Source organism: Mytilus trossulus, chromosome 1 (genome assembly GCF_036588685.1).
Source record: "Mytilus trossulus isolate FHL-02 chromosome 1, PNRI_Mtr1.1.1.hap1, whole genome shotgun sequence".
In the NCBI taxonomy this organism is placed as follows: domain Eukaryota; kingdom Metazoa; phylum Mollusca; class Bivalvia; order Mytilida; family Mytilidae; genus Mytilus; species Mytilus trossulus.
In genome coordinates this window covers 102078170-102222348 of record NC_086373.1, presented here as the reverse complement: position 1 = coordinate 102222348, position 144179 = coordinate 102078170, and the positions used below count along the sequence as shown (strand labels likewise).

The 144179-nt window shown below is 32.3% G+C and overlaps 3 protein-coding genes across 11 annotated transcripts; all 3 read left to right on the top strand.

Annotated features, from left to right (window-relative positions):
* The first annotated feature begins 17093 nt into the window (after positions 1 to 17093).
* LOC134711471 (lachesin-like) lies at positions 17094 to 29494 on the top strand. Its single transcript, XM_063572077.1, has 7 exons — positions 17094 to 17209; positions 19395 to 19459; positions 22724 to 22836; positions 24965 to 25223; positions 26825 to 27669; positions 28749 to 29005; positions 29249 to 29494. The coding sequence occupies exons 2-5, from the start codon at positions 19402 to 19404 to the stop codon at positions 26998 to 27000; spliced, it is 606 nt and encodes a 201-aa protein (XP_063428147.1). The 5' UTR covers positions 17094 to 17209; positions 19395 to 19401; the 3' UTR covers positions 27001 to 27669; positions 28749 to 29005; positions 29249 to 29494.
* A 24388-nt stretch (positions 29495 to 53882) lies between these two features.
* Positions 53883 to 114198, top strand: LOC134694181 (uncharacterized). Of its 2 annotated transcripts, XM_063555181.1 has the most exons (5): positions 53883 to 53991; positions 55177 to 55415; positions 57260 to 57401; positions 58830 to 58958; positions 59841 to 60380. In XM_063555181.1, exons 1-5 carry the CDS (start codon positions 53931 to 53933, stop codon positions 59867 to 59869), a joined length of 600 nt encoding a protein of 199 aa, XP_063411251.1. In that variant the 5' UTR covers positions 53883 to 53930; the 3' UTR covers positions 59870 to 60380. The 2 variants fall into 2 exon arrangements, with proteins under 2 accessions (XP_063411251.1, XP_063411259.1); XM_063555189.1 differs by lacking the exons at positions 58830 to 58958; positions 59841 to 60380 and adding an exon at positions 114027 to 114198.
* On the top strand, positions 67730 to 135602 carry LOC134694127 (uncharacterized). Of its 8 annotated transcripts, none has more exons than XM_063555152.1 (6): positions 67730 to 67805; positions 72439 to 72519; positions 72855 to 73093; positions 76086 to 76227; positions 79139 to 79276; positions 134401 to 135602. In XM_063555152.1, the coding sequence occupies exons 2-6, from the start codon at positions 72447 to 72449 to the stop codon at positions 134640 to 134642; spliced, it is 834 nt and encodes a 277-aa protein (XP_063411222.1). In that variant the 5' UTR covers positions 67730 to 67805; positions 72439 to 72446; the 3' UTR covers positions 134643 to 135602. The 8 variants fall into 8 exon arrangements, with proteins under 8 accessions (XP_063411222.1, XP_063411216.1, XP_063411242.1 ...); XM_063555146.1 differs by lacking the exon at positions 134401 to 135602 and adding an exon at positions 80306 to 81468; XM_063555125.1 differs by lacking the exons at positions 67730 to 67805; positions 72439 to 72519; positions 72855 to 73093; positions 76086 to 76227; positions 79139 to 79276 and adding exons at positions 122911 to 122980; positions 127452 to 127535; positions 127869 to 128119; positions 130468 to 130612; positions 133114 to 133251 and having other exon boundaries at positions 134401 to 135596.
* Positions 135603 to 144179: the final 8577 nt, after the last annotated feature.

The window sequence follows — 144179 nt, the reverse complement described above, 5'->3', positions numbered from 1 at the left end:
GGTTTTGATTATTGATTTTATATCATTATATAAGTTAACTATAATACACAAGCTTTTCATGCTTTTAGCATGCATGTATAATAATAAAAAGAGGCTCTGAATAGTTAAACAACAGATTTCAGTTAATAAACATTCAGTTGTTTATTAATGTGCAAAATGCACATCTTGGAAGCAAACCAATTAGGAAAATAAAAACACATGTTTTATAGTTGGTAAATTCTGTCATTACTAAATGTCCACTAACATGACATATAAAGCTTAAGGTTAACATAAAAAAACAATATTCATTTTCATATCCTTTCCCTATAACATGTATAAAGTACTAGTTTATACTATATCTAATGTTTTTCTTTAAAAAGAAAATGAAAATTGCAGTTTCTTATACAGATAGAACAAGTTCACACTATACTTATATATAACAATCAATATATCAAACACAATTAATAATATTGCCGATCGCCCACAAGACTAGAAGGACACCGGATTTTATGCAAATAATATCTATATACATATATATAAACAATGCTTTCAATACGAAATGAAAACATTGTCTCCGTCATAAACGAACCCGCCGGCCAGGAAAAACCAACAACCAAGTTACCTTAGTCGATATGGAAACCTGTGTCCAAACCCTAATGCTCGGAAGATCGTCTCGAGAGTTGTACTTGGACAATACTGAAAGTTAGCTTAAGTTTACATAAACAAAATACCATCAAAATTTGTAATAACAAACAAAAATACCAATAATATATAGTACAAAAAACAAGAAAAAATCAAACATTAATGAACCAACATTAAATCTGAACTTGACCAGTTCGAAGTTGGCGAAAGAATGGTCTGATAGGGAAATAAACCCGCCAAAATGACCATTCACGTGATACCACAATTAATATCACGTATCCATACATATATTGAAAGAACCGTTAGTACAATAATTTTCCTCTATACTTCGAAACGCGGAAAATTATAAGTACACACTACACTTATATATAACAATAAATATATCAAACACAATTTATAATTGCCGATCGCCCACAAGACTAGAGAACTCAAAGAAAGGGCTGAAACGGATAGAAAAATATAATCTATAAACCTAAATTCTTAGAAACTGAAATTCTATTATCAAACGAATCTGCAATGTACCCGTCTTTACTTAAATCAGATTTCCAACGTTCATGCCTCTTAATACATCTCTCATTAACATCTGACTTGGCTGCTGCCGTAGCGCCACCTGAACGTTATGAGTGTAAACCTAAGTTAAGTTGAGGAGCAACCATCTTCAACCTTTTAACAATATTTTGCCTTGCTGCTGTATAACTAAGTTTCTTATTTTTATAAATTAACTTAGCTGTACCACCCGATCTAAATATGGGCCTGAAAACAAAATGATCAGAATCAACGTCCAACTAGATAAACCCAAATAACGCTTATACATCAAAAGGGGACATGCTTGAGAACTCCCTTTGGAAATCAAAATTTCGTTGCCCTGTCTATATTGATCAGTTTTGATATGCATCAAAAAGATAGACATGCAGTCCTCACATATCTTGATATCCCTACAAGTTAATGAACTTAATTCATCAAAACGTAAAAAAACCTGCATAAGCTATAAGTATCATAGTTAAATCCCTAATCACTAATGAATCACTAGAATCCTGATATATAGAACATAGTTCTCTAAGCATAATGTTATCAACTGGGTCTTTTTTCACGACTGGTTTACCGTTCCGCCTTTTGCAAGATTCTAATAGAAATGTTATGAATGAATTACTTGTAGGGTCTATGTAACCGTTCAATTCGTGAGCCCATTTTATAGAATAGACCGCGGACTGCAATACACTTGGTGAAGAATGTTTGTCAATAAGAAATGTTAAGTATAACGCTACATGTACTGGTTCGGCTGGTAAATCAGAAAAACCATGTTCATTAATGAATGACTTCCAACGATTAAAACCGGCGAAGTACTTCTTTGATGTATTTTCGCTTTTCGAGTCCACTATGTACAAAGCCATCTTTCCTGCCAAAGATCTCAACACATTGTTTTCTCCTACACCACTGCTCTCAACGACATTCTCAACGTTCTGTCTCAGTTTTAAACCTTAAAAACGCAAAAATTCTCATTAAAATCTGACAAATAAAGCAATCATACTAAATCTTAGAGGATTTTCACCAAAAATCCCGTTTGTACCGGTACCCTTTACTATAAGGTTGTATCTAGGCAAATAAATAACCTCCTTTATAAAATCTCTAAATCCGCCGTCTTTATATAAAAGTGGCCAATAAGGAGCAGATTTCCATTCAGGAATAACCAACATGCATTTAGCCTTGTCCTTAATTATCTTGTTTATAGTCATGGCAACTAAAGATGGAGGTGGCACTAACCAATTAGTATCACCTCCCCAGAACTGACCAAATGCGTTTATTGCCTCAGTACCTGGGCACCAAATTCTCGAATTAAAACGAGAGCTCTGTGCGTTGTAATGAGTAGTCTGTCAACAGTAAAAGGACCAAATGTACAACTCAGATCATTGAAAACGTTCTTTTCGATGCTCCAATCATCAGGATCCGTATGTCTACTTAAAAAATCAGTATGTTTATTCTCAGTTCTCGGTACCCAATTTGTTTGTAAACCTTTATTCTTCTTTGAGCAATAATTGAGAATATCTGTTACAACCTTCTGTAATTTGTATTTTTTGCTACCAACATTCAATATATGTGTCACATTCTTATTATCAGAATTTACTTTAACTGTCTTATTTTCAAGAAATAAATCATATGAGTTCAAAATTCTCCTAACCGTCTCTAATTCTCGCCAGGTAGAACTTTCAAATTGTTCACCCGCGAACCAATTTCCATAAATCTCATGATTTTCACTCTGAAAATCCAAAACTGTTGAAAAATATCCACCAAAGCCTACATCTGAGGCATCACAAAATAACTCAATATCATACATGTCAGTTAAATTAACTGAACAAATATCAACACCTACAAGATTAAGTGTTTTACAAGAGTTTTTCCAAAAACCAAGCTCATCAATAGCTTCTACTGTTATTCTAACAGGTGCGTTCCAACTAGCACGCGCTTGAACACAATCATATAAAAATCTTGTGTTCCGTCTAACGATATCACCCAAAACGATTTGCATAGAAATCAGCTGACCGATAATACTAGCCAAGGTTCGAGCACTGAACAAAAGTACTCCTTTTCCAATCTCGCTTAAAATACGACTCGCAGCTTTTTCTGCTTTGTCAATTCTCTCATCACTAACACAAATTTTTCCTATTTTTGTGTCCCAAATATAACCTAACCATTTCACGTACTGTGAAGGAAACCAACTACATTTTTCATGTGCAATCAAAAATCCAAGAACTTCCAATTTTTGTTTTACCTCTTGACTGTTTTTAAGACACGAGCTCAAATCTCGATCACCACCTAAACCATCATCTAGAAACATGATGATTCTTTTGCCTTCAGATCTCAAATGTTTGACTAATTCTCGTAGTACTTTTGAAAAAAATGTACCCAGCAGTAGCTAACCAAATGGCAGTACATTAAAAACAAAGTATCTAACTTTGCCTTCAAAATCCCATGAAAATCCTAAAAAAAACTTCTATGTAATTGACATATCTCAATATCGGGATAAGCCGATTTAAGATCAAAGGAAAACAGAAAATCATCCTTCTGAAACATATCTCGGACTACTTTTGTATCTTCATACTTAAATCTGAATTTGAACAAATGTATGTTTATGTGTCTTCCATCTAGTACAAGTCTGGGTTTGCTCGATTTGTTGTATGCAACCGTTAAAGGATTAACTACCTGCGGAACATTTTGTACCTCAGAAATACATTTTTTCTGTAAAAGATTGGTGATCTCATCTTGAACAAATTTCTTATTGTTTAATGACGATCTTTTGTTTTTAATTACAGCGTGTTGAGGCTCAGTTTTGAATGGTATTTTATAACCGTTTTCAATAACGTCAATAATGTGTTTGTTTTCTGTAATCAATTTCCATTGACCTAAATTGACCTTGAGTCTACCAACTGGCGAGACGCATTCATGCTGAACGGTAGTATACGTATCAATACACATCACCGTGTGAGTATTTTTAACAGTATTTGCTTTTGTAGTTACAGACTTATTGCTTGAATCACTGACTAAAGGCGCAAAGCGGCCTTGTATTACATTAATATTATCAAAAACTAAAATTTGTGAATAAGAATTACTTATCTTATTTTTCATGTATGGAACTTCGTCTACCCAATGACCCGTATTTCCACACTTGAAACATCTTCTAGGCTTAACAGATTTGGTTTCTTTCTCTGAATTCCTGCTATAAGGTGTTGGTCTTGGTTTTCCTTTCTTAACTTTTTCCGCCTTACTCTTTCTATCTGCTCTAGATTGAGCCCTCATCATTTTCTTTTCGTCTTCTGAGTCATCAGCGATGGGATTAGCTACGTACTCGCTGACGACTTTCCATCCAAGCTGGGAAGAGTCGGCAAGTTTAATAAGTTTTTGCCTTTCACGCACTTAGTCAATACCTTCAACAATCTTCATCTTCGCTGTCTGCACTGACTCAATTCCTAACTCTGGAGCTTCCAGGCTGGCTTTAGCTTCTTTCAGATTGGTTAGCACTTTCACTTCATGACGATACTGGTTTTCATTTCCTTTACGCTGGAAACTATAATTGTCAGTCATGGTTTCTTCAAGCTTGGCTATCTAAGTTTGGGAAATCTCCTGCTGTGAATGTTGCAGATTTGATTGGAAAGATGAAAGCCTACTATCCATCACTGTAGTTATGCTGTTTAGAAGATCTTGCTGTGAAGAAGAAACTGCATTTTTCACCTCGCGTAGAATAACTGCCTTAATTGAATCGTCTAAATCGGTGTCCATCTTGACCAGTTCGAAGTTGGTGAGAGAATGGTCTGATAGGGAAATAAACCCACCAAAATGACCATTCACGTGATACCACAATTAATATCACGTGTCCATACATATATTGAAAGAACCGTTAGTACAATAATTTTCCTCTATACTTCGAAACGCGGAAAATTATAATTATTACAATCACATGACATGAAATCTAAGTTTAGTTGATGGTCAGTAAAGGTCATCTTAATATTTATATATGCAAAGTCACATGGTAAAAATAAACAAACATTAAAAGCACATGTATGTTGTTATTGTTTTGATAGAAGGCCGTTACACTACTTATACTTACTCCATCAGGTAATCAACACACCAAAAAATAAAATTAACATAGAGACCCAATAGGAAACTTTTTAAAAGATTGACCCAAAATTATGAAATTAATAGTCAGAGTTCGTATATACCATATATTACATCAAGGAAAAAATTATTACTTCATAAAAGTGAATTTTTAAGAATTTTTTTCTGCAAATATATAGAAGTCAAATGGATAATATAACGTATACGAATGTTGGTCGTGGATCATACCTATATCACGTGGACAAAAATGCATAGTCACATGCCTGAACTTAGAAAAGATCAAAGAAAAGAAATGTTATATGCCTTTCTGGTTCTACAAAACACTGTCAGTGGAAGAAACTTACCGTTACGGAGCACTTACTATCACCCGGTATTTGGTTGGTTACGTGTTGCTCAGTCTTTAGGTTTTTTATGTTGTGTTGTTTGTTCTATAATAAACTTGTTTGGCTGGTTGAATTTTTTTTTTTTTTTATTATATTTGATGTGTTCCCTCAGTTTTAGTTTGTGATCCGGATTTGTTATTTCCTGAATCGATTTATGAATTTTGAACAGCGGTATACTACTGTTGCCTTTTTTGTAGCCATGACGTTGTCAGTTTATTTTTGAATTATGAGTTTTAATGTTGCTCTGGTACCTTTCGCCTTTCTTTTATTAATTACGGATGATGTACACATATTGTATTTAGAACGCAATTAATGTGATACTCATTGAGGGAACATTACTACTAGTTCGCTTTTATTTACAGCTATGTTCATAATGCTAGCAAGAAAAAAGTTTGGTTGACTTGCTTGCTTTTTTTGTATCAATGTTTGCTCAAGCATTGTAATTAAGAGTGACATATGAAAATAATATACAAAGGTGGATTTTTAACATTATATTTCAATTTTATTGGACATTGTCAATAATCAAATTTAGGCTAAAAACAGGCGTAACTCCGGTTACCTATATTGTTTGCAGATTCAATCTGAATTAAAATGCTTGAGCCAACATCTAACAGATCTAAGAGTACTTGCAGTTACTGACAGCGAGTTCAAATTCACTAACAACTAAAAACAATCATTTTGCTAATATAGTTAATATTGATACAGAAATTCCTGATAATAATGAGCCTCCTCCATGTCATTTAAATAAATTTGTCGTCACTGAGAAAGAAATTTTAGATCAGTTAAAAATCTTGAATGTTAACAAACCTGCTGTACCTGACGGTATAAGTCCTAGAATTTTAAAAGAGGTTGCTAACTTTATTTCTAAACCATTAACTAAGTTATTTAATATGTCTCTATCAGTTAAACAGGTTCCACTGTTATGGAAAATTGCACATGTTAATCCTATTTTTAAAGTAAAAGGTAGTCCACATTCAGCTCTAAACTATCGTCCAATATCTGTTACTAGTATTGTTTGTAAGATTATGGAAAAAGTTCTATTTAAACATTTGTATAATTATATGAGAAGTAATAACCTTTTGTCAAAGTTTCAATCTGGGGCCTGGTTTTCGAAAGTATCTTACGACTAAGACATGTCTTATGATGGTCTTAGGACATGTCATAGTCGTAAGATATGTTTTCGAAAGTGTCCCATGTTACGATTTGTCATAACTTTTGTCGTAAACTTAAGATCCATCGCGACATGACTTATGATGGTCTTATGATTGTGAACTAAAAGTTTAATTTTTTTTTCAAGTATTATTTCATGTTAATTGCAATAAAAATATTTGATGTGTTTCTCAGTTAGCATTTAGTAAAGATTTTATTTTTCTCAACTACGTGAATTAAAATTTGAATCTCCTGGGACATACGTTTTGGAATTTTTTTCTAACTCATGGTTTTGTATAAGAAATATACATATTATTTCGTTCCCAGTATATTTAATAGTACTATATTAACGTATGTGCACGGGTATTTCGTTAAGCGGGTACTCGATGTACCGAATCTGAAAAGTATTCACAGTTAAATAACAATGCATGTATGATAATACACGAAAGCGAAGTTCAAGATTTATTGTTCAAGATTTATTATATATTATATACTAAATTTAAACAAAATTATTAACTCATATTTCAATTCCTTTTTGTAAAAAATTTCATGTTCATTATAATGAAAAAAATAAAATATTCGTAAATACTAAGAATGATTATAATTAATGTGTTCATACTTTTCATTTTCATTTTTATATTTATCACTTTTTAATCATTATTTAAAATAAATAAATGTTCACATATGACAGACATAAGAGCATCATAGCAATGACTCTCTTAAGACAGCTTTGATTTACATCCTATGACATATCATATGATAGTCATAAGATGATCATAAACTATGTCCTAAGATATATCTTATGACATATCTTATGATACTTTCGAAAACCAGCCAGGTGACTCAACTGTTAATCAGTTAATTGAAATATATCATAAAATAATTAGTAATATGGATAGTGGGAGGGATGTAAGGTTTGTATTTTGTGATGTATCTAGAGCTTTCGATAAAGTTTGGCATAAAGGACTTTTATTTAAACTTAAACAATCTGGCATAAATGATCAGCTCTTATCTTGGATAGAAAGTTATCTTTCAGATCGTCAACAAAAGGTCGTTTCAGAAGGGTTTTCGTCAACTCTAAGAAGTATACATGCAGGTGTCCCCCAGGGATCAGTTTTAGTGCCCTTTCTGTTTCTTATTTATATAAATGATATAGTTAATGACATTTCTAATGATATTAGACTTTTTGCAGATGACACCTCCTTATATAGATGATGATCCTGCTGTAGCAGCTGCTTCTTTGACTGATGACTTGGGTGTTATCTCAAATTGGGCAAAATCATGGGCTGTTCAATTTAACTCTAAGAAAAATGGGGAAGAGGTTGAGAAAATAAATATTCACTGTCATCTTGGGATAACATTTCAGTCATCACTTCATGGAACGCACATATTGATATTATTTATAAAAAAGCATGCTCTCGTCTATCTGTGCTTCGTCAAGTCAAACATTTATTAGATAGGAGTTCACTTATACGTATTTATTATGCTTTTATTAGACCTATATTAGAGTATGGTGATGTTGTATAGGGCAATTGCTCCCAGCACGAGTCTGAGCTTCTTGAAAGTATTCAGATAGAAGCCGCTAGAATTATTACAGGCTTACCACGTAATTCCTCCAGACAAAAACGTTATATTGAATTAGGTTTAGAAACTCTGGAGAATAGACGTAATAAACATAAGCTTATACTATTCTATAAAATATCAAATGGGATGACACCTGCATACTTATATGAGTTAGTCCAGCCATATCTTCCTAGACAAACCCTTTATACTTTGAGGAATGAAAATAACACTTTTCATCCGCCTCTTGCTAGAACTAGCTCTTATTTTAATAGTTTCATTCCTTCCACTATAAGACTTTGGAATAGTTTTCCTTTGAGTTAACAAAAATCCCCATGTTTGGGTATATTTAGAAGTGGACTGGATAAGTTTTATAAGACTGATGATATCTTTAAACCTTTTAACTATGGAATAAGGAAACTTAATATAAGTTATTGTCAACTCAGAAATAATGCTAGCAACCTAAAATCTCATCTGTTGAATCAGTTCTTATCAGAGAACACTGTTTGTGTAAACTGTAATCACCCTGTTGAGGATAACAAACATTTCTTTTTCAATTACCCTAAGTACAATAATGTAAGACAGATCCTTCTTGATTCCAATAACTCCATTGCTGATAATGTTGATATAAATATTGAATTATTACTTTTTGGAAACAGATTATTTTCATATGATATGAATATTGCTATTTTTAAATCTGTTCATAAATATATCAGTGACACTCATCGTTTTGTTTAAAACTTACTTTAGTTTTATTTTTTATTTTTCTTCTTCTCCACTTAAACATTAATTCATTTTATCCACTAAGCAAGCTTAGTGTCTCTTTCAAGCCATATATATATATATTTCTAATGACTTATAAAGGATATTTGCATGTTTCAAGGTTCTTTAATACATGATGAGTAATTGCCTATATATACTTAAATATACTTTGCATTTAGTAAGTAACACTGTAAATATTTTTTTTCTCGCGTGTGCTCATAAGTAGCATGCATGTTCCACTATATTGCATTATTTTAAATATAGTTGTTATAATTGAGTTATACCTTGAACATGTAATATGGAGAGAGCTTTTATAGGCTGTGCCTGTTGCTCAATCCTTTTCATATTTTAATGAATGAAATATGTTTAAAATCAAAATAAAAAAATAACAACTAAAAACAAATCATGCCTCTATGACTAAATTATCATTCTCACAGGACATTGCAAACAGAAAGATTTTTTGTCAATTCGTCCTGCTGAAATAGTCGCATTTATATAAAAGAAAGGTTTTTTTCGTCGATAAGTTCGTGTATTTTCTGGTTTGAGCGAAGTTTATTTGTGTGTCATCTTAAAATGTGATTGTTTGATTGATCACACAAGTTCGTAGGTCTTTCCTTTGTTGTTTTACATTGAATTCATAATTACAATACGTATCAAAAGGGAGTATGTGTTTTATTAAACAAGTTTTCAGGTCTCGTTATTGTGTAATTGTCAATGTTTGTTGTAGTTAATATATCAATTTTTATATGACCTTATCCGTCAGTTACATGCAAAATAAATTACAAACTACAACTATTACTATAATGTACTCAAACACAAACAATTGACAGATTTCACCTTAAACAATATTAACCTACTGACCGAAATATATAAAAAACCAAAAACAGTTATATATTGTCAATAAAGTTCAAAGGTTAATAAACTTTGCATCATTTTGATTAAAAGATATGAAGGCAACCACCAATGACTTTTTAGACATTTAAATAAACTTTTAAACTTGTTCACTTCAGTGTTTCTGTTGTTTACCTCGGTTTTAGTTTATAAACCGGATTTGTTTTTATCTCAATCGATTTATGACTTTCGAACAGCGGTATACTTCATTATCACTGAAGTAGTATATATATTTGTTTAGGGGCAAGCTGATTTACGCCTCCGGGTGCGGAAATTTCTCTCTACATTGAAGACCTGTTGGTGACCTTCTGCTGTTGTTTTTTTCTATGGTCGGGTTGTTGTCTCTTTGACGCATTCCCTATTTCCATTCTCCATTTTAATGTTGCCTTTATTTAAGCCAAATAGTCACCTCTTCTGTGTTGACATCAATTATCATTGCTATGTTCATTTACTCTTGATTTACTGTTATTTTTTTTGAATCCGAAACACTACTGCTCTTTTTTCCCAGATAAAGATTCAATAAGCAATATTTAGACTCAGAGATAAATTCATGGGGCTTATGATTGGCTACGCCAGACGATTAAGTTTTCTTAATAAGACTATCCAGTGGGACGCGAATCATTATCATTGGCTGTCCGGTCAAAAACGAAATTGAAAGGCATTGGAAACCTAAAATTTTTTAGAGATAAGACCAAGACTTTATATGCCTGACCGTACAAAAAAATAAAAGCCTCGGATATTTTTGACAGTGTATTAACTGTAAAGGAAATGAACATACTAATTGTTATTGTGGTATTTCCTGTCGACAGAAAAGAAAATGCTGACTACCAGGCCGATTATACCATTGTGATCGACATTCAAGATTGTTTAAAAGACAACTGGGCTGAGATTGGAATAGACGAGTTCAGACGACTGGACTGATTAAACCACCGCGATCATTTCGATTTATAAGCCAGGATTACGATAAATATAAGGAAAAAAGTAAAATCACAAAAAAAACTGAACTTAGTGTAAACAATATTTTATTATGATAAATACAAGTATAAATTATAAACACATTCACAATAAGGATCCAGAAACAAGCAACAATTGCTTATATTAATCTGTCTCCTTGGTAAATTAAATACATTATACACAAATAAATCAAAACTACATGCTCTGTTACATAATAAAAATATTGATATTGTCAGTGAGTTACATAATGAACTGAAAAGTAAAGAAAAATGCAACTGATAAGACGAAATGCTTACAGGTTAATTGTGTGAGTCATTAGTTTGTAAACCTTTTAGTTTTGTTAATGAACCTTTGTACCATGAGAAATAAACTAATGTTTTCTTCATTCGAAATTGTATCTGATCCATTTAATAGAAGTTCGGTGTCCATAAGTGCCGTCAATTTTCGGCTTCCAAATGACATTATCAGTTCTTGTCTTATGTCCGAGTATAGTGGGGAAAATAATAAAAAATGTGAGCTAGTTTCTAAGTCACCACAGTGGGAAGAAACTAAGTTTCTTGGAAACAAGTGACAATTTAAAGAACTACTATTCATTCTATGTCGCGCGTGAAGAATTTGGCCTTTTCTACATCCAGCATAAAAGTATAAAGGGACGCGATCGTTCTGATTACAAATTTGTTTCTTAAATAGAGAGATAGATTCACAATTTCTAACACTTAACGGTAAATGATTCCATAATTTGATGGATGACGGAAGATAATAATCAGAATAAAGTTTTGTACGTGATTTAACATGTAAAAGATTATTACTTTGTCTTGTACTGTGGTCGTGTCGACCACAGACATAGCCAAGCAATAGCTCTTGCAAATAACTGAACTTAGAGGAAAATCAATTCGGAAAGTCCATAATCACATGGCAAAATCAAAAAACAAAACGTATCAAAAACAAATGGACAAGAACTGTCATATTCCTGACTTGGTACAGACATTTTCAAATGTAGAAAATGGTGGATTAAACCTGGTTCTATAGCGCTAACCCTCTCACACCAATGACTGTCTCATCAAATTCCGTTATATTTACATTGATGCGTTAAATAAACAGACACAATAAATAAAATAGTCAAAATATGGGTACATCAGTCATCATCGTATAACAGTTTTAAAAGGATCAATTTAACAGAACACAAAAACATCTTCCATCTACGAACACATTCATTGATTTGAGTGTCTGACGTCAGAAAATTTTATACGTCACATAAATTTGTCGTTCAATGTTCATACAAACAATTTGGAATTTACATAGGCAATGTAAGCATGCAGGGTTAAAAAATCAAAAGTATGTAAGAATAAATTTCAGAAATATACCGAGATTTAAACTAGTCCAAAATTTATATTTATGATTTTTAGAAATCCACAAATAGTTAATTCCACTTCGCGATTGAATGATTTTGACGTTTGTGGTTCAACGTATATTGTAATTCATAGTATAAATATATCATAATGATATATAATAGAACAATATCACACTGACGGGATCTTTTAAAGTACAGAGTCACGTTATGAGAAAAAAAGAAATACAAAAAGACGCATATACAAAACAAACCACCAAAAAAATGAAAGCCAATACAAACACATAGAAGAGATGTATAAGTACCGAGCCACATCAAACGGATATCACATAAAACCATTCAACAGTAAAAGTAATATTGATTATAGAACAAAGACAAATGAAAGAACTATAACACACGTTGTTAAGATGATAAACAACATCAGCACGCAGAATCTGTACTCCAAGACCATCGTTTATTATTTGAGAAGTTGATACGGACTATTTATCAACAAGGTCTTGGTACCTCCCGATGTACTTTTTTAGAAAAAAGGACGAGACGTTCTTTGACATACCCCTGGTTGATCAACTGTCTACTCAGACACTGATGACGTTTTACAAAGTATGAGTAGGAGCTGCAAGCTCTTGAATATCGAATAAGTTGGGAAATATATATCCCATATGCAGGTGAAGTTGGTATATTGCTACTAAGGTGGGGGGAATTCATAATTTCAAAATCAAAATCGTCTCGTTTGTCATAGATTCTGGTACTGAGATGACTGTAAGTCAAATTCGAGATATAAGTCTAAAAATGAGGCAGAGGAAGCCGTGTCTGTTGTTTCTTTAATCTGTAGTTCTGGGGGATATATTAATGGAACCCAATCAGAAAAATGCGGATTGTTTATGGAAAGGACATCATCAGTATATCTGAAAGTGAAATTAAATAATCTAGTTTCTTTGATCCTCTTGTCTTTGACAAATGTCTGGAAGCACTCCGATTCATATGAAAATAAGAAGAGGTCGGCAAGAAGAGGCGCACAGTTTGTTCCCATAGAAATACCGACAATTTGTTGGAAAAGTCTACCTTCAAGCTCAACAAATATGTTGTCGATATGAAACTCCAGCATATTGACCTCTTGTTCTTCTGTGTAGCATATTTTACCTTTTTGTTTGTCACTATTAACGAAATATGCCTTATGAAATCCCAAAATAATAAATTTATAGCGTATGCTATCATTTTTATGTTGAAAGGCATTGTGGATTATTTCTTTTAGGCGATTTTTCAATTTTACATGGGGAATGGTGGTATACAGGGTCGAAAAATCAAAAGTTTTGATGGACTAATTCCAGAAAAAGACCGAGATTTAAAATTGTCTAGAAGTTCTTTAGAATTTTTAAGAATTCACATATGGTTAATACCACTACGCGAGTAAATAGTTTCACAGTATTTCTGAAGACCCTCTTTCAATGCGGACAGAATTTTTTGTCAATCTGATGAACAATTCTTTAGTGGAGCATGAAGATGAGCCAGAAATATACCATTGTTTGTACGGAATTTTAATGAAGCTTTGGTATCTAATAAAAACAAGGTAAGTCCTTCGATTTGGTGTTCAATGTAAAATTTATTGAAGCCAGGAAGAACTTATGATTTACTAAAATCTCATCCTTGTCAAATGATATGTCTTTGTATGTGGGATTACCTGAGTGCTCCTTTATACCCAATTCTTTTACAAGACATTCGTAGTAATACGATTTACATACAAAGACAATATTATTTGAAGCTTTGTCCGCAGGAACAACAACATACTTATCATGAAGAGTTGATAGACATTTGATGGCCTCTTTGTCTCTGAAAACGGACTTTGGTCGATCGTTCACACAGTTTTTCAACTTGTGAATGCGAATGATAATTGTAAGAAGATAAATGTAAACCTCAATAATCTTAGAGTGGATTCAAAGTGTGTTAAGGGATTAGTTTACTAGCTTCAACATTCTAGAGTTTATCAATTTAGAAAAACAAGCAATTTTACAATTCAACATAAGAACAGTATAATATATTAATAGTATCAGTTAAAGATGGACGAGCACAAACATGTGTGACATTTAACCAACCATATTTAATATCATTGTTAATTGTTTTTGTTTATTTTTTACTTTAGTCCATGTCATTTCAGTCCAGATTTATTTAATTCTGACCAGGTGAAACTATAACCTATAACTTTCTCATGGAACGTTCTGCCCAGTAAAATCTTCAACCGAAAAAAAATTAATACTTGTGATAAAATTAATGTTGGAGCATTGTTTTATAATTTAAAAAAAATTATATGATTGAGGGAAAAACTTAATTGAAGTCAAGTTTAAAGAATAAATGAAAAGACAAACAAAATTTGAGTTCTTTGAACTTTTAGCAACTCCTAGTAAAAGATGGGTTTTTCAACATGACAAATCTTGTTTAAGACTTAATTTATCTTTTGTTCTTTTATTTGTCGTTTTCGAATACAGGATGTATGAAACATCAATTTAATAAAAGCACGTTAAATCCACACATCTTTAATGTAGCATGTAATTGAATTTTACAATTTTCACTAAATAGGATGAACTATTATTTCACAATAACGCTGGAACCCGGATGTACTTTAAGCCAGTTTAAATGATTAATACTTGTACTCAAATATGGGTTTTCTATCTATACGCTTTAATAAGCAGATTCGAAATTTTAGAACGTAGATCTTCGTTTTTTAATGATGTCAGCGTAAATGGTTATGTTCGTAATATTGGTCTTATACAATTGTCATGTCTGGTGAAGGTACAATAATAGGATATTTATAAAAATATTCTCTGAGTATCTTCAAGTATGAGTCTCAGTATTTAATGATTCAGCGATGTTCTTAATTGTTAGGCACCTACACAGATACTTCTTCTTTAAAAAAAAAAGAAGATTTCGAAATCGCAATATGTGTTTGTAGTATTTCACCTTACACTTGCATTTTATTAGCAAAGTAACAACACAAAAACTAAATGGTCATATTCAATTCTGTTATTGCGTTCCGTTTTACAACTGTTATTGTTTGAAAATTTGAGCTTGATCCAAAACATTTAACTAAACAAAATTAAGCTATTTGAAATTCAAAACTGTTTTTTTCATTACATAAATTTCTTTTTGGCAATTTTGATACAACCGAAAAATAAACACATTTGGTATACAATAAAAGTCAAATCAACACTTTTTAATTTAATGCGTCCGTATGACTTTCCTGAATTGACTTTCACGTGGAATGCCCAAAGCCGAATATTTGAAAACCAAAGATTTATAAGAATCGCTGTTATGTAATTACTTTCATCAGAAACTCCAAAAGTCGAATTTATTAGCATCAAATACTTGTCAACGATACATTAAAGCAACAACCTTCTAGTGTTGTTATTTGATCTTGTCAATTACTTGAAAAGTTTATGTTCAGAGAAAAGAAGATGTGGTATGAATTACATTGAGAAAATTTTATATCTAGCAAATATGTGTTTACCAAATTCTATATTCAACTGTGAAGCGAAAATGTAATGTCTATGTGTTGCTTATCCTAGAGTGTCTATTTCACGGAGTAATCAAACATGTCATACTACGGCCATATTTTATCCATCATTTTCGTCGGAAAATGCATGCATCAAGTGAGAAATATGACAGTTGATTTCCAATTCAAAGGTCAGAATATAGGGCTTTGCGGTAAATTTTCAACATGTATATGGCCCAAACTTTTAAGACTTAAAACGTATACTAAATTTGTGTACTACCCCATCCTTCTCTTGGCGTCTCCCTCATAATTCAAGGCGTCTGCTAATTATGTTTACTTATACTAGCAACATTCCCAAGTTATGTCTCTATGAGAAGACTCATAACGATCATATCTAGGACCATGTACCAAACTAACTATCTATCAATATTATATATCTCCCCAAAAGAGGCGTATTTTGTGAAACCTCTAATGAACGGAAAACAACTGGGATATTCCTGACAAGGTGCAGACATTTTCTTGTGTAGAAAATGGTGGACTCAACCTGGTTGTATAGCTAGGTTAACATCTTACTCGTATGACATTTGCATAAAATTCCATTATATTGATATCGAAGTGTGAACAAAACAAAAATACATAATTGTTAATGACACAACACGCACATGTAATCATCTATCTTCTCAATATTATGATTTCAAGTTTTTAATTGTCAATTGTATTTCAGTCGAAAATTTTGAACATGTGAAACCCAAACTCTTTTGTATTTTAGTTATCGAAAGTAGTTTCAATGTTTTGCTCAATAAAAGTTTCTAACGAAAATCACATGTCTACAAACAGAATGTATAGTGAACAAAAATATTATATTGTTAAGAAACATACTATTTCTGAGAGCACAAAAAATAGTTGAAAAGGTGATGATTTATTATGTCAGTGCTTTTAGTGGACATGCAAACAAACTTCGAGTTCATTTATCTTTCTCACATCCCGACAAGAAGCGTTAGTCAGCAAGAAGGACCTAGTTTCTGGACTTGATTCTTCTTTTTACATTTAATGTGCGTGTTCACATACACAAGGTGTAGGAAAATCAGTGACAGCACATCACGGTTCTGAAAAATTGTATGTACCGGTACATGACAAAAATTGGATTTCAAACAACTTTAATTAAGTAAGAAAAAAACCCAATTGCACAATAATCCAGAAATCCGGTTGTACTTCTAACTATTTTTTTCCGTTTTAAATGATTCATGATACATTGTACCTGTGATTAAACATGTGTTTTCCAACTATTAATTGCAGCACGTGTCAAGACTTCATACGTATATATATATATATGGTTGAATTATGCCAGTGTTAACTGTGCTCGTGTCATTGAAATATTAAAATTGTTCTATCTTGTAAAGGTTGATACGTAAAAGGATATTCCAAGACATAATCGCAGAATAACTTAAGGTATGGAAATTTCTTGATATGGTATGGTGTTTCGTCCAATGGACTTTATTACATCACGCGTCCGTTGGGAAGCGAAAAGTTCAAATACCCTTTACATTCATTGTTTTTTATTATATATTATGACCAAAATAAGTGTTACAACAAGCACATTTGAAGTCCAACAAAAAACTGACCCTTTCAGTGGTCTCTTTTACTAAGAAGATTTTGAATATTTAGCATGTAGGCAGTATGACCCCACTCTCTTGTATTTTATTAGCAAAACTAAGAACACCATTAGTAAATGGTTAGAAGTGAGTGAAATTATATATAAATATTTCATTAGGGATCAGTGTTACAACAGGTTCTTGCCTAAATGTGACAAAATCAGTTCAATAAAAGAAATCGATCTACTTGAAATATTAATATTTACTTTTTTACTATGACGACGAATTAGTTAATTGCAAATTTCAATACTTTAGCAAAATAGATAATGGTTGGGGATAACATACTTCTTTATGATACACCAAGGGAACAACTACTATAATGCTGTAGCACATTCTTTTCAATGTTTTCACTAAAATACTTCATATGTTGATGTCGTATCAAGGACTAAGACGAAATGACTACATGTATATTGCTTTCAATGCTAACAATTATCATTGCCATTTTGTGATATTGATTTAGCAACACAACATTACAACAAACTGTCAAAATCATTTTCAGCAGGCTTGCCGCATCAGGTCTGTATCATAATCATTTGAAGTCCCGCCAAAAACGAAATTGAAAAGCATGGAAACCCTTAAACTCCAAACTCTGTCAAATACGACTTTGACTAGTTTTGCCTAGGGCTAGAGCAAGCACTGGTTCCTTGGATAGTTGTGTGCAATGTATATACAGTAAATATACATATGATGATCATAATGTTTAGTGTTCACGAATAGACGATGCATTTCAACACTGTAATTAAAAAAACTAGAATTACTTGTCAGCATTGATATTTCTTTTAAAATTTTTTTTTATAATACTTGCCGAAAAAAGTTAATAAACAAAAATACTAATCTCCAGGGAAAATTTAAACGAAATTCCCTATTCAAATGACAAAATTAAACGATAAAATACATCAAACGAATGGACAACAACAAAGTTATTGACATGTCAATTTTAATGAAATTATTCTACTCTTAGTTTTGTAAAAAAGAAAAACAGTTATAACAAAAAGATTACATATTAAAATGCCAATATAGTAGATTTTGTCATTCGCACAAACAGAAGAGACTTGCGGCAAATTTTATCTGAGATCGATTTGGCTATTAGTTATATGAATGTTCTTCTGGGTTATATAGCACCTCCCCTGTTTCGATGCTCCTTCATTCGTGGCTTTGAATTATTCGGCGTTATGCGTTCCTAATTAAGGTTTACCCAGAAATGCGCTGTGGACATAATGTTATCTAGTTCCCGATGTTAAAAATTCAGAAGAACTTTATCGAACATAAATATAAGCAGATGCTGTATAAATGTCTATGGGATAACTATCCATCAGAAACCGTACTAGGCGATACAACCGACGAAGTTACACAAAGAAGCATTCAATTATTAAATAAACAAAACAACATAAGAAGACTCGTTACATCCAAAATTATGAGATCTACAAAAATATTGAAACATCTTATCAAAAAGTCAACATTAAACATATGTCTGACAATATTAAAATATTTATTCAAATAAAATAAAGAGCATATCTAACACAAAAGATGTCTAACCAAATAATAAACATAAAACACACGTAACACAATATTTAGATATCTAACCGAATAATTATCATAAATTACATTACACAATATTGCTATTATAATTATATTATATTATAAAGTATTTGACATTTAACATGTGTCAGACAATATGCAGATATTTATTCAAATAAATAGCATAAAACATATGAAACACTACATTTATATATTGTATTTAATAATTAACATAATACATATGTATCGCAATAGTAAGATATTTCCATAGATTGTATCAAATAGACAACATGATTCCTGGTGCTAGGATTAAATTTCTCAAGTGAAGATAATCGCTCGATGAAGAGAAAGAATCCTCATTTTTCATCAAAATGAGTTCAAGGGAACAGAAAAAACATAGATACCCTTGCAATATGAGGGATTTTAGTAATACTTTTTTCAACAGTCAACTTTCTATGTTACAGGCTGACAATGGTCGAGTTATTGGCAGGCTTTCTGTGTATGCTCAGCATCATATTCATAACATCAGGTAATTTTGAATTATTCAGGAAAATAAAACAATGATATAAACGGACAAAACGAACAAACCGAGGCTACATGAGGGTTATTGAAATATTAACATAATGATATATCAAGAACGAATTGATCAAACAGTAATACCGTAGGGCCCTTTATAGCTTGTTGTTCAGTGTGAGCCAAGGCTCCGTGTTGAAGGCCGTACTTTAACCTATAATAGTTTAATTTTTAAATTGTTATTTGGATGGAGAGTTGTCTCAATGGCACTCACACCACATCTTCCTATATCTATTGTCTATCCCTAATTCATGTATTTGGTTTTGATGTTATATTTGTTATTCTCGTGGTATTTTGTCTGATGCTTGGTCCGTTTCTGAGTGTGTTGCGTTTCGGTGTTGTGTCGTTGTTCTCCTCTTATATTTAATTGGTTTCCCTCAGTTTTAGTTTGTTACTCCGATTTCGTTTTTTGTCCATGGATTTATGAGTTTTGAACAGCGGTATATACTGTTGCCTTTATTTAGTGGATTATGTTCGCGTTAGGTTTGATTGTATGACAATAACAATATTCTCTTGCAATTTGATTATCTAAATTATGTTTGGAGAAAATTCTTATCAAATTTTAAATGCTCTTATTGCGACCTATCATTCTGGTTGTTCGTGTGCAGGCTTCGATTTGCTCTTTGTATAACTTGTTTGTCATTTTATTGGTATCTATGATGATTTGTTTTACCCTCTACATTGCTGAATACATACACGAACGCCGAAAAACTGAATATGACAAATGAACCTAAAATTATTGTTATTTATAAGTCCTAGTAAAATAATTGGCTTTTTAACTATTTTGATATGAGCGTCACTGATGAGTCTTATGTAGACGAAACGCGCGTCTGGCGTATAAAATTGTAATCCTGGTACTTTTGATAACTATTTACACCACTGGGTCGATGCCACTGCTGGTGGACGTTTCGTCCCCGAGGGTATCACCAGCCCAGTAGTCAGCACTTCGGTGTTGGCATGAATATCAATTCTATGGTCGATTTTATAAATTTTCTGTTTACAAAACTTAGAATTTTTCGAAAAACTAAGGATTTTCTTACCCCAGGAGTAGATTACCTTAGCCGTATTTGGCACAACTTTTTGGAATTTTGGGTCCTCAATGCTCTTCAACTTTGTATTTATTTGGCTTTTTAACTATTTTGATATGAGCGTCACTGATGAGTCTTATGTAGACGAAACGCGCGTCTGGCGTATAAAATTGTAATCCTGGTACTTTTGATAACTATTTACACCACTGGGTCGATGCCACTGCTGGTGGACGTTTCGTCCCCCAGGATATCACCAGCCCAGTAGTCAGCACTTCGGTGTTGGCATGAATATCAATTATATGGTCATTTTTATAAATTTTCTGTTTACAAAACTTAGAATTTTTCGAAAAACTAAGGATTTTCTTACCCCAGGAGTAGATTACCTTAGCCGTATTTGGCACAACTTTTTGGAATTTTGGGTCCTCAATGCTCTTCAACTTTGTATTTATTTGGCTTTTTAACTATTTTGATATGAGCGTCACTGATGAGTCTTATGTAGACGAAACGCGCGTCTGGCGTATAAAATTGTAATCCTGGTACTTTTGATAACTATTTACACCACTGGGTCGATGCCACTGCTGGTGGACGTTTCGTCCCCCAGGATATCACCAGCCCAGTAGTCAGCACTTCGGTGTTGGCATGAATATCAATTATATGGTCATTTTTATAAATTTTCTGTTTACAAAACTTAGAATTTTTCGAAAAACTAAGGATTTTCTTACCCCAGGAGTAGATTACCTTAGCCGTATTAAGCACAACTTTTTGGAATTTTGGGTCCTCAATGCTCTTCAACTTTGTATTTATTTGGCTTTTTAACTATTTTGATATGAGCGTCACTGATGAGTCTTATGTAGACGAAACGCGCGTCTGGCGTATAAAATTGTAATCCTGGTACTTTTGATAACTATTAGTAGTATTCAATATTAACGTCACATGTTAGATTTTGAATATGTTAAAGTATTATACACTAGTAACATGACATGTTAAATTTTGGAAAAGTAAATTTAGTATTCAATAGTAACGTCACATGTTAGATAAAAGATTTTTGTAAATATTGTGGCCTCGACTATGATTAAAAAACATTTATTTCGATTTGCACCTCTGGTGCAATACTGTTAGTAAGTGTTGAATGTTATATTTGCACGTTAATAACTATATTGATATTGGAAAATTGAATCAGTGCTACCTATGACTGTTTTGTTCTGTAAAAGTCTTCCGCTATCTGCGAGTTCGCATACGTACACATCTCGGTTTTTTAAGTCGTTATCAAATTGCAAGCTGATCAGATCCATCTGATCATCGTGCTACACTGAATTCAAATCATTGGCTCGTATTATATAAATTTTGTTCAGATTAGGTATTGGAAGTAAATAAAGGAAACAGTAGTAAATCGATGTTCGAAATTCATAAATCGATTGAGATAAAAACAAATCCGAGTTACAAACTAAAACTGTGGGTAACACATCAAACATGAGAGTAGAACAACAGACACACAACACTTAAAAGTGCTACACACAGACACAAACTGTAATATAACAATTGCCAATTTCCTGACTTAATACAGGATGTTTTAAGACAAAAAAAGGTGGGTTGAACCTGGTTTTATTGCTAGCCAAACCTCCCGCTTTTATGGCAAGGTTAAATATAATTAAAATGACATGCAATGAAATGATTTCATGACGGGACTACACTAATAATAAATGGGAGAACATATACGACATAGAAACACACAAACAATTATAGTTATCAAAAGGTACCAGGTTAATAATTTAATACGCCAGACGCGTAATCCTTTACCCAACACTAGTCAGTGACGCTCGGATAAAAAAATATTTAAAGCCAAAATAAGTTCAATGTTGAAGAGCATTGATGCCAACAATTCCAAAAAAATCCGTATACGGCTGAGGTTATCTGCCTTGGATCAGAACATCATTAGTATTAAGAATAACTCATACTTTTTCAAACAGTAAATTTATATAAATGACTATATAATAGATACACATGATAACACCGAAGTGGTGATTTAAAACTATAGTTTAAAAACGTATACATAAAACAATCTAAACCAGAGCATAAAAATGCACAGCCGAGTTAGCCTAAATATTCAGTTTTGAAAAAGAAAAATACTTCAACAATGTTTTAAAGGCGAAGAATGTTTTCCCTGTTGAATACTTCTCTTTCCATTATTTCAGCCAATGTTGTCGAACGACCAACAATAGTAGCTGATAATTCACCAGTAGTGCGAAGACAAGGCCAGACAGCGTATCTGAGTTGTGCTGTCATAAATGTTAGGTTACCACAACAGGTATATCACATGAACAATTCATTACATATAATCCTTTATGAAAAGTTTGTTGATACCTTACCATAAGGTTGAAGCTACCGGTAACTTGCAATAGTCATTTTTGTTCGCCAAAATAGCTGAAAATTGTTCACCAGTGTTTTGTGACAAAAAAAAATATGCCGAAAGCTCGTTCTAAATTATATCAATAGTAAAAAACAAATGCAAGGGCTATGGACTTGAAAGAACAGTATAGTCAGGCTGAACAGCAGGCCCAAATTTTGTTGAAACTTCATTGAAAACTTTATAGCATGCCATTACTATTATATGTAGCTTATTCCCAATACTTAGCATACTTCATCCACTAAAACAGACTTCCTACTTCTTTTCATTTTAAATAGGTGGTGATTTATAATGTTGGTTTCTTATGTAAAAAGTAAATTGATGTTATTTATTATAAATGTCTGAGCTATATATGATGCAATAAGCTTCTAGAACAAGCCATACATGTGCATTGATCATCTCTCTGGTAGTCATTTAAGACATATTTTTGCATGCAAATTTATTTCGAAATGTGAATTGGTTAGCTACTAATAAATTATTTTTACAAAATTTATTCGAAAAAAATCCGCCATTATTGAAAATACCAATTGTGTTACTCCCGTTCTGGTCTTAGGTTTAGCTAGCTATAAAATCTTTTTACACAATAATGTTATGCATGAATTGTCTTCTTATCTGCAATTTTATATATGCAAAAAAGGACCATATGTTTACAAAAATAGTATTCTTTACATTGGATTAATATTTTAAATAATGTTATGCTTAACTCGTATAAAAAATGAAACTGTTGTCATGCCCTAATCCCAGTTCCTTTATAATTCACCATTAAATAAACTTTTTTTCTCTTCTTGACTTTTTGTCATTTGAATCTGTTTAGAAATTCATCAGTTAATTCGGAATTCTACATCGAGTTTATTAATAGATATACATAAATTTATATTAAGTTTTTTCGTTTTGTTTATTGGTCAAAGTTTATACTTCTCTCTTTTGCATTCATTTTCTGCAAATTGTTTTATTTATAACAAGAAATCATATTTATCAAACAATGGTTCCTTTCAACAGATATAACTTTTGTAAAATTTAGAAGCAAACTTTAAGCAATTGAGTAATTTTTTTAAATAAGAAAACCTATACAAGTGTTATTTCATAGTCATTAATGTAATACGGTGTATATCACTTTTAAATCCTATTCAATCCATTCCATTCCTGTTTTTTTTCCGTTAGTTTTAATTTGTTTGCGATATGAAACCTTTTTACCTGCATTGCGAAATTTAACGGAAGTGACGTGTGAATCATCTAGTATTAACGATAACAGATCGGATATGAAAGATTAGCTCTCAATAATATATGTACACAGCCAAGAAACCCTTAAACAATCATGCATTTATACTAGTTCTTAGCTGCAAACCTTGGAAATAAACGTTTATAAATGCATTTGTTCCTGCTAAGAATAGATAATGATAGACATGCAATCTCCTTTTTTGGAAACAATACGATGACACAGATATGTTAAGCATACATCAATTAAACAACTAAACAACACAGCACATTGCGTTCATAAGAGTTAATAATGCATGTTCAATTTGTTCTAAGATGTATGCAAATGGTGGCCACTCGACGATTTTAAAAACATTGAATATGTTTAGCATGACTAGGCGATAATGTTCATTTTAATTTCATGATTAGCAAAATGGGAAAAATGACAGTTTCTAATTGTATAGTGTCATTCTTTTTAAAAATATTATAAAATCACACTCTTCTTATATTGTAAAAAAAATAGCACAATGTTGACTGCTGTATTATTGACCTTCGTACCTGTTATGTTTGTTTGTTTTGTTCACGCATCGTTATCAATATGATGGAATTTGATGTAACTGTCATACAAGTAGGAGATTCCGCTGATTATAACAACAGATTCAATCCACCATTTTCTACATAAGAAAATGTCTGTATCGAGTCAGAAATATGACAGTTGTTATTCCTTCATTAGATGTGTTTGAGCTTTCGATTTTGCCATTTGATTAAGGACTTTCCGTTGTTAATTTTCCTCAGATTTTACTTTTTTTCGTTAACAATACATCTAATCTTAAAGGTACAATGGATTAAACGGACCACACCAACTGGGGACCCTTTGCATATTTCTTCGAACGAAAAAATTCGAGTAGGTTCTGTAGTCGGAGGTAGCAGAAAATATGAAGTGATGAAATACAAATACGACAACCGTGAAATATATCAACTGATCATACAGTCAGTTACAGAGACAGACGCAGGAAATTATACATGTCAAATGTATTTGCCTGATCAAAATTATAAGGAATGGCCCCAAAAGAACGTCGATTTAATTGTGTTTGGTAAGTTTATTTCTATAGCTCGAACCATGTTCAAAGCACATCTGTTTATACAAAAACGGGACTAATGTTTAGCATGAAGGTAGCTTTTTTCAAACGCACAATAACCAGCGCTGTTTAGAAATATAAAAAGAAATGTCTAAATAAATGTCCAATACCGTATGATATTCAATGAAACTATAGATAGGCGTACGGGGTTCACCAATGAGTTAAATCAATACAAAATAGTATCGACAAGATAAAATTATTAAACAATTTAAACAAAAAAACCAACGGTCGTTTTTTTTTATTTGCTTCTTCAAATAAAAAAAAACTAAAACCGTTTTGATAAAAGACGTGTCCACTACTTAATCAAGGCAAATTTTACACATAATTCGATGAAGCGTTTAATTTTGTTAATTAAATGTCATAGATATTAAATACTTTTATTCTATGTTGCTGTAATATTCTTGCTGATTTCCTTTAAATTTATTTCAAGCTGAGGATCTAATAAAAATGAAAACAAAACTTTTAAAATTTAAAAAAGCGCTTTTCTGATTTTCCTTTATCATGAAAGTCAAAGCCAAATACTTGAAAGCATAGAGCTAAAAAGAACTATACGACAAAAAGCAGGAATTGGTAAAAATAGCTGAATCTATCTAAGGTCAACCTCGAATGAGGCAGTTGAAGCCTTGATTTCTTTATAATTTAAAAGCATTATCAACGAACAATTTTGTAAAGGTTTGCTATAAATAATGGAGGAACCGAAGTAATCAGGTCGGATTTTCGAACGAGACCGTTCATCCCTGTTAGGTGCTGTAGCCATGAAATTTTGTTAGAGCGAGTGTAACTTATTAAGAGAAGTAATTAAACAACATACGTATTTTTACTTGGGACAGGAATATGCTAAATGCTGCAAGGTTAAGCAGGTTAAATTAATTTGGATAAAACTTTACCTTTAATGTAGAATTAGTCCTTTAAGGATTTCAAATAAAGTTTAAAAATGGTATATCCAAATTGACGAAATTGTAATCAATCGATTAGGTATTTTGTTCCCAGTACTAGCTATTCTGTATGAGTCAGTTAACCTTTATAAATTATATGATCTATATTATTAACTTATGGAAACGAAAAGCGACATACCAACCACGTTCCATTTTTGTAATAGATCAAATGAATCATAGCAGCCTAGTAACTTAATCATATAACCAAACAAAGTAAAAAGTATGAAATTCATCGTCCATGTTGGTTCCTTTTGATAGTTAAATAACTGTGTTCCTGGAATAATTGTTGTGTTGCTATTTAAGTGAACTATCCATGTCAACACATTGTAAAGAGAGAAAAAGACACAGGCATGTATACAGCTCACAAAACAATTCTCAAACATACATGTATGTCCGTCGCAGGTGGAGTTTTTATTTTACAGAAACAAACAATGAAAGCACAGAATTTGAAATCTTTTGTTTTAATAATAGATTTTTGTGCGTGGCGTTGTGTACTGTTAGGATTGCGCTGTTTGGCCAAACACAACCGTCTTCATCACTTTTGGATTGAATAAATAACAAATAACAAATTGAATTGGAAAATTGTTGAATTCATTCTTAATTTAAAACTTTGTTTTTCAGCTCCTCCTACTTTCAAACCTGATAATCCCACCGAAATACAAGCCCAGTCGGGGGACAATATCACACTGGTGTGTGATGCTAATGGTTATCCTCTACCAAATATTACTTGGAAAAGAAACGACGGTGGACCACTGCCTAATGGTGAATTCCAGGAAAGGTTAAGTATAAGGATTTGATTTAACATCAACACACTAACGCCACGCCTTATATGAACTGATCATATATCGTAAAAGCATATACTTGACAGAATAAATAGCAAGTTGAGAATGGTACCGCTTGTAATACAACAGGAGCGCATTTTTCGACACTTAAAGAGAGGAAAAGATATCAAAAAGAAGGGCTAAAGACACAATGGACAATCAAACTTATAAGTCGAAAATTAACTGGCAATGCCATGGCAAAATTAATATAAAAGACAAAAAATAGTATACAAAACACAGCAAAGAAAACATGGGACTGGACAACATGATCCCCCTACGAAAAGATTTTGCTCTCAGGTGGTCAAGACAGATAAATATAGCATGCTCCACATGTGTCACTCGGTATGTGACTCATTTAAGTACAATCTAGTTTGGTCAATAAAGACTTGATCTAAAAAGAAATTATTCGCGTGAACATCTTTGATAAATACACTTTGTTGTAGGGTAGTATATACACAATTAGCGGAATAAGTGTTACCATTAGTGGGATGTTCATTTGCACTGCTGATAACGAGGTTAAGCCTTCAGCATCCTTCACAGTACAGCTTGATGTCACATTTGTTCCTGTCTGTACCGCTGTACAGGATGTAGTCGGTCAGGGACAAAACCAAAAATTTAATGCGAAATTAGAGTGCTTAGTTGCTGGTAAGATAACAATTTGAAATCAGGCACATTATGTTTCGTTTTCTCTTCTGAAATTTCCGTTTTTACATTTTGTTCTAATAAAAATGCATTACAATTAACCAAAAACAAGAGCCTTCTAGGATAAACATTGATGAAAAATAACATTTAGATGAATTCTCAGAATAACTTAGTAGTAATGTATATTGGAAATATTGCACCTGCATAATAATGTTCAGTGGAGAAATTTTAATTACATCTTTTAAGTTTTCTCTTGATTTTTTGTTCTGATAATATAGTAAAAGAGATAAATATAGGTGGGTTTTTTTTCGGAAATAAGAATCTTAGAACACTATTCCATTAATTTTTGTGTTATTTTTTTTTTAACTTTTAACATTTCCTGACCGGTGTGAGAAACAATTTCTCCTCACTAATCTGTTCTCATTAAATGATTTGTCGAACTTTGATTATGACGTCAAAATGTTTTGTTTTCTTCTCAATTTTCCTATTGTGACGTCATGAAAAAAGGTGACCTTGTCTGATGACGTCGCATATAAAGAGCAAAATTTGCAGCAAATCTTTGAAAAAGAACGATAAAAAGCATTAGAGAAACATATTCCGACACTATAACTCGTGTATTACGATATTTCTCCTCTCTCGACAGTTAAATCTTATTATCTAAAGGGCTCGGCAAGCCTCGCGCTTTAAATAATAAAATTTAACTGTCTCGAGTGGAGAAATATCGTAATACACTTGTTGCAATGTAAACATCTATATGTATCCACCTTAAAGGTTTAAAAACATGTATATTTAATCATTATAAAAAGCTGCCAAAAGAGCTAACTTATATTGTTTTTTTTAATGAATACGAAGGTTTATCTCGGAAACCGTTCCAATACTTGACAATCGTCAGTTGTAAGTGCTGGTTTATGTGATATATTGTTATCGCTCTATGAACTTTTTTATATTGTGTTATTTGTCTTTTGTTATTTAAGATATATGATTGCTATCTATAAACTTACTAGTTTGTTTTATTTTTGTATAAAACGTTGCCTATTAATTATTAATAATCAAAAAATTTAAATATTTGTTTTCATATTAAGCTAATCCTAGAGCAGAGGTTTCATGGTTCAAGGAAAATAGAGCAACAAAGGAAAGGGAAGAGATTCATGACGGTGAAAAATACAACCTTGATGAACAGTATTCAAACTATTCAAAACCGTTTGAGAGATGGTACACTCTGGCAATAAAAACTGTACAACGAAATGATTATGGAGATTATTATTGTACAGCGAGGAATGAATACGGAGAAAGTCAAGCAAAAGTTACACTGTTTAGTAGTTTTGGTTGACATATAATTGTGAGTTGTCAAATTTCAATTTTTGTCGTGTTTATGACCTGATGTTACTCAGAAAACAAACGTTAATTGTATTCTTATTGCTTACACATGTGTGGAAATTAAAGTAAGAAACTATCAGCATCAATAATATTTCGTGTCAGCAAAACAACAATGTTGATATTCTTCAAATATTTGTTTTTTGTCAATGTTAGATATATTTCGTTAGCTATACCATGTCTAAATTCTACGTCTTTTTTATTTCAGAAACCATGAATTGCCAATGGCCGAACGTACCATCACCTCGAGCCTCAGAAATCCTCGTCATTAGCCTTTTCTTCCTAAATTACTTTCCAAATGTTCAACCTCTGCATAATGTATAAAGACTGACAGCCGTGTAGCTTTATTGTTAATCACACTAGTAACAAGTGCCTCTCTTTTTCTGTGTCATGAAATAAATAGCTTTAATTTAAATTGTATTTAGTTTTATAGTTACATCTTGGCCGTGATACATGGTTGGATCGTACTCCTGTCTTCTGTGAAATTAATGACAATCTTGTGTAAATGTTTAAATTATTTGCGATTGGAACAGTTTGACTACATTTTGTATTTAAAATCAAGTTGTATTGTATTAAAAAAAAGGCAACGTAAGATTGTGATGTTTTGTGAAGATAACATATCTATTTCATTGATGATGTTTTCATGAATCAATGCTTCATGTTGAAGATCGTACTTTGAACTATTATGGTTTACTTTTACAAATTATTATTTGGATGGAGAGTTGTCTTATTGGCACTCATACCACATCTTCGTATATTTATTGACTACGCATTTAGTATACTACTTTTAGCCCAATAGTCACCTCTTCTGTGTTGACATGAATTATCATTGACATGTTCATTTTTCTCTTGATTTAATGGTTTTATTTTTGTTAATCCGAAACAGTACTGCTCATCTCTCCTAAATTAAGATTCCGTAAGTCATATATAGAATCAGAGATACCAAGTTCACGAGGGTTATAATTTGTAACGCACACGACCAAATACGAAGTTGAAAAGCATTGGAAAAAGGTAAAAATCACAGAAATACTGAACTCCGAGGAAAATTCAATCGAAAAACTCATTATCACAGGGCAAAATCAAATGACAAAACATATCAAACGAATGGACCTGAACTGTCATATTCCTGACTTGGTACAAGCATTTTTAAATGTAGAAAATGGTGGATTGAATCTGGTTTCATAGCGTTAAATTCTCACTTTCAGTCTCATCAAATTCCGATATATTTACAACGACGTGTAAACAAATCAGACATAATATTTTGAAAGTGTATTAACTAAAAAGAAAATGAAAAATATCAATGGTATTTTTTGTCGACACAAAATAGCTGATAACTAGAATGAGTATACAATCGAGATCGCCATTGCCGTTTTTTAATAGACTACTGGGCTGAGATCGTCATAAACGAGGCCAGACTACTCGGCTGATTAAACCACCTAGATAGTCTAAGACGAATTCAGACAATTGGACTGATTAACTCATCTGGATCGGCTAAGACAAATTCAGACGACCGGATTGATTAACCCACCTAGATCGGCTAAGACGAATTCAGACGACTGGAGTGATTATACCACAGAGATCTTTTCGAATTTATAAGCCAGGATCATGATAGATATAAGGAAACAACGTTGTAAGAAGATAAATGTTAACCCCAATAACCTTGAATTGGGTTCAAAGTGTGTAAAGGGGTTAATGTACTAGCTTGTAAATTCACGAAAATGAAATGAATGAGATTGCGAGAGTGAATTAGAAGTCATATTCGTTTTAGCAATTTAATTATTCAACATGAGCGCAGTAAAGTATGTAGAGAGTGGAATAATGAAAATAAAAGCTTTCTGTCGAGAGAAAAAATTAAGGTACATAACAGAATATAAAGAAGATATGATGGAGCACTAGTATAAGATTATAATACTTGTATCAGTTAAATATGGACGATCATAAACATGTGTGACATTTAATATCATTGGTTACTTTGGTTATTGTTTTCGTTACTAGTCTATTCAATTTCAGTCCAGATTTATTTACACCTTAAATGAAGCATGTAATAAAATTTTACAATTTTCACCTGATATAGTAAAATACTATTTAAAAATAATGCTTGATTCCAGATGTCCTTTTAGTCGGTTTAAATGATTCGTTTAAATTATTAATACTTGTAATCAAATGTGGGTTATTTATCTATAAGATTAAATAAGCGAGTTGAAAATTTTAGAACGTAGATCTTCGTTTTTGAATGATATCAGCGTAAAAGTTAATGCTTGTCATATTGGTATACAATTATCCCATCTGGTAAAGGTTAATGATGATAGGCTATTTTCAGATATAATTTCTAAATAGCTAAAAGTATGTTAATGCTTTTAATATTGGTATAAACTGTCCTATCTGGTAAAGGTTAATGATGATAGGATATTAATAATCTTTAAATAGCTAAAAGTATTACCATTTCATGATTCACCAATGTTCTTTATACATATTTATTGAACTTACTTAGTTAATACTCTGTTAAAACATGCACCCACACAGACACTTTGTCTCTTTAAAAAAGATGCTTTTGAAATCGTAGCATGTACAAGGTAGTATTTCACCACGCAACTGCATTTCATTAGAAAAATTACAATACAAAAGGTAAATGGTCATAATAAATTCTGTAATTGCGTTCAATATTTTTGGTGTGGATCGTGTTGCTCAGTCTTTAGTTTTCTATAATGTCATGTGTACTATTATTTGTCTGTTTGTCATTTTTAGCCATGGCGTTGTCAGTTTAATTTCGATCTTTGAGTTTGACTGTCCCTCTGGTATTGTTCGCCCCTCTTTTAATCAATAATCATTTTCACAACTATAATTCAAAGAAAATTTAAAAAAGTCAGTTTGATCCAAGACATTGAACTAAACTAAAGCTATTGAAATTCAAAACTGTTATTCAATTATTACAGAAGGATTTATTTTTTGCAATTTCGAAAAACCGAAAAATATACACATGTATTTGGTATATACAATAAAAAGATTCTCCTTGGACTGCAGATATTTTTGTTAACTTTTTTGATTTGATAGTCTTAAATTGCTTACAAAGCGAGTTAAAAAATAAAATATTGACGCCTGAGTTCTTGCTTGAAATGTTTTTTTTAGAAAACATATATTGAAATGTCAAATGACCTACATTGGACGCAAATTGAAATCTGGTAACTGCGTTTAGATCCAATTGTCTTTGCTATTTGTTGTCAATAACATGATGTCAACGTGATAAATAATGCTGCATGCGACATTTTCATTTTGATAAAATTGATGGAAATGTGTAATGTGTAAAAGGTTTTACTAGTTAAATATTTGAATGAATAGATACCAAACCCGCGATTCCCCTGTGATCAGGAAGAGTGTTCAATCTTTTATTTGATTAATTCAAAGGCATATGTAATATAGCAACTACTTATAATGTCCTTCCGTCCTAATACTTTTAAAAATATCTCCAAAAATGAGGCTTGGTTTGTGAAATGCTGTATTTTCAAAGCGCAACTTTAAATGATTGGATAACAACTGTAATATTCCTGACTGGGTACAAAACTTATGTAAAAAATGGTTGGTTAAACCTGATTGTATAACTAGATAAACCTCTCACTTGTATGGCAGTCACATAACATTCCATTATATTGACACCGATAGTTGAACATAACAAACGAACATAATAGGTTAAGGTTGCACTTTGTAAATACAGCTGTTTCTTAAAACCCGCCTCTTTTGGGGAGAAATTGAATATTCATAGAAAATTAATTTTGTTTACATACTTGTTCCCAGTTATGCTCTCTGTGTTCCATATCGCAGAGACAAAACTTGGGAATGTTACCAGTAAATAAACACGTGCATATTGTTTACATTGGAATCTGTGGTAACCTTTCATTCGAGGTAGGGGTAGTTAAGAAAATTAGTGTTAGTTTAAACTCTGAGAAGTTCAGGGCATATAAACGTTGAAAATATACCGCACAGCCCTATATTTTGACCTTTGAAAAAAATTGTGGTGCAAATAAACTTTCAATTCTAGGATAAGATTTTTTTCAAATCTTCATAGTACAAGTGGTACAGTTTTAGCCGTAACAGAAGTTCTTATGGGAAATTGCATTGTCAATACATTGTATTTACAGAAATGCAACCTATATAGGGTGAAAAAGGGGAACATTCAGAATTTAACCAAATTTGCTTTATTTCACAGATTTTAAAGAAATTAACTCAAATATGAAGTTTTATAAATATTTAATGAAGATTGATAGAATCCTGGGCCTTAGCTATGATGACTCGGCATATATTCACAGTTTACAGTATGCATAGTTTACTTAAAGTTCTGGATACAAAATTAATTCATAATATTTACATCTTTGTAAGTTAAATTGTTAAGAAGTGCTTATATTTACTCTTCGCAGTCATTGAAACTCATAGAAATTGCATTGTCAATATTAACAGAAATGCAACCTTAACGACACAACATGCACAAAAATGAATTACATGTTATAACCAACTATAATATTTTATTTATTGATAGCTTCACAGTTAACTTGTTAATTGCATTTCAGTCGAAAATTCTGAATAGGTAAAACACTAACTCATGTGCATTTTCGTTCTGGAAAGTAGTTTCAAAGTTTTGCTTAGAGAAAATAACACGACTATTAACAAAATTTAAAGTGAATAATAATGTTTCATTGTTAAGAAACACAATATTTCTAAGAGCACAAAAAAAATAATTGAAAACGTAATGGATCATTATGTATAGGTCAGTGCTTTCACTGGACATGCAAACAAACTTTGAGTTCATTTATCTTTTTTAAAATCACGACGATGATATGCTTCTGTAAAATTGTATGTACCGCTGCATGATCAAAATTGGGTCTGAAAAACTTTAATCAAATATAAAAAACACCAGTTGCACAATAATGCAGAAACACAGATGTACTTCTAACTAGATTTTTCCGTTTTAAATATGATTCATGATACTTGGGATTAAAAATGTGTTTTCCAACTATTCATTGCAGCACGTGTCAAGTCTTCGTACGTACATATATATATATATATTTAGTTGAATTATGCCAGTGTTAACTTGTATAATTGGCATTACAAAATTGTTCTTTACTGTAAAAGTTTGTACTTCAGAGGACATTCGCAGAAATAATCGCAGATTAACTAAAGGTATGGAAATTTCTTGATATGGTATGATGTTACGTTCAATGGACTATATTACACCACGCGTCCGTTAGGCGGCAAAAAGTTCAAATATCCTCTTACTAACAATGTTCTTTATTATAATTTACTAAACTGACCAAACTGAGTTACAACAAGCACACACACTTACCCTTTCAGTGATTTCTTTTACTTAGAAGATTTTGAATTTTCAGCATGCATGTAGTAGGACCCCACACTCTTGTATTTTATAAGCAAAACTAGGAACACGATTAGTAAATGGTTAGAAATGAGTGAAATTATATATAAATATTTCATTAGGAATCAGTGTCACAACGTGTTCATGCCTAAACGTGACAAGATCAGTTCAATAAAAGAAATCGATCTACTTGAAATTTTATTATACACTTTTTACTATGACGACGAATTAGTTAATTGCAAATTTCAATACATAAGCAAAATAGATACTCGTTGGGCATTAAATATTTGTTTGCGATACACCAAGGAACAACTATTATAATGCTGTGCCTTATTCTCTTCAGTGTTTTCATTAAAATGAACTTCATATGGTGATGTCGTATAAAGGACAAGGACGAAATGACTACATGTACGTTGCTTTCATTACTAACAATTATCATTGCCATTTTGGGATATTGATTTAGCAACACAACAGTAAAACAAACTGTCAAAATCATTTGCATCAGGCTTGCCGCATCAGATCTGTATTATAATCAGTTGAAGTCCCACCAAAAACCAAAATTGAAAAGCATTGAAACCCTAAAACTCCGAACTCTGCCAAATACGACTTTGCTTTTTTTGTCTAGGGATAGAGCAAACACTGGTTCTTTGGATAAATAAAGGCAACAGTAGTATACCGCTGTTCAAAAGTCATAAATCCATGGACAAAAAACAAAATCGGGGTAACAAACTAAAACCGAGGGAAACGCATTAAATATAAAAGGAGAACAACGACACAACACCGAAACGCAACACACACAGAAATGGACCAAGCAACAGACAAAACACCACGAGAATAACAAATATAACATCAAAACCAAATACATGAATTTGGGATAGACAAGTACCGTGCTACGTCTTATCTCAATATCTCAAAAATAAGAGAAAACACAAACGACTCAACGTTAAAATGCAACACACACAGAAACGAACAATATTATAACAATGGCCATCTTCCTGACTTGGTACAGGAAACTTTTAAAGTGGAATAAAAGTGGTGGGTTGAAACTGGTTTTGTGGGATGCCAAACCTCGCACTTTAATGGCAAAGTTAAATATAACATTGACATGACAACATAATATTACAGGACTACAATACAAATAAAAAGGAGATCATATTAGACAAAGAAAAGCATGATTAATAGATAACAAAAAGCATCAGGTTTAAAATTCAATACGCCAAAAACGCGTCTTGTCCACACAAGACTCATCAGTGACGCCCAGATATAAAAGATCGAAAGTGAAAAAAGTACAAAGTTGTACAGCACTGAAGATCAAAAGTTGAAAAGGTTTTGCCAAATACGGCATTGTTTGTATGCCCGGGATAAGAACATTCTTATTATATAGAACAATTCATGCTATTGCAAACAGTAGATAATTGTGTGCAATGTACATACAGATAGTATACATGTAATGATCATGATGTTTAGTATTTACGAATAGACTATGCATTTTAACACTGTAATTCAAACTAGAATTACTTGTCAGCATTGATATTTCTTTAAAAAAAATAATTTTATAATCCTTGGCTAAAAAAGTTAATTAACAAAAGAACTAAACTCGAGGGAAAATTCAAAACGAAATTCTCTAATCAAATGGCAAAATTAAACGATAAAATACATCAAACGAATGGACAACAACAAAGTTCATGACATTTGTCAATTTTACCCGATGACGGCTGACAAATTGGACCTCGTTATTTAAGTATTATAGATATTAAATAGACAACATAATTCCTGGGGATTAAATTTATCAAGTGAAAACAATCGCTTGATGAAGAGAAATTAATTTCTAGAGAACAGAAAAATCCATAGATATCCTTGCGATAGGAAGGATATTAGCAATATTTTTTTCAACCGTCAACTTTCTATGTTACAGGCTGAAAATGGTCGAATTATTGACAGGCTTCTTGTGTATGCTCGGCATTATATTCATAACATCAGGTAATTTAAATTATTCAGGAAAATAAAACAATGATACAAACGAACAAAACGAACAAATCGTAGCTACACGAGGGTTATTGGAAATATTAACATATCAATATATCAAGAACGAATTGATCAAGCAGTAATACCGTATTTTAGTGGATTATTCACCAGTCGGGTTCGGTTGTATGACAATAACGATATTTTCTCGCAATTTGATTATCTCTTACATAATTTTAAATGCTCTTATTGCAACCTATCATTCTGGTTGTTCGTGTTCAGGCTACAATTTGGTCTTTGGATAACTTGTTTGTCATTTTGTTGGTATCTATGATGAATTTATTTACGCTGAAAAACTGAATATGCCAAATGAACCTAAAATTGTTGTTATTTATAAGTCTAATAGTATTCAATATTAACGTCACATGTTAGATTTCGATTAGTCAATGTATTATACACTAGTCACATGACATGTTAAATTTTGGATATGTCAATCTAGTGTGCGATAGCTATGACATTTGTTAGTTATATGATTTTTGAAATATTTTGGCCTCGACTATGATTAAAAACATTTATTTTCGATTTGAACCTCCGATGCAATACTGCTAGTTAGTGTTGAATGTAATATTTGCACGTTAGTATTTATGCTGATGTTGGAAAAGTGTATCAGTGCTACCTATGCATGTTTTTTCTATAATAGTCCTTCGTTATCTGCGCGCTAGAATGTACATACGTTTCGTTTTTTTTTAAGTCGTTACCAAATTTCAAGCTGATCAGATCCATCTGATCATCGTGCTACATTGAATTCAAAGTCACTGGCTCGTATTCTATAAAATATTTTCAGATTAGGTATTGGCAGTAAATAAAGGCAAGAATAGTATACCGATGTTCCAAATTCATAAATCGATTGAAATAAACTCAAATCCGGGTTATGAACTAAAACTGAGGGAAACACATCAAATGTAAGAGGAAAACTACGACACAACAGAAACACAACACTAAAAAGTTACACACACAGAAACAAATAATATAACAATGGCAATTTCCTGACTTGGTACAGGACATTTTAAGAAAATAGAAAGGTGGATTGAACCTGGTAATGTGGCACGCCAAACCAACCGCTTTTATGGCAACGTTGAATATAATTAAAATGATTAGATTTCATGACAGGACTACAATAATCATAAATGGCAGAACATATAGGACAGAGAAACATACAAACAATAACTATCAAAAGGTACCAGGTTTATAAGTTAATACGCCAAACGCATATCGATCTACACCGGACTAATTAGTGACGCTCGGATCAAAAATATTTAAAGCCAAAACAAGTTCAAAGTTGAAGAGATATGAGGCCAAAGGTTTCAAAAAGGTGTGCCTAATACGGTAAGGTTATATGCCTGGGATCAGAACATCCTTAGTATTTAGAATAATTCTTACTTTTTGCAAACAGTAAATTTATAAATATGACTATATAATAGATATACATGATAACATCGAAGTGGTGACTATCTACAGAATAAAAATGTATACATAAAACAATCTACACCAGCACATAAAAAAATCACAGCCGAGTTAGCCTAAATATGCAGTTTTGAAACAGAAAAAAGAAAAGTATTTTCACATTTTTTTCCCCTGTTGAATACTTCTGTTTCGAATTTTTCAGCGAATGATGTCGGACGACCAGCAATAGTAGCTGATAATTTACCAGTAGTGCAAAGACAAGGTCAGACAGCGTATCTGAATTGTGCTGTCATAAATGTTAGGTCCCCAGCAAAGGAATATCGAATGCAAAATATATTACATATAATCCCTTATGAAAAGAAGAAGACGTGGCACGGTACTTGTCTATCCCAAATTCATGTATTTGGTTTTCATGTTATATTTGTTATTCTCGTGGTGTTTTGTCTTATGCTTGGTCCGTTTCTGTGTGTGTTGCGTTTCGGTGTTGTGTCGTTGTTCTCTTATATTTAATGCGTTTCGCTCGGTTTTGGTTTGTTACCCCGATTTTGTTTTTTGTCCATGGATTTATGAGTTTTGAACAGCGCTATACTACTGTTGCCTTTATTAATGACACCTTACCATAAGGTGGAAGCTACCGGTAAATTAAAGTAGTATTTTTTAGTAGGCAAAATACCTAAAAAAATTTCACCAGTGTTTCTTCGCTTGCAGCGACCTCGCGACAAAAAAAGCTCTTACATCAATTATATCAATAACCATATGGTAAAAAAACAAATGATTAAATGCCCAAAAAAGTACTCAATCCAGGGACAATCTTGCAAAGGCTACAGCCAGTCAAGGTCGTTAAAACTCCCATTTGTTGTTGCTTGCCGAAAGTTCGATCTCCCAGCTTTCCTAAAATTGAAAGAACTGTAAAATCAGGCTGAACAGCAGGCCCAAAGTTTGTTGAAACTTCACTGCAAACGTTATAGCATGCCTTTACTATTATATGTAGCTTATTTTCAATACTAAGCATGCTCCATCCACTAAAACAGACTTCCTGCTTCTTTGAATTTGAAATAGTAAGTTATAATGTTGGGTCTTTGTATGTAAAAAGTAAATGGATGTTATTTATAATAAATGTCTGAGCTATGTATGAATTAATTAGCTTCTAGAGCAGGCCATACAATTTTCATTGATCATCTCTCTGTTAGTCAATTGAGACATATTTTTGCATGCAAATTTATTTAGAAATATGAATTGATTAGCTACGAATATATTATTTTTACAAAAGTTGTGTGAAAAAACCGCCAATATACTGTGTCACTCCCGTACTGGTCTAAGGTTTAGCTAGGTATAAAACCTTTGGAAATAATGATGTTTTGCAGGAATTGTCTGCTAATCTGCAATTTTATATAGGCAAAAAAGGACCATATGTTTAAAAATTGTTATTCTATACATTGGATTAATATTTTAAATAATGTTATGCTTAATTTGTATAAAAAGTGAAACTGTTGTCATGCCATAATCCCAGTTTCTTTACAATTCACCATTATTTAAAAAAATTTCTTCTTTATTTTTTATTCATATATGAATCTGTTTAGATATTAATCAGCTAAGTCAGAATTCTACATCGAGTTAATTAATAGATATACATAAATTTATATTTAGTTTTTTCGTTTTGCTTGTTGGTCACAATTTATACTTCTCTTTTTCGCATTTTTTTTTTTAGCAAATTGTTTTGTGTATAACAAGAAATCATATTTATCAAACAATGTTTCCTTTGAACAGATATAACTTTTGTAAAATTTAGAAGCAAACTTTAAACTATTGAGTATTTCTTTTAAATAAGAAAACCTTTACAAATGTAAGTTCATAGTCATTAATGTAATACGGTATATATCACTTTTAGATCCTTTGTAATCTATCTCATTCCTGTTTTTTTTAATTAGTTTTAATTTGATTGCGATATACTCTTTTTACCTGCATTGCAAAATTCAACAGAAATAACGTTTGAATCTAATATTTCCAGTGCAAACAGATCGGATATGAAGGATAAGCTCTCAATATAATATATTCACAGCCAATAAAACCCTTTAAAAATCATGCATTTACAGTAGTCCTTAGCTACAAACCTTAAAAAATAACGTTTATAAATGCATATGTTCCTCCAAAGAATGGATAATGAAAGACATGCAAGTTCCTTTTTTGGAAACAATACGATGACACAGATATGTTAAGCATACATATCAATGAAACAATGGTGGTCACTCGACGATTTAAAAAAAAACATTGAATGCTATTTTTAGCATGATTAGGCGATAATATTTATTTTCATTTCAATCAATAGCAAAATAAGAAATATGATAGTTTCTATTCGGAAGTATCAAATAGTTTTACTCTTTAAATATTATAAAATCACACTCTTCCTGTATTGTAAATTAATAGCACAATGGTGGCTGCTGTATTATTGACATTTGTTCCTATTATGTTTGTTTGTTTTGTTCACGCATCGTTGTCAATATGATGGAATGTGATGCAACTGTCATACAAGTAGGAGGTTAAGCTGGCTATAACATCAGGTTTAATCCACCATTTTCTACATAAGAAAATTCCCGTATCAAGTCAGGAATATGACAGATGTTATTCCTTCATTAGATGTGTTTGAGCTTTCGATTTTGCCATTTTATTAGGGACTTTCCGTTGTTAATTTTCCGCAGATTTTACATTTTTTTTCTTTAACAATACATTTAATTTTAAAGGTAAATTGGATTAAATGGACCACACCGACTGGGGACCCTTTGCATATTTCTTCGGACGAAACAATTCGAGCTGGTTCTGTTGTCGGAGGTAGCAGAAAATATGAAGTGAGGAAATACAAATACGACAACCGTGAAATATATCAACTGATCGTACAGTCAGTTACAGAGACAGACGCAGGAAATTATAGATGTCAAATTTATTTGCCTTATCAAAATGATAAGGAATGGCCAAAACAAACAGTTGATTTAATTGTGTTTGGTAAGTGATTTCTATAGCTCAAACCATGTTCAAAGCACATCTGTTTATACAAAAAAGAGGACTAAAGTTAAGCATGAAAGTAGCTTTTTCCAAACGCACAATTACCAGCACTATTTAGAAATATAAAAATGTCTAAATAAATGTCCGATACACAAACACATCACCATCACCAAAGCACAATTTTGTCATGAATCCATCTGTTCCCTTAAATTGTCTAATATTCAAATAGACCAAGGTGAGCAACGCAGGTTCTTTAGAACCTCTAGTTTACATAAGTAAGGCCGTTAGTTTTCTTGTTTGAATTGTTTGACATTGTCTTATCGGGGCATTATATAGCTTACTATGCGGTATGGGCTTTGTTTATTGTTGAAGGCCGTACGGTGACCTATAGTTGTTAAAATTTGTGTCTTTTTGGTCTTTTGTGGATAGTTGTCTCATTGGCAATCATACCTTCTTTTTAAAACAGCTCCTTTTGCTATTTGTTCTATTAATAAACTTTATCCTACACAGCTACTTTTGAATAGGTACCATTTCTGTACTAAAAATATGTTGTAATGGAAATTTACTTTAAATATAAAAAAAGTGAATTACAGAAATCGCTTATTAGTCTAGTTTAAGTACAGTACATTTGAAAAATAATGAAAAATATAGGTCACCGATTGCGATGGCTTATTAAAGTTATTTATTTAAATTTTTATGCCCAAAAATGGCATTTTTTTCACCACAGGGAGATAATTTTGAGCTTTTTTAATGATACAAATGTATATAAACATTTCAAACGTCATCTGGGCCAAATCAAATTGATTTTTAATTGATTTTTGTACCATATCATAGAGTATAGTATATACTATATAGAACTATAGTAGTGCAATAAATACAATTTGTACTTAAAAAACAAATGTTTTAATTTTTAATGATTGTGTTTGTACTCATCAACAATTTGTAATCATAAATGTCAAGAAGATCTTGAAGTAGGAAATACATAAATGATTTAAAAACATTTGAGGTGATATATCACCGATTTATCAGGATAGTTGACAAAATTCAAATATATATCTGTTTTAAGGGTATTTAAGAATTGTATAAAAGCTTCTTGTAATATAATAAGAGTATGAGAATGTTTAAATGAATGCCTAGAATTTGATTGAGAATGTCAAATTTTTAAAGAAATTAGAGACAATGATTAAGAATTTAATAGTTTCAAGTGTTAGAAGTAATTTCAGGATAAACAAAAGATAGGTACATTGTGGAAAATTTTAAAATATATTTATTTTTACTCGCCACGAAACAGGAGAAAAGCTTGTCTTGTTCTAAAGCTTATACACATGAATTTTATATTTTCTGGCAACACACATATATTGTATATGGATACATTAATAATTAAGGAGATAACCTTATTGTATTCTAAACTTGACCTTCTTGAAATGTAGATATTACTGTTGTGTAGCGGAGCTCGGTTAAATAGATATTTGCGACAGTAAAAATCTAGTTTTACATTGTCTTTATGATCTAAATAATGTGACTTTATATGTATAATTATGATGAATAACATAAACATGAGACATATGTATACCATTCATACATTTCAGAATTATTTTCAGGTTGACAAAAAGATGTTTTTGAGCAAAATAATATTTTTATGTTTATTTTGTAAAAATTACATTAAAAGAAACAACAATTTTTTTAAATGGTATAGTTGGAAGGTTGAGATCTCACAAACATGTTTAACCCCGTCGCATTTTTGCGCCTGTCCCAAGTCAGGAGTCTCTAGCCTTTGTTAGTCTTGTATTATTTTAATTTTAGTTTCTTCTATACAATTTGGAAATTAGTATGGCGTTCATTATCACTGAACTATTATATATTTGTTTAGGGGCCAGCTGAAGGATGCCTCCGGGTGCGGGAGTTTCTCGCTACATTGAAGACCTGTAGGTGACCTTCTGCTGTTGTTTTTTTATTTGATCGGGTTGTTGTCTCTTTGACACATTCCCCTTTTCAATTCTCAATTTTATTTCTTAGTTAGAATATAGAAATTTACCCCTTAAAAATATGTCACAATACTCAATGAAAATTATCATTACAAACCAATTGCATTGGTGATTTAGTGATGTATATACAGTTGACAGAAAATTTAAAATGTTTATAGTGGTGACCTTCGGCAGTGTTCTACTGTATGACCAGATTGTTGTCGCTTATTTGACACATGTCTTTTTTCAAATGATATCCGAGACATATTTGAAAAGAGTAATTGAAGAAAAAGAAATCGTTAAGCTATTGATAAGCATAAAAAGTAATGCATTATTTGTTTTGTTTATTTTTTTCAGACAAAGAAACATAAACAAAAGAACGAGACTAAAATTACATAGACTAAAGAACTAAAGAACAATACAGGGTTTGACAATGACTATTTACATATATGTATAGCTTAAATAAATTGATAGCATTTAAAACAATTGCTTCATTTATACTTGTTCACATCAAATATTTTAACCAAACTAATAATATGTGGCTATGATGAAATCTCCTGTTTGTATGTCCATTTGTACAACAAGTATTCTTTCCAGATTTTCATCAAACCACTAAATCTGTTAACCATATATACACTATAGGCCTGGCATTATTTGTTCACAGATTTTTTTTGGTTCAAATGAGTAAGATTTTATAGATATATTTGTATACAAGGATATATGGTGGCTGCCTTCTCCAAGAGAGGCACAAAAAGAGGGGGAGCTCTTTATTATAAATGGTATCATAAAATCGTAAAACCGATTTGCTTTTCGAATAAAAGAAAAACACAAGTTAATCCAATTAAAATAGACAAACTGCCATTGTTGGTCTGTAATTTTATTCTGAAATTGCCTGTCAAATGGAGAATTGTGGTCAACATCACTTTGTAAAGAGATTTGGTATGATTGCCAAATAGACTTGAATTCAACAGATTCCAAAAGAAGCACACCTCAGCAATTATATGTCACTTCACATCCTTCATGTATAGAACCTTTTCTGTTTGTATGGAATATAGGAGAATGAACTAACTAACTAAAAAAAAAATATGATTGATTGGAAACAAACTTTTCATTAGTTTGAAATATGTATAATACACATGTTTTCTACAACATATGCGTTTTACATCACATATATTTTGCATGTGTAAAACGCACGAATAACGCATGTTTTAAACATGTGTTTTACATAACATGTATTTTTCATGCGTAAAACGCATGAATAACGCACGTTTAAAACATGCGTTTTACATGCGTGGTGGGAAAAAGACGTTTACCATGCGTTACCAAACACACGTTTTACATACGTAAAACATGCTTGGCACTTTTCCCTGTGTACCGAGGAGTTTAATCGATACAAAATAGTAAGCTATAAATGAGATCGACAAGATAAAATTATTAAACAATTTAAACAAAGAAACAAACGGTCGGTTTTTTATTTGCTTCATCAAATAAACAAAAACAAAACTAAAACTGTTTTGATAAAAGACGTGTCCCCTACTTGTACACATAATTCGATCAAGCGTTTTATTTTGTTAATTAAATGTCAAAGATATCAAATACTGTTTTCTATTTTGCTGTAATAATTTTGGAGGCCGTTCATCCCTGTTAGGTGCTGTAGCCATGTAATTTTGTTTAAGCGAGTGTAACTTATTTCAAAAGAGGAGTAATTAAACAATATACGTATTCTAACTTGGGACAGGAATCGGCTAAATGCTGCAAGGTTAAGCAGGTTTAATTAATTTGGATAAAAAACTTTACCTTTAATATAGAATTTGTTCTTTAAACATCTCAAATAAAGCATAAAAATGGTATATCCAAATTGACGAAATTGTAATCAATTAATTACCGTATAGCGGGTTATTTTCGCGGGTTCAAATTTTCGCTTATTTTCGCGGACAAAACTAAATCGCCAAAATAAATTCCGCCAAATTAAAGGTGTACATACAAAGGTATTAATAAAAAAATTTAATTCACCAAAATAATAACTGCCAAAATATTTAGTATACGTTGTTCAATGAAAATCGCGAAATTTTACACCCGCGAAAATAACCCGCTATACGGTATGTGTTTTGTTTCCAGGACATACTAGCAAATTAAACAACCATGGAAGCTATTCTGTATGAGTCATTTTTTTTATAAATTATAGGATCTATATTATTAACTTATGGAAACGAAAAGCGACATTCATTTTTTGTAAAAGATCAAATGAATAATAGCAGCCTAGTAACTTTATCATGTAACCAAACAAAGTAAATAGTATGAAATTCATCTTCCATGTTGGTTCTTCTAATTTGGATAGTTAAATAACAGTGTTCCCGGAATAACTTTTGTGTTACTATTTTTAAGTACTTGTCCATCTAAGAATCATGCAGAGCGCTGTGTAATAGTGATTTATCAAAATAATTGTTTTTTGCTTAAACTTCAGTGATTAAATCATCATGTAAGCATGGAACCTTGTGCAATTTTTTTTTAGTTATATCCATGGTTTCCCCCTTAAAACTAAAGAATTCAATTCCCCCTCTGAGACTGATTCCTCTATCATTGTATTAAAATAAGTGACCCATTTTATAAACAAAATATCCCTGAGCAATTTTTATACACAATGATGTCAAATGGAAGATTGCATATTATTGTTTAAAACTTCTCAATTTCACCAGATGCACATATGTCCTATTTAAAAATAAACTGGTCAAATGTTGTTATGAATTCAAAATTGGACTAAGGGAGCTAATTCCAATTTATCCAAACAAACACAGTTATTTCAAGGTTGAGGTTATTTAAATATTTAATTTAAGGTAAAATTAACTTCAATTTAAATAACAATTTTTTTTAGAGTAAGAGTAAAAATATATGATTACACATTAAATTCCTATAATTTATTAATTTTTATGAAAGTTTGTTTATTTTCTACGGGACTACCCTACTTTCACTTTTGCCTTGAAAATGGCAGACGACACACTCAGGTGTGGAATTTCAGCCTTTCGAACTGATGAGTGTGGATGTTATCATGTATGCTATCAAAATTAAGTGTTGTGTTAAGGACGTGACTAGTCACCTAAAGAGTGTCGTGGTTGCAACAGGAGGCTCTTACCGGCATTTTAGTTTGGGTGAATCTATGACAGAAGGTCAACTTATTTTGTGTAGAAGATGGACGAAAGATACCAAAGTGACAGTCAAACTCGTAAATCTAAAACAAACTGACAACGCCATGGCTAAAAATGAAAAAGACAAACAGAAAAACAATAGCACACATGACACAACATAGAAAACTAAAGAATAAACAACACGAACCCCACCAAAAACTAGGGTTGATCTCAGGTGCTCCGGAAGGGTAAGCATATAGAGTCGGCCTATATGATAATCGTTTGTACAGGGATGTTACAGTGTGTCCACATCATCGTTACAAACTGGGAATATACTTTAAACCAAAACAAAACATGCAGCCACCCATCTCATTCTGGGAATGGCAAAGCATACAGAGGAATAACAGTTCAAGTAAGTCGCGATGTTTTGCAATCTTTTGGTGTCCTTCTTCCAGTAGGTACAGGTAAGTAAACAAAGATTTTAGATGTATTTAGTGTATTGCATTTCCCTTCTAACCTAGTAAAGAATAGTATATTGTTTAAAGATGGTACTTCCTTAAAATTCAATTTTCAGAGATAATAACTTAATATGGATATGCATATTAATATTCAGTGTAGAAATTTAATTACAAGTTTTCTCTTGATTTGTTTTCTTATAATAGAGTAAAAGAGATACATATAGTTTTGTTTTATCCCGGAAATAAGAATCTAAGAACACTATGTATCCACATTAAAGGGTTAAAAATATGAATATTTAATCATTATAAAAAGCTGCCAAAAGAGCTAACTTATATTGTTTTTTTATGAATACGATGATTTATCTCGGAAACCGTTCCAATACTTAACAATCGTCAGTTTTCAGTGCAGGTTTCTGTGGTATATTGTTATCACTCTATGTACGTTTTCATATGGTGTTATTTGCCTTTTTTTATTTAAGATATATGATTGCTACCTATAAACGTACTAGTTTGTTTTATTTTTGTATAAAACGTTGCCTATTCGATCAATTTTTTAACGAATTAATAATTATTTTTTTTGTTTTCATATTAAGCTAATCCTAGAGCAGAGGTTTCATGGTACAAGGAAAATAGAGCAACAAAGAAAAGGGAACAAAAACAGGACGGTGACAAATACAACCTTAATGAACAGTATTCAAACTTTTCAAAACCGTTTGAGAGATGGTACACGCTAACAATAAAAACTGTACAACGAAAAGATAATGGAGATTATTATTGTACAGCGAAGAATAATTACGGAAAAAGTCAAGCAAAAGTTACACTATTTAGTAGTTTTGGTTGACATATAAGTGTGAGTGGTCAAGTTTCAATTTTTGTAATGTTTATGACCTGCTTTACTCAGAAAATAAGCGGTCTAATTTGCTTACACATGTTGTGTAAATTAAAGTCATAAGAAATGAGTGACCGGTGAAAAATAATGTTCTTCCAATTCTTGAACCAACGCATACAAACATCATAAACTTAGTCTTCTGTACTCGAATTTATCATTTTTTTCGATTAAATTTCGTATAATCGTCAATTTTTTTCAATCGGTCAGTGTTGTTGTGAAAATATGGCAGGTAATTAAAGTTCGTGTTTTGAAGCCGAAGTTTAACGATTGTCACCTGTTTGTCAACAATTGACGAAAAATAAACAAAAAAGCATGGAAATTGAGCACGTATTTAACATGTAAATACAGATAATAGTTTATTTTAAGGACATCCATGCGTATTGTGGTCACCGGATTTTTACGAGATGGGTCACACTGAAGTCACCTTGCATACGGAAAATATGTCGGGGGAATTGCTTGCTGGAAGGAAGCAATTCAAATAAAGTAAACTTCTTCTAAATATGAATAAATTAAAGAATTTTCTTCAGAAAAAAAGTATATGTTCATAAATTTTATAATGAAAACTATCCATTGAGTTATAAAAAACCTATGCATTATTTATTTTTTTACTTGAGGTTTCTTATGACTTTAAAGCAAGAAACTATTAGCATCAAAAAATTTTCGTGTCAGAAAAAAAAAACATTGTTGATATTCTTCAAATGTTTTTTTTTTTTTGGTCAATGTTAAATATATTTGTCTAGCTACCATGTCTAAATTCTACATCGTTTTTATTTTAGAAACCATGAATTGCCAATGGCCGAGCTGACCATCTCCTTGAGCTTTAAAAAACCTCATCATCTATTTGTAGTGTTCATGTTAACATTTGAATTTTGCTCGTCATTAGCCTTTTCTTCCTAAATTACTTTCCAAATTGTCAACCTCTGCTTAATGTATAAAGACTGACAGCCGTGTAGCTCTATTGTTGATCATACTAGTAACAAGTGCCTCTCGTTTTCTGTGTCATGAAATAAATAGCTTTAATTTGAATTGTATCTAGTTTTATTGTTACATCTTGGCCGTGATACATGGTTGGATCGTATTTCTGTCTGGTTTGAAATTTATTACAATCTTGTGTAAATGTTTAAATAATTTTCGATTGGAACAGTTTGACTTAATTTTGTATTTAAAATCAAGCTGTATTGTATTAAAAAAAGGCAACATAAGATTGTGATGTATTGTGAAGTAAACATCCCTATTTCATTGATGATGTTTTCATGAACCAATGATTCATGTTGGTACGACGGTTCTTTCAACTATAATGGTTTACTTTTACAAGTTGTGATTTGGGTGGAGAGTTGTCTTATTGACACTCATACAACATCTTCGTAAATCTATTGACTTCGCATTTAAGCTTTCAGTAACCTGATGCAATTGAACATTTCTGAATTACCTTTGAATTGTTTTTGCCTTTTATTTGTTATTTATTTGCAAACGTTATAAAACAAATAAATTAGCCATTTGTAACCGAAGTTACAAAAGAAACAACCATATAGAGTCAGCGACAAATGTGTTTGTTGGAAATCCAAAGCAGCGTTTGTTAATAAAAGAAACAGTACAGTAAATTCAATCAAAACACTAATTTTAATTTAAACCCTGTTACCTTAACAAATAAATATAAACCACTATTTCGTAGCTCGTTGCTTTATACGTTAAATTCTGCAATTTTTAGCATTACTGTTGTTTTGTATTCAATTCAAATAAATTGGGAGTTATACCTCATCGTGACTTGTTCTGAAATTTTCAAGACATTTAATTGCATATTAGAGCGTATTGGTTCATAGCAGTTTTATATTGAAAAAAAAAGGTACTTCTGGTCTTAACAACAGGGCAAATGTGCCCTCCAATTAGAATGTTATATACTGCTTTATTATTCAAAAGAAACTTTTAACAAGGGTTGATCCCAAGTCCACAAGCTTTCACTTGATACAAAACTACCCAAATAGTTCAGCTATTGACTAAGATACAGCTTTACGTAGAAACTATTTTGTTAAAAATATATACTGCTTTTTGTATGTTCTTTCCTACCGTGCCTGAATTGTGTGGTTCAATACATGGAGGTCTAAGAAAAAATAGATACAGAGGCAGTTGTTATGTGTTTGTGATTTATGTTTGAAAAAAATGTTGATAATCTCAACAGTCATACTTAAAATTGGGCTACTGCTAAATATAGTATAAGCCGTTCTTACTTCAAATCAAGGAACAGTTCGGTTTCTCATCGGGCATTCTATATATGTTTAGAATTGATAACATTAAATAATGCATAGCCAAGATCTTCTTAAATTTGTACAAATGCACGTGTATTTTAAGGAAAAAATAAATAAAAAAAATTGCAGAATACTATGAAATTCTAATTCAAATAGTTTGCCCCACAATTTTCTAAGTTAATGGTAGATTTGAATGACAATAGTTGTACTTGAAAAAAACACTTTAGAGATACAACAAACGAAGACAAATCCTTAAAAATTATTCAGGTTAACAAACAGTCTTATATAAAGTATACCGCAGTGCAATAGTCATGAATCGATTTAACTGAAACAAAATCGGGTCATCAACCAAAACCGGGGGAAACACATCAACTGTATGAGGGAGAAACATACAAGTGAGAGGTTTAGCTAGCTACAAATCCAACATTTTCTACAAAAAGAAATAAATGTACCAATTCTAAATTTGAAAATGTTTGTACCAAGTCAGGATTATGACAGTTCTTGTCCATTCGTTTTTGATGCGCTTAGTTATTTGATTTTGCCATGTGATTATGGACTTTCCTAATTGATTTTCCTGTAAGTTCAGTATTTTTGTGATTTTACTTTTTTCTAGGAATATGACAGTTGTTTATCATTCCTAAATTTGATGTGTTTTAGATTTTGATTTTGCCATTTGATATGGGACTGACCGATTTGAATTTTCCTTGGAGTTCGGCATTTTTTATTTTACTTTTCATTGTAAAAATGCAAATATAAATTATTCTTACAAACATTCGTAAGGGTTCCGCGGAACCCAGTGTCTCGCCTACTTTTGCTGTAACTCCCAGGCTCAACAAAAAAGAGGAAAATAATCACTAATAATCTTTTGATTGTAAGAAGCTTCTGTCCAAGCTTGGTAAACATTTCAGGATAGTTTATGAATCGAATAAATTTTTCAAAAACTTTAACTGCAGACTGTATGTAATGTTAACTTGAAGAAAAACTAAGTCCATTTATAAATAAAGTACAGATACACAGATACCAAATATTAACAAAATTTCCTTTCTAGATACTAGCTTTTGATCATAAACAAGCTTCTGTCCAAGTTTGGTATAAATTTAAAATTGTATAAGAAAGTCATTATTTTTTTAAAAAATTAAACCACAGAGTGAATGTGTTGTTTCCTGGCAGAAAACCTAAGTCCATTTAAAAGTATAATACGGAAAAATTGAATTTATTTTTTAACAAAATTTACTTCTGGATACTATCTTATGATCATAAACAAGCTTCTGTCCAAGTTTGGTACAAACCCAGGATAGTTAAAGAAAGTTATTAAAATTTTAAAAACTTTAACCACAGTGTGAATGTAATGTTTCCCTGCAGAAAAACTAAGTCCATTTATAAATAAAATACAGAAAAAATGGATTTTATTTTTACAAATTTTATTTTTACAAAATTTACTTCTGGATGTCTGGATACTATCTTATAATCATAAACACGCTTCTGTCCAAGTTTGGTAGGAATCAAGTATAGTTTAAGAAAGATATTCAAATTTTAAAAACTTTAACCACAGAGTGAATGTAATGTTTCCCCGCAGAAAAAAACTAAGTCCATTTATAAATGAAATACATAAAAAATGGAATTTTATTTCTACAAAATTAACTTCTGGATACTATCTTATGATCATACACAAGCTTCTGTCCAAGTTTGGTAGAAATCCAGTATAGTTTAAGAAAGTTATTAAATGTTCAAAAACTTTAACCACAGAGTGAATATTTCGTCGACGTCGGAATGTAGGATCGCTTAGTCTCGCTTTTTCGACTAAAGTCGAAGGCTCGACAATAAAGAATATACTATTTGTCAAGACAATCCCCTGGTTTTACTATTAACACACACCGGTAAACCAATATATAATAGCTGTTATATATAGGGATGTTGTTAACAACTAGATACTAGTAAAATAAAACATTTGTTCATGTTAAAAAAAATTGCAAATATGATAATACCATCACTGCTAGTTGACCAATCAAGTGTTCACCTTTTTTTCTGACTTACAAGCCTAAGAAACAATGCAACCTCTAGTTTCTAAAATATCTTATATAAACACCAACCTAAATGAGAGTTGTACATGAGTGCACCTAATGCAAAGGCACCAGGTGTCACTTGATACTTGTTTATCAGTGTTAGCTGTTGGGTATAATTAAAGGTTGATATTGGTATCATAGAGATTACGTTTATGATTGAACCTGTTTAATTAAATATACCACAAACTGGTTTTTTTCCATAAGGTGCTTCATCTAAAAAATGTTCAGACAAAACAATCAAGGCGAAAAAAGCGACAGCACTATACTGCTGTTCAATAGTCCTTATTCGATTAAGCAAAAACAAATACGGGTAACAAGCTAATACCGAAGGAAACACATAAATTATAAGAGCAATACAACGAAACAACAGAATACTCAAACGGACAAAAAAAAACACACAACAACAAACATAGAAACGGCCTTTCTGATAATAACTGCCATATTCCTGACTTGGGACATATAACATTTTATAACAAAAGGGCAGGTAGTGCGGCTAGTCGAACCACCATCTAATATGGGAATGTTAAAAATGCCACTAAAGGGCAGGTAGTGCGGCTAGTCGAACCACCATCTAATATGGGAATGTTAAAAATGCCACTAAAGGGCAGGTAGTGCGGCTAGTCGAACCACCATCTAATATGGGAATGTTAAAAATGCCACAAAAGGGGCAGGTAGTGCGGCTAGTCGAACCAACATCTAATATGGCAATGTTAAAAATGCCACAAAAGGGGCAGGTAGTGCGGCTAGTCGAACCACCATCTAATATGGCAATGTTAAAAATGCCACAAAAGGGGCAGGTAGTGCGGCTAGTCGAACATCCATCTAATATAGCAATGTTAAAAATGCCACTAAAGGGCAGGTAGTGCGGCTAGTCGAACCTCCATCTAATATGGGAATGTTAAAAATGCCACTAAATTGTCGCCGTTAAGTGTTTTACTTGTTCCGTCGATTGATAGCGTTTGATTTTGTCAGTTTTTATGGATTTCAACTTTTTGAATTTGCTTTGGAGCTCGTTATTTTTTGTTGTACTAGTTATATTTTGTTCCGTTAGTCGATAAAATTGTTGATTGGAAATGCTTTATGCAGGATCAGTGTAAATATTAAAGCTGCATTAAGGACTCGCCGTTAGTTGAGCAAGTCTAATGTTGATTCATCCTTAAAAAGTTCGGTATTTTTGTTCATTTATTTTTAATATAATTTAAATCTCCGCCTTCCCCCTCCAAAAAAAACAACAACACAAAAACCCAAAAATCTTGGCAATAATATTGAAGGTATTTTCTAATCTACCTTGCGTTAAGAATGACTTTATATAAATGTCTAAAAAGTTTAAACGAAAGTCCTTTTCTTTCGCATTTAAAAAGAAGTTAAATTTAAAAAGTCATTGTCCCGGGAAAAGCAGGAAAAAAATTCATCGTTATAATTACTTTTTAAAGTACAAATGTGCACAAATTTCGCATCAACTCATTGTTTTTAATATTTTGTGTGTTGTTGTTTCGCCAAATAAATAGAAACCATAAACAGTTTGTTCTAACTCGAACATCTATGTGTCATCTTTTTTCCAATAAAATTATATCAAATTTAAAGAGGGACGAACGATACCAAAGGGATAGTCAAACTCATAAATCTAAAACAAACTGACAACGCCATGGCTAAAAATGAAAAAGACAAACAGAAAAACAACAGTACACATGACACAACATAGAAAACTAAAAAATATCAAACTGTCAGGTATATGATTAAGTTGTGCACACCTATTTTTTCAAAGCATCCGGTTAAATCACTAAAACTAAATCGTCACTAACTGTCTTCCATATAATTTAGAGGAAGCTAACTGTAAATATGATCAGGTTTGTACCGTTTATAATAAATAAGTCAGAAGTTTATACCAATTTTAAGATATAAAACTCATGATATTAGTATTTACGTATGTGTATTATGAAATCCTCAGAAATAAAGTCGTAAGATTTGTTTAAAATTAGGTAAATAGAACATTAGCCTACATATGGAACAATAACAATTACACTATGGACAGTCAGTGGAGTTTTCTGTCAAGATCTACATCTATTTATATCAATACTCACCTACATATACATATAATTCACATTTTGTTGTTATTTTATATATAACCCTATCGTTTAGCAGGCGGAAATGTATTACTGAAATATATCGTCTGTGTACAATTATGAATAAGGTTTCTTTTTCTTGTGCTATTACTGCTTTTGAATCGGGATATATATGGTTAAATACCCTTTATCCTTGGTTTGAATCCCCTTTTAAAATGGCTGGATCGTTGTATAGCTATTAATTGCAATTTTCTCCTCCAGAATCTTACAGAAGAGGCAGAATGACGTAATTGGGCATATACAGATATGATTTATACCATCCTAGTCTTACTTCTTTCAATTATATGTTGTTGTCAAGCAACTACTTGTAAGTCACATAATTAATACATTACTCACATTATATTACACTAGTTCTTTTTATATTAAATAACTAGCATGAATAGTGAATAATACAGAATAATTACATGATCAACAATTATACTAGTATATGCGTACGCTAAAACTTTCAAATCATAAAGTTCTGTCACTTATTAAGGTGATCGTTATACAGATCAAAAAATTGAAAACAATACTTAGTATGTCATGCGTCTTGGGTACTTTTCTGAATTTACCTTCATCAGAATTACTCAAAGCTGAATATTTGAAAGCTAATGATGGTAGAACAATCGAAACAGTTGAAGACATGACCAAAAAAAACCTGAGAAAGACTAAATAAATGTAATTTGTTGACGTGTTATAGAATACTCGATTACACTTTTAATAGTCCTTGTACTTGACTTTTTTTATATATTATATGTATCTTGTATCGATCCTCAAATCATGGCATAATCTTTAAATTCTTGAAACTGTTCCTATATAGTAGATGTAGAAGTAGAAGTAATTATTATATAAAAGGAACACTAATTGCCAAATTCATATTAACCGATTTGACTCAAATTTTCAAAATTTATTTATAACAAATGAATGTTAAACATTTTTCAAAACTATCAAAAGTATAAAATAAACTATTTACAGGACATGGTCTCAATAAGATGTAGCTACGTTTCGTATGAATTTTAGCCAAGACGCCATATAATTTACTACCGAGTTGACCTTCTGGAATACTGCTTTCTCAACAAATGCTAAGACAGGGCTATGAATCAATCAAATTAAGGTCATCCCTCAAGAAATTTTACGGTCGCCATCATGAGGTGATTGGCCATTATGACAAAAGTGTGTCAGAAATCATATCTGATATTCTTCCTCAGTCACATTAACCTTCCATCATTACCGGAATAAACAAAGAAATAACACGACAGGTGCCATATACGGTGCCGGAAATGCTTACCCTTCCGGAGCAGCTGGTTTCACTCCCAGTTTTTAGTGGAGTTTGTGTTGTTTCTTAATTATTGATGTAAATGTCCTTTGGTTTTGTGAGTCTTTGTTTACTCCTTGGTTTTGATTGTTATTGTTTTCTATGACCATATAAGCGATGTAAACATACATATAAATAGATTAAGCAATTCGTGCAATTGGAATTTTATAGTTTTATAGTTTTGTGTGCATTTTACAGATACATTCGGTAAGAACTGCTCAGTTATTCTTGAACGCATACATGACCACGCAGATATATTTGTTAAGTATGATGGCGAACAACTTCATGAGACCTGTAATGACATGTCGTTTTCTGGTTTTGACGAAGATAGCCCTGGTGATGAATACAGAGTATGTGTGACTCCCGAATATTATGAAGATCCGGATTGTGCAGTTACATTGACATATCGTAAATCCTATAGAGGATCTCCGCTTAAGGTATACATAAAAAACGGATCATATTAACCAGGTTGAACAAGCTTACAGAACATGTACGTAGCCATTTTTTTGGATTAATTATCTGGATGTCAATAAGCCTAAATTTGCAATGGTGTAAGGCTGGCGTTAGCATATAGCAACTACATAAAAAAGAAGATGTGGTATAATTGCCAATAAGACAACTCTCGACAAGAGACCAATTGAGAGAGAAATTAACAACTATAGGTCAGTGTAGTGAGTGTACGGCCTTCAACAATGAGCAAAGCTCACACCGCATAGTCAGCTTTAAAATGCACCGAATTGACAAATGTAAAACAATTCAAACGACAAAAATAACGGCCTAGTTTATGTACAAAAAATGAACGAAAAACAAATATGTTACACATAACAAACGACAATCACTGAATTACAGACTCCTAATTTAGAACAGGCACATACAAACAGAATGTGGCGGTGTTAAACGTGTTAGCGGGATTCCAATCCTCCCCTAAACTAGGACAGTGATGTAACAGTACAACATAAGAACAAACTAAAATTCAGTTGAAAAAGGCTTAACTCATCAGATGGTTACAAATACAAATATTACACAGAGTGGACGTGGCAGGGTACTTGTTTATCCCAACAACAAAAAGAGTACTCGTAATTACGGAGAGCAAGTTGCAAGCCACTTACATCTAATAAAAAATAATCGTGTATTTAAGACTTAATTATCAATCAGTACACCTCCAACATCTAATTGAATTAGCGTAAAAACGTCATAAACAGTCCGAGAAAAACATGATCTTGTGGAATGCCAAGATACAGGTATCGACAGATTGTAGATCCATGAATGTGTTTATGTAAATAACAATGCTATTTAGTTTGCTTTTAATTTACTAATAACAAAATCAATATTAATACTAATCAAAACAATATTCAATGATATAATTAATGGGTTGAGTTGGTAACCTTTCAGAATAAGTTTATTTAAAGGATGTTTATCTAAAATTAGAAGAAAATTAAAAGATGTGGTGTGATTTCCAATGAGACAACTCTCCACTATATACCATGATATGTCATACTAAGAAGCTAACAACTGCAGATCTTTTATATAAGTGGGAGTCATTACCTGTTTGAAAACACATCCCAAACACGTGAGCCATACAAGTCGTCTTCAATTATTTTTTTATTTTTTTTAGCTCACCTAGCCCAGAGGGCAAACTGAGTTTTTCTCATCATTTGGCATCCGTCGTCATCCACTGAAACTACTGACCAACTAAAAACAATCTTGGCCTAAATCATCCTTAGTGTATCTAAATGTGTCCGATGACCCCGGCCATCGACCAAGATGGTTGCCATGGCTAAAAGTAAATCATGGGGGTAAAATGCAGTTTTTGGTTATATATCTAAAACTAGAACATTTACAGCAAATCTGACATCAGGCTAAAAGGTTTATTAGGTTAAGATCTATCTGCCCTGGAATTTGCAGACGCATCAGATAATCCGTTGTTGGGTTCCCTTTAATGGTAATTCTAATAATATTTTGCAGTTTTTGGTTTTTATCTTAAATAATTATTATAAAAGATAGAAATAAAAAGTAAACAGCAATAATGTTAAGCAAAGAAAGATCCACAAATAGGTCAACAAGACCAAAATAGTAATTTTACTCCTTAAGGGGTAATTGCCCTTTATAGTCATTTTAAACAATCTGTTATTATTTCTTGTTATCCTCTGCTATGCTTTTGAAAGCTAATTTTACTAAGACAAGCTTGGTCCGTTATTCTTTTTAATAAAGAAATACGTATGCTATTTGAGTCAGAAATAATGTATTAAGTATGTATGATATGTGTCTTATACATTTTTAGACTTATAAATGCGACAGTAAACCAGATTCTAGGTATTGTGGCAAAGGGAAAGATGCTTTATTCATCGACGTTAAACTGCTGGCGGTCATGACAAGAGATGTGAGATTTAAACTACAGGTGGAGGCTGAACTGACTTTTAACTGTAAGCAATTTAAATGAAAACAAAATAGAATATTTAGCCTTGAAACTATAGTCCCTATATCTGTAAACGTAATTAAAAAAACACAGTGTATATATGTCTAACTATGACAGGGTGATATCACTTAGACCGAGGTCACAACAAATGTCGTTCTCCAGTTTTGAAATTCACAATCTAATCGTTCGTGACGATCCAAATAAACTGGTTCAAAAGGGAGAAATCGTGACGACAAATAAAGACATAAGAATGCCAAAAAAAATAATTACGTTTTGCTATAATTCAAATACAATGATTGTCATGTGACAATTTTATCAATTTTAACTAAAAATTCACGATGAACATTGACATGATGCCTTTGTGGAGTAGAGCGACATGCGCATGTCAAGAAATTGCCTCCTTTGAAATTCTGTAAACACCCCAAAGAGCAAATTACATGGATGATTAATATTGACCATTTGGTATATGGCCGTGTTATAAGCGACACGTACATGAAGGTTATAAATTAATTTCTTGAATGAAATCAAATCTTTAGCTACTAAAGACTGCGGTAGGGGGTCGACCGGAATTTTTAGAGAGGATTTCTTGGCATGTAACAGATAGAAAACTCAGGGTTAAAAATCATAGAACAGAAAAGGGGCAGTGGCAAATATTTCATGTATTTTCTTAACACCGAGAGAATAGACAACTTTCGAGTTCGATGCATTTCCGTCAAAAACTTTGGTTTTAGTGAACTTCAGTCGCCCGATTAGGAACGTCATCACTCCCGTTCCGATGTTGTACCAATGTCGAGCGAGTGGTTGGAAAACTATTAAGTTATATTGCACGAATTATGCAGCAAATTAAATTCTCATAATTGACATTCAGCAGCGCTGTTATTGGGATATTGTGATTAAGTACCTACTGAACAAACTTTATTTATAGTTTATCCTGTACAATGACGACCACTAAGACGTTTGATGAACCTTTAATAATGCAGGGATACAGGCGATCCCCTCTATCTGGTAAAAGACGTTACAAAGGCGCTCATAATTGACGATTTTTTTTCCGGTGACGGATGAACGCGAAAGTGGTCTATTACCCCGGCACCCTTCTTATTTGTGACTTCGGACTTTATGATTTAAATTGTAGTTTCACTTTCCATATTCGGTATTTATTCAAATGTAAGCTCCACGTGGCAGGATTATAGTATCTTGTAGGACAGTGGTATTGACTGCGACAGCGATAATGACCTCGCCTACGGCTCAGTCATTATCGCTACTAGTATCTTAGTCAATACCACTGTCCCGTGAGCAGTCCATATATCACGATAATGACCAGTCTTTCAAGAACTATTATATAAATCTTACTTTGTTTAAGAAAATATGCTTTTTACCATGGTTGTGTATTCAAAGGGTTTAAAGAACATCGTATTAGAATTATTAACTTTTCCAGATAATTCCTTTGTTGCGGCGGTTCTTGGTGGAGTAATTGGTGGATTTGTAATTATATGTATCGTTACGGGAGTCATTATATTTAAGACCTGTAAAAGGAAAAGATCACAAGGACAAGTGTTAAATCCAGGTTAATACAATAATGGAGATGTTAATTTCACAGCAATACGAGACAAATGTTATATACTTTTAAAGGAATACATTGGTTGATATCTTATAAGGTGGTTGATGTCTTATAAGGTGTTTGATACTTAAAAAAAATTATCATATACAACTTATCATAATCATGTACCGACAATAATCGTTTACTCTTGTGACGTGACGTTTACTCTTGTGACGTGACGTTATATAGCTTATAGGTTTGATATACTGCAGGTACCAAAATCAGTTTAAAAACCGTTGATACTGTGTTTCTTAAACCAATGAGCTCTAAACATTTAGAAACATTTGAGGTAAAAAAAATCTATGTAATCATTGTATAAAATTATAAGGGTCTATAATTGGATTAATAAAGAATTTCAATTTCTATAATGGGAGAAAAATCTATCAGGAAAAAAACCTAACATAGTAGAAGTAGCAAGACTATACTAGTTTAGAATAGCATATAATAAAAAAATATTTATGACAAGTACCAAAACAAAATTGTGAGTGAACACAAATGTTTTCTGGTAAAATACATGTATTGTCAATTCATGTTAATGGTTTAAAATTTCGTACCAGCCCGATATGGAAAATGCTTTGTATAATGACCGCAACCACCTCCCCCTTTTGTACGGCGTATCAGCCAATTAGTGCTCTTCCGTCTGTACTAGTCAGCATGGCTAAACACGAGAAAATCTATAATAATCTTAAATCAGATAGCTATAGAGAGCGCAAACGATAGAGATTTTTTTAAAGTTATTATCTGGTATACTATGGTTTAAATAATAAATGTTCCAGTAATAAAATATGCATATTGGTACGAACATGAGTTTTGATAAATGCATTATGTTTATAATTGCTTTTATTTCAGTGAACCGAACTGAGCGCGAGGTTTTGTGATGACAGAAAGTTGACTTATTATCGACTGAAGGGTCGCTTCCAATTATACAGACAACAACAACATATTTAATTGATGATATTTTTTTTATGTAAAACTAGGTGCATTATAATTTAGATTGATACTTGTAAATTATAGTTGAGATGATCAATGAATTTTTGATAATCTGTTAATCGCTATTTAACCTAGGACGATGTTGTCAATTTCGTTAGCTTTGCCTCGCGCCTGCTTAGTTACTAGCGATAAGTTTCGATCTCAAGCGAGTAGCATGATATAAAAATTATCACACAAAAAAAAGATCAAAGGAAAAATGCACAAAATAGCGATAAACAAGAATGTGTCTCAAGTACACGGATGCCCCACTCGCACCATCATTTTCTAGGTTCAATGGACCGTGAATTTGGCATTAAGATTAGAAAGATCATATCGTCTCTCGTACATCTGTACAGATTGGCTTATGTTTACAAAATGTACCTTTTATAAATGTATTGTGTAATTTTATACATAAGGTGAGACGTAAATAAAAAAAATATTGAATTGAATTGAATTATCATAAGGATCATGTGTAGTGAGTTTTAAGTTGATTGGACTTCAACTTTACAAAAAATACTTATAATCTGAAGTGGGACGAACGAACAGACGGACGAACGGACCCACAAACCAGAAAACATAATGCCCCTCTACTACCGTAGGTGGGGCATAAAAATATGTATAAGAAGCATCAACAAAGGTAAACAGATATGATGTGATTGAACTTTTATTGTTTACTGAAAAGGGCTCTTACTAAGATAACTACTTTACACCAAAGACTTTTCCTGAATCATTCTGTTTTTATTTAAAAAAATTTCAGCAGTATTAAACTTCGCTAAAATATTCTTTTGCAATATGTGTGATGCCATGTCCGTAGTCTATGTTACGTTTAGGAGCATTATTGCATAGTGTCTTTATAAAAGAAGGTTATAAGATACCAAGTAGACATTCAATCGCATAAGTCGTAAATAAACTGACAATGCCATGGCAAAAAGGACCAACAGACAAACAACAGTACACAAAACACAATATAGAAAACTAAAGACTAAGAAAAGTGAACCTCATCAATAACGGGTGCTGATTTCAGGTGTCCAGGAAGGGAAGGCAGATCCTGCTTCACATGTGACTTCCGTCGTACTGGTCATGTAGTCAAACCCGAAAACATTTTAATTCGATTGGTCACAATAGGATTAAGGGGACAGGGCTCTAGTTACGACATATATATATCATAGTCATAAAACTCTGGAATGACAAATCAGAAAATCTGACGGTCTTCACCCTATAACTTCGGAATGACAGATCAGAAAATCGGACGGTTATCTTCCTGTTCATAACTATAAAATGACAAATCAGAAAATCAGACGGTTATCTTCTGAATCATATATCGCTGGAATGACAGATCAGAAAATCGGACGATTATCTTTTTATAACTCTGGAAGGACAGATCAGAAAATCAGATGGTTATCTTTTTATAACTCTGAAAAGACAGATCAGAAAATCAGACGGTTATCTTTTTATAACTCTGAAATGACAGATCAGAAAATCAGACGGTTATCTTTTTTTAACTCTGAAATGGCAGATCAGAAAATCAGACGGTTACCTTTTTATAGCTCTGGAATGGCAGATCAGAAAATCAGACGGTTATCTTCATATAACTCTGGAAAGACAGATCAGAAAATCAGACGGTTATCTTTTTATAACTCTGGAATGGCAGATCAGAAAATCAGACGGTTATCTTCATATAACTCTGGAAAGACAGATCAGAACATCGGACGGTTATCTTTTTATAACTCTGGAAAGACAGATCAGAAAATCAGACGGTTATCTTTTTATAACTCTGAAAAGACAGATCAGAAAATCAGACGGTTATCTTCATATGACTCTGGAAAGATAGATCAGAAAAACAGATGGTTATCTTCATATAACTCTGGAATAACAGATCAGAAAAACTTAATACATATAAAGATCCCGTTTGTGTATATGATAAAAGTGTGGTGTTAAAAGCTCGTCTTAGACGGGACGTAACATAGTATTGTAACCTATCAGTTCGGGTGTCCATTACTTTTTCGTCCAAAATTTTAAATTTGCTCTTACCAATGACAATAAAATTCTTTTGCAACATTTGGATGGATATAAAGAATCCTTTTTAGATATTTGAATACTTTTGAGTGTCATACCTGAGCCATGGGATCTTTACCGTCAGATTTAAGAAATTTGTTCACACTTCCGCCAAACTGCTTGGGTTGATTTCCATAAAACTTAACGCTTCTCATTCTGTTTTAGGGGGTGATAGATTGAAGCCTCATTTCGATTTTGATAAATTCTTGGTTGACCTTGCACAGTTGCGAGACTTCAACACTCAGATTTAATTAATATAATTATTGCATGTATTGTACCATAAGTTGAGTATGCTTGAAACTGTTCTACAGTTGCTGAAATAAGAGAAGGAAGCACATCGATCTATTTAGAATTTTCAGATCTGTCATTTCAGAGCTATAAGGATTCGCGTAAATTTAATGTTATTATCATGCTGTAAACAATATTAGTTATTTACTGCACCACATCAATTGATATTTATTTCATAACCTAAGCTAAAAGTAAAAAAAAAAATGTTATACATAAACGCACTCGCAAATTACAACGTCGCCATCGAAATACAAAAAAGATCCAAAACACAGTTATTTCAAAGAATCTGTAGAAATACTCTTACAGTGTGTATTCTGTTAGAATATACTTGATAAATATACAAACGAACATGTTAGATAATGTTATCCAATAAGCCTAGCAGGAAATCTCCTGGCTACTAGGCTATAATGAAATTCATGCGCTTAAACAGATAAAATGTGTTTATGCATCTAGACAAGTTACGCCTTTTTCGACTGATTTTTATAGTTCGTTATGTTGTACTGTTATACCACCGTCCAATGTGAGGGGGGGGTGGTTCCACTAACATGTTTAACCCCGCCACATTATTAATGTATGTGCCTGTCCCAAGTCAGGAGCCTGTAATTCAGTGGTTGTCGTTTGTTTATGGTTACATATATGATTTTCGTTCATTTTTTTATATATAAATAAAGCCGTTATTTTTCTCGTTTGAATTGTTTTACATTCAATTTGTCATTTCGGGGCCTTTTAAAGCTGACTATGCGTCATGGGCTTTGTTCATTGTTGAAGGCTGTATGGTGACCTATAGTTGTGAATTTCCGTGTCATTTTGGTCTCTTGTGGACGGTTGTCTCATTGGCAATCATACCACATCTTCTTTTTTTATATTATAATATACTAAAACGTACATGTATATCCAAATTAAAATAAAGTCTGAAAATGAAAAAAAAAAATGCATATGCCATCTTATTATCACCAACGAAGATTGAGGACTGTTATATAACCCGATACAAACATAAACCTATTATAAACAAATAGATAGCTTATTCGGGCAATTGAATTTTCGCACTGACAATGACACGAATTGTTCAATACAAGACAAGAAAAAAAAACATCATGAAGAAAGGGAATATCATTCACTCACATTACATGTTCGAAGAAAACAAATAATATAGCCATCTTTGGTGTTCCCTTCTTTATCGTATAAGGTTTCACTGGCACTTTTTCTAGCTGAACACACCTAGTTCAATTGTTCTCATCACATTAACGAATTATTGACCCTAAATAAATAGATAAAAGGCAAACAAAGTTAGACGAAATCAAAGGAATAAGAGATAACATTGTGTATCGTTGATGCGTGTCAAAAACTTACGCATCCTTAAATTACTGTGCTTTTTAACATATAAAGTATATTTAGTTTGTGGGCGATATCCTCATGTAAATCAACATTCTTGCGTGATATTTCGAAATAAGCAATAAATGTTATGGAGGGCCAAGTTTTCATTTAATTTAGGACAAAAATTGATATAGTATAAAAAAGTGTTCGTGTGTGCTTCCGTGAGTGAATGAGTGAGAGCTACACAACATTATTGTTTTATGTTAAGTGCCATGTTTGTATGAATTTCGAACGACTTGATATCTTTCAATAATTAGTTTTCCTGTAAAAACTCTTGCATGTTCACTCATAACATTATATAGTCAAATTCAAACTAGTTATACATATATAAGTTTGGAAATTCATAGGTTTTCAGCTCAGCCAATCATAACTTTAAGCTACCTTGTACGTTCGTCCACATATACGTTTTAAAAAAATGTATATAATTGAATGTGAATCATGTTTACCTTCTTGGTAAATGATTATCTTATTGACGGTAAGGCACCATGAATGTTATTATGAGAACAATTGAACTAGGCTGGTGCAGCTGATATAATTGAAAGTTAAACAAGAGTAAACCACTTGAGTGTCTGATTCGATACACAATTATTTGGTTATTATACAAGTAAAACGATTATTGAAGTATTGTTTTAATCCTCAATAAAATCAAACAGAAATTGAAAAATTTAATTACACGAATTAGCTATCCTTTTGTATATAGGTTATGTTTATGTTGATATTGGGTTATATAACCGTCGTCGATCTTCGGAAGGTCACCTCGATGGTTGTCATATAGACTAAAATACTTACACGAAATGCTAATACATATTCGAGTTAAGCATTTTTGCAGACTTTTCTTATTTGGATATACGTTTTAGTATAGGTTATAAGTCAAATCTGAGAATTTGAGTCAAATCAGTTTGACAGATAGTGCCCATTTAACATGACTTTTGAAAGTTTATAAACGGCATTTTATTTGAACATTTAGTTTAAGATATTTTCTTTACACAATGAAGAAGATAGACTTGCTATAATGTCCCTTCCTAATCATTTTGTTTACAATAATTTTGCCCCTTTAATAATTTTAAAATACCATTATACTGACATTCGCAGGAACAAACTCAAGCTAGCAGTCACTCGCTTTTACGGATTTTTTATATATAGGTAAAAATCCTTGCCCACCATACTTTGTGCACAAAAAATAAACCTTTCGTCCAATCAAAAGTAAGCGACATACATTTGTTTAGTTATAGAATGTTTTGTAAAATAGATTTGTTTGATTTAAAAATATTATATTAGGCCACACCAATTTGATTCCTTGTTCGACAGACCCGCCCGCACCTATTTTTTTCAAAACAGATTTTTTTTATTTTTATTATATTCCCGCTTCCCGCATCCGGAAATGAAATCATGTCCATTTCCCGCACCGTTTTTTTGTAAATATTACAATAGACAATAGACAATATTTTATTCGCACAAACACATTTACATTAAATGGTTATGGCATACAAAATTAAGACAATAAACTTACAATAGTTAAATTGATTACAATTATATTAGAGTGACAGTGGTATTCACAGCAAAGAAGAAAAAGGCTATAAATATCAACAGTTAACACATTATTAATGTTCATGAACAATTGAAAAAAGAACACAAACAAAAAATAGGTTGGCATTGCATATTAAAAGAAATACAAGTTATACAGATGTTCTTAATAAAAGACAATCATTAATATACTTTATGGTGATTTTTATAATGACTGGTAGACTGCTATTTAAAAGTACAGTCAAATGCTTAAGTGTTATAGTGGACTGCAATTTAATAAAATTGAAATTAAGATTTTTATTAATATTTTGTATATAGGTATCCCTTAATGATGTATAGCATGGACAGATTGAGAAGAAATGGTATTCATCCTCAATTTCTTGTCTGTTACAGGATAAGCAAATGCGTTTACTTCTTTCAATGTTGGTATAACGCCCTCTTTCAATTGCTAGGGAATGTGCACTTAGTTTAAATTTACTGAAAACTGATCGGTCAGTTTTGAATTTACATATATCAATATATGGGGCCTTTTTCTAATTCTTTTAGTATGACAAAAGAAATTTAATTTTTCACATTTATTGATAGAACAATTTATAATTTGATAAGCCTGGTCATAGATTCTTTGTTGGATACTATTTATGTGAAGATAAAGATCTCAACATTTGTTTTTTAAAATCACAGTCTAGCCTTTATATAACGATGTTAAACCTATCAGCACCCCACAACACTGTAAATATCTGCGAGAATATTTGTTTCAGCATGAAACCAATTTATTTCAAGCGGTAGTGCTCCGATGTAAATAGAAATACCAGTACAGAACAAAACGTTGGTTTCTTTCCCCCTAACTTATAGTCCCTATAAAAAAATGTTCGTTGTTAAAATAAAGTACAAAGAACTTCTGAAGGATTTGCCTTTAACTGCAATTATAATGTATGGTGACGGTCATATCCGCTGCAGGTTTGTGCACCTGTCCTGGTTGACTTAGAGACCTATCGTTCAGCAGTTATCGTTTGTTGATGTGGTTCATGTTCGAATTGTGTACAATACTAAGTTATGGTCCCTTATAGCTTGCTGGTTGGTCTTGATCAAAGCACTGTGTAAAAGGCCGTACTTTGACCTATGTTTGTTATTATCAGGTTGGGACCAACCCTTCCTCAGACAAGGGCCTTGAAGGGGTCATTTTACCATGTTTACTGTTCAGTCTGTTGTAGAAAAGAAAAAAAATACTAAGGATTTTGTAAAGTGCTACTGTAAAAAACCTTTGACAACTTATAATTTTTTACTCAAAAAGAGGAGAAATACATTATATTTTAAACAACTATTCTGAAAGAGGGATTGGTCCACTAATATTAAACTGTTAAAGTAAATGTGTTAACATGGTTAAAGTCCAGGAATATTACAAAATTCTTGTACATGTTTTGACCATTTAATACCAAATATTATAGTTCTTTAGGAAAATATAAGCCCTTTTGTACTTAGTGTTTTTACAAAAAAATATATTATAACTACCCCTCATAAAAGGGATATTTATAACATTAAGGGGTTGTTCTGAACCTGATTATGACTTGGATGGAGAATTGTCTCATTGTCAGTCACCCATACATCGACCAGATTTAATTATTCAATTATTTCTTGTTGAACAGGGAAAAAATACTTCATAAATTAAAGAAATGTCAAGGTACAAGTGATAAATCAAGTTTTAATATAGTCGAAACCTACTACTTTATGTTTACAAAAAAAAATTATAATCGCTCGCCTTTACTCTTTAAGCTTCGCCTCAAAAATTTGCAAATTAAATATTTTTTTATTAAAATTTTCAAATCGCTCGCTCGCCCCAATTTTTGGAGTCCAAAAATCCGTAGAACAAAAAATTAAATTGGTGAGGCCTAAGAAATAAATAAAAGATAGGGAGTTGTAGCAAGTCTATAAAGAAGAGTGTGAGTAGCTGGACTACAATATTTGCTGAGAAATGCAGTTAAGATGTAACTGAATTTTTTACTTTATTGATTCGAACTGTAAATTAACAAAAAGGTTATTCATGTATAAATTACCGCATGATTTATATTCATATTCACAATTACAAAACTTATACAATATCTACCATTTCATCGTCATATTGTGTCATCTAATTAGGGGGGATATAACCTTTGTTTTGGACTCCGGGATCGGGTGCTTTTTCCGAATTTCGGGTTGTGTTTCTTTTAATTCGGGACCTCGGGATTTCGTATTTTTGAGCCCAGAATTTCGTGATCACGACCCCTCCAACCCTCCGTCTCTAATGTCTATAACACAATTTAATTATTATTATTTCAAAAAATATATAGAAAAAAATCGTTGTACCACTAGATCGAATCAATAAATGAAATGGTTGAAAAGAAAGTCATGCATTAATTATGTTTTTATTAATCTCGCACTGACAATGACATGAATTCTTGAATACAAGACAAGACAAGACAATGAATCATCAAGAAATAGACGTCTTATTACATGATTACGTAGAAGTCAAATAAAATAGCCACCCTTGGTGTTCCATACTTTAATCAGTTGTGTGTGTATTGATCATTTACCTGAGTGTTTACTAGTTTATCATTGATTCTGTAACGGGTATGTACAAGTGAAGTATATAGTATATTAGTTAAAACAATGTAGTTCATCAGCACAACAACATCACATTTTGTATTTATTTTCCAGTGATACATAATGATCATGATTCTACAATGAAAATCAACGCAACTTTAAAGAATACATGATTGGTCATAAAGAAGCCAAATTCATGATTCAAACTTTGAATCATAATATATATATATGATTTGGTCATAAAGAAGCCATATTCATGATTCAAACTTTGATTCAAACTTTGAATCTGGAATTTGGCTTCTTTATAACCAAATCATATATATCTTTCAAGTTGATGAAACTTTCAAATTTGATTCATAAAAATTATTAACACTTCAAATATCACACAGGAAACAATGTATTTTACGTGAAATATGAGATTTGGGATCAGTGTTATCTGATTATAACCATGACATGACCTTTACGGATTGATGATTGGCTAGTGATTGAGGGCTAAATATACATGTAGACAAAAATAGACAGGTAATATAATTAGCACGTGTTATATTGTTATGAACCAGTTATTTTAAAATAAATCTTTAGAATTTCATGGATTTATGATTTCATTTGCTTGAAAATTCATTCAAGCATAATTATATACAAATAAAATGTATGGTTTCAAAAAAACGAAGATGTGTGCATGCTTTATGTAAATTTATAGAAAACCTTTTAAATCTGTGTTTAAAAGCCAACACAAACTCCTTTGTACGAATCATTAAACCTATCAAGTGGAAAGAAGAAGAAAAAAATGAACATAAATTAATGCTCCTCACTTCCACGGTTTTGTGACGAACGTTGTACTTTGACCTGTAATTGTTTCCTTTTTACACATTCTCAGTCAAGATCCTATACTTCGTCAAAATTATCTCCCCCATTACGCAAGTTCATTTTCACAATCGTAGAAATGGAAGCCATTGTAGGGATGAAGCGCTACCAATTTTGCTGTTGGAAACTGATAAATTTATCCACATTACACCAGTACGATCCTTATATGTCAGTTGCATTTTAAAAAAATGCACTCGATTTTCTCTTTTCGATACTATTTTAACCCTTTTTTTTGGATTTGTTTTTGAGTCACAGAAGAGCAGACACGAAAATTACTGAACTAATAGATTGATATGTTTTACGTCCGTGGTAATTTTTTAAAAGAAATTGGAGGATATGCATTTTCTAGATCCAACTTGAAAGATATAACTATGTCGTCGACTTGATATCCAATTGTTCTGCTTAACTATACTAGATAAATTGAAAACCTATGCAAATTTTTAAAAATTGTAATTTTGTTTGTTTCTATTAACTTTTATTTTTTTTGTCACTAAAGTAAACATTACAGTACACATTTATCACCTTCTCTAACAAAGAGCTTCGGTTCTTTTGTTCTATTTCAACCGAGTTTCCGACTGTTCTGACATGGGAAATTTTGACGGGACGTATAATGGTATACAAATGTACGGTTTTCGTCCGTCTGTCCGGTGTAAACATGTCGCACCGTAACTTGAGAACAACTTATCCAAATTTCATGAATTTTAAAATAGTTGTTTCTTATGATGGTCAAATGATCTGTATACTTTTTTGTGAAAATAAGATTAACACTTTTTGAGTTACAGCACTTTGTAACTAAAACAGGGGTGTGTTTTTTTCACATGTCGCACCGTTACCTCAAAAACGATTCTTGATTATGGCTTAAAACTTTAAACTCTTCTTAGTTATATTAATCTTAAGATCTGTATACTTTTTGGTGATGATTCAAAATTTTATTTTTTGAGTTATTGAGTATTTTGTAAAAAGGGGGGGGGGTTACATGTCGCACCATATCTCAAAAACGATTTATGATTATTGCTTAAAACTTTACACATGTCTTCGTTATATTAATCTAAAGATCTGTATACTTTTTGGTGATGATTCAAAATTTCATTTTTGAGTTATTGATTATTTTGTAAAAAAAGGGGGAGGTTTTTTTTACAGGTTGTGCCGTATCTCAAAAACAATTTATGATTATTGCTTAAAACTTTACACACTTCTTTGTCATATTAATCTAAAGATCTGTATACTGTTTGGTTTTGATTCAAAATTTTATTTTAGTGATATTTAGTTTTTTGTAAAAAAAAAAAACAGGGTTGGGGGTTTCACATGTCCCGCCGTGTCTCAAAAACAATATATGGTTATTGCTTAAAACTTTCTCAGAAACTATTTATGATTATTGCATAAAACTTCCACACAAGACGTCGGGCGTATCATGCGCTCATGGCGCAGCTGTTTATTACTCATGCCACATCTTCTTATTTATATTAAGACCATTTTACTATATCATATGTGTTGTTACGTATAGTACAATGAAATGTATTCTTTATTGATTTGTTATAGCTGAGTTACTGTTCAATTATATTTTACCTCGTTTAGCTCCCCTGGCCCAAAGGGCTACTGAGTGAGCGTTTCTCAACACTTGACATCCGTCGTCCGTAGTCCGTCGTCTGTCGTCCTTAAACTTTTACAAAAATGAAACTACTTGGCCAAATCAAACCAAACTTGGCCGCAATCACCATTTGGGTGTCTAGTTGTAAAAATGTGTTCGATGACCCAGCCAACCAACTAATATGGCCGCCATAGCTAATTATAGAACATAGGGTCAAACTGTTGAGTTTGACTTATATCTCTGAAACCAAAGCTTTTATAACAAATCTGACAGGGGTGAAATTGTTTATCAGGTCAAGATCTATCTGCTTTTCATTTTCATATGACTCGGACAAACTATTGGTGGGTTGCTGCCCCTGAATTGATAATTTTAAGGAAATTTGCAGTTTGGTTATTGTCTTAAATATTATTAAAGATAGAGATAAACTGTAGACAGTAATAATGTTCAGCAAAGTAATATCTGAAAATAAGTGTACGTGACCAACATGGTCAGTTGACCCCGTAAGGAGTTATCACCCTTTATAGTTAATTATTAACAATTTTTCGTAAATTTTTAACAATTTTTCGTAAATTTTTGTGATACTTTACAGAAGTCTTTTTGGCTGAAACTACTAGAACAAATTTAACCATAGTTGTCTATAATCATCATTACGGTATCTTGTTTAAAAATGTGTCTGATGACCATGATCGTGAACCAATATGGCTGACATAGCTAAAAATAGTACATACGGTAAAACGCAGTTTTTGGCTCATATCCCTGGCACCACAGTATGTTGAGCAAATAGCACTGTTCATAGGTCAAGCTCTATCTGCCCCGAAATTTTCAAACCAATCAGACAATTGTTATTGGGTTTCTTGCTGCCCCTGAATTGGTAATTTTAGAAAATTTTGCAGCTTTTGATTATTATCTTGAATATTATTGTAGATAGAGATAAACTGTAAACAGCAATATTATACCGCAAAGTAAGACCTACAAATAAGTCAACATGATCAAAATGGTCAATTGACCCCTTAAGGAGTTATTGCCCTTTATTATAATCATTTTTTTTATAATTTTCATAAATTTTGTAAATTACTATTGGACAACGTTCATTATAGATAGCGACAATTGTAAGCAGCAAGAATATTCAGTAAAGTAAGATTTACAAACACATCAACATCATCAAAACACAATTTTGTCATGAATTAATCTATCTGTGTCCTTTGTTTAAGACCCTGTTCACACTAGCAATCTAATTTGAATCGAGCTCAATAAAACCAGTTAGCTTTCACATTATCTTCAATAATAACGATCGCTATCGTTCTAATCCGAACCACTGCGTTCACACTACAATTAAAAACGCAATCGATCTAACTTTATTTACCAATAAAACTGTAAACATTGTGTTAAAATAGAACTGATTTATCAAATTTATGTGTTGATACACTGATACATGTACACACACTTGACAAACTAATTGGATTAAGTTATTGTTTCTCTTAAATCACAAGTTAAAATTTTGATACTGGTGTGACTGCAGTTTTCTTTAATTTTGAAAAAAATATCTGGAGCAACGAAGATGCAACACGACACCGGAACTACTGCGGTTCCAGCAAAGAAAATAAATCAAAATAAGAAAAGAAAACACAGATTTAGGAAATCTATGCTACGGCGAAGACAACATATTTTTAGTTTGTTTTAAAGGTCTTTTTACAGAGAAATATAGCTTAAACAACAAACCTCTAAGATAGTTTTGCCGATATACATGCGCATACATTATTTTCGATTTACTTTAGATCGATTCAAACTAAACTACCTCTTCTGGTGTTTTAGTTTAGACCGATTAAAGATCGGTTCAAAGCGTTAACATCTAGCCATGAAACCTAAATTGAACCGGTCTAGTTTAAATCGATAAAAATGTCCTAGTATTAACGGGGTCTTATATGCACACAGACCAAGGTGGCCGATACAGGCTCTTTAGAGCCTCTAGTTTAAAATTTTATCACTGAATTAAAAGAAAATGAATTAAATATATTGTCAATAGTATATTGTAAAAAGACAAACTCACGTGTAAAGCTTATTGACAAACACAACCAAATTGATCAGGGCTACTCCTTGCTATATTTCCATACATTGCTTAACAATGTAAAGAGAGAAAGATGTTAATTGTTTTTAATCAAAACACCTTGCTTAATGTATTTCAAGAATATTATATAATGTTTCTTTTAGAACATACGATGAAACTCGAAATCTCAGCTGTATGTCTACTCTATATTATTGTAGCAGTATGTGGAACCAGTGTGCAAATATGTAAGATTTCCGTGTTTAAGTTCTGGTCATTTATTAGAGTTCACAATTTGCACAGTATGTTTCAGCTTTTAATGTTTATTCAACTGGAAAATATTTGCTGTCAATATCATAATCGCTAACTAATGAAAAAAAGACGAAATTGACAAGATTCATGCGCCCCTCTCTAAACATTGATATTGATAACATCACTTATTTCAGTAAGAGGTGCCTCATTTTGTCTCGATTGCATTTTCTGGAAAGAGAAATTTTAACTATCAGCAACTAAAATAAACTTCTACTTTGAATTATTTATAGAAAAGAAACGTTAAAACAAATCATGTACATCTGTCATTCAGATACATTTGGAAAGGACTGTTCTGTGCTCCTTGAGAAGGTTAATGAGGATGAACGGTTCATTGCTGAATACTATGGGGAAAAAGAAATAGACAGCTGGTGTGATTATATGTCGTTTAATGGGAGAGATAGCGGCTATATGAATGAATATAAAATCTGTATAACACCGTTAGTGTACGAGGACCCTGATTGTGCAGTAGAGTTAACATACAGGAAGAGTTATGATGGTACACCATTAAAGGTATTAATAAGATCAAAACTATTAAGGATTATTAAAAAAAAAACTCATGAGTGACGATTACTATTCACTCTACAGTAAAAGCTGGCCTTCACGAATATTGTGAGTAGATTTTAGTTAGCCAGTGGTTTCAATCAGATGTGGGTTCTACAAAATTAATAAATTGTTCTGCTAAAGCTAAGTTTCTTTGTCCTCTATTTTCTTCCATTAAGTTTATTGTAGTCCTGTCAAGTAATGTTGTCATTTTAATGTTATAATTTACATTGTCATTAAAGCGGGAGGTTTGGCATGCCACAAAACAAGGTTCAACCCAACATTTTTTTCTTAAAATGCCCTGTATCAAATCAGGAAATTGGCCATTATTATATCATAGTTCGTTTCTGTGTTTGTGATACATTTTAATGTTGTGTTTCTGTTGTGTCGTAGTTCTCTTATATTTAATACGTTTCCTTCAGTTTTAGTTTGTAAACAGGATTTGTTTTTGGAAAATGACGCAGTCATTGTTCCATTACTGCCGACCTGAACTTTATTACATTTCTCTGCCTACCGCGCTTGGTTTCGTATTTACTATTTTCCATACGTCAAACTGGAATCTGCTTGTGTTATCATTGTGTAGTAATCAGCCAGGAACCAGTTTACACTCGGTTTCATATTTACTATTTTACAAACTAACTGGTTTCTGCTTGTATTCCACTACACACGAACAAAGTGTTGAAGTCTGACCGGAACCAGTTTAGAATTTGTAAACTATAAAACGTAATCGGTTATTGTTCATTCCGTTTTGTTGTTTCATACCGACTTATATGGTTTGAATAAGCTTAAGACCCTTCAAACATTAATGTGATAGGTATATTAAAGACTGTTTTACAAAAGGATTGAACTGTTTTACTTTCAAAGTCGTACTATAGTGATATCTGTCATGTACGGATTTCCACTCTCACCGGTTAATTTCTTCTTTTACACATGCTTTTGAAACTTCCTGTTTAAACATCGCAAGTTTTAAAATTGTTTTTTAAGTGAATTAAACTTATTTCAACAATCATGAAGCGTTCCAGAATCATTTTAAAGCAGTTTCTTCTTCTCTTTGATGATGGAAAATAGGTTTTCTTAAGAAAATAAAATTGTTGTTTTAACAATTAGACAATTATTAAACTAAAATGGAAAACTATGAGTCCCTTTCAATAAATCAAACTTTCATGCCAAATAATTAGCAAATTTAAGGTGGTTTTTTTCAGTAAAGTTTAAACAGCATTAAACCAACAATCCTGTAAAATGCTCAACTGGTTAAAATAATGCTGAAAAATATCAAATATCTCATGTATCAGTCCAAATGATTATGGTGTAAATACTGAATGTATTTATAGCTTGGTATGAGTAAAACATTGAAGATTTTAAAGGAAAACACAAAAGATAATTGTTTTTAACAGCTTGGTCCCTTTGATCTGAAACAATGAAACAATAAAACATAGAAACCAAAATATAGCAATCCACTAATATAACCAAAACATGATAAAATTTATTCAACACACAGAAAAAAACATAGTCAGAGTCTCACTTCATTTTGAAAATAGTCAATGAAACAAAGTTATAGCAATACACTTACCAAAACATGATTAAGAGTTATTCAACACAAAATAAAACGTCGAAAAAATACCACTGTATTTATAAAGGATTATTATTATTTTTAACAATACGCTATCCAAAACATGATTAAGATTTATTCAACCCCAAAAAAAAATGCTGTCTCTCTTTATTTTGAGACCATGACAACAATTATACTTAAAAGAAAACACTTGCTTACAGAGTTATTAAACACAAAACCAATTTAGATTGGGTGCGAACATGTAGGGTGTGAAAGTGAAAGGGGATGAACATGAGTAGGCACAAACATGAATGGAAGTGAACGGACCCGGATTCAGACTATGTACCAGTGAGAAATATACAAGCCTTTCTACGGTATTTATTTGTACAAATCAGGTAGTCTTGACCTATTCATTTGTCTTAAAATCCAGCCAGTTGTCACCTTCACTTCACACACACACATATACGAATATCAATTATATGCTTACGATACATGTTGCATTGTTTAACTAATTACGGTATGTGAAAATCAAGACTTGCATAAAAATTATCCCAATATTAGAGACAGTGGCGTCATTTTTCTTCAGAGCTTTCAGCTCTTTGATTTTCTCAATTGATTTATGACTTTCGAACAGTGGTATAATTATGTTGCCATTATTAGAATACAATCACAAATATAATGTTTTACGTCTTACCTTATGTCTACTATTCCCAATGCACAATGTCGACATCAATTTCACCATCTCATTAAACAAGTTTTCTGTACTAAGAAGCTCATCATCGCTCACTTGTAATTTCGGTTTCAGGCATTTCACTTATTTGACGATGATAAATTGGCGAACAATTTTGCCATTTACATGTTCTCTCTTTCTATACTAATATTTAAGATAACTCATCATCAAAAACTATATACTTTCCTAAGAATAAACTATATCTGGACAGTAACCCTACAATAACTTGTCATATGTATCTAAAGATAACTTGACAGGTAAACAGGTACAATGACCTATTTATTTGTACAAAAAAAAACCAGCCAGTAGTCATTGGATACTGTAGATCATTCAGGTAGTCTTGACCTATTCATTTGTACAAAAAAAAAACAGCCAGTAGTCATTGGATACTGTAGATCATTCAGGTAGTCTTGACTCTTCACCTGTTGATTTGTATTCAAACAAAACAGTCAGTTGCCATCTTCACTTCACACACACATACACGAATATCAATTATATGCTTACGAGACATGTTGCAATATGTTAACTTATTACTGTACATTATGTATGTGACAATCAAGACTTCCTTAAAAAAAAACTGTTGTCTACTCTTTTTTCGTTTTTGTGTGTCTAAAGGGATAAGGGATGGGTTGGTGGTCGTGTTTGTTTTCATTTTATTATTGATTTTATTATATATATTTTAGACATATACATGTGATGACAAACCGACAACGAAATATTGTGGAGAACAAGATGAATATATGTATATTTATTTAACTGAAAAAAACAATAATCGTCAGAATGTTGAAGTGAAACTGCAAATTAATGCTGTTATGACCTACAATTGTAAGTTAATTATTAGAACACAATGTACCTTAGGTAATTTTCCTTTGTTGAAAAGTTATTCTCAACGTTGGTTGTCTTGTACTGACTTTTTGTCATCCTAATGACCTGATCGGATATACTGTAACCCTATTACATTTTCTTTAAATTAACACAGTTGTCAATGCTTCTGATCTGGCGTGCCTTTAAGATTTCTTTATTAAATTCTAATTTCTAGCTTAGGCTGGAAACAATTGAGGCACAGTGTATCTTACATATACTTAGCTTGCCTTCTAGTTTCGTTGTATTCCCATTTTAATCCTCATGTGTTTACATGTACTTAACTATAATAAAATTGAGAATGGAAATGGGGAATGTGCCAAAGAGACAACAACCCGACCATGGAAAAAACAACAGCAGAAGGTCACCAACAGGTCTTCAATGTAGCCAGAAATTTCCGCACCCGGAGGCGTCCTTCAGCTGACCCCTAAACAAATATATACTAGTTCAGTGATAATGAACACCATACTAATGTCCAAATTGTACACAAGAAACTAAAATTGAAATAATACAAGACTAGCAAAGGCCAGAGGCTCCTGACATGGGACAGGCGCTAAAATGCGGCGGGGTTGACCATGTTTGTGAGATCTCAACCCTCCCCCTATACATCTAGCCAATGTAGAAAAGTAAACGCATAACAATACGCACATTAAAATTCAGTTCACGAGAAGTCCGAGTCTGATGGCAGAAGATGTAACCAAAGAAAATAAACAAAATGACAATAATACATAAATAACAACAGACTACTAGCAGTTAACTGACATGCCAGCTCCAGACTTCAATTAAACTGACTGAAAGATAATGATTTCATCATATGAACATCAGGCACAATCCTTCTCGTTAGGGGTTTAGTATCATACCATCATAACATATATGAGAAGAACATAACCCGTGTCATGCCAACAACTGGTTTTTAATTAAATGTGTTTTAGTTCCGATACAAAGACCCTATAAGTGAATCGATATTAACGCCAAAATATGCAATCTTTAATGACCTAACAACAGTATCGTAACTATACCCCTTCTTAATAAGTCTATTAAAGGTTTAGTTAGTTTCTAAGGTATACATGATCATCATTGGCGTTTAAAGTTTTAGACTTGTATGTAAATAGGAAAGCGCAACATTTGATCAATTTAATGACAAAAAAGATGAAATCTTATGATTTTCAAAAAAACAGCTTTCCACCTTATTCCAAATGGCGTGTGTGTAATCAACTTACGTCACCATACTACAGTCAACAATTAAAAACGCAACATTGTGTGGTCAGCAATACAAGATTTTAAACAATGTAAACGAGAAAACAAACTTGCACTTTGTTTCTTTTATTTTGCTGCTGCTGTTGCCCCAATGTCCCATTACTGATTTATAAATAAATGACATTTTCGACAGACGGCAAACAAATGACAACCACCGAATAACAGGTCCCTGGCTTTCAATAAGATTAAAAAATTCGACGATGTTTAACACTTTTATAAGCGTTGTACCCACCATTTAACTGTGACATAAAAAAAATACTGAACTACGTGGAAAATTCAGCCAGAGAGTCCCTAATAACATTGCTAAATCAAATGACAAAACACATCAAAAGCGAATGGAAAACAACTGAACTGTCATAATCTTGACTTGGTATAGGCATTTCAAAAGTAGAAACAGGTGGATTGAACCTGGTTTTATAGCGGTAAACCTTTCACTTATACGAGAGTGTCATCAAATTCCGTGTATAACGATGAGTAAAAAACCCAACAAACATAATAAATACAATAGTCAAAACATGTATACAACAGTCATCACAAGGGACAACAGTGAGTTTGAAATGACTTGACTCAAGTTTATAAAATAACTTTTTTTCAAGTATAATGTCGAAGTTTTTGAAAATAAACTAAAATACGTGCACAAATACGGTGGCACATAATACACTTGGAACTTAACTTGCGAAATGTGCATTATTGTCAAATATATTGATTGGATAATCAATTTTTGATTTTGGTATCATTGCTTCTAAGGTTGATATCTTAGCATAAACTGACCTTGTTATCGTTTCAAACTGGAATCAAACCTGCATAATTGGTCCCATATGATGAGAGGACGATCCGTTTTGATTCCGAGGTTCAAGATCACTAAGAATACAAATTTTGACCAAAGCGTTCCAAATTGTGTACCGTGCTTGATTTCCTTGTTTTAATCATTGGAGAAATCCATCTATACACAAACTTATCTATAAAAAAATAAGTATGATAGCCAATGAAACAACTCTCCACAAGAGACAAAACCAACGTCTAATTTAAATGCTGTAGGTCACCTTCAGGCCTTCAACAATTAGCAAATCCCATACCGCATAGTCAGGTATTAAAAGGCCCCAATAGTCCAATGTAAAGCAATTCAAACGAGAAATATAACGGCCTTATTTATTTTATCTAGTTGTTATCTGTCAGAAATATAAAGAAAATATAAACATCCTAAGTATATTTTTAAATCAGCAGAAAAACTTTACTAATTAGCAAGATATATTATACATGTCATATGTGTTCTCACTTAATCAAGGTATATATTTTTTCGCCCATCTTTCGTACTTTGTAATATGCATTATATTTAATTTCATGCACAGAAAAAAAAACACATGCATATAAAGGGGTAAATACCTATAATTTAGGCTCACTATATGGCGTTAATTTTATATTATTGTCAGCTTGGTAACGTATCTTATTCTATCTTTGAAGTGATGACTTTTTTAAATTACAATAACATTATTATTTTTGATTTATTATGTAGGTTTCGGCAGTTGAACAAATATAATGACAAGCTGATTATTAGCGTATTTAACATTTTAACACATGTAAAACTAGATGGTTATATCTCCAACAACATCTTTTTCAGACTTTAGAACCATAGGTATTATAATAGGATGTGTAGTTGGTGGCATTATATTAATTTGTGTTATCGTCGGAGTTATTATATGTTACACATGCAGAGGACGAAGATCAGCTGGACAAGTTATGAACCCAGGAACCGGAAGTAAGATCACTTTTATTGCATGCTAAACCCTCTTTTTGCTTGTTCAACATATAATATAGATTGTCTTCTTGGATCGGATCGATGTGTAAATAGTTTTATTAATTTGATTAAAAGAGTTTGTTAAAAGGACAGCATTAAATATATTGCAAAACAGTTTGAAACCCATAGACAATCAAATATTGCTCTTGTTCAAAAATGAATTTTATCCTGCTGTAGGTCTTGTCATAATGAATTATCGATATTAAACCTATAGTAAACCACTTTGGATATAAATTGTTATTTTGATCTGAACAGGTCTTAAAAGACTTGAGCAATATAATATAACGTCATCTACCTTTTTCAGTGAATTATAAGACTAATCAACATCACTGACGTAATAGATGAAATTCATATGAAAAGCTGAACATGACTGAAAAACTCATGATACTTTTTAAGATACTGTTAAGATCAGAATATAAAAAAAAGAAGTTGTGGTATGATTGCCAATGAGACAACTATCCACAAATGACCAAAAGGACACAGACATTAACAATTATAGGTCATCGTATATGGGTCAATGATAAGCAAAGCCCATACCGCATAGTCAGTTATCAAAGGCCCCAATAAGACAATGTAAAAAAATTGAAACGAGAAAACTAACTAATTAAACATGTAAGCGGGATCCCCCCCTAAGCGGGAACAGTGGTATAACAGTACAACAAAAGAACGAACTATAAAAATCAGTTGAAAAAGGCTTAACTCATCAGATGGACAACAATACAAGTGGACATGGCCGGGTACTTATACATCCCGACACAAAAAGAGACAATAAACAAATCTGAGAGTACTCGCAGTTATCTGACAGCTAGTTCAAAGCCCCTAACAATTAATAAAATAATCATGCATCTAAGACTAAAATGACTGTTTCAGACTAACACTCTTTCACTTAAATTATCAAGTCTCTCTCAGTTGCATTGTAATTTTGATAATTAAAGATTGTTTAATTTTGTATTCAAATGATTTGCATTTGCTTTTTTTTATACATTCTAGTATCAATGGCTCAATATCAGTCCCCTACTGCATCGTATCCATCACAACCAACTGGAAATTATGCATCACCACCAGGCAGTTATCCAAATCAACCAACAGGAAACTTTACAGTCCAACCAACAGGAGGTTATCCGTCACAACAAACCGGAAATGATACCTCTAATACCCAATCTGAGCCTGCATTTACAGGCAACTCATACAATTCTCCTCCACCAGCCTACACAGATGTTTCAAAAACGTAGATCAATACAAACATATACATGCATTTAAAATTGTAACCATTAAGTTTACTTTGCATTCTTATTAATGAAATGTCATTATATTTAATATGTATGAGTTATTCAAATCTTCTGCACGCTATTTTGTGAGAGTATACACAGTAAGTAGATATATGTTTAAACTTTTAAAAAAGGATAATAAAAAAAGGTTTTTTTTTTATCTTATGCCATAAAATATGATCTATATGATGACACATGCAATTATAACTTAAGTAAACTCGTTAGTTATTTAGCATCTCTGTGATATAACAATTTTATACCAAGTTCATTGTAATTAAGTCAAAAGACGGGCAGGTAATTGGTGTAAAAAAATCTTAGATACACTTCATTGTATTAGTTTACAATAATGACAATTTTATTCTCGTATTTTCTTTATTTATATTGGTACTTATCTCAAATTACAGCAAATGGCATTTGTTTTACTGTTATGAATTGCCTTTCATTGTAAAATAAAATTAAATATGCAAAGTAATCGACATTTCTAACAATAAAAGCAAGAACCTAGATGATATTAAGTTTATTATTATAATAAAATATTATTTATATATATGTGTATATATACGGTGACAACAAACTGGTTGTCTTGCTGCAAGTAAAATATAAAAAATTCACGATCATTCAAATATTTTTTTAATATTAGTCTTATTCTCCTTAAAAATTAAATAAATATACTTTGTTATGTTGAAATCTTTTGGATAATGCAATGAATTGCCTTCTTTATACAAGTAAGCAGTCTTACTTGTAAATTGCAAAATCCTCTTCTTGCATGTTAACTTTAAATCTCTAGATTACCAGTGTCAATTTTACTTAAAATATGTTCAATATATGAATCTCATTTAATATTTTAGTCTAGAAAAAATATATGTGATGTTTTGATAAGTTATAGTTGCCAATTATATATGTAATTATGTATAAGAATAAATATATAATAGTTTCATATTATTTATTTTTAAGTAGGTATATGAATAAATATATAATAAATTTCATATTATATATGTTTAAGCATCTATATGAATAAATATATAATAATTTCATATTATATATGTTTAAGTATGTATATGAATAAATATATAATAATTTCATATTATATATGTTTAAGTATATATATGAATATGCATATAAAGTGCTAAGAACGCATATATATTATATAAATATCCAGTCTTTTGTATGAACGTAATTAACAAATAAAATGTTTCATTTTATGGTATTTAGTCTTCCAACTATTTTGAATCAGACCACACTTGTGAGTCCTATGAACACGAATCGCATTTCTGACATATCAAATTATTAGCTTAGTATAATGGAAGAGATACATTATTTATATAGCATTTTTTTTAAATAATGATGATACACATGGACTTTCAAAAGATTACACGTGATTCAAAGTAACAACGCCATGTCAAAATAAGAAAGACAAAGAGAAGACAAAATATTTTTGGAACTAAAGACGGTTATATCAAATTCCATCTTAAATTAAAGGTGAATTCTGGTGCTATGATGGGAAGCACATTCTGCTCCAGTATTACCAATCGTCGTGTTGGCCAGTCATTGTTAGTTTCAAGTTGGCTATTTGTCTGGTTTGGTAATGCCATTTTTAAAATTTGTTACAATCAAGTCTGTTAGAGTAAAACGTCGCAGGAATGCCTTCTATTATGTTTAATATCATCGTTTGTAGTAAACTTTTACCAACGATACTATAATACACCTTATCGCTATGTGTCCGCCATTACAGGATATCAAACAGGTTCCCGTAAAATTTTGACGTCGTAAAACAAAATATCTGACTCCACAATGGAAAAGTTATTGTTCTACGCGTCAAAAGTTCAAGCGGCCGAATCAGCCAGGATTAGCGATAAGGTGTAAAGAAAATGCTAGCTGTTGAATATATACAGGTGCTGTTTGGATATTGCTTCATACAATTTGAAAGTGCACAATTCGGAGGCTGAAATAATCTCTTTTATCGTAATTATTTTTTCAACCGACTCTTATTGTCAAATTTTTGGGGTGAAAGTTCCATAAGGTGTCTAATGAACAGTTTGTGCTTTATGTTCCCTTTTCTGCTCTGACGAAGACGAAACAATGGAACTGGAGAAATTTAAGATTAACCATCATCATTCATTAAAATCCACGGATTACTTTTAATATATGTTCTAAAGGAATTGTGGGATAACAATTCACTAAGAAAACAAGCAAGTACTCTCGCAACCGTCAATTGGGAAGACATTTTTATTTATTATGTGTTAGATACAGTAGTTTATTATTTTTGAACAGCGAACAGCGATATACTATTGTTACCTGTATTCTGATCGAATAGTTAAGAAGATTCATATCGAGGTAAAATAATATAAAAAGATAACTTGAAGAGCGGACAGACCAGGTGTGTCAACTTGGTAAGGAGGTCGGTTTTTTTTATTCTTTAGAATGTTAAAGAGACCTGGATTGTTCTTTACTTCAGAATCAGACGAAAACTCAAATTATAATGTACTTTCAAAAACATTATTTTCGCCGGATTTTCCAAATGCTCCAGTAGACCTATTTCCATACTATTTACAACCATTTGTTTTATTAGCAACCAACATGAGCCTTTATACTTTGTCTATTCCATGTGAGCTGTGAATCATATATGGATACTAAAAAGTTAAACAAAATCGGTTAGGGAACTGAGAATTCATTTTTTTTTCTCTTATGAAGTTTGCAAACAAGTTTCCTTCGTTTAAAAATAGATGGAAAAAAATGATTTAACGTCGTTTTATAAACAGAGTAGAAAACACGTGAACTAATAGCTAATTTGACTATATTAAAGGTAATTCAAACCTTGTATTGATAAAAATAAACCAGTCTAATCAAATATGATTTCCAGAAACTGAAATAATGAAGATGTTGGATTTTGAAATCCAAAAATAATATTTGTTACATCAGCAAAAAAAATATTTTCAAAAGACGTTTAACATTACTTTGGGAAATAACTACGCTATTGTGCATGCTGATTTCGTCCTTATTTTGATGAAGATGATTTTGTACCAGAGCTTCCCGCAAGTAAATAAATAGATGGTGTTATTACATCACATTACATTAAAAAAAATTAACGATTGGTAACAATTAAGGTATCATCAGCTCAGTAGTCAGTATTTCGGTACTGACATGATTTAACAAAGTTTACTAAAATTTGTCCGTTTATAAATTTATAAATTATTAACAAACTAAGGTTTCAACTCCCTCAGGCAGAGTTGGCTTTAAATGAATTTGGCTATATATTTTAGGTATTTTTGACATACAGCTCTTCAACGGTTTGGGTACTTATACATCTTCGGATTTCAAATGTTTGGCTTTGAGCATTCCTGATGAAGGTAAATCCAGAAAAGCGCTTCGGACGCAAGAAATTAATAACGTGTTGTTTTCAATATTTTACATCACTTGGTCGATACCTCTGCTGGTGGACTATCAGTCCCCGAGGATATCATCAGCTCAGTAGTCAGTATTTCGGTACTGACATGATTTAACAAACTTTACTAAAATTTGTCCGTTTATAAATTTATAAATTATTAAGAAAGTAAGGTTTCAACTCCCTCAGGCAAAGTTGGCTTTAGATGAATTTAGCTATTTATTTTAGGTATTTTTGACATACAGCTCTTCAACGGTTTCGGTACTTATACATCTTCGGATTTCAAATGTTTGGCTTTGAGCGTTCCTGATGAAGGTAAATCCAGAAAAGCGCTTCGGACGCAAGAAATTAATAACGTGTTGTTTTCAATATTTTAAGCTGATTGAATATATATAAATTCTCGCAACCGTAGATTTCGAAGAAAAATTCATATTACGCCCAATCCCAAGAACACAGTTGTCAATTTGTCAACAGTCTCTTTAACTGAGAATGAAACCAAAGTCGTATCTAAGGGTTTGAACTTTTGCCCTACTCCAAGTAACATAGATAATATGAAACTGGAGGATGACCTCAATAACTTTGCCAGAACCCTCAGAATTAAAGAATACTTTGGTAACAAGGATAGAGAGGAGGATAATGAGGGAGACACAGCCACGTCCAACTCGGAGGACGAAATCATAATTCCGCATTTTAAGAAGAAGAGTTCATGGATTCCTAAGCCTAGCAAATCTGCTACACTGGAAGATGTTATTGACAAAATCAAATCGGATGTTGTACATCTCGCCAGCAACAAATACTCGTCGTTTTATAACACCACTCCTGACGATAAAAAAGCCATACAATCGCTGAGAAACCGACATGATATTGTTATAAAACCAGCAGACAAGGGAAGTGCCGTTGTGATAATGGACAAAGCCAACTACATCGCGGAAGCAGAGCGTCAGCTCTCTGATGAGAGATTTTATAAGAAACTTGACTATGACCCTACTTCCGAGTTTAGTTCCAAAATTATCACTGCGTTACAAACCATGCACAATGACGGTCACATAGATGAGGATACAATTGGATATTTAAAACCAGTGAACGCCAAGCCTGGTCGATTGTATCTTCTTCCTAAAATACACAAGGTTAACAATCCTGGTAGACCCATTGTATCCGCTAACGGCCACCCGACTGAAAAAATCTCGGAATTTGTAGACTTTCATTTAAGATGTCATGTAGAAAATCTTCCTTCTCACATTCAAGACACTACAGATTATCTTCGAAACATGGAATCCATGAACCCTCTTCCTCCGGAAACCCTCCTTGTCACTTTAGATGTCACCTCCTTGCATACCAACATACCTCATGATGACGGAATACAATCGTGTAGGGAAATATGGGACTCTCGCAACACTTTAGAACCACCAACTGAATGTTTAGTCCAGCTGCTTACTCTGGTCCTTAAATGCAACAATTTTACCTTTAATGGTGATAATTACCTTCAAATAAACGGGACAGCGATGGGGACGAAAATGGCACCGTCTTACGCCAATATTTTCATGGGCAAATTAGAGAAACATATTATTTCATCATCTTTATCCAAGCCTCTGTCTTGGTTCCGTTTCATCGATGATGTTGACATGAAATGGATCGAATCCCAACAAAAATTGGATGCTTTTATTAGACATGCAAACAACGCCCACCAGTCAATTAAATTTACATATGAAATATCCGACTCTAAGATATCTTTCTTAGACACAACTACATCTATAAAGGACGTTGTCATATCAACAGACCTGTACTGTAAACCTACAGATAAACATCAGTACCTTTCTCCCCAAAGCTGTCAACCCAAACACTGTACAAAAAGTATCCCGTACAGTCAAGCTCTCAGAGTAAAGCGGATTTGCTCCTCTGATGAGGCTGTCACTCAGCGGTTACAGGAACTTCGCGGATTTCTAATCAAACGAGGTTATAAGAAATGGGACATAGATAAAGGGTTTGTGCGTGCCAACAATAACAGCCGCAAAGACCTGTTACAGTACAAAAAGAAGAGGCGCAGCAAAATAGTTCCATTTGTGTTAACATACAATCCCGCTTTTTCAAACCTTTCACGTTTGATCCGTGCCAATTGGCAAAGTATTGCCAATCACCCAAAATTATCCAAAATCTTTCCCGATCCTCCTGTCTTAGCTTTTCGGAGACCAGCAAGTCTAAAAGACTTATTTGTAAAAGCTGCCGTATCCTCTAATAAAAGCTGTTCAACTACAGGATGGTGCAAGTCGTGTGGTAACAAACGATGTCTGACTTGCCAACAAAAAGGGGAATACTCAAACATTTACTTGCCACTCCACTGGGTCTGTGTACACAATATTTTGTAATGTAACTTGCAAAACCCAGAATGTTGTATACATTCTTCAGTGTCGATGTGGCATGCAGTATGTTGGCGAGACAGAACAGCCATTCAACAAACGCATGAATGGTCATCGTAGCGACTTCACATGCAAGCCCGACCTCCCCGTAAGTCGTCATTTAAGAGCACATGGGCACGCCCAAGCTGATCTTAAAAAACTTACGTATAAGGATTGGTTTTATTGTTTTTTGGTTATCACACACTAACTTCAAGCCTTGTATGAATAGATAATGTATTGTAAAAGCATATACTTTGCAGAATAAAAAGTAAGTTGAGAATGGTACCAATTGTAAAAGATACTTAAAAGAGGGGCGAAAGATACCAGATAGACAGTCGAAAATAAACTTGCAATGCCATGGCAAAATTAAAGACGAACAATGATAAACAAAACACAACATAGAAAACTTAGGACTAAACAACATGAACTTCACAAACAATAAGTTGATTTCATGTGGTAAAAAAAGATAAAAAGATTATGCTCCACTTGTGTCACCCGTTATAGTACAAACACGGTGACAAATCTAGTTAGGTCAACAAAGACTTGATCTGAAACGAAATGTTAGACACTTTAATTTCTTTTACACTTTGTTGTAGCTAGGGTAGTACATATACAATTAACGGAATCAGTGTTACCGATCGTGGAAAATTTATTTGCACAGCTGATAACGAGGTAAAACCACCAGCATCCTTCACAGTACAGCTTGATGTCACATTTGTTCCTGTCTGTACCGCTGTATAGGATGTAGTCGGTCAGGGACAAAACCAGAGATTTAATGCGAAATTAGACTGCTTAGTAGCTGGTAAGATTACAATTTGAAATCAGGCAAATTATGTTTCTTTTTCTCTTCTGAAATTTTAGTTTTTACATTTTTTTCTCTCATAAAAATGCAATACATGATTAATCGTAAAACAAGCGCTTTCTTGGAAAACACTTATGAAAAATAACATTTCGATGAATGCTCAAAATTACTAAGTAGAAATGTTGATTTGAAATATTGCACTAACACCTGCATATTAATATTCAGTGTAGAATTCAATTACAAGTTTTCTCTTGATTTGTTTTTTTATAATAGGGTAAAAGAGAAACATATCGTTTTTTTTGCCGGAAATAAAAATCTAAGAACACTATGTATCCACATTAAAGGGTTAAAATATGAATATCCAATCATTATAAATAGCTGCGAGAAGAACCAACTAGCATTGTCGTTTTTCATGAATACTATGATTTATCTCGGAAACCGTTTCAATACTTGACAATCGTCAGTTTTCAGTGCAGTTTTTTTGTGTTATATTGTTATCACTCTATGTTTGTTTTCATATTGTGTTATTTGCCTTTTTACATTTAAGATATATGATTGCTACCTATAAACGCACTAGTTTGTTTTATTTTTGTATAAAACGTTGCCTATTTGATCAATTTTTTACGAATTGATAATTAAAAACTTCAATTATTTTGTTTTATAAGCTAATCCTAGAGCAGAGGTTTCATGGTACAAGGAAATTAGAGCAACAAAGAAAAAGGAAAAAATCAAGACGGTGACAAATACAACCTTAATAAACAGTATTCAAACTATTCAAAACCGTTTGAGAGATGGTACACGCTGACAATAAAAACTGTACAACGAATTGATTATGGAGATTACTATTGTACAGCGAGGAATGAATACGGAGAAAGTCAAGCAAAAGTTACACTATTTAGTAGTGTTGGTTGACATATAAGTGTGAGTGGTCAAATTTCAATTTTTTTCATGTTTATGACCTGCTTGTTACTCGGAAAATAAACGGTCATTGTATTCTAATTGCTTACACATGTTGTGGAAATTAAAGTAAGACACTATTGGCATCAATAATATTTCGTGTCAGAAAAAAACCCATTGTTGACATTCTTCAAATGTTTGGGTTTTTTGTTAGTATTAAATATTTGTGTAGCTACCATGTCTAAATTCTACATCGTTTTCATTTCAGAAACCATGAATTGCCAATGGCCGAACTGACCATTTCCTTTAGCTTGGGAAATCCTCATCATCTTTTTATAGTGTTCATGTTAACATTTGAATTTCGCTCGTCATTAGCTATTGTTGATCATACAAGTAACAAGTGCCTCTCTTTTCTTTGTCATGAAATAAATAGCTTTAACTTAAATTTTATTTTGTTTTATAGCTACATCTTGGCCGTGATACATGGTTGGATCTTATTCCTGTCTTGTGTGAAATTTATGACAATCTTGTGTAAATGTTTAAATTATTTTCGATTGGAACAGTTTGACTTAATTTTGTATTTAAAATCAAGCTGTATTGTATCAAAAAAAGGCAACGTAAGATTGTGATGTATTGTAAAGTAAACATCTCTATTTCATTGATGATGTTTTCATGAACCAATGCTGGTACGACGGTACTTTAAACTATAATGGTTTACTTTTACAAGTTGTGATTTGGGTGGAGAGGTTTTGGCACTCATACCACATCTTCGTATATCTATTGACTACGCATTTAAGCTTCAAGTTACCTGATGCAATTGAACATTTCTGAATAACCTTTGAATTGTGTTTGCTTTTTATTTGTTATTTGCATACGTTATAAAACAAATAAATTTGCCGAAGTTAAAATAAAACAACATATAGAGTCAACGACAAATGTGTTTGTTGGAAATCCAAAGCAGCGTTTGATTATAAAAGAACCAGTACAGTAAAGTCAATAAAAACAAAAGTTTTAATTTAAAACCCTGTTACCTTGACAAATAGGTATAAACCACTATTTCGTAGCCCATTGCTTTATACGTTAAATTCTGCTATTTTTAGCATTACTGTTGTTTTGTATTCAATTCAAATAAAGTGGGAGTTATACCTCATCCTGACTTGTTCTGAAATTTTTAACATATTTAAGTGCATATTAGAGCGTATTGGTTCCTAGAAGTTTTATATTGAAAAAAATGTACTTCTGGTCTAAACAACAGTGCAAATGTGCCCTCCAATTTGAATGTTATATACTGCTTTATTATTCAAAAGAACCTTTCAACAAGGGTTGATCTCAAGTCCACAAGCTTTCACTTGATACACAACTACCCAAATAGTTCAGCTATTGACAAAGATTCAGCTTTAAGTAGGAACTATTTTGTTTAAAATATATCATGCTGCTTTTATGTTCTTTCTGACCGTGCCTGAAAGTAGAAGAAAAAGTAGATACAGAGGCAGTTGTTAGGTATTTGTGATTTATGTTTGAACAAATATTGATAATCTCACCAGTCATAATTAAAAATGGTGCTACTGCTACATGTATTCTCACCCGTTCTTATTTCAATTTCACGAACAGTTCAGATTTTTATCGGGCATTCTATATATATTTTAAATTGATAACATTAAATAATGCAAAGCCAAGATCTTTTTAAATTTGTACAAAGGCACGTGTATTTTGAGAAAATAGAAATAAAAAAAATTGCAGAATAATATGAAATTTTTTAATTCAAATATTTTGCCCCACAAAAAAGCTTTTTCTAAGTTAATGGCACTTAAAGATACAACAAACGGACGACAAATCCTTAAAAACACATCTAGGTTAATTAACAGTCTTATATAAAGTTTACCGCAGTGCAATAGTCATGAATCGATTTAACTGAAACAAATACGGGCCATCAAACAAAACCGAGGGAAACACATCAACCCTAAGAGGGGGGAACATACAAGTGAGGGGTTTAGCTAGCTACGATCAAACATTTTCTACAAAAAGAAATAAATGTACCAATTCTAAATTTGAAAATGCCTGTACCAAGTCAGGAATATGATAGTTCTTGTCCATTCGTTTTTGATGCGCTTTGTTATTTGATTTTGCCATGTGATTATGGACTTTCCGAATTGATTTTCTTGTAAGTTCAGTATTTTTGTGATTTTACTTTTTTTCTAGGAACACGACAGTTGTTTATCATTCCTTTTTTGAGATTTTGATTTTGCCATTTGATATGGGACTGACCGATTTGAATTTTCCTTGGAGTTCGGCACTTTTTATTTTACTTTTCATTGTAAAAATGCAAATATAAATTATTCTTACAATAAAGAATATACTATTTGTCAAGACAATCCCCTGGTTTTACTATTAACACACACGGATAAACCAATATATAATAGCTATTATATATAGGGATGTTGTTAACAACTAGATACTAGTAAAATAAAACATTTGTTAATGTTAAAAAAATTGCATATATGATAATACCATCACTGCTAGTTGACCAATCAAGTGTTCACCTTTTTTTTTGATTTACAAGCTTAAGACCTTTAGTTTCTAAAATGGTTTATAAAAACACAAACATAAATGAGAGTTGTACATTAATGCACCTAAGACAAAGGAGCCAGGTGTCACTTGATACTTGTTCTTTCAGTGTAAGCGGTTGGAATAAATAAAGGTTGATATTGGTATCATAGAGATTACGGTTATGATTGAACCTGTTTAATTAAATTTACGACAAACTGTTTTTTTTCCATAAGGTGCTTCACCTAAAAATTGTTCAGACACAACAATAAAGGTGTAAAAGCTAGGCGACAGCAGTATACTGCTGTTCAATAGTCCTTATTCGATTAAGCAAAAACAAATACGGGTAACAAGCTTATACCGAAGGAAACACATAAATTAAAAGAGCAATACAACGAAACAACAGAATACTCAAACGGACAACATAAAACACACAACAACATACATAGAAACGGCCTATCTGATAATAACTGCCATATTCCTGACTTGGGACATCACATTTTATAACAAAAGGGCAGGTAGAACCTGGCTTTGTACTTGTTTGACTTTTTAAATATTTTGATATGAGCGTCACTGATGAGTCATATGTAGGCGAAACGCGCGTCTGGCGTATGAAATTATAATCCTGGTACCTCTGATAACTATTAACTACTAGTCAAACCTCCATCTAATACTGGGAATGTTAAAAATGCCACTAAATTGTCGCCGTAAAGTTTTTCACTTCCGTCGATTGATTTGGTTTTTTCTGTTTTTATGGATTTCAACTTTTTGAATTTGCTTTGGAGCTCGTTATTTTTTGTTGTACTAGTTATATTTTGTTCCGTTAGTCGATAAAATTGTTGATTCGGAATGCTTTATGCAGGATAAGCGTATATATTAAAGCTGCATTAAGGACTCGCCGTTTGTTGAGCAAGTCTAATGTTGATTCATCCTTAAAAAGTTCGGTATTTTTTTCATTTATTTTTAATATAATTCAAATCTCCCCCTTCCCCCTCCGAAAAAAAAAACCAACAACACAAAAACACAAAAATCTTGGCAATAATATTGAAGGTATTTTCCAATCTACCTTGCGTTAAGAATGACTTTATATAAATGTCTAATAAGTTAAAACGAAAGTCCCTTTCTTTCGCATTTAAAAAGAAGTTAAATTTAAAAAGTCATTGTCCCGGGAAAAGCCGAAAAAAAATTCATCGTTATAATTACTTTTTCAAAGTACAAACTTAATGTGAACACATTTCGCATCAACTTATTTCTTTTTTGTGTGTGTGTTATTGTTTCGCCAAATAAATAGAAACCATAAACAGTTTGTTCTAAATCGAACATCTATGTGTGATCTTGTTTCCAATAAAATTATATCAAACTGTCAGGTATATGATTAAGTTGTGCACACCTTTTTTTTTTCAAAGCATCCGGTTAAATCACTTCCATATAATTTAGAGAAAGCTAACTGTAAACATGATCATGTTTGTACCGTTTATAATAAATAAGTCAGAAGTTTATACAAATTTTAAGATTTAAAACTCATGATATTAGTATATTACTGATGTATATTGTGAAATGCTCAGAAATAAAGTCGTAAGATTTGTTTAAAATGAGGAAAATAGAACATTAGCCTACATATGGAACAATAACAATTACACTATGGACAGTCAGTGGAGTTATCTGTCAAGATCTACATCTATTTATATCAATACTCAACTACTAGTACATATGATTCACATTTTGTTGTTATTTTTATATATATATATTTATCATATATTTAGTATAAATTACAGCTATTTTGTATATCTAATAAAGGTTCGTTTTTCCAGTCTGTATCACCTACCCTGTATCGCATACCCCGTTTCGCATGGCTAAACCCGTATCGCATACCCCGTATCGCATGGTAAAACCCGTATCGCATACCCTTTTTTTTTTTTTTTTTTTTTTAAATTTTTAATACATGAAGTAATTTTTTTTGGGGTGGGTTTTTTTTTTTTGGCTAAAGAATTTTTTTTCTCAAAATAGGTCAATTTTTTTAATGACGTCATTGTTTGGTATGTAACGTCACGAACGTCAAGTTTTCATATTGTATGTGACGTCAAATTTTCACAACATATTTTTTGGCACACATAATTCAACTATTAAAAATACAAAACACTCAAATAAATACAATAATAAACAAAATATTTTTAAAACAACAGATTGTAAGGTAACCCAGGTGCTTCGTATAAATAATTGAGCAGTTATTTTAAGGCTTTGAAACAATACAAAAGCAGAACTGATGGTAACCCAGTGCTATGGATCAGAAAACAGTTCATAAAATATAAAACTCTTCTGTTGAAATATATGATAAAGCGTATAATACATGGCAAAATCCGTATCACATGCCGTATCACCCTCGACCAATATCATCCCTCGGGCCTAAGGGCTCTTAGGCTGATATTGATGTCTCGGGATGATACGACATATGATACGGATTTTGCCATGTATTATTCTCTATATATATAACCCTATCGTTTAGCAGGCGGAAATGTATTACTTAAATACATGTATGTCGTCTGTGTACAATAAGGTTTCTTTTTATTGTGCTATTACTGCTTTTGAATCGGGATATATGGTTGAAAACCTCTTTATTCTGGGTTTGAATCCCCTTTTAAAATGGCTGGATCGTAGTATAGCTATTAATTGCAATTTTATCCTTCAGAATCTTACAGAAGAGACAGAATGACGTAATTGGGCATATACAGACATGATTTATGGTAGCAATACACAGTTAGGAAAAAAACTTAAAATTTGGTCTAAAGGAAAATTTCAATGAATTACAGTGATACCTTTCCTGAATCCATAGGTTTATATCTATCAAGTGGTCCAAAAAAAATCATATGTCTTCCTGCTCGTTTTTCCATAAAATTGAATTGAAAAGATCGAGCGCAAAATCTTTGTTGATAAACACTACAATAATTTATGGACCAATGAACGGTACGGATAGGAAAATACGGACTGTCATTCATTGAAATGGCCTATAAAACATGTTAAAATCAATCTAAATGTTCATATAAACCCACTAAGAAGGCTATATTATTCTTCAATTACCTAAAAATCAATTTTATTGTACAAAAACTTTCATATTTAAAAAATTCACAGGGGCAATAATGCGAAACTAAACTTCTAACTGTGTATTGCTACCTTAAGGATTAACATTTTTTTCCCCAATTCCACTTTAAATGGATTTCTGTTTTCTACTAGTTAAAACGAGCATTTTCGCCTGCTAGTTTTGAAAATCGGTTCAGAAATAAATATTTTATGAAGGTTAGCAGTTGACACTGAATTGCAACAAAAAAGTGATTTTATGAAACATGCCATGTCAAAATGCATTTTCTCCTTTTTTAGTCAATTTTCTAAAACTATACCTTATAAGCCTGTCTTTCCTTGTTTAAAAACCTAAATTAACCTTAACAGTAGACAACTTTTACAAGTTAAAGCTATTTTAAAGCTCTAGAATGTCAATTTTGTTGTGTATTACCATACCAAGGCCTTGGTTAAAATTTAGTCAATACTGAATTTATTTATAACAGCGGGGAAAAAATTGGGCTTAATTCATGCTAAATTGTGACTTTATACTTGCTAAAATAATAAATTTGATTTAGTCGCATGAAAAAATATAAAGCGTTCCCTTCTAAGGTTTCTACATAACGCGCAATCTTCTTTTCCAAGGGGTAGCCAATAAAGTATCAATTAATAACGGAACCAAGTCTATGTGTCAAAATGTCTATATTGGTTGCTAAGGACAATAAACAACAAAACTAACATACATTGTCATACTAAAGGTTGTTTCTTCCTTAGAATTGTATCTGAAACCTAAATATCAATAGTTTTGTGGTATGTTTGTCTGAAAAAAAGGCAATTATTTGCTTTGTCAAATGCCATCAGGTAGCAATACACAGTTAGGAAAAAAACTTAAAATTGACACTCATAAGTTTTAAACACCCCCTTTCCCCTCCTGTCTAACAAAGAAGGCTTTATATGTGTGTTATGCATGTATATACTTGTAGAAAGAGAATTTTCCATAGATTTGATTTCTAATGGTCATAAGGGTGAAATATAATCCCTTTTGGGTGTAACCATGGCAACAATCTGCATTTCTTAGATACAAAATATAGCAAAAAAGGGGGGGTGAACATGTCACAAAAGTCATCAAAATTTGGTCTAAAGGAAAATTTCAATGAATTACAGTGATACCTTTCCTGAATCCATAGGTTTATATCTATCAAGTGGTCCAAAAAAAATCATATGTCTTCCTGCTCGTTTTTCCATAAAATTGAATTGAAAAGATCGAGCGCAAAATCTTTGTTGATAAACAATAATTTATGGACCTATGAACGGTACGGATAGGAAAATACGGACTGTCAATCATTGAAATGGCCTATAAAACATGTTAAAATCAATCTAAATGTTCATATAAACCCACTAAGAAGGCTATATTATTCTTCAATTACCTAAAAATCAATTTTATTGTACAAAAACTTTCATATTTAAAAAATTCACAGGGGCAATAATGCGAAACTAAACTTCTAACTGTGTATTGCTACCTATACCATCCTAGTCTTACTTCTTTCAATTATATGTTGTTGTCAAGCAACTACTTGTAAGTCACATCATTAATACATTACTCACATTATATTAAAATAGTTTTGGTTCTTTTTATATTAAGGGCATATCCAACAGTTTCAGGGGAGGTAATAACAAACGTAAACGTCGTCTATCGTTTCCCGTAATTTAACGTTGATTCAACGACGTAATAACGGAATCACCATTAGGAGATAACTGTATTGTATTTTAAGCTCCGACGGCATCAATTGGGGATTTGATGGTCGCAAATTAAGTTTACTGGCGACGCGTTAGCGGAGACAGTAAACGGGTATTTGCGACCATCAATCCCCAATTGATGCCGTCGGAGCGTAAAATACAATATTGTTATCTCCATTCTAATGAAACTGTCAGAAAACAACGTTAAAACATGCATTTAAAATCTGTCATATACCGTCTACGCATGCGCGTACGTCCCATAGCATCAATTGTCAATTGATGCCATGTAAATAAGTGACGTTATCCAATCAAAATGAACGTTACAAACGTTGTTGCATTAGAATTGGAATTGCTATGGCCTTCTTGAAAGGGAAGGTTCTTTCAGCACGGCGGGAATCGGCAAAAAAATCATACAGAGTATTAACAGAAATTAGAACTCAAATCTTTAAAGATATTTTTGTCCTCTTGGTCTATCATAAAAGAAATGCAATTATCTTGATTATTATAGACCATACTCACGTAAGTTTCCGTTTTATTGAAATTATCGTCAATACATGCAGTAAGGAACAACGAGTGACAAATGCGTAATGATTTATTATTGCATTAGCTAATACCTTAGCACAAGATTTTGATCTTATTCAACTTTATTCTGTACGGCAACTGATAATTGTCTAAAACAGTTTTTCAGGTTTGGTATTTTGTTTTTATTTATATTTTAGACTCTTCTTCCGCATTTTTTTCTTTCAATTCATTTGTTTGAATAATCAATAATAAAATAGAAGTCAACATCAGCAGTTACATTGTATGCAGCTAAACTATGTGGAGGGCAGTAGAACAGAAAACAATCTCCATTGTGTAAATGCAATAACTAATATATTGAAGCGTAAAACAACGACAGTCATGCTCGCTTTTCGGCCCTTTCGTTTATTCTCAATTTATTGTTTTACTGATCTCTTTTGTTAAATGAAGGTTTTTTTCCATCTACAACTGCATATGTGTTAAAATCCGCAATGTGACGATTCATGTAACCTTTGTTGTTGTTCAGAGATTTTATTCGAAGTTCGTATATCCTTTCAACCATTTATTTAGATGTTTGTTTAACGTGTAGATAGCGCGAAATTCTCACTGCACTATGCATCGGATATATGACATTTTTATTTCGACTAAACGAGGCTGCAAATTTAAACATCCGAGCAGCTAAACGGCCGCAACCAATTTTAGCAAAGATCTACTGTCGGACGGGAGAAGTCCAGAAATAGGAATATTCTCATACCCAAATCAATCCTTTTGTTTTGAAAAAGATTTAAAGGTATAAATTAATCAATACGACAGCAACCCAACGACCCATATAATTCAAAACACTAAGAGTAAACATACAATTTTTTGTTATATTTAGAAGCCTGTAAAGAATAAAAAGCCCGAAACTGCAAAATAAATAAACAATACGGAGTCAGTGAGTTTTTAGACAAGTGTTTGTTTGCAAAATTTCAAGCGCTCTTTGTTAATTTCGATATAAGCAAAACGCTTCATTGTATTAAGTAACGGAAAATAAATAAGATTATGGATGACGGACGTCAAGTGGCATACTAAATGAATATTCAGAACAATTGTCTGTCAAACCGTCGCACTGTGCCTTTGAAAAATTAGCGGGGAAATATAACGTTATTTTCGGAAAACGTCTTAATTTTTGGCGCAATTTGTGAGGCTTACGGGAGGGATTGAGTAAACAATACTATATTTCTCAATTTCCCTCAAAAACGAGTATGGTTACAAATATTTTTCAAAACGTTATGACGTTCCATTTTTTTCGAAGATAAATATATCTTACTTTGGCCAAATCGACACCGTTAGAAATATTTAAAAAAAAAAAAAAAATGTGCATTTCAAATGTGCATTAATTTTCTTGCCGTTGTTTGGGTTCACCAAGACGTTTTTGGCTTTATTTGAGTAAGAATTAATGCTTTAAATGGTAAAGTTAGATTTTTCTTACCATCTTAAATTATTTAGCTTCAATTTGAGCCCAATTGTATAAATTTATGTTGATTAAAAAATCATAATTATTTTTTTTAAATAAAAAAAGTTTTTTACTCCAAAATTGCAAACATGTTCAATTTTCAGCAGCATTTTTTGCAAAAACGAAATCGACAACATATATTTTTTTAGCAAAATTTGAATTTCTGTCAATTGAAGAATAAAATATCTTTGAGGGAAAAAATTCTTACCGTCAGAAATAAACTGTTGGATATGCCCTTAAATAACTATCATGACTAGTGAATAATACAGAATAATTGCATGATCAACAACTATACTAGTATGCGTACGCTAAAACTTTCAAATCATAAACTTCTGTCACGTATTAAGGTAATCGTTAAATATACAGATAAAAAAAATTGAAAACAATACATAGAAGGGTTAAAATAAAGTCCAGATATGTTTTTTGCAAATCAGACACCGGATCTTCAAGACATATGACTGTCATGTGTTTTTTTGGCCGTTTTAAATACAAACCATCGAGTTAAAATTAGCAGGGTTCTTATATAAAATGGTTGTTAAAAAACTAATTATTCAATATTTCATTGTCAATTTTTTTTATACATCCTTGAGACATAAAGATGAAAAAAGTCTTAACTTTTTATATTTAATCCTAAATTTTGAAAACTGCATTTTATTTTAGAAAAAAATAATGTATTTTGTACAAACCAGGTGCAAATCTGAAATTAATCAAAATCTAAAAATTTCAGCACACGAAACACCAACCTTACACTATTTACTAGTAATTTTTAGTACTGAAAAGTATTTAATAACTTTTTTTATGAGTCAAGCGATCACCAGAACCAAGACTTTAGAAAATATTAATTTCCGGATTTTGTAGTCATTTCCTGTCCGTGTACTGATCCAATTTTTATTTCATACGAAAACATATGACGCCGTTTTTTGACATACAAAAATCGCAAAGTAATCGGAAACAGTAAAAAATCGAAGTAAGCATTGACAAAAAAAACTAGATGCCTAAAAATAATCTTCAGGACATGCTTTTTAAATTTGAGTAAACACCTGAATAAAAAATCAACAGTGAAAACCGTAAGCAGTGAAAACTGTTATTAGTACGAAAACACATGACACGATTATAAACAAAAACAGCTGACTCGTAAAATTACTACAGTAAACTATGGAAAACATGAGTTCCATTAATTTAATAATACGATCACTAAATCGTAACAGTATGAATTTTAGCCAAGACGCCATCTACTTAACTATCGAGTTGACCTTCTGGAATACTGCCTTCTCAAAAAATGCTAAGACAGGGCTATGAATCAATCAAATTGTGGTCATCTCTCAAGAAATTTTACGGTCGCCATCATGAGGTGATTGGCCATTATGACAAAAGTGTGTCAGAAATCATATCTGATATTCTTCCTGAGTCACAATAAACTTCCATCATTACCGGAATAAACAAAGCCTGAAATAACACGACAGGTGCCATATACGGTGCAGGAAATTCTTACCCTTCCGGAGCAGCTGGTTTCACTCCCGGTTTTAAGTGGAGTTCGTGTTGTTTCTTAATTATTCAGTCGGAAACCAGGTTGAAATAGAACAAAAGAATCGAAGCTCTTTGTTAGAGAAGGCGATAAACGTTTACTGTACTGTTTACTATAGTGACAAATTTTTTAAAAGTTAATAGAAACAAACAAAATTGCAATTTTCTTTTCAATAACGAGGTGTTTTATTTTAAAAACACCGTTTGCATAAGTTTTCAATTTATCTAGTACATAGTTGAGCAGAACAATTAGATATCAAGTCGACGACATGGGTATCTTTCAAGCTGGATGAAGAAAATGCATAACCTCCGATATTTTTTTTTTAAATTACCACGGACGGAAAACATATCAATCTATTAGTTCAGTAATTTTCGTGTCTGCCCTTCCATTAAGTGACTGAAGAAAAGATTAAAAAAAAAATAGGTTACAATTGTATCGAAAAGAGAAAATCGAGTGCATCTTTTTATGTTAGGGCGTGTTTGAGTTGAGTATTTTGTCTTGATATCGTACAAAGGAAGAATATTTCATACATCGTCTCGCTTCAGATTCTATCATTTGAATATATTAAAGCTACAGGTTGACTTTATAACACAAAAAAATAACAGTACTAAAAGATGAAATATATGGGTCAAGTGAAATACCTATCTCATGAGTCACAAAAACAGAGAAGGTGTGTTCGAATAGCTATTTTTTACAGTAAGTACTTGACGACAGTCTTACAAGTTGGATGATGAAAATGCATATCTTCGAAAAATTCTATTTTTTGTGTGTGATAACTAGGGTTTATAGCTATAGTCTTCATACACTAAAAAAATCTAGTCTGCCAATTAGATTTTTTTTTAAATGTTTATGAATTTTCGAAAATTCCACCTGACAACCGATCAGACAATAGTTTTAAGTTGAATCAATGCAGACAAGATCATTAACTGATGCTCATTAGCTAGTTGATACATTTGTCTTTTAGAATATAACTGACATAGAAGGATCGTATTGGTGCAATGTGGATAAATTTATCGGATTCCAAGAGCAAAATTGGTAGCGCGTCATCCCTACAATGGCTTCCTTTTCTACGGTTGTGAAAATGAACTGGCGTAATGGGGAGATAATTTTGACGAAGTAGGATCCTGACTGTATTGATGTAAATGTCCTTTGGTTTTGTGAGTCTTTGTTTACTCCTTGGTTTTGATTGTTATTGTTTTCTATGACCATATAAGCGATGTAAACATATATATAAATAGATTAAGCAATTTGTGCAATTGAAATTTTATAGGTCTGTTAAATTTTGTATTGTAGATTGAAAATTTATGTGTTTCGTCGTATTTACCTTTAAAGAATGATTTTGTGTGGATCGAATCAGTAAATCAAATTATTTACCTAGTTTCACTTTCAATGTTGACATTCTTGTCCTTTAAATACCTGTACACGGACAATGCATGCGTTATTCTATCGCTTTCTATGGGGTTAAATTGGAGTTCACATTAAAACGGATTTAATGAGGTCGAATTATTCACTTGCAAATAAATAACTCATTATCAATATTTATTAATAGCTTAATTTGACAAAATTGAACCATTTAAGCTGATAAAAGCAAATTATTATTTCACAGTCTATTTCACTTTCCTTAATGATTGAACAAAAAAAATCAAACGTTCGAATTTTTATATATCTCGTAGCTAGTGCCCCTTTAAGGAAGTTTTGTGTGCATTTTACAGATACATTCGGTAAGAACTGCTCAGTTAATCTTGAACGCATACATGACCACGGAGATATATTTGTTAAGTATGATGGCGAACAACTACATGAGACCTGTAATGACATGTAGTTTTCTGGTTTTGACGAAGATAGCCCTGGCGATGAATACAGAGTATGTGTGACTCCCGAGTATTACGAAGATCCGGATTGTGCAGTTACAGTGACATATCGTAATTCCTAAAGAGGATCTCCGCCTAAGGTATTCATAAAAAACCCGGATCATATTAATCAGGTTGAACAAGCTTACAGAACATGTACGTAGCCAATTTTTTGGATTAATTATCTGGATTTCAATTAGCCCAAATTTGCCATGATGTAAGGCTGGCGTTAACATACCGCAACTATATAAAAAAGAAGGTGTGGTATGATTGCCAATGAGACAACTCTTCACAAGAGACCACTTGAGAGAGAAATTAACAACTATATGTCATTGTACGGCCTTCAACAACGAGCAAAGCTCACATCGCATAGTCAGCTTTAAAATGCACCGAATTGACAAATGTAAAACAATTCAAACGACAAAAATAACGGCCTATTTTATGTACAAAAAATGAAAGAAAAACTAATATTAAACACATAAACAAACAACAACCACTGAATTACAGGCTCCTGACTTGGGACAGGCACATACAGACAGAATGTGTCGGTGTTAAACGTGTTAGCGGGATTCCAACCCTCCACTAATCTGGGACAGTGGTGTAACAGTACAAAAGAAGAACAAACTATTAAATTCAGTTGAAAAAGGTTTAACTCGTCAGATGGTTACAAATACAAATATTAATATTACACAGAGTGGACGTGGTAGGGTACTTGTATATCACAACAACAAAAAGAGTACTCGTAATTACTGACAGGTAGTTACAAGCCACTAACAACTTTTACAAATAATCATGCATCTAAGACTTAATTATCAATCAGATCACCTCCAACGTCTATTGTAATTAGTGTAAAGACGTCATAAACAGTCGGAGTAAAACATGACCTTGTGCAATGCCACATGTTGGTGGCAAAGAATACAAAAAATAGCAGCACACTACAGGGCAATTTAATAACATTAGATGTCTCAGTTGGAACGTTCATGGTTTATATTCATGTTTTGATGATAATGACTTCCTAAATATGATCAATGAATATGATTTGATTTTTGTATGTGAAACTTGGTTGAGTGATAGCGAAAGGCTTGATATCTCAAATTTCGAAATTTTAACAAGCTTTTCTAGAAAAAAAATATTGGAGTTAGAAGGGAAGGTGGTATTTCTGTTTATTGTAAACCTTCTATGTATAACGGTAGTACTTTGGAAACATTATTAACAAATGGTATTGTTTTAGTGAAACTAAAAAAAAAAAAATTTCATATGCAAGATGACATGTATATATGTTTTGTTTATATTCCACATGAAAGCTCGTCATTTTATTCAATAAATGATTGTGATTTTTTTAATTGTATTGAGAGTATTTTTTTTAGAATATTGTAACAAAGGTAACTGTGTTTGTATGCGGCGATTTTAATAGTCGCACTGGTTTATTTAATGATAATTTACCTTCTGATAATCTAGATCAGGTACACTGATTAGTGCAGTGACAGAATAGGAAAAAGTCGATTATTAAAGGAGTTTAATTTCACTTTATGGTACACGGCTAAAAGTTGGCACAGTCCTAGAAAAATGATTTTACTTGAATTTATTAAGATTGGTCGTCAAAAAGTCGTATGGTGCAGTTTTTTTTATTTCAGCTTTAAGTCAGCAAATTTGACATCGGCAAATGCAGATCATAAGTGGCATGCAGTTTGGCTTTTTATTCAAAAGCTGCCGCATATCTTTCTTTTTTGTTCTATCTAAACGTGAAACATAATGTTCTATGAATTAGGCAAATAGGATAATCCTCAAAGCCTTTTGATGACAAATTATGAAGGTAAATACTACTGTTAACGGGGAAATTTTGTGTTTTACCCGATTCCAACATCATACAACAAAGCGCTGATGAATGGATTATATCGTATCTACTATAAAGTAATAAAACTACAATTTTTCTTTTCATGTACACATGTTTTTATGAGGTCATATTGTTTAAAACGATATTTTTTTTAATTTAAAAAATCTCTTCTCATCAATCATTTACTTAAAAATATTCCGGATAGTTGTGTCCCGTCCATGATTGGACTGGGACATAGTTTTCCTGTAATATTTGGACTTGATATTACTTGTATTTGTTGATGTTTTATTGTTTCGTTGAATTATTTTGGTGTCCGTAATTCTTTTTTAAGGTTGTGTTATTTTGATTTTATTTATGTTAAAGGCGAAATAAGTTTTTCAATGGTTTATTTAAGAAATAGAGATCCGACCAAATCCCAAAAAGATAACAAAACTAGAAAGTCCGTTGAAACTTTGCGTTATCATTTCAAAGAAGCAAACATTCATTTTAATACCTTAAATAGTGTTTATTTATTAAATGCAGAAGTAGAATAATTGATTTATTTTTACAAACGTACAGCAAATTGATGTATTTTGACACAGTTGATTGGCGTAATGATAAAATATACACGTCAAGATTGCGCATATAATTGTGACTTTGATTCATAGATGTACATCTATCATCGGGTTCATTCTATTCGCTTGAAAATTGTTTATAATAAAAATGGATACGAATGATGCATAAGTCTACATGACATAGTGGTATCTACAGTTCGCACTACAATTTGAAATGCAGAACCTTTTAAAGACCTAAAGTAAACGTTTTTGCTTAATTCCATGATTTCGAAATTCAGATATATCGAAGATTACCTTTCTCTTTTTTACCTACATTTTAGTCCGTCAGTACTTACATTTCCCAGTTAGCTTGTGATAAAGGATACTACAGAAATAAGAATGTTCGCTTCATATCTTGGCCTTTTTCTTTGATATTGAGACGGATTGACGACTACAAACAAAAATCTACATGTATGACAAACTTTGGAGGGCGATTTTAACTTTCCAAATGTCAATTCCCCAGCTAGGTCTCAATGCACTACACTCCTCTGCGCCATCGTATAATGTGCACATATCTCAAATGATACCATATGCTGGTGCTTGTTGAGTCAATACAGTCTTCTTGGACAGGGGTGCACCCCTGACTACTTAAAACAGGCCGCCGCATTTTAAGGGATAATTATTCAAACATATTAGTCGACGATAATATCAAAACGGCATGGTAAAATTAGGAGAACGACGTAAACGACAAACAAAGTTCTGCATTTGACTCTACAAAGACCATCAAAGATTAGCACGAAACATACTGAAAACAAGATTATCTCGTGTGCCCCCGGAAAGTTTAGCAGATTCTGTTTCAATTGTAACACCTGAGTGTCGAAAGTGGAAATTTAATTTTGGTGTCATGTACTAAATAAAATCAAATCAAATCAAATATTTTTTCTTAATAATGAAGAACGTTTGATTCGCATGGCACGGGTAACATCTTGTTGACACAACCAAACTGAACTATTTTTTTGTTTTTTCCTGGAACTGCCCTAGCTTTGTTTTAAACATAACCATCGGTAACTTACGTACTGTTGCCTGTATTTCTTTCAGACATACAGACAAAATGGCAGCCGGCTCAAGTCAAGAAACCAATGTCACGGCTATCAAAGGTTGTGCTATGTGTACTATTGTTTTCTGTGGTTTGTTTTTCATTTTTTTTGCCACGACTTTGTAAGCTTATTTCGACTTATGACTTTTAAATGTCCCTGTGGTATCTTTTGTCTCTCTTTCATATGCTTGCATCTATTGTAAAGAAAAATACAACCAAGACGAGGAATTTCGTTCTCTAAAACAGAACATTTAAGTAAAGGCTGTTTAATGCTTATTTGTCATATAGCCACTATGAACCTTTACTGGGAGTCAAACTGTTGTATTCTAAATTACAAGCAATCTAATTAAAATATTGATCTCTGATTACGTTATACTGCATATGCAGTATATAGAGAATAATACATGGCAAAATCCGTATCATATGTCGTATCATCCCGAGACATCAATATCAGCCCAAGGGCCTTTAGGTCCGAGGGATGATATTGGTCGCGGGTGATACGGCATGTGATACGGATTTTGCCATGTATTATACGCTTTATCATATATTTCAACAGAAGAGTATAATATTTTATGAACTGTTTTCTGATCCATAGCACTGGGTTACCTTCAGTTCTGCTTGTTTCAAAGGCATAAAAGAACTGCTCAATTATTCGAAGCACCATAGTTACCTTACCATTTGCGTGCTGCTGTTTGTAAAAAATATTTTGTTTATTATTGTATTTATTTGTGTGTTTTGTATTTTTTATAGTTGCATTTAGTGTGCCCAAAATATGAAAAAATTGACGTACGTGACGACACATTCAATATAAAGAACTTGACGTTCGTGACGTCACATACAAAACAATGACGTCATTAAACAAAAATGACCTATTTTGAGGGAAATTTTTCTTGAGCCAAAAAAAAAAAGAATGACTTTATGTAAAAAAAAAAAAAAGAAAGTAGGGATGTGATAAAGGGTAGGGGTGCGATAAAGGGTATGCGATAAAGGGTAGGGGTGTGATAAAGGGTATGCGATAAAGGGTGCGCATCAAAGTTGAATTACAAGATCATTCACAACAGAACAAAGTTTTTTTTACCATCAGCAGTGTGATATAAATGCTATCCCTAGTTCAGATATCAAATCACTTATACAGACCAGAATGTAGGGCATAACGACCACGACAATCGGAAACATTGCACAAACTACAGTCATGTGATCATGGCTAGTGTATACTGTCGATGCGGATCACAGATGGGTTTTTTTCTTGGCTTTTGTTCAGAGATAGTTTGAGTTTCAAGTAGCAGGACAAGACGTTTCTTTCAATACAGGGTTCTTTTGACATTTGTCCTAGAGGTGCACTGATCTTTCAGTTGTTTTATGTCCCCCATAAAATAGATTGACATGGCCAAAGTGTATTTAGCAATGACGATGATGTCCAATGATGATGGATAAAAGTTATTTGACCACCACTCTATTGCAAGTCACAACACGTTAAATGATCTAAGTTTAACATTTATATTCGCAATATCAATTGATGAGTCGTGGCTTAAGAAATTTGTTGTGTTCTTTAAACACTACGGACCAATACTGACATTCGAGATTTACTAAAACTTCCACTTGCGAACATACGTATTCCAGCCAATGGTCAGAAAGTCGTAATAACGTCCCCACATTACAAAAGTCATTTGAGGTCTGAATTACTGATTAAAGTTAGGTATATTTAGTGCTATGTCAATATATTCCGCATACAAAAAATATGATCTTGCGTCACTTAGTTCGGGATTGAATAACCGAAACGTTCTTCATTTTCAAACGAATAAAAGGCTATTCTTTCATAAAAGATACCTTTTTAAAGTTGTAAGTTTATCTTAAAATGATTTATTTTCCTATTGATACAAATTTATTTCATAGAAATCGTCATGACATTGTAAAACTCAGCTATAAGTATGTTTTGAAATAATGTGTGTTGTCTGTTTTGCATGAACCTAGTTCAACCTATATGGCAAAAACTTAATTTTTCACTTTCATTGATGTATACTAGATGGTTATATGAATAAATACATATTTTTGCATGATTTTCTATAAATTTTGTTAAGTTTTGACAGACGTTGTTCTTATTATTTGAAAAAAATACATCATGTAAAGCTGAAAACTACCCCCCTTTTTGTACAGTCGCATACGTGTGTTCGGAAATATCATAGAATGATGGATTTCCACTTTTTGGATGAAAATTGAATAATGAAGAAAATAGATTTAAGTTTTCAATCATTCTACAGTAAAAAGGGTATTTAAACTGGAGTTAGATATTCAATTTTAATTTTCCTTGAAAACGACATATGATCTTTGATCATGATTTCTGAAAAACTGCACCATATTTTCATTTGACGACCAGAAGAATCTCAAAGTACACATATTTCCGAATCCAAAGATATATGATATAGCCGTGTACTATTTTTGACGATTAAAATTTTATAAATTCGACTTTGGTCACCGGCCTAGATGTTATGTGGCATGATGAAGTTCCCAATATCCCAACTCGTTGTTCGTTGGATACTATTGCTAACCGATTTGGTAAATTGCTTATACAACTGTGCTATAACACCGAACGGTCTAACAATTTGCAATGGAAGACTTGGAAATGATCGAGATGGAAAATTTACATTTTGTTCACCTAATGGTCGCAGTTTAATTGACTATATGTAAGCTTCACCAAATGATTATGATAAACTTTCAAACTTTGGCATTCTTAATTTTAATGAATTTTCAGACCACTCACCCCTTGCGTTTGAAGTTGGTATCAAAACTGTTACAGAAGAAAATTTGCCAAAAGTATCCAGCTTTATAAAATGGGAAAACGATAAAGTGGAAGAATATAAACTAAATTGAACTTGCACAAGAACGTTATGACGGAGATTGTTGAAAATCTACAACAAGTTGGTGATGCAAACTCGGCGGTAAAGTCATTAACGGATATTATTTATAATTGTGCGTTTGAGGTGTTCGGTAGTTCAAGATTGACCCATGAAAAGGAATTTAATCAGACAGTAAAAAATAATGAGTGGTTCAACCAGAGATGTAAATTTGAGAAAGCTCAGTTTAATTCAGTTCGTAATACTTTTTACGTAATGGAAATGAAACAAACAAACAATTATATATACAGGCACGAACAAATTATAACAAGACTAAACGTTCTGCAAAATTTCAATATAAAAAATCGAAAGGTATTGAATTGTGCAAACTGGCAAAAACGGATCCAAAAGCATTTTGGTCAAAAATTAGACGAAAAACTAAATCATCGTGTAAAGTTGATGCGGACAGTATGTACAAGCACTTTAAAGCCGTTTAGGGTGGTGATCAAAAAGAAATATCGTCAGATATTAGAAAATTAATTAACGATCCATATGTGAATAATCTTTCTATTGAAGAACTTGACTGCGCTATCACAGATTTCGAAATTAAAGACGCACTTAAAAACCTTCGCATGGGTAAAAGTCCAGGATTCGATAAAATCATAGGAGAAATGTTCATGTCCGATTCCGAACTTTTTGTGCCTATTCTACGGACGCATTTTAACTTTCTGTTCGATAATGGTTATTACCCTAAAAATTGGAGTGATGGAATTGTTATTTCTGTGCCGAAAAAAGGGGACCTGTCAAACCCAAATAATTATAGACCAATCATACTTGTCAGTATATTTTCAAAACCTTTTACTTATATTTTGAACAAACGTCTTATAACATGGGCTGAAGAGAACGAAAAGCTATTAGCAAACCAATTTGGATTCCGACCGAATAAATCAACAATTGATGCAATTTTCGTGCTTCATGGTATTATTTCTCATACTTTACAAAATAAAGAAAACCTATTCTGTGCATTTGTTGATTTCTGTAAAGCGTTTGACAATGTAGACAGACGAATATTATGGTATAAGCTTTTTAACTCTGGAATAAGTAGCAAAACATTTACTTTGATAAAGTCTATATATGCAACTGTGCGCCTCCGTGTGAAAACTGATGGAGAATTTTCGGAAGTGTTTGAAAATATTTCTGGCGTGAAACAAGGGGAGCCTTTATCACCTCTACTTTTTATATTTTTCATCAATGACATTGCTGAGGAGCTTGAAACAAGTAACAACGACGACTTCGTTATTGTGAATGGTATTTTGATTCATCTGCTACTTTTTGCTGACGATACATTTTATTCGGTAAAACACCAGAGGCACTGCAGCTACTTCTTGATAAACTTCTAAAATATTGTTCAAAATGGAACATTGAAGTGAACAAAGATAAAACTGAAATAATTGTATTCCGTAATGGATGGCAACAAGTCAATCACAGTTGGTATTATGACAAGCACGAGCTCAAAGTTGTGAACTCTTTTGTTTACCTAGGGAATTTATTTCACTATAACGGAAAATTTCAGCAAACCCAAAAAGAGACTATCCCAGCAAGCTAATAAAGCTCTTGCGTCACTCTTTAATTCATTTAAGATGCTTTATTTGTACATATCAACTCAACAGAAATGTGAAATGTTCGATAGTCTTGTTGGATCGATCTTAAGCTATGGTTCTGAGATATGGGGGTTTCATCATGCCAAGGACATTGAACAGGTTCATAATAAATTTTGTAGATTTGTTCTTAAAGTTGGTAAAAATTCACCTATATGTGCTTTTATCGGTGAACTTGGACATTTGCCAATGTATATTATTAGAAAACAAAAAATACTTAAATATTGGTTGAAAATTGTTACCAAGAAACCTATTGTATTTGATGTATATAAAATGTTAGTTAATGATGCTGAGAATGGTAAAACAAACTGGGCGTCAAATGTTCGTACCTTGTTAAATGATCTTGGTTATAATTTGTTATGGTATTTCATGTGATGTTTAGAAACTACGCCTCTATGATCAGTTTATACAAAGCTGGCGTTCTAGTATGTTCGATTGTGAAAAATTGGATATTTTGAAAATGTTCAAAATTGACTTTTGTTTTAGAAAAATATTTATTTCTTGATGCCAATGTTAAACTCTTAGCACAACTTAGATGTGGTTCACTTAAACTCAACATTGAAACTGGTAGATATAATAGTGTGCCTCGTAATGAAAGGCTATGTCAATGTTGCAATATGAAAGCTATTGAAAATGAATATCATTTTGTAATGATTTGTCCAGCCTTTAGATATCTGCGTTTAAGATTTTTGTCTACATATTATTGTTCTTGGCCTAATATGTCAAAATGTTTATCACTTATTCAAACATGTTCAAGAACTTTGGTATTAAAACTTTGTTGTTTGTTAAATGAAAACTGGAAACTACGGGCACAACTGATAAAGTAGATTATATATGGTACTATCTGTTTAATATGCTTTTTTGGTTGTTTTTTTTTTTGGTTATTATTTTGCTTTCTGTTTTCATTTATATTATGTCGCTTACTATATTATATATGTTGTTGATGCTATAGCATTATAGTATATGCTGATTTGCAATAAACTTATTACAATTAAATGCCAGGTATCGACAGATTGTAGATCCATGAATGTGTATATATAAAAAAGAAGATGTGGTATGATTGCCAATGAGACAACTATCCACAAAAGACCAAAATGACACAGACATTAACAACTATAGGTATGTATTATAATAACAATGATATTTAGTTTGCTACATGTATATATGATATAAGTTATGTGTTGAATTGGTAACCTTTCAGAATGAGTTTATTTAAAGGATGTTTATCTAAAATTGGAAGAAAATTAAAAGATGTGGTGTGATTTCCAATGAGACAACTCTCCACTATATACCATGATATGTCATACTAAGTAGCTAACAACTGCAGATCTTTTATAGAAGAGGGAGTCATTACCTGTTTAAAAACACATCCCAAACATGTAAGCCAATCAAGTCGTCTTCAATTTAATTTCTTTTTTTTTAACTCACCTAGACCAGAAGGGCCAAATTAGCTTTTCTCATCACTTGGCAATCGTCGCCCGTTAAATTTTAAATAGTTTTCTCCTCTGAAATTACTGACCAACTAAAAACAATATTGGTCTAAATCATCCTTAGTGTATCTAGTTTTAAAAATGTGTCTGATGACCCCGCCCATGAACCAAGATGGTCGCCATGGCTAAAAATAAATCATGGGGGTAAAATGCAGTTTTTTGGTTATATATCTGAAATTAAAGCATTTACAGCAAATCTGACATCAGGCTAAAATGTTTATCAGGTTAAGATCTATCTGCCCTGAAATTTTCAGACGCACCAGACAACACGTTGTTGGGTTCTGTCCCTTTATTGGTCATTTGAATGAAATTTTACAGTTTTTAGTTTTTATCTTGAATACTTTTTATAATAGATAGAAATAAAATGTAAACAACAATAATGTTAAGCAAAGTAAGATCTATAAATAAGTCAACAATACCAAAATAGTCATTTTACCCCTAAAAGCTAATTTAACTCAGACAAGCTTTTTAATACAGAAATACGTATGGAATTGCTATTTGATTCAGAAATAATGTATTAAGTATGTATGATATGTGTCTTATACATTTTTAGACTTATAACTGCGACAGTAAACCCAATTCTAGGTATTGTGGTAAAGGAAAAGATTCTTTATTTATCGACGTTTAACTGCTGGCGGTCATGACAAGAGATGTGAGACTAAACTAAAGGTGGAGGCTGAACTGACTTTTAACTGTAAGCAATTTAAATGAAAACAAAATAAAATATTTAGCCTTGAATCTATAGTACCTAAATATCTATAGTACCTAAATATCGTCCCCCCGTCAATTATTAATTGGAATGAGTGTCGTAATATCATCCACGACTCACTCCGTACTTACTGTTTGAAATGGATAAAACGGGAAAAAGCTGACAAAAAATCTTTGGACTCTTTTTTTAATTCAGTAATGAACATAGTTGATATACGTATTCAACATTTTAAATAACATTTTACTATTAACAATAACCACAATAAACCTATTGCTCGTAACAAACATAAACTAAAGAACTAGCCAAGGAATTTGTTTTTGTCCCGTCCGATAAAGCTGCTTATAATATTATTATTGTTTGACGTAAATTTTACATTGAGGTTCTGAAAAAAGAAATCACCAATTCACCAACATTCAAATTAACTCCACTTTCAGAAAACGACATCTGTAACAAACATAAACGTTTAGCTACCGCTTTACAAGCAGAACCAAATACAATGAAAGTCCCAACTATGTATTGGCTTCCGGAGCTACACAAAACACCTTACAAATATAGATTTATTTCTTCTTCAAGCCATTGTTCCACTACTAAATTGTCTATACTTCTTACCAGTATACTTGGTACAATCAAAAACCTGATAATAAATTGTTCAAATAAGGCCTTCGAAAATAGTGGAATTAATTACTTTTGGAGTGTCAAGAACTCGCTGGAAGTACTTGATGAATTGCATGCTTATATTGTTGATTTTGAATCTGTTCAAAGTTTTGATTTTTCTACCCTGTATACCACATTGCCTCACATTCTCGTCAAGAAAAAAAACACACACCTAATTAAATGGGCATTTAAAAAGTCAGAATGTGAATATATATATGTTCAAACTCTTTTAGGTCATTTTTTAGTAGCAATAAACAAAAAAAAACTACATCAATTGGACATGCTTTGATACTATATCTGCCCTTGAATTTTTACTAGATAACATTTTTGTTCGCCTTGGAGATTCCGTATATCGTCAGGTTATTGGAATTCCAATGGGGACTAACTGTGCAACACTTATTGCGGACCTGTGTTTGTATTGCTATGAGTTACAATTTATGACTAAAATCAGCAAAGATCCATCGAAACAACATCTGATAAACAAATTTAATAATACTTTTAGATATTTGGATGATATTTTGGCTCTCAATAATGACGACTTCAGTATGTATACTAAAGAAATTTATCCTGTTGAACTTACTTTAAATAAATCTAATACTAACAATGACCACTGCCCTTTCCTCGATCTTGATATCTATATCACTAACGGAAAGCTTAATACTAAAATTTATGATAAAAGAGATGATTTTTCATTTCCTATCGTTAATTATCCATTTTAGATGGTGACGTTCCCTTGTCACCATGATGGTATAAGGACATCATTCGTAAATATAACTCAACATGCAGATTTCTGATACGTTCAGGTATTTCACATCCATTTTTTTTATGGAAATATTCTTTAAAAAGCACAAAAATGTCAGTATTCACCTCAGAAACTAACAAAACCTTTAAATAGACTTATTAAGAAGGGATATAGTTACGATACTGTTGTCAGGCCATTAAAGATTGCATATTTTGGCGTTAATATTGATTCACTTATAGGGTCTTTGCATCGGAACTAAACACAATTATTTAAAAACCAGTTGTTGGCATGACACGGGTTATGCTCTTCTCATATATGTTATGATGGTATGATACTAAACCGCTAACGGGAAGGATTGTGCCTGATATTCATATGATGAAATCATAATCTTTCAATCAGTTTAATTGAAGTCTGGAGCTGGCATGTCAGTTAACTGCTAGTAGTCTGTTGTTTATGAATTTTTGTCATTTTGTTTATTTTCTTTGGTTACATCTTCTGACATCAGACTCGGTCTTCTCTTGAACTGAATTTTAATGTGCGTGTTGTTATGCGTTTACTTTTCTACATTGGCTAGAGGTATAGGGGGAGGTTTGAGATCTCATAAATATGTTTAACCCTGTCGCATTTTTGCGCCTGTCCCAAGTCAGGAGCCTCTGGCCTTTGTTAGTCTTGTATTATATTAATTTTAGTTTCTTGTGTACGTTTTGAAATTAGTATGGCGTTCATTATCAATAAACTAGTATATATTTGTTTAGGGGCCAGCTGAAGGACGCCTCCGGGTGCGGGAATCTCTCGCTACATTGAAGACCTGTTGGTGACCTTCTGCTGTTATTTTTTCTATGATCGGGTTGTTGTCTCATTGACACATTCCCCATTTCCATTCTCAATTTCATCCCTATGTCTGTAAACGTAATTAAACAAACACAGTGTATATGTCAAACTATGACATAAGAATTCAAAACAAAAAACAGATGGACATGATATGATACCTTTGTGGAGTAGAGCGACGTGCGATTTTGTAACCTGAAAAATGAACTGATCCCTTATATGAATCTCTTATCAAACTATACTGACTATGTTCAATTCGGTTTTTAAGCATTTATGTAGGAGGTTAAATCAAAATAAAAAATATAAATAACACACCTACCTTTACTTAAAATACTGATGTTTCAAAACTTAAAGAATGCATGTTTAGAATTGAACATTACACTTTGAGATTTGTGCTTTCTAGAAATTTAATTGGTCGTGTTAAAACAATTAGCAAAACCGATACCTAACAATAAGATGAAAAGAACATACTATTATACTATGCTACTATGCGCGTGAGCCGAATAAACAAATTTAACGAAACAAGTGTAAACCGGGATTTTGAATTGAAAGAGGAGAAATGAAATGTAGAAGAGAGTGTTTGGAAAGGGTAAGATATAGACTAAATGATCTATCAAATTATAAGTTTCTCACATGAAAACTAAAACAAATAAGACATATATTTTTTTTGTAACCTGTTCCACTTTTGTCGACGATTGTAATACTTTATTTTTTAAGTGAAGCATTTGAAAACAAATCTGTTTTACAGGATTCCAGGTTCGCCCGATATAGTTACATTTAATTAATAATCTTACTTTATTTAAGAAAATAGGCTTTTTACCATGGTTGTGTATTAAAAGCGTTTGAAGAACGTCGTATTATTAACTTTTCCAGATAATTCCTTTGTTGCGGCGGTTGTTGGTGGAGTAATTGGTGGATTTGTGATTATATGTATCGTTACTGGAGTCATTATATTCATGACCTGTAAAAGGAAAAGATCAACAGGACAAGTGTTAATTCCAGGTTAATACAATAATAGAGATGTTAATATCACAATAATACGAGACAAATGTTATCTACTTAAGGAATAAATTGGTTGATGTCTTATAAGGTGTTTGATACTTGACCAATTCAATAATAAAATATCATAGATATAGGAAGATGTGGTATGAGTGCCAATGAGAAAACTCTCCATCCAAATAACAATATACAAAAGTAAACCATTATAGGTCAAGTTACGGACTTCAACACGGAGCCTTGGCTCACACCGAACAGCAAGCTATAAAGGGCCCCAAAACTAATTAATTTTAAACCATTCAAATGGGAGAACCAACTGTCTAATCTATATAAAAACGAGAAACGAGAAACACGTATGAACTATATAAACAGTCGACAACTACTGTACATCAGATTCCTGATTTAGGACAGGTGCAAACATTTGCAGCAGGATTAAACGTTTTAATGGTACAAAACTTTCTCCCTTTTCTGAAACAATAGTATAACATCACAACATAGAAAAACATGCTTTAAAATATCAATTGGAAGGCTTAACTCAATCAAAAAACGCATATACACATTTCTATAATGAGAGAAAAATATATCAGAAAAAAACAGCAAAGTAACAAGACTAAACTAGATTAGAATAGCAAAGAACAAATAATTTCTTTATGACAATAACAAAAACGAAAAACGCATATACACATTTCTATAATGAAAGAAAAATATATCAGAAAAAAACCCAGCAAAGTAACATGACTAGACTAGATTAGAATAACAAATATTTCTTTATGACAATAATTAACCAGAATGTGTCCAAAGTACACGGGTGCCCCACTCGCACTAACATTTTCTATGTTCAGTGGACCGTGAAATTGGGATATAAACTCTAATTTAACATTAAAATTAGAAAGATCATATCATGGGGAACAGGTGTACTAAGTTTCAATTTGATTTGAATTCAACGTCATCAAAAACTACCTTGAACAAAAACTTTAACCTGAAGCGGGACAGACGGAAGGAAAAACGAACGGGCAGACGAACGAAAGGACGGACGAACGGACGCACATACCAGAAAACATAATGCCCCTCTACTATCGTAGGTGTGGCATAATAAAAAGAAATTTTTAAGTAAACACGTTTCAATAATGTCGATAGAAATTGTAGAAGAGGTTGATCACACCGAATATGAACCGTCTTTTGTAAATTTTCCTGAGAATGACTTAAGTTTCCAATTCTGAAGAAAGAAGAAACAATACCATAACAGCAACTTCAAAATTTAGATATGTGTGCAAGTTTGCATTGCAGTTTCAAAAACATTGTTAGTTTTTACAACCAACCGCTTGCCCGACCGACTTGAACATACAAGAAAAAAAAATAGGAAGTAAACAAAATAGTTTTCAGGTAATATATGTATTGTCAATTCATGTTCAAGATTTGAAATTTCGTACCAGGCCCGATATGGAAAATGCTATGTATAATAACCCCACCCCTCCCCCTTTTCTATGGCGTATCAGCCGACTGGTTTCATAAGTGCTCTTCCGTTGATACTATATCAGCATTGCAAAAAAACGAGAAAATCTATGATAATCTTTCATAAGGTAGCTATAGAGACTGCAAACGATAGAGATTTTTTTAAAGTTATTATCTGATATGCTTTGGTTTAAAGAATAAATGTTCCAGTAATAAAATATGCATATTGGAACGAACATAAGTTTTGATAAATGCATTATGTTTATATTGCTTTTATTTCAGTCAACCGAACTGAGCGCGATGTTTTGTGATAACAGAAAGTTGATTTATTATCGACTGAAGGATCGCTATCAAGCATACAGACAGTAAATTATAATTGATACAAGAATATATATAAGAAGCATCAACCAAGGTAAACAGATATGATGTGATTGAACTACGGAGTGGCTATTTGTCCGGCTAGCCGGACGAATAGTGTCAGGGCTATTTGTCCGGCCATTGTAATGCGCATGTCATATAATGTGCTTTCGGAAGTGCGTGTAATATTATCTTCAGTAGCACCAAGGGGGCGCGTCAATATGATCACTGATTTTCAATTTTAAGATCATGGCTGAAAACGTAGAAATCAATAGTTTATGATAAATTTTGCAGTTTTCGGAATTTGACAATGGAACACGATATTGTGAACTTCCAAGAATGAAATAATCTTATAAAAGGGACTCTTAAATAATTGAAATCACAAGGAAAATGGGAAATAATGGATAATTGATCGGAGAACTATAGTATTACAAAATTATTCGACTCGCTACAGCCTCTGTGTAAATGATGAAAAAGATGTTCAAAGCAAGAGTAGCTGAGAAATGCCTTTACAATTGCATGTCTAACTGAATGGAATCTAGCTTAGTTATATTCCAAAAAATGAATCTTGCAGGTGGTCCTCAAAGTGGTATACAGAGGGGGATTGAGGCTACAATCTTGAAATGGGGATGTTGGAAATAGGATTATAAAAAGTGGGGTAAAAAAATTGGGGTTACGAAATATACGGAACAACAAAAGTGGGATCAGGAAAAAAAGAAAAGAGAAATTTGGGGAAAGAAGCACACCGTGTCAAACCGAACCCCTCACGTAAATTAAACAAAAAACCAGTGATTTTTACTTCTTTTGGGGGAAGGGGTGGGGGCATTATAGAAAAATCTGTCACCTTGCACTCAAAAAAGGGATAACTTTATGTCAAGGGGGCGATAATTCTATGTGACAGCTACAGATATAATAATTTTGTACCTTTTTCAGCAAAACAAAATCCTTGAGTCAATCACTACCCAAGTTTGTTTTACAAGTAATTTCTTCTCTCTTCTTATATAACATGTATAAAAAATATGGCACATGTATGATTTTTTTCTTATTATTCGTTATCCACATTGGACTATATACGTAGTATGAAGAAAACAACAATGTCAATTATCAGTAACAAGATTAGGCCCTAACACTAAAGATTACAAACATGTGCTACCCCCTGGTGCTGCTCAAGATAATATTACACTCACACACAAATATTATAGTGACATGCGCATTGTATTGGCCGGACAAATAGTCCTGGCGCTATTCGTCCGGCTAGCCGGACAAATAGCAACTGCCATTGAACTATTATGCCTTCCTGAAGAAAGAAGGGTGTATATTGTTTAACTAGTTCCTGTCTCTTACTAAGATAACTACTTTGCATTAAAGACTCTTCCTGAATCATTCTGTTTTAATTTTATTTTATATCAGTAGTATTAAATTTTGTTTAAATATTCGTTTGCATTATGTGTGAAGCCATACCCGTAGTCTATGTTACGTTTAGTAGCATTATTTCATAGTGTCTTTATAAAAGAGAGTTGCAAGATACCAAATAGACATTCAAACGCATAAGTCAAAAATAAATTGACAACGCCATGACTACAAAAGGACAAATGAAAAACAACTACACAAAACACAACATAGAAAACTAAAGACTGGGCAACACGAACCCCACCAAAAACTTGGAGTGATCTTAGGTGCTCCGGAAGGGTAAGCAATTCATACTCCACATGTGGCACCCTCATGTAAGTAAAACTCGGTAACAAATCTAAATTCGTAGGTCACATTCGGGACAAAGGGGTCGGGACTGTAGTAACGACAAAAAAGACTAGTGTAAAACCATTCAAATGGAAAACCAACGATCTAATCTATATAAAAAAAAAATGAGAAACGAGAAACACGTATGACCCACATCAACAAACGACAACCACTGAACGTCTGGTTCCTGACTTAGGACAGGTGGAAACAATTGCAGCGAGTTAAAACGTTGTAATAGGTACCAACATTCATCCTTATCTGAAACAAAAGTGTATCATCACAACAAAGAAAGACACACTATAACCATAGTACAAGAAACACAACATAGAAAACTAAAGATTAAGCAACATGAACCCCATCAAAAACTGGGGGTGATCTCACGTGCTCAGGAAGGGAAGACAGATCCTGCTCCAATTGTGGCAATCGTCGTGTTGCTCGTGTTAGTACAAACCCAGTAACAAGTCTAATTCCTTTGGTCACATTCGGTATGAAGGGGACAGGACTGTAGTTACGACAATTGAAACGTCGTACCATGGTCATATAACTCTGGAATGAAAAATCAGAAAGTCTGAAGGTCTTCGCCCTATAACTTTGGAATGACAGATCAGAAAATCGGACGGTTATCTTCCTATAACTCTAGAATGACAGATCAGAAAATCGGACGGTTACCTTCCTATAACTCTGGAATGACAAATCAGAAAATCGGACGGTTATCTTCCTATAACTCTGGAATGACAAATCAGAAAATCGGACGGTTACCTTCCTATAACTCTGGAATGACAGATCAGAATATCGGACGGTTATCTTCCTATAACTCTGTAATGACAAATCAGAAAATCGGACGGTTATCTTCCTATAACTCTGGAATGACAAATCAGAAAATCCGACGGTTATCTTCCTATAACTCTGGAATGACAGATCAGAAAATCGGACGGTTATCTTCCTATAACTCTGGAATGACAGATCAGAAAATCGGACGGTTATCTTCCTATAACTCTTGAATGACAAATCAGAAAATCAGACGGTTACCTTCCTATATCTCTGGAATGACAGATCAGAAAATCGGACGGTTATCTTTCTATAACTCTGGAATGACAAATCAGAAAATCGGACGGTTACTTTCCTATAACTCTGGAATGACAGATCAGAAAATCGGACGGTTACTTTCCTATAACTCTGGAATGACAAATCAGAAAATCGGACGGTTATCTTCCTATAACTCTGGAATGACAGATCAGAAAATCGGACGGTTAACTTCCTATAACTCTGGAATGACAAATCAGAAAATCGGACTGTTACCTTCCTATAACTCTGGAATGACAAATCAGAAAAACGGACGGTTATCTTCCTATAACTCTGGAATGACAAATCAGAAAATCGGACGGTTACCTTCCTATAACTCTGGAATGACAAATCAGAAAATCGGACGGTTACCTGTCTATAACTCTGGAATGACAAATCAGAAAATCGGACGGTTATCTTCCTATAACTCTGGAATAACAGATAAGAAAATCGGACGGTTACCTTCCTATAACTCTGGAATGACAAATCAGTAAATCGGACGGTTACCTTCCTATAACTCTGGAATGACAAATCAGAAAATCGGACGGTTACCTTCCTATAACTCTGGAATGACAAATCAGAAAATCGGACGGTTATCTTCCTATAACTCTGGAATGACAGATCAGAAAATCGGACGGTTACCTTCCTATAACTCTGGAATGACAAATCAGAAAATCGGACGGTTACCTTCCTATAACTCTGGAATGACAAATCAAAAAAGCGGACGGTTATCTTCCTAATACTCTGGAATGACAGATTAGAAAATCGGACGGTTATCTTTTTATAAATCTGAAATTGCAGATCAGAAAATCGGACGGTTATCTTCCTATAACTCTGGAATGAGAGATCAGAAAAGCGGACGGTTATCTTCCTATAACTCTGGAATGACAGATTAGAAAATCGGACGGTTATCTTTTTATAAATTTGAAATTGCAGATCAGAAAATCGGACGGTTATCTTTCTATTACTCTGAAATGACAGATCTGAAAATCTGATAGTCATAGTCATATAACTCTGGAATAACAGATCAGAAAAATTGGATACATATAAAGATCTCGTTTGTGTATATAATGAAATGTATGGTATTAAATGCTCGTCTTAGACGGAACGAAACATAGTACCGTAACCCATCAGTCCGCGTGTACATTCCTCTTTCGTCCAAAATTTCAAAAGTGCTCTAACAATGTCAATAAATTCTTTTGCAACATAAGAATGGAATAAAAAAATCCTTTTTCGATTTTTTTTTTTATACTTCGGAGTGGCACTCCTGAGCCATGGTGAAATTTGTTGCGTACTTACTCAAAACTGCTTGAATTGATTTCCATAAAACTTTACGCGTTTTTCTTCTTTTTTTATGGGGGTGGGGTGGGGATGAATGATTGAAGCCTCTTTCGATTTTGATAAATTCTTGGCTCACTTTGCAGAGATACGAGACCTCAGCACTCAGATTTAATTAAATTACTATTTGCATATATTGTACCATAAGTTGAGTATGCTCGAAACTTTCTACAGTTGCTAAAATAAGAGACGGAAGGAGATCGATCTATTTAGAATTTTTCTGATCTGTCATTCCAAAGCTATAGGGTTCACGTAAATTTAATGCTATTATCATACTGTAAAAATTATAAGTTATTTACTGTGCGTTTATTTCTACCACATGAATTGATAATTATTTTATAACCTAAGCCAAAAGTTAAAAAAAATAATTACTTTTAAATACACAAGCGCTTTCGAAAACTTCATATGTCGAAATACAAAAAGAGCCAAAGCACAGTTATGTGAAAAAATCTGTGGAAATACATTAACATTATGTTTTCTTTCAAGATATACTTGATAAATATACAAAAAGAACGTGTAAGATTAGGTTATCCCATAAGCCTAGCTAGAAATCTCCTGGCTAGGCTATCATGCGCTTAAACAGATAAAAAGTTTTATCGCATCTTTAAACATAATTTTATATCCAAATTTAAAAAAAAAAAACTGAAAAAATGCCTAACTCGAAATTATGTATTAGCATTTCGTGTGTATTTTAGTCTATATGCCATCTTATTAACCATCGAAGTGACCTTTCGAAGATTGACGACGGTAATTATAAATATAACCCGCCTAGCTACAAATAGATAGCTTATTCGTGCAATCAATTTTTTCGCACTATTAATGACACGATATTTTGAATACAAGACAAGGAAAGACAATATCATAAATAATGAAGAACGGGAATATCATTCACTCACATTACGAAGAAAACAAAGCCCTTGGTGTTCCATACCTTATCGTATAGGTTAAACTTTCAATTTTGCTAGCTGAACACACCTAGTTCAATTGTTCTCATAATAACAACGAATTATGGACCCTAAATAAATTGATAAAAAGCAAACAAATGTAGTGAAATCAAAGGAATAAGAGATAAAATTGTGTATCGTTGCTGTGTGTCAAAAACTGTGTTCATTTACACATCCTTAAATTACTGTACTTTTTTAACATATAAAGTATATTTAGTTTGTGGGCGATATCCTTATATATGTAAATTAAAACACTCTTGCGTGATATTTCGAAATAAGCAATAAATGTTATGGAGGGCCAAGTTTCCATTTGATTTAGGACACTTGGTAAAATAGAATAAAAAAAGTGTTCGTGTGTGCTTCATTGAGAGCTACACAACATTATTATTTTATTTTAAGTGCCATGTTTGTATGAATTTCGAACGACTTGAAATCTTTCAATAATTAGTTTTCCTGTAAAAACTCTTGAATGTTCACTCATAACATTATAGCCAAGTTCAAAATAGTTATATATAAGTTGGAAAATACATTACTCAATCGTAGATTTTCAGCTGAGCCCGTCATCACTTTAAGCTAGCTTGTACGTTCGTCCGTCTGTTTTCAAAAAAAATATATATGTATAATTGTTAAGAATGAATGTGAATCATGTTTACCTTCTTAGTAAATGATTATCTTATTAGTTAGACACCATCAATGTTATTATGAAAAAAAATGAACTAGGCGTGTTCAGCTAGTAAAATTGAAAGTTAAATAAGGGTAAACCATTTGACTAATTCGATACACAATAATCTGATTCTTATACAAGTAAAAACGATTATTAACATTTTGTTTTAATCTATAATATAAAATCAAACAGACATTGAAATATTCAATTGCACGAATTAGTTATTATTTATGTTGCTTTTGGTTGCTCTGGTCTAACATGTTTAACTTCATTCTATTTGTTGCTTATTTTATTGCATGCTATGTATATGTGAGATTCAACTTTGTATTACAGGTTGCTTTATATGTCAAATTAGACTGTTTTTTTTGTTATTTAAATGTTTTTTATATTCGGTCAAAAGCTCCTTAGAGCTTGTGTAGTATATTTGTACTTAGGCAGAATCAAAATAAAGTTTTCTTATCTTATCTGATCTATCTGTTTGTGTATATGTTAAATTTAATTTATGTTTATATAGGGTTGTATAACCGTCGTCAATCTTCGAAAGGTCACTTCGATGGTTAATAAGATGGCATATAGACTAAAATACACACGAAATGCTAATACATAATTTCGAGTTATGCATTTTTTCCGACTTTTTTTTATTGGGAGTCGTTTTATTATGTTATAAGTCGAATCTGAGAATTTGAGTCAAATCAGTTTGACAGCTAGTGCCCTTTTAATATAACTTTGGTAAATACACAAACGGCATTTTATTTGAATATTTAGTTTTAATTACTTAACATAATGAAAAAGAGTGTGAGAAGCTGGACTATAGAGAAATGCAGTAAAGTTGTAACTCAGTTTTTTGCTTTATTGATTCGAACTGTAAATTAACAAAAAAATAATTCCTGAATAAAATATCGCATGATTTACATTCAAATTCACAATTAGGAAACTTATAGAATATCTACCATTTCATGGTAATATTGTGTTATCTAATGTCTATAACACAATTTATTATAATTCAAAACGATAAGAAAGTCATTGTTTCACTAGAACGAATCAATAAACGAAATGAAATGGTTAAAAAGAAAGTCATGCATCAATTATAAAATCGCACTGACAATGACACGAACTCTTGAATACAAGACAAGACAATAAATCATGAAGAAGGAGAAAATCATTCTCTCACATTACGTAGAAAGCAAATAATATAGCCACCCTTGGTGTTCCATACTTTAATCAGTTGTGTGTGTATTGATCATTTACCTGTTTACTAGTTTATCATTCTGTAACGGGTATGTAGAGGTAAAGCATAGTATATCCTTTAAACAATGTTGTTATAGGATCAGCACAACAAAACACCATTTTGTATGTATTTTCCAGTTTATATATCATTGTTTTAGATTCTACAATGACAATAACAGTACGATAATACTCCCATGTAGGGAGACCTGTACTATAAAGAAAGGAAGAAGAAGGAAATAATTAAACGTATATGATTTGATCTTAAAGCAGCCAAATTCATGCTTCAAACTTTCAAATTTGATTAAAAGAAATAGTACGATACAAAATTATAAAAGCACACAGGAAACAAAGCACTTTACGTGAAATTGGAGATTTGGGATCGTATCATCTAAATATACCCATGACATACCCTTCACGGATTGGTGATTGGCTAGCGATGATCATCGAGGGCTAAATATAGATAAAAAATAAACAGATAAATATAAATAGCACGTGTTATATTGTAAGGACGACTTTTCTGTCTGAGGTGTCAAAAACCAGTAATTCTACAATGAATCTTACGAGTTTCATGGATTTATTATTTGAAAATTCATTCAAGCTAATTATATATATACAAAAAAGTATGGTTCTATTAAGTTATGTTGAAATATCTAGAAAGACTAAACAGAATCAGTCAGTAACTGTATACAAAGTAATAAAAACATATACATTCTCCATACATACATACATACATACATGTAGATATTGGTTGGAGGGTTGGTTAGCTGCACTGAAAATTGAGCTATATATATATATATATAGGTTTGAACGTAGTTTTCAATTTAGACTCGTTTATATCATAAAGCAGCCAAATTCATATAATAAAGAAGATGTGGTATGATTGCCAATGAGACAACTCTCCACAAGAGACAAAAAATGACACAGAAATTAACAATTATAGGTAACCGTACGGCCTTCAACAATGAGCAAAGCCCATGCCGCATAGTCAAGCTATAAAAGGGCCCGAAATGACAATGTAAAACAATTCAAACAAGAAAACTAACGATCTTATTTATAAAAAAAGAATGAACGAAAAACAATTATGTAACACATAAACAAACGATAACCACTGAATTACAGGCTCCTGACTCGGGACAGATACATACATATATAATGTGGCGGGGTTGAACATGTTAGCGGGATGTAATGGCAACCCCCTCTACCTAAACATGGGACAGTGGTATAACAGTACAACATAAGAACAAACTATAAAAATCAGATTAAAAAGGATTAACTCATCTTATCGCTATTTTGTGCATTTTTCCTTTGATCTTTTTTTGTGATAATTTTCATATCATGCTTCTCGCTTGATATGGAAAAATTATCGCTAGAAACTAAGAAGCCACGTGGCGTTGTTAACGAAATTGACATCGAAATTGACAACGTCGTCATAGGTAAAATAGCGATAAACAGATTATCATTGGTCATTTCAACTCGATTGCTTTTCTCACTTTCGCTGTCCCAGCTCAAGCGAGAAAATCAATCTCGTTGAGATAATCAACGATAATCTATAAATATGGACAAAAATACAAGTGGACGTGACCGGGTACTTGTACATCCCAACAACAAAGACACTAGGTACAGATATGAGAATAAGCGCAGTTAAAACTGACAGCTAGTTCAAAGCCACTAACAAATAATAATAAAATCATGCGTCTATAGTCTAGGTTTATTTAAAAAAAAACAAAAAAAAACCTTGAATGTACACTTGGAATATGCAATGTAGCAAATAACAGTAGCCGTGGTGTAGTGGTTGATTCGTCGGATTACTAACACAAAGGTTCCTGGTTCGATTCCCGTCTGGAATGAAAATTTCAGGGACAGACTTTTCGGCTCTCCCTTGCCACCATTTGCGAGTATGGTCCCGACGAAACGATGCTAGTCCGTCGGAAGGGGGCTATTAATGGCTGACCCGTGTTAAAAGAGAGCCATATCTCTTTCACGTTAAAGACACCCTTGTAGATTTCGAAAAAGAGCAGGCTAATGTCACTACAAGGCAGCACTCGCACCCGCAAAGTGGAAAGGGATTAATATAAGTTGCAAAACTTGTTTCCCAATCCACTATAGATAAATACAAATGTATGTTTAAATTAAAATTAATTAATATTAAAATAGAGAACAGTAATAAGTATTATTGTCAATTCAAAGACAATCACCGATTAAAAGAACGAGGAAAAGTATTAATATTTCTTGAACTCCGATGTTTCAATTATCAAATACATAGACAGACACGGTTTGATATGTGAAAGAAAGCTTCTTATATATTAACATTCTTAGTGTATTTTGTTTTAATATGGTAATGTTTACTTACAACTGAAGACTCGATCGACGCCAGCTTCTAAAATGTACATATGTTTATTAACGATGTGAACCGCAAATGTACCAAATTTAAGGAGTCCACGGCAAATACGTTTATATGGATGTATTAATCTTAAGAAAAAGGTTGATAATAACCCTTAAATTGTTTTGGTTTTTAACTCTCATTGATATCATATGTTTGCCACGCGAATATTCCCATTTGCTGCAAATCTTGTATTTCTCTGGAAGGCATCTTGCCCTGTCGTTTAATTTGAAGAACACGTACAACTGGTTAACATACATTAAAACAAATTGTGCCCCTCTTCTTGTCGACTTGTTTCTTTATTATTATGAGGCTGACTTCATACAGGACCTTCTTAGGAAGAAAGATAAGAAGTTAGCAATATCCTTTAACTCTACTTTCCGCTATATACATGATATAGATGATGTTCTTTCACTAAATAATTCAAAGTTCGGTGACTATGTTGAACGCATCTATCCCATCGAACTAGAGATAAAGAATACTACAGATACAGTTAAGTCGGCCTCATATCTTGACTTACATCTAGAAATTGACAATTAGGGTCGGTTGAAAACAAAACTTTACGACAAAGAGATGAGTTCAGCTTTGCAATTGTGAACTTTCCATTTCTAAGTAGCAACATTCCAGCAGCACCTGCATACGGGGTATATATCTCCCAATTGATACGATATTCCCGTGCTTGCATTTTCTAACATGATGTTCTTGATAGAGGGTTGCTTCTCAAGAGTTCCAAATGGTGAAGTTGAAATCATCCCTTCATAAATTTTACAGACGCCATCACGAGTTGGTTGACCGTTATGGAATAACCGTTTCACAAATGATATCGGATATTTTTCCTACGTCGTAACTGCAATCCCCTCCTTTTCATGAATGTGACCTACCGAATAAAGACAATTTACCGGATTTGTTATCACATAAGCAACATGACGGGTGCCACACGTGGAGCAGTATCTGCTTACCCTTCTGGAGCACATGAGATCTCCTCTAGTTTTTGGTGGGGTTCGTGTTGCTTATTCTTTAGTTTTCTATGTTGTGTTATGTGTACTATTGTTTGTCTGTTTGTATTTTTCATTTTTAGCCATGGCGTTGTCAGTTTATTTTCTATTTATGAGTTTGACTGTCCCTCTGGTATCTTTCGTCCATCTTTTAAGTTTAACGTTTGAATAACAGTATAGACATAAAGATAAATGATTAAAAAAAAAAAAAAGTACAAATTTGAATGAGACAATAACAGATTTATAATGACACCTTTCCTCCAGATAAAAACATTAATGCGCAACTAGTGGCAACCATACACGAACTTCTTGACGAAGGATAGTCAGGCTCAATCAAAATTCAGTCCGTAGTTCTCCTGTCCATATAAATAAAATAAAAATGGAGTAAACATTTAAAATACTCCAAAAAGATGTAGCAGATGCTACTCAGATTATGTAAAATGTCACCAGTGTCTGAGCAAAAAAGTTGATGAACAAAAGTTATGTCAAAGAACGTCTCGTTTTTATTTGTTTGTTTGGATTTTTGTATTTGCTTGAATGTTCATCGCAAGACCTTGTTGATAAATATTTCGTATCAACTTCCGTGTTACAAATGATACACGATGCCCTTGAAGTATAGATTCTATGTACTGACGTTGAGTATGTAAAGTCTATTTTTGGCAATCTCCATTTGACGTGGCTCGGTACTTATACTTTCCATCATTGTGTTAAAATGCGATAGTGAATTTTTGTATTTTTGTCGTTCGTTTTTTTTCCCTAATGTGCTTTGTGATTGTCTTTATGTCTTTTTGTGTTATTATACGACTACAAAAAAATGTTAACGGTCGTATACTGGTATCAGGTCGTAGTCGTCCGAAGACGGTTGGTTTCCGGACAATCACTTTAGTTTAAATTAATACAAATCCATGAAATTTAAACACAAGGTTTATAACCACAAAAGGAAGGTTTGGATTGATTTTGAGGGTTAAGGTCATAACTCTGTGGTCGTATGCAGCTTCGCTCAGCTAAACAATGTAGTCTTTGTGTTTTACTGTGATTAAGATTATAACACAATGGTGACTGTTGTAGCCCTATATGCTTGTCCATTGCTTTTAATCAAAACTCCTTGCTAAATGTTTCAAGAATATTATATTATGTTTCTTTTAGATCATACGATGAAACTCCGAATTACAACTATTATATATCTACTCAATGTTATTGTAGCAGTATGTGGAACCAGTGTGCAAATATGTAAGATTTCTGTGTTTAAGGTCTGGTCATTAATAAGAGTTCACATTTTGCACAGTCTGTTTCTGCTTTTAATGTTTATTCAACCGGAAGTATTTGCTGTCAATATCATATTCGCTAGATAATGAAAACAAAATAGAAACTGACAAGATGCATGCGCCTCTCGTCTCAAGAAATTTATTACATCACTTATTTCATTAAGAGGAGACTCATTTTGTCTCGATTGCATTTCTAGGAAGGGAAATTCAAATTATCAGCAACTTAAATAAACTTCTGCTTTGCATTATTTATAGAAAAGAAACGTTAAAACAAATCATGTACATCTTTGTCATTCAGATACATTTGGTGAGGACTGTTCTGTGTACTTTGAGATGGTTAATGATGAGGAATCGTTCATTGCTGAATACTATGGAAAAAACCGTTTAGGCAGCTGGTGTGATTACATGTCATTTACTGGGAGAGATAGCGGCTATAGGAATGAATATAAAATCTGCATAACACCGTTAGTGTACAAAGACCCTGATTGTGCGGTAGAGTTAACGTACAGGGAGCATTTTAAGGAGCTTTATAGTGGTTTACCATTGAAGGTATTCATGTGATTAAAACTACTCCGATTTCATTTATTACTAAAAAAAAATATCTCCTGAGTGACATGACTATTCTTTTCTACAGTAAAAGATGGCCTTCACAAATATTGAGATGAAATTTTATTTATAGAGTGGTTTCAATCAGATGTGGATTCTTAACAATTCTAAAGATGTACTGCTACTTAGATGAACATTTATTGCCATGTATACTTTCTATCTTTTATAATTCTAAAGATAATAACAAAAACAGTAACATTTAATAAAAATAAATTATAACAGTAACCCAACAAATCGGTTGTCGACCTTGTCTGAAATTGTCAGAACAGTAAGATTATGGCCCATTTATCAATTTTACTTCCAGTCACTTTTGCTCGAACTGCTGTAGTTTTTGAGATATAAGCCAAAATGGTTGATAATGGATCAAGCATTTGGATACAATTTACAAACTAAACACCCTAAGTAACGTTAAGTTAAAATTTGGTATTATGCCCAGTAGTATTAGAGAAGATTTTTCAACAAGAAATTGATTTGCACGACAACAATGTAAAGAAAAAATATAAGTTTCAAGGGCAATTACTCCATAAAGCCGCGGTCACACCTTATCGGATAACGCGAACAGACGCCGAACGGATTACTTTAATCCGTTCATCGGATTACTTTAATCCGTTCATGTTCGTTAGACGTCTGTTCTAACTGTTAGATGTCCGTCTATATCCGTTTTATGTCCGTTCAGCGTACGTTTCATCCGTCGACGTCCGTTCTGTCTGATGGAGAATTTTAAGCAATGTTCCAGACATTGAAAGGACGTCCAACGGAGGGAGTGTACATTGTACATCCCGTATGCGCCGTTTTCGACGGTACTCGTCCGTTCCGTTTTTGTATCCTTTACTTGGCCTTTATAATCCGTTAGAGGTTGGGTAGACCAATTCACCAAAGGACTTCTACTATACGTTCAACGGCTAAAACGGATGATTAACGGATGTGAAACGGACATGACTGGGGTGATAACGGATAAAACGGATACGTACCGAATGTAAAACGGATAAATGACAATTTTAAATTGCGCGTCAGAAATGCCATTTATCAGATTTCTTGAGTGTCATGAATGTTATGTTTTCATGCTGGATCTTGGAGTGAGTCTTCACTATCAAGCAGCTTTTTTTCTGACATTTTATTTCTTCTTCTTTTTTCACCCTTGCGCTTTTGACGTATTTAAAAGAATAAAGCCCCAGTCACGTCTTATCCGTATAGCGCAAACGGACACCGAACGGATAACTTGTGTTCAATCCGTTCATGTCCATAAGACGTCCATCCATATCCGTTTCATGTCCGTTCATAGTTCGTTTTATCCGTCGACATCCGTTCCGTCCGTCTGCAAATTTTGAATATATTCAAAACTTCGAACGGTTGTCCCACAGATGAAGTGTCCTTTTGACGACCGTTAGGCGTCCCTTTCGTTTCCGTTTTGTAGCCGTTACTTGTCCGTTCTAAATCCGGTAGACCAATTCACCAACAGACTTCTACCGGACGTTTAACGGACGTATTACAGATGTCAACGGAACCTTTTTTTTTTAATCCTTTCCGTGCGTCCTTTCGAACTATCCGGTAAGATGTGATCAGAGCTATCAACTAAAACAAGTTACACGGAAACTTTTCAATCATTTTAAGGTCACGTGTTTGTAATCTACATGTTAAATTATTGCCGCCTTTAATATATCGCGCATCTTGTTCATCCGATTTATCCGGTACGCTTCCGTTAGGTAGTCGTTTTATGCAGTACTCGTCAGTTGAATGTACGTTCGACATCCTTTCTGTCCGGTGCGTTTCCATTTCTTATCTAGAAAAGGGAGGAGAAAGATATAAAAGGGATATTCAAACTGACTGTCGAAAACAAACTGACAATGCCATGGCAAAAATTCAAACGACAAACAACAGTATACAAAACTAAAACATTTAAAACTAAAGTCTGATCTGACCTTCACGAACCCCTCCCAAAAAAACAAGGAACATGAAAGTGGAAATGTCGATTATAAAGAAACATATAAATTGTACAGTTCTACAGAATGCTACAACGATAAAGGCAAAATATACATAAATATAGCTGACATTAACTCTGTCTATAACAAGATTGATTCGGTGTTGAAGTAGTGTACACTGAATATGTGTTTTTTTGTTTAAAGAAGTTAATTTGTTGTATTTGTACTCCGATGTTTTCACATTTATTAACTGAAATTGATTGTGTTGTGTTGTTTTCTCGTTTTTCTTTGTTGTTTGTTTTAGGGGTTGGGGATGGGTTGTTGGTTGTGTTTGTTTTCATTCTATTATTGATTTTTTAATTTATATTTCAGACATATACATGCAATGACAAACCGACAACGAAATATTGTGGAGAACAAGATGAATACATGTATATTTACTTAACTTCTAAAAAACCCAATAATCTTCAGAATGTTCAAGTCAAACTGCAAATTGAAGCTGTTATGACTTACGATTGTAAGTTTATCATTAGAACATACTCTACCTAAAGTAACTTTCCTTTGTTGAAAAGTTATTCTAAACATTGTCTTCAACTGACGTTGTTTAATCCTAATGACCTGATCGGATATATTGTAACCCTGATATAGTTTCTATAAATTAACACAGTTGTCAATGCTTCTGTTCTGACATGACTTAAAACATTCTTTTCTTTAATTCTTCTTTCTAACTAAGGTTGGAACCATCTGAGGCAAAGTTGATCTTAAATTGATTTTGCTAGCCGTCTAGTTTCGTTATGGTTCCTTTGAGTCCTCACATATTTTAGTATACATGCTCATCATTGGCGTTTTAGGTTTTAAACTTGAATGTAAATAGAAAAGCGCATCAAACGCATCAAATTTATAAATAATCTTATTTTCTTATTTTTGGCCATTTGATCATTTTAATTATTTAAAGGAGATATCGTATGATTTCCAATAAGACAACTTACCACTTAATTCCAAATGGCGTGAGTGTTATCAACTGTAAGTCACCATACTACCTTCAAAAATGATAACAATAATATCGTGTGGTCAACTGCACAAGATTTGAAACAATTCAAACGAGAAAACAAACGGCATGATTTATGACTAACATTTTGTTTCTTTAGTTGTGCTGTTGCACAAATGTCCAATAATTGTTGTTTCCTAAATGAACTACATATTCGACAGACATCAAACAAATGACAACCACTGAATTACATGCCTCTGGCTGTAAACCGGAATAAAGAATTTGACGATGTTAAACATTTGTGTAAGCGTTGAACCCTCTACTTAAACTGTGACATTGGTGTAACAGCACAACATGAGGAACAATATGTAAAAGTCTATTGGAAATGACTTGATTCAAGTTTATTTAACAACTTTTCCCAAGTTTAATGTCGAAGTTTTTGAAAATAGACTAAAATACGTGCAGAAAAGGGGTTGTCACATAATAAACTCACAATATAACTTGATTTTCAACAAAGGTACATTTTTGTCATATTTAATGGTAGGATAATCAATACTATTTTGATTTTGAAATCATTGCTTCTAAGGTTAATATCATAGTTGCTCAGAATAAACTGACCTTTTTATAACAAAGAGGTTTCTAGATTATAACCATGCAATCGTTTCAAACAGGAACCAAACTTGCATAATTGGTCACATATGATAAGAGGATGATCTGTTTTGATTCCGATGTCCATACATCAAGGTCACTAAGAATAAATGTTTTGATCAACGCGTTCCAAATAATATACCGTATTGTATTTCCTTGTTATTATAATTGGAGAAATCAAAACTACATACAAACTTATCCAGTTGTTACCTGTCAAAAATGTTATAGAATTGAATAACTTAGGTATATTTTTATGATCAGCAGAAAAACTTAATTTAATTGCATGATGTATTGTATTTGTTTTCATTTTATCAAATTATATCATTCTCTGGTCATATTTCATACTTTGTATTTTGTCATATTAATAATTCGTATATTTTAACAAATTTGAATCGTTTAGGGATAGTTACATGTTAAACTATATGTTCGAAGGTAGAGAGAAAACGGCGGATAGCAAAAAGCATATTGCACGGTTATTTTTAGAACATCTTAAAAGTGATATACTTTGTGACTTCATGTGATGAATTTCAGGATATTGTTAAACGATCTTAACCGTTTTAAAACAAATGATATCTGTGATCGATTATTTGACGAAAACAATCTTCAAGTACATAAGATGACAAACAAACAAAAAAAAAGCAATTGAAATAACAACTAATATTTTGTTATTATAAAGGAGACAATATGATATATAAAAAGTTTCAACAAAATCAAATGACGATTTTGATACAAATATGGTCGGAAATTAATAATATAACAAATATAGTCTTTGTATGAGGTCAATACAGGATATATCGACCCAAAGAAGTAAATCGACCTCGGACTTTGTCCTCAGTCAATATACTTCTTTCATGTCAATATATCCTTGTATTGACCTCATACAAAAACTATATTTGTATATCATATTTTATTTCATGCACAGGAAAAAACACATGCATGTAAAGGGGGCAAAAACCTATCGATTGTAGCTCTATGTATGGCGTTATTGTATTGTCATCTTGCTTACTAAGCTTCTTTAACTTTGAAGTGCTAACATTTTTACATTATAATGACATTCTTATTTTTGATTTATCATGTAGGTTTTGAAAGTTGAACAAATATACGGATAAAAACTTATTTTGTTATCATTTTCCTAACGGTAAGCCTACCGACGCACGCACTCCCTCCAAATATCCCTACCACCCGCCTTGATAACACATAGTTAAAATATATTTTTATCATTAATTAAAACTGTACCAGCATGTTCATGCTTTTGAATGTTGACAGGAAAGTTTAAAATAATATTTGGTCACAAATTATTTAATGACAGTTACAAGCAGATTACCAGTGTATTTAACACATGTAGAACTAAATGGTAAAATCTTCAACTACATCTTTTTCAGACAGTAGAACCATAGGCATTATAATAGGATGTGTAATTGGTGGCATTGTATTAATTTCTGTTATCGTCGGAGTTATTTTATTTTACACATGCAGAGGACGAAGATCAGCTGGACAAGTTATTAACCCAGGAACCGGAAGTAAGATCACTTTTATTGCATGTTAAACCCTCTTTTTGTTTGTTCAACATATGATATAGATTGTCTTCTTGGATCGGATCGATGTGAAAATAGTTTTATTAATTTGATTAAAAGAGTTTGTTAAAAGGACAGCATTAAATATATTGCAAAACAGTTTGAAACCCATAGACAAACAAATATTGCTCTTGTTCAAAAATGCATTTTATCCTGCTGTAGGTGTTGTCATAATTAATTATCGATATTAAACCTATAGTAAACCAATTTGGATCTTAATTGTTATTTTGATCTGAACAGCTCTTAAAAGACTTGAGCAATATAATATAACGTCATCTTCCTTTTTAAGTGAATTATAAGACTAATCAACATCACTGACGTAATAGATGAAATTCATATGAAAAGCTGAACATGACTGAAAAACTCATTGTTTATACTTTTTAGATACTGTTAAGATCAGAATATAAAAAAAGAAGTTGTGGTATGATTGCCAATGAGACAACTATCCACAAATGACCAAAAGGACACAGTCATTAACAATTATAGGTCACCGTACGGCTTTCAACGATGAGCAAAGCCCATACCGCATAGTCAGTTATCAAAGGCCCCAATAAGACAATGTAAAACAATTGAAACGAGAAAACTAACGGCCTTATTAAGTTAAACAATTAACGAAAAACAAATATATAATAAGTAAACAAACGGCAACTACTGAATTCACACGATGCTCCTGACTTGGAACAGGCACATACAAGAATAATGTGGCGGGGTAAAACATGTTAGCGGGATCCCCCCCTAACCGGGGACAGTGGTATAACAGTACAACATAAGAACGAACTATAAAAATCAGTTGAAAAAGGCTTAACTCATCAGATGGACAACAATACAAGTGGACATGGCCGGGTACTTATACATCCCGACACAAAAAGACTCAATAAACAAATCTGAGAGTACTCGCAGTTATCTGACAGCTAGTTCAAAGCCCCTAACAATTAATAAAATAATCATGCATCTAAGAATAAAATGACTGTTTCAGACTAACACTCTTTCACTTAAATTATCAGGTCTCTCTCAGTTGCATTGTAATTTTGATAATTAAAGATTGTTTAATTTTGTATTCAAATGATTTGCATTTGCTTTTTTTATACATTCTAGTATCAATGGATCAATATCAGTCCCCTAATGCATCGTATCCATCACAACCAACTGGAAATTATGCACCACCACCAGGCAGTTATCCAACTCAACCAACAGGAAACTATACAGTCCAACCAACAGGAGGTTATCCGTCACAACAAACCGGAAATGATAACTCTAATACCCAATCTGAGCCTGCATTTACAGGCAACTCATACAATTCTCCTCCACCAGCCTACACAGATGTTTCAAAAACGTAGATCAATACAAACATATACATGCATTTAAAATTGTGACCATTAAGTTTTAAATTACTTTGCATTCTTATTAATGAAATGTCATTATATTTAATATGTATGAGGTATTCAAATCTTCTCCACGCTATTTTGTGAGAGTATACACAGTAAGTAGATATATGTTTAAACTTTTAAAAAAGGATAATAAAAAAAGTTTTTTTTTATCTTATGCCATAAAATATGATCTATATGATGACACATACAATTATAACCTAAGTTAACTCGTTAGTTATTTAGCATCTCTGTGATATAACAATTGTATACCCAGTTCATTGTAATTAAGTCAAAAGACGGGCAGGTAATTGGTGTAAAACAATCTTAGATACACTTCATTGTATTAGTTTACAATAATGACAATTTTATTCTCGTATTTTCTTTATTTATATTGGTACTTATCTCAAATTACAGCAAATGGCATTTGTTTTACTGTTATGAATTGCCTTTCATTGTAAAATAAAATTAAATATGCAAAGTAATCGACATTTCTAACAATAAAGGCAAGAACCTAGATGATATTAAGTTTTTTATTATTATAATATATTATTTATATATATGTGTATATATACGGTGACAACAAACTGGTTGTCTTGCTGCAAGTAAAATATAAAAATTTCACGATCATTCAAATATTTTTTAAATATTAGTCTTATTCTCCTTAAAAATTAAATAAATATACTTTGTTATGTTGAAATCTTTTGGATAATGCAATGAATTGCCTTCTTTATACAAGTAAGCAGTCTTACTTGTAAATTGCAAAATCCTCTTCTTGCATGTAAACTTTAAATCTCTAGATTACCAGTGTCAATTTTACTTAAAATATGTTCAATATATGAATCTCATTTAATATTTTAGTCTAGAAAAAATATATGTGATGTTTTGATAAGTTATAGTTGCCAATTATATATGTAATTATGTATAAGAATAAATATATAATAGTTTCATATTATTTATTTTTAAGTATGTATATGAATAAATATATAATAAATTTCATATTATATATGTTTAAGCATCTATATGAATAAATATATAATAATTTCATATTATATATGTTTAAGTATGTATATGAATAAATATATAATAATTTCATATTATATATGTTTAAGTATGTATATGAATATGCATATAAAGTGCTAAGAACGCATATTTATTATATAAATATCCAGTCTTTTGTATGAACGTAATTGACAAATAAAATGTTTCATTTTATGGTATTTGGTCTTCCAACTATTTTGAATCAGACCACACTTGTGAGTCCTATGAACACGAATCGCATTTCTGACATATCAAATTATTAGCTTAGTATACTGGAAGAGATACATTATTTTTATAGCATTTTTTAAAAATAATGATGATACACAGGGACTTTCAAAAGCTTACACGTTATTCAAAGTAACAACGCCATGTCAAAATAAGAAAGACAAAGAGAAGACAAAATATTTTTGGAACTAAAGACGGGTATTACAAATCCAATCTTAAATTAAAGGTGAATTCTGGTGCTATGACAGGAAGCATATTCTGCTCCAGTATTACCAATCGTCGTGTTGGCCAGTCATTGTTAGTTTCAAGTTGGCTATTTGTCTGGTTTGGTAATGCCATTTAATTTGTTACAATCAAGTCTGTTAGAGTAAAACGTCGCAGGAATGCCTTCTATTTTGTTAAATATCATTGTTTGTAGCAAAACTTTTACCCAATGATACTATAATACACCTTATCGCTATGTGTCCGCCATTACAGGATATCTATCAGGTTCCCGTAAAATTTTGACGTCATAAAACAAAATATCTGATTCCACAATGGAAAAGTTATTGTACTATGCGCCAAAAGTTCAAGCGGCCGGGTCAGCCAGGATTAGCGATAAGGTGTATAGAAAATGCAAGCTGTGGAATATATACTTCATATACAGGCGCTGTTTGGATATTGCTTCATTCAAACTGAAAGTGCACAATTCGGAGGCTGAAATAATCTTTTTTATCGTTATCACTTTTTTCAACCGACTCTTATTGTCAACTTTTTTGGGTGAAAGGTCCAAAAGGTGTCTAATGAACAGTTTGTGCTTTTTGTTCCCTTTTCTGCTCTGACGAAGACGAAACAATGGCATTGGAGAAATTTAAGATGAACCATCATTATTCATTAAAATCCACGGATTATTTTTAATATATGTTCTAAAGGAATTGTGGGATGACAATTCACTAAGAAAACAAACAAGTACTCTCGCAACCGTCAATTGGGAAGACATCAATTCTATTTATTATGTGTTAGATATAGTAGTTTATTATTTTTGAACAGCGAACAGCGATATACTATTGTTGCCTGTATTCTGATCGAATAGTTAAGAAGATTCATATCAAGGTAAAATAATATAAAAAGATAACTTGAAGAGCGGACAGACCAGGTGTGTCAACTTGGTAAGGCGGTCGTTTTTTTTATCCTTAGAATATTAGAGACCTGGGGCCGGTAAATAAAGGCAACAGTAGTATACCGCTGTTCAAAACTCATAAATCCATGGACAAAAAGCAAAATCGGGGTAACAAGCTAAAATCGAGGGAACCGCATTAAATATAAGAGAACAACGACAAAACACCGAAACGCAACGCACACAGAAACGGACCAAGCATCGGTAACAAGAAGCATTCGTATGTCTTACGAACGTCTAAAGGGCGTCTTAAAAGATTTAAGCATGTAACAAGACCCTACCTCAGACCTATCTTAGAATGATTGACAGCCCTTAATGTTTTGAAAAAGAGCAAGCATGATTTAAGAACGATTCTGACGTCTACCTTAAAGCATTCTTACTAATTCCGGTAACACAAAATCATTCTAATATTTTGGTCAGTTATTAAGTGTTCTTAAAACAAACTTAGCAACTTAGGGGTGTACAAAGAACAATTCGCAATAGCTTCACTTGACATTTTTTGTAAGAGTGGTCCCGACTACTCTTAGCTGTACATTCACTTGTTAATATTAGAACAAGTTGCTTAAAAAAGTTAATACGTCAACCTTAGAACTTTTTTATTCTAATTATTAATTCATCTAAATAGGTAATTATATATCAGTGTTTTCTTGGCCATGTATGTGGAGGATGGTAGTTTCTCTTTTTTTGTAAATCATTACAATTTTGGCTTGTTGAGAGAAGTGTTAAATATAAAGCAAGGAGAAATTTGTGACCTTTTTCAATTTTAAACCAAGAGTTCCAAATGGGGCAGTTTAAATCATCACTTCTTACATTTTACGGAAGCCATCATGAGTTGATTGGCAAATTATTTACCGGATTTTTAATATAATGAGCAACACGATGGGCGCCACACGTGACGCAGGATTTGCTTACCCTTCTGAATCATCTAAAATCATCTTTAGTTTTTGGTGGGTTGGGTCTTGTTGTTGTATACCTGGTTTTGTTTTTACATTTTTGCCTCGTGTGTCTTTTGTGTTCAAGCATCGTTAAACTACCATCCTTGTCATGGAATTTGACAAGGCTGTCATACAAGTGAGAGGTTCAGCTCGTTAAACCAGGTTCAATCCACCATATTTTCACACTTTGAAAATGCCTGTAACAAATCAGGAACATGACAGGTGACGTCTATTCGTTTGATGTGTTTCATCATTTGATTGTGCCATTTGGTTAAGGACTTAATTTCCGTTTTGAAATTTCCTCGGAGTAAGTATTTTTGTAATTTTATTTTTCGTAAGAAGGCTTTTAAAATGTGAAAAAAAATATTGTTTAAAGGGAAAAAATATAAGAAGATGTGGTATGAGTGCCAATAAGACAAATCTCCATCCAAACTATAAATTATAAAAGTAAACCATTCTAGTAGTGATTTGACCGAAATGAACGATAGGATAGAAAAATAAGCCTACGTCATTTGAGACTCGTCATTTCAATACTCATTTAAGGTGATTCTAATGTCTCTGCAAGGAACCAAAAACGGAGTCATCAGAAAATTATTAAGAACTCGTAACTTGTAAACTATTACGATGCAACTTAAGGGAGAAATAAGAGCGATCTACGAACAACCTGAGGGAGCTTTGATTTACACTCTTTGAGTGATCTTTAAATTATCTTATCTTCCCCTTAATTCAATATTTACGACCTCTCTTAATAAAATTTCTTGTTAGCGGCCCCTGGATTGTTCTTTACTTCAGAATCAGACGAAAACTCAAATTGTAATGTCCTTTAAAAAATAATATTTACGCCGGATTTGCCAAATGCTCCAGAAGACCTATTTCCATACTATTTACAACCCTTTTTTATTAGCAACCAAAATAAGCCTTCATACTTTGTCTATTCGATGGAAGCTGTGAATCATATATGGATACTAAATAGTTCAAAAAATCGGTTAGGGAACTCACAATTCAATTTCCTCTCTTTTGAAGTTTACTAACAAGTTTCCGCCATTTAAAAATAGATGGAAAAATGGTTTAAAATCGTTTGATCAACAAAATAAAAAACACGTGAACTAGTAGCTAATTTGACTTTATAAACATATAGATTATCATTGTATTGATAAAAAGAAACCATTCTAATCAAATATAATTTTCAGAAACTGAAACAATGAAGATGCTGGATTTTAAAATTAAAAAAAATATTTGTTACATCATCAAAAATTTTATTTTCAAAAGACTTTTAACATTACTATGGCAAATAACTACGCTATTGTGCATGCTGATTTCGTCCTTTATTTTGAAGAAGATGATTTTATACCAGAGCCTCCCGAAAATAAATAAGTAAATGGTGTTATTACATCACATTACATTATAAAAATTAACGATTGGTAACAAGTTGATTGAATATATCTACATTCACATGGTGTACAGGAAGTAATTCATATTTTACTTCTTACTCGACCTGCATCTAACAATTGATAATGAGAATCGGTTCCCCCCTTTGAACTTACCCTTACTGTGTAGCCAAATGCTAGCCACACCTGGATTGTATATATATCTTACTTTGTTTCATTACACATATTGCCTTGGTATATGGTAGCTGCGTAAAATGAAGATGTTGAATTAATTATTCCAAAATGATAAAGTAAGAGTCGTACCTTCCTATACTTTACGGACACCACTTTTGGTTAATCATTATGAAATATGCGTGTTTAAAGTCATATGAAACGAGTGTGTGGTAAACAATAATGTTTATCCTATTCATGAACCAATGCATGTATATATTATAAACTTAGTACGCTGTGCACAATTTTTTCATTTTTTTACACAAATATATCGTATAATCGTCATTTTTTTTTCTCTCTGTCTGTAATGATTTAACATATATGGCTGCTCATTAAATGTCGTGTTTTAAAGCCGAAGTTTACATATTGTCACTTTATAGTAAACAAATATCAAAAAGCATGCAAATTGAGTACGTGTTTAACATGTTCTATCAGATAATTGTTTATTTTAATGACAGATTCATGCGTATTGCGATCACCGGATTTTTACGAGGAGGGTTACGCTGAGGTCACTATGTATACGGAAAATATGTCGGCGAATTGCTTCCTGGAAACAAGCAATTCAAAATAAGTAAACTTCTTCTAAATGTGGACAAATTGAAGAATTTTCCACAGAAAAAAAGTATATGTACATAAGTTGTATTGTGAAAATCATTTAGTTATAAAAACATTTGCATAATTATTTTTGATTTGAGGTTTCTTATGACTTTAAGATTTAATTCGATTGTTGTTACAATGATTTCATTCCTTGTCCTCTATTGTGAAAAAACTGTCTGTTAATCGTGTTTTTATTTGCAATGAGTAACACGAAATGGAACATTAGAACAGTATGGGACTACTTATCAGTCCGAAGAACCTTAATTCATCTCCGATTTCTTGTGGAGTTCGTGTTTCCTCAAGTGTCAATATTTTTCTGTGTAATGTTTAGTTATTGTTGTTTGTCAGTTTTTCTCCATTGCATTTAAGAATTTAATTTTATATTTTTTTTATTCCCAACTTGTTATCTTATTTTAACAGATATAACCTAAAACAATCAGCTTGTCTATATTTTATTTCGATGCAAAAAAATATCAAAAACAATATATATAAATCAACATCATTTAAATCTTGTCGTGCAGTATGATATTCCTCGTGTGAGGCACGAAACATTGCAGTATTTCTAGATCTTCTTACGTTGTTATACCTACAGAGATCATACAATCCTCGACTCTGACAATTCATGAATATTCTACCAAAAATGTGGGCCGTTTTTCGAGGTGGATTGACATGGATTAAATAGAGGAAAACTTCAAGCAAAAATATACAAGTATATAAGAATGCAAAAATGTTCAACTGAGAGAAAAAAAACACAGATAAAAACGTTTATGTGTAACAGAATACAAAAAATAAAGTCGCCCTTGGTATTCCATACTTTAACCAGGTGTGTATTGATCATGACTTGAGATTGGTATCCATGTTTGTTACCTGTTTTTTATTTTTATTTCGCAATACAGGTAGCGGGTATGCACATGGCGTATGTGTACTATGTTTAAGTGTGTGATGAAATATTGTGAGATAATTCGATATTTGCTATACCACTGTTGATTCCCACCCAATTTAAAAATGACAATACCACTATACCATCAGAATTATTTTGTTAGCAGTTTTTTAAGGTTAGATTTCACTTTGTAGTCACGTATTATTTTTGAAACATTCAATGTTTAAAACAGGCGAAGGTTTTGTATAAAGTCAACAATTATGCAGATTTTTGAAGCTCAAACTTTCTAAAGGCTTGTACGCAAATAATAGATCAAAATCTATACCAATACAGAACCACATGCTTTATGAAATTGCAGCAAATCTTTTAATCGATAAGTTTTTATCGTTATAGCAAAATGACGAACTTAAAGTATCTGATATTTTCTCCCTATCCAGTTTACCCCTATTACTTTTTATGATGTGGACTTGTCATTGTATTTAAATCATAGGCACTTTGATTAGATTAAATTGTTATAAGTTTACCTTCAAACTTTTTATGCTTCTCATGCATGACTTCTGATTAATCAGAACGTGCATGAATGTGTACAGTAACTGACATTTAAACTGGACACTAGACGAGTCAACATAATGTTTTATTAATGAAAGTAAAGGTATGAATGGTAAGAATTGCCACTTCTTCGATTTTTACCAAATTTAATATAAAATAAAATTCGAATACACTGTAGATAGTTTTTTTTTAAAGTATATTTTTGAGAAAAAAGAGAAACTTTACAAATTATAAAATAAAATTGAGAAAGGAAATGGTGAATGTGTCAAAGCGACAACAACCCGACCATATAGCAGACAACAGCAGAAAGCCACCAATGGATCTTCAATGTAATGCGAAACTCCCGCACCCGTAGGCGTCCTTCAGCTGGCCGCCCCCTACAAAATATGTATACTAGTACTGTTATAAAGGACGTCTTACTAAACTCCGAATTATACACAAGAAACTAAAACTCCTTAATTGGGATTACACATGTTTATGAGATCCCAACCCTCCCCCTATACCTCTAGCCATTGTAGAAAAGTAAACACATAACAATATGCACATTAAAATTCAGTTCAAGAGAAGTCCGAGTCTGATTTCAGAAGATGTGACAAAAGAAAATAAACAAAATGACAATTATACATAAATAACAACAGACTACTAGCAGTTAACTGGCATGCCGACTCCAGACCTCAACTAAACTGATTGAAAGATTATGTTTTCATCATATGAATATCAGACACATTCCCTCGGTTAGGGGTTAAGTATCATACTATCATAAAATATATGAGAATTACATAAACCGTGTTATGCCAACAACTGTTGTTTTTTTTTTTAAATATGTTAAGTTCCGATGCAAAGACCCTATGAGTGAATCAATATTAAAGCCAAAATATGCAATATTAGATGATCTGACAACAGTATCGTAACCATATTCCTCTTAAAGGAAAGTCTGTTGAAAGGTTTTGTAAGCTTTTGAGGTGAATTCTGATATGTTTGTGCTTTGTAAAGAATATTACTATAAAAGATTGAATGTGAAATACCTGAACGTATAAGATGTCTCCATGTTGAGTTATATTTACGAATTATTTCCTTATACCGATGATAAAGTTTAGTTAATGTTTTGACTAGTTTGTGACACTGAAACCCCTGGTGTAATAATTTTTCAGAAATACATAAATTACTCTCGTTAAAATCTAATACGTTTCTTACATACACGAGCGAATCGTACAAGTTGATATATACACACCATAAGATGGTGATAAGTGAACGTCACTATTTACAAATGGATAAATAACGATAGGAAATGAAAAAAATCATCTCTTTTATCATAATTTTTTGTATTAAGCTTCCCGTTAATGATATAGATATCAAGATCGAGGAAAGGACAGTGATCATTGTTAGTATTAGCTCTATTTAAAGTAAGTTCAACAGGATAAATTTCTTTAGTATACATACTGAAGTCGTCATTATTGAGAGCCAATATATCATCCAAATATCTAAAAGTACTGTTAAATTTTTGTATCAAATGTTGTTTCGATGGATCTATGCTAATTTTAGTCATAAATTGTAACTCATATCAATACAAAAACAGGTCCGCAATAAGTGGTGCACACTTAGTCCCCATTTAATTCCAATAACTTGACGATATAATGAATCTCCATAGCGAACAAAGATTTTATCAAGTAAAAATTCAAGCCCATATATAATATCAAAGCATGTCCAATTGACATAGTTCTTTTGTTTTTTTGCTAATAAAAAATGAACATATGTACTCGCATTCTGACTTTTTAAATGCCCAGTTTTTTGGGGATGTTATTTTCTCTTAATAAGAATGTGAGGCAAAGTGGTATATAGGGTAGAAAAATCAAAACTTTGACAGATTCAAAATTATACGTATTATTCTATTAAAAAAGTATTTTTTTGGAAAGAAATGCCGAAATTCATTTTAAGCACGGCTTCGCCAGGTAAAATTATTATTTATCAAAACAGAAAAAAAATCATTTTTCGTTCTCATGGAAATATATAAATCAAAAGTCAATTCGATCTTTAAGAGGCCGATTTCGTCTACCTCACAAAATCTGGTTAGGCACTATAGTTAATTAATTTTACCATACGGTCCAAACAAAACTACTATTTTGTTTTATTTTTTGTATAATCATTATTCATTTTTAATCAAAGTTTAATATCTACATGTTGAATGGAAATCATGGATTACTAAAATTCCTAGTTCCCAAATCATTTTAATTTTTCATTCAAGGAAAGATCAAAGTCCAACACCTTAAGTCATAAATTGATAAGAATCAGATAATTGGAATTAATCGTTTCATATTACAATAGTCTAAATAATTATGACGTTTTGCAAGGCTCTTCCATTTTTTTCTTGGAGGCCTTCCTCCGACGTAGTTATACTGAAGCCATTTTTCATCTGGACTTTAAGAGCTATATTTTGTTTTGGCAGGAGGGTGTGTTTGAGACCTAATTTCGGCATGTAATATTCATTGCTAGATAAAATAAAATACATAGTTACAAAGTACTACCTTTTTG

Excerpts from the sequence above, each read along its gene's own strand:
- LOC134711471 (XM_063572077.1), top strand. The coding sequence starts at position 19,402 with ATGGTCGAGTTATTGGCAGGCTTTCTGTGTATGCTCAGCATCATATTC. Across the intron at positions 19,460-22,723 it reads CATCATATTCATAACATCAG|CCAATGTTGTCGAACGACCA; the intron begins GTAATTTTGAAT and ends CCATTATTTCAG. Across the intron at positions 25,224-26,824 it reads CGTCGATTTAATTGTGTTTG|CTCCTCCTACTTTCAAACCT; the intron begins GTAAGTTTATTT and ends TTTGTTTTTCAG.
- LOC134694181 (XM_063555181.1), top strand. The coding sequence starts at position 53,931 with ATGATTTATACCATCCTAGTCTTACTTCTTTCAATTATATGTTGTTGT. Across the intron at positions 55,416-57,259 it reads ATAGAGGATCTCCGCTTAAG|ACTTATAAATGCGACAGTAA; the intron begins GTATACATAAAA and ends ATACATTTTTAG. Across the intron at positions 58,959-59,840 it reads AGGACAAGTGTTAAATCCAG|TGAACCGAACTGAGCGCGAG; the intron begins GTTAATACAATA and ends CTTTTATTTCAG.
- LOC134694127 (XM_063555125.1), top strand. The coding sequence starts at position 127,460 with ATGAAACTCCGAATTACAACTATTATATATCTACTCAATGTTATTGTA. Across the intron at positions 127,536-127,868 it reads TGGAACCAGTGTGCAAATAT|ATACATTTGGTGAGGACTGT; the intron begins GTAAGATTTCTG and ends TTTGTCATTCAG. Across the intron at positions 133,252-134,400 it reads TATTAACCCAGGAACCGGAA|TATCAATGGATCAATATCAG; the intron begins GTAAGATCACTT and ends TATACATTCTAG.